The sequence below is a fragment of the Crocodylus siamensis genome, chromosome 14 (genome assembly GCF_052110815.1).
Source record: "Crocodylus siamensis isolate JL-2025a chromosome 14, ASM5211081v1, whole genome shotgun sequence".
NCBI lineage: Eukaryota > Metazoa > Chordata > Crocodylia > Crocodylidae > Crocodylus > Crocodylus siamensis.
In genome coordinates this window covers 10,916,374-11,038,269 of record NC_143408.1, presented here as the reverse complement: position 1 = coordinate 11,038,269, position 121,896 = coordinate 10,916,374, and the positions used below count along the sequence as shown (strand labels likewise).

The 121,896-nt window shown below is 48.2% G+C and overlaps 1 protein-coding gene across 3 annotated transcripts; it reads right to left on the bottom strand.

Moving 5' to 3' along the window:
* Positions 1 to 344: 344 nt before the first annotated feature.
* CERS4 (ceramide synthase 4) lies at positions 345 to 80,623 on the bottom strand. Of its 3 annotated transcripts, none has more exons than XM_090027312.1 (11): positions 80,468 to 80,623; positions 52,909 to 53,082; positions 30,606 to 30,723; positions 27,845 to 27,963; positions 25,479 to 25,536; positions 24,085 to 24,135; positions 22,774 to 22,866; positions 19,793 to 19,921; positions 15,890 to 15,996; positions 13,056 to 13,212; positions 345 to 2,747 (listed from the first exon to the last, which is right to left on the bottom strand). In XM_090027312.1, the coding sequence occupies exons 2-11, from the start codon at positions 53,079 to 53,081 to the stop codon at positions 2,568 to 2,570; spliced, it is 1,185 nt and encodes a 394-aa protein (XP_089883438.1). In that variant the 5' UTR covers position 53,082; positions 80,468 to 80,623; the 3' UTR covers positions 345 to 2,567. The 3 variants fall into 3 exon arrangements, with proteins under 3 accessions (XP_089883438.1, XP_089883440.1, XP_089883439.1); XM_090027314.1 differs by lacking the exon at positions 80,468 to 80,623 and adding an exon at positions 79,267 to 79,420; XM_090027313.1 differs by lacking the exon at positions 80,468 to 80,623 and adding an exon at positions 54,657 to 54,674.
* Positions 80,624 to 121,896: the final 41,273 nt, after the last annotated feature.

Genomic DNA, 121,896 nt, shown 5'->3' with positions numbered 1-121,896 from the left:
GGGCCTTATGGCTACGGGCAAGCAAAACTTGGGGGCATCTGAACCTGAAGCCTCTGGGCCTGGGCCTGCAAGAAGAATGCCCGCCAAAGGATTTGGAACCATCTAAAGCCCAAGATGGGGGCGGATGATGTTTGCCAGTAGTAGGACCACTTGGTTCTGGACTGACTCATGGATCTGGAATTGATTTGGTTGATTTGGCTTGGAACACGGAAAAATTATTTTAAAAAAAGCTGTGATTGGCTCTCTATATCTTCCTCTCTATCTCCCACTCACTTTCTCTCTCTCTCACTTGTCATGACCTTCTGGTTTGTATGTCAGCATGATAATGATTCAGTTCATGACAATTTTCTCTCTTCAATGGCTTTATTATCTCCAGTCACTAGAATATATATAGTACATAAAAATCAAGCAAATGTACAAGAAATGTAAAGGGAACTAACACAGCTACATCATGACTTCATGGAAAAATGCTTCAATCTTTTCTGCTCTTGCATGTAAACTAGACAGCAGAGTCCTGGAACCACAATAGTGAATTAAAGCATCAGTCCATAAGATTCAGCAGCTGCCCTGTCCCCTTTCTGTGGAGAAAGGACAATGCATGTTTCATAAAAGCTTGATTCCCATAGCAATACTCTCAGGGAGGTGAGACCTCTATGTAACACGGAGCTTAGGGGCCCCTATTACTTTAAGAGAAAGACTGCAGCAGCTAGAGCCCAAGCATCTAGACAGTAGCCAGATGTGAGAAAGCAGGCAGCAAGCAAATGCTGTTGCCTAGGCAATGAGTCGCCCAACAAGATAAAGGAGCATACGTGCAGCCAGCCCAGGCAAGTCTTCTGACTGGAGAGGGGAAGCGCTGATGGGAGCATATAATTAGGGCCTGAGCCAGGTCAGGGCAGCCTGACGCTGAAGGTTGCTGAGGAAAGAGCTCTTGGGCAGGAGAGCTGCAGAGATGCTCCCAGCTGATATCTGGGCTACTCTAGGAGTAATGCAAGTACAATGCTACTGACTTGCAGGGGAATGTGACCAAGGGCAGCGGGGAGCTTTGTAGGATAGCCAAGGAACTGGCCTTTATTTTCAGATCTAGTTAGGAGCTTCGGTTATAGCCTGAGGGCTTATTCCTTTGTTAAAATTTTATATTGGTAGTTTGGGCTGGGACTAAGAGATGGTGGAGGTCCTAGCAGAGCCTGGAAGCAGGGCAGACGGAGCCCAGGAGCAGGGAAAAGTAGACGTGATGCCAAGGTGCAGGATGGAGACAGAGTCACAGGAGGTTCAGTGCCTAGGAGTAGGGTGGAGGCTGGAGCCCAGAAACCAGGTCCAGCACAACGGGCCTGAGCTAATAGGCTCAGCAAGAAAGGGACGGAGGATGAGAAGGCCAAGGTCCTTAGAGGGGAGATTGATCTGCAAGGCAAGGATGTGCCTACAGGGGAGGTCGGAGACCACAAAATTAGCCTTTAGGCGATTAGTGTCCAGAGGGCACAGATGGGCCTGGAAGGTTCACGTTGCACTTGAGGGGCAAGACTGAGACCAGTGGGGTCCACGAAGGGCCTGCCAGCTGGAAGACTGACAAAAGCTCATTTGAGGACTATTAGGCAACCTCCTCCCTTTTTATAAATTAACCAATTACATCAAGGTGTGGCAGGAGGGAGAAAAGGGAAGGGTACCTGTAAAGCCAAAGTGGGGCAGGTGCTACGTGGCCACCAGGGAGCATTGCGGCCACTGCTGAGGCCTGGCACATGCTATACTCCAGGTCCCCACAAATGCAGCAGTCTCCTAAAATGTCTATTTTCTTGTTTCCTCCTGTCTCTAACATAATGATTGGAGAAACGGGTTGAAAGGGCAGCGCTGACTGTTGGCAATCCTGCTTATCTAAACTGTGATCTAAATAGGGCGCTGAGTGCTTGGGCTCCAGATCCTATCTCAGTCTTCTAATCCCATTCATGGAACAAAGTGAACACCTGAAAATCTCATACCTAGGGAGAGCTAGGATCTCTCCAGTAATGACACTGTTGCTGTGGGACACATCCACCTTTCTCCAGGAAGGTGGAGACTTCTCTAGCTTCCTTTTAGCTAGTCTCCTTGACTTTCATTCATACTTACGACTTAGTAGGGGATCCTTTCCTGCTCAAAACATGAAGCATTTATTTTCTATTTCTAATCATCAGTAGTTCTATGCCTGTATTTCCATGAATGTACTCTTTAGGATTAACAGATTCCTGCCAAACACTACTACTCGTTAAGACTGCAAGTTACAATTTTTGGGGTTTTATCAGTTGCTCAAAGTATTGTTCAAGATAAACACAGATAATAAAAAACTTGTTAAAACCAAGTCTCTTTGATCCCTTCTATCCCTTTCTTTTTCAAAACTACAACATAAAAAATACATTTTTTTGGATAGCAGAACAAAAGCAACCTTTGCACATCTGGTGGCAACATGCAATTTTGGTTTGTGGGAAGTAGAAATGTAACTAGGAAATTAAAACTATATCCTTCCCTGTCCAAATAATGAGCAACATAGGACAGTGGCCTGAATTTGATATAGGCAGGATCAGCAGGAAGTTTAGCCCATGCTATCTTTCTTTGGCATAGCCATTGAATAAAAAAGGGGTTTTGGTATTTCGCTGCTGGGCTCCATTACTTTGGATACAATTGTTGTTTGTAATGTTGTCAAAATGCACCATCCCATTTTTCTCCTTCTCCTCTTCACCCTTGTCACTTTCTTCGCTGTCACTTCTCATATCCTTTTCCATCTGCAGAAGAGAGATATTTAAATCAGTTGCAATGCATATAATGAATGCTTTCCCTTACGCCCTTTCCAGGCTACACAGAAATAGGCTCCAGCTATTCCTTTGATTTCAATCTATGTGAGATTCCTGGTTGATGCAACAAATTGTTGTACTTGTTAATAAGCACCCTAAGGTCATAGGAGATAACTGAATTAGGCCAGGAAGGATTTTTCTTTCTCATTCCCACATCAGGTCTGGGTCTGGGAAGCCCTTATGTCCCAGCCTGTTGCTATCACAAGCACCAGTTATTTCCACACAGAGAATCAACTTCCTTTGACCAATGAAGTTGGAGGAAGCAAATGTATCCAGAAGATGCACAGGTATAACTGCAGGTGTGACTTTAAAGTGACTTCTTTGAATGGGTGTAGCATTGTCTATGAACAGTCTCACAGCACTTTAAATCTAGTATACATCAATTTTGCTTGCATCTACTAGATCAATATAACTCAATTTAAAACAGAGCAAACTATACAATTCTGTGTCATTCGAGCCTTAAAAATAAAAGATAATGAAGAGAAATAAACTTTATTGTCCTACTGGTCAGACCCAGGAGAGCAAACATGGCAGTTTGCATTATAGTTCACTGGTGGCAAAAGGAGGAAGAGGAAGAGGAGCCAGGCACCAGATCCTGCTTCTGGGAGAAGTGAGGTTGGTGAATTTGGTCTGTGTGTTTGGTGAGTGTTTGTCTGGTTGTTTGTTTGGAGGTTTTGCCTTAAGCAGGTGGTGCATGCTTCTTGTTAAGTAATTGCTGCCTGTAGCCTCACAAGTCCCGAATAAGGGGGTGAAGCTAGCCTAGGTCCATGAAAGCACAAAAGAAAATCCCCTAAGGGTGTTTACAGACACACACACACACACACTTTAATTAGAGTGGATCCAAGAGCCACATGTCACGTGGAGTGTCACATGCATCAGCATCCCCACACTGAAAAGCGCTGGCAGGGGCACTTTAGCCAAAGCTCATCTAATGAGCTTTAGTTAAAGTGGCCCCGCCACCATTTTCAGTGTGGGGATGCTAATACACATGACACTGGAGTCTGCTGGAGCGCAGTAATTACTGAGCTTCAGTAGACTCAATTAATTGAGTCTAATTACAGGGTGTTGGAACAGCCTCACTACATACGTATATGCACCCTAAGTGACCAGGAGAGCACAAACAGGACAGTTTTCAGGTCAGTTTGCCTCCTCATCAAAGAGAAGCCTTCAAGTTAAGTTGTTCCTTTTAATTAAGAGAGTAACTAATCTAGTTATCTTGCTGAAGTAGCTAAAACTGAGCACCTAGGCAGCTTTGTAGATTTTAAAAACAAAACAAAACAAAAAATGGTGCTTTATTTTAAATTCGGCACACTCAAATGCCAAGTCCTGCACATGTCCAAAAGAGGCAGTGTGTTACTTCAACCTGGCTCTGAAATGTCTGTAAATATCAGGTACTTTAGTGGGGCTTTTTTGGAGCTTTTACTTAATAGCAGATTGAATCAGCTTTAGCTGAAAGCACCAAAAAGCGCCGCTGAAGCACCCAGTCTATACAGATGATGCAGAGCTGGGTTGAAGTAACGCATTGCTGTTTTCGGGAAAGTGTGGGTTTGTTTGGTTTTTCTTTTGTCTGCAAAGAGCCTTAAAGTGCTTTGTTTAATACAGTAGTCTCCAACCTTTTTATGGTGAAGATCACTTTTTGGAAGTAAAGGGCACCCCAGGATTCCCACCCCCCTCCTGCCCTGCCTTGCCCCACCTGCCCCCAACCCCACCCCACACACCCCTGGACCACAGAGTGTCCCAGACCCAGCCCAGCTGGGCTGGGCTGGGGTCAGCTTCCACTTCTGTGCCATGGCTATGCTGAGCTGTGCCTGCCCAGTGGCCAGACAAACATGGCGTTGGCGGGGGGAAGTGCTGGAGCACTGGGATGGAGGAAGAAGAGTTCTCAGAGCCTGGAACAACATTGGTGGCAGCCTTGGAAAGGAGAGCGGCAGTTATGGGAGGGTATGGCAGTGCACCTGTGGGTGCTTGTCACCTTAAGGGCCTGAGCAGGCTGTGAGGCAGCCTGCATATGGCTGCAGAGCGAATCAGGCAATCACATGACAGCCAGCATGATGCCTGATTGGAGCAAGGCTGTGCCGCCTCAGCACAAGAGCAGGCCCTGAGGAGTGGAGCCAGTTGTTGCTGCCAGAGTAACGTCTCCTGTCCAGAGTACTGCTGCTCCCAGGAACATCTTGGAGGGTCAGGGTAGGAACTATGGGGGTGGAGGAGATTCCTAGTCCTAGGGCATGACCTAAAACTATACCCTGCTGGGGAGGGTGGTATGGTGGGGCTGCTTCTGGCAGGGCAGCCCTCAGGAAATGCCACATCTGTGCCTCCTCTAAGATGAGGCTCTGGAAAGCTTCAGCCCTTGCTGCCTTGTGGGTGACCCTGCGGAGGGGAAAGGGTAGGGAAGCATTCCCCAACAGAAAAGCACAGGGCCCAGGCATGTCGACAGACACCTGCGGCCTGAGTGGGCCGTAGGCTGAGTTGAGGCCCAAGGGGCGTAAGGCCTAGAAGCCCCAGTGAGGGGGCACAGTAGTGGCCCCAGTGAGAGGTTATAATAGTGGCCCCAGTGAGTTTTAGTGTGTGAGAAAAGACAAGAGAAAGGACACTAATTATTTAAATGTGCACGGACATGCTTGAGATGGGAGGGATAGAAAAATGGTTGGAGAATTATGTACAAAAGGTTATGTATGTTGAGAAGATGTGTGATAAATACAGTATATCGGCAAGGTTGTGGAGAACTTGGGTGGTAATAAAGGTGGATGAGAGGAATCTAAGTGGGATATGGACTTACCACCAGTAAGCCAAGTAGGGCCACACTGGGGTTTACAATTTATTTCGTACAGCCTAAATTCTGTAGCTAGTGTGGGCAGGAAGGACACCTGGCAGCATAGGGGGGCTGTGAGAAGCTTCGGTTCCCGATTCGATTCAGCCCGATTTGGTGGCTGAATCTGAATCGAATCAGGAGATGCTTTAATCTCTCTGAATCAAATTGGAACCCTCCAAACTGATTCGGAAAGACTCAGAGATTCAGACACAGAGGCAGCTTTAAATGTTTTTTCTACATACCTCTAGGTGGCAGGGGCTGATGATTGCTGCAGTGCTGGAGCACTTGGAGCATCACACAGAAGCACGTAGGGCTCCCCAGCGCGCTCGGCAGCAGACCCAGAAGCAGACCAGAAGCAGTTTTGGGTCGGCCGGGGAGCATGTGGGGCGGCCCCTTCGTGCCCCCAGCTTGGTGACTGGTGCCTCCTGGGTTTCAGGAGTGGGGGCACTCAGGGTCCCCCTGCAGCTGATTGCTGAGCTGGGGGGGCACAGGGGGTCCCCCCCAGCATGTTCCCCTGCAGACGCGGAAGTAGACTGGAAGCGCTTCTGGGTTCACCCCCGAGCACGTGGAGGGTCCCCCCACACTCCTGTGGGATACTCCATGCGCCCCAGCATCACAGTTCACAAGCTGTGCCTGCTACCTCAAGGTATGTAGAAAAAACTTTTAAAGCTGTATCTGTGTCTGAATCACTGATTCTCTGAATCAGCATCAAATTTTCAGATTCGGATTTGGCTGAACTGAATCAGGGACAGTGATCTTAATCAATGAATTGAATCACTGTTCCTGATTTGGGCCAAATCTGAATCGAATAGAGCCCACCTCACACAGCCCTACATCATACTGACAGTATACAACATGCTAAAGATGTGAAAGGAAACAGGACGGGGGTGGTGGAGTGCCAAGAAATACTGAAGTGTGTTATTTGCAGGGAAGAGGGACACCTACAGCGCCAAAGCCCATGGTCCTTCTCAAATACAGCTAGATCTACAGAGGAGCAGCAGAGACAGGAAAGGAAAAGTGGGGAAGAAGATGTTGAGTCAGGATGCATGACATTGGAGGACACACTACAAGAAGGAAGAGCTGAGCAGGAAGAGAGTGAAATTTCAGTAGGTGAAGTGGTGCATCTGGCAACAGAGGAGGGAAAAGAAGGAAAATTAGGTGGAACATGTGACTTTGAGATAGAGAAGAGAAAAGGGAAAGAGAAGAGAATGATACAGAAAGGAGGAGGAGTGAGGATAGAGCAAGAGAAAGAAGAGAGCCAAATAGGGAAAAGCAAGAAATTGCATGCTATGAAGCTTAGAAAGAAGGTGGCAGACAGACAGATTGGGGGGAGATGAATTCACGAAAAGCTCATCTGAGCTAATGTGGTCTGGGTCTAATGGAGAGGAAAAGGGGGAAGGGAAGCAGAAATGTGTGGGGAAGGGGAAAGGGGAACCTTTCTTAAATGTTAAAGCAATAAAACAAATGGCAAAGACTACAGAGGTGCTAGGAGAGGGAGGCTTAGAGCTGACGGTGTGAAGCAGCAGCATAGAAGACTCGTAAGGTGGTAGAGATGTGAAATCTAAGTGGACAAGCATGGTTTTGTGTACTTCATCTATAAATGCCAGAAGCGTGTTATCGAGGAAGAGGTGGGATAAGATTATGCCAGTATTGAGTGGTGTAAAAGTGGACATAATACATTTGCAGGAGTGTGGAATCTTATGGGAGAGGGATTACAAGCATTTTGTAAAGAGATGGGGATGGGGACCATCATGGTAGGTGGGATCAAATACAAACAAAAGCAGCCGAAGTTGCAGTTTTGCTCAAGAGTTACCAAGTAGAAGTGTGGCAAGTGCAAGTGATTGTGGAAGGGAGACTGCAATGGGTGGTGGTGGAATTTGAAAAGAAGATGTTAGAGATTTTTAATATCTACGTACTGGCTGAAATAAAAGGAAGGATCACTCCGTTTAAGAAATCAGAGGTGTATTTAGGCAGAGGTAGGTAGCAAATTCTGGTGGGGGCTTTCAATTGCATTATTGAGGAGCAGAGTAGGAGAGGAGATGGAGGTGAGGGAGAGCTAGACAGCTCATCAAAAGTACTGATTAATATAATAAAAGAAGGAGGTTTAAAGGATGTATGGGCTGGTGAGAAGGTGATTACGAGGATGGAACCAAGTGGGAGACAGGTGTTGAAGTCGGACTTCGTATTAATATCAAATGGGCCAGGGACTGGAAAGAAGGAGATCTTAGCTGTGATCTTCAACGATCACCAGATGTTGAGAATGGGAGTGAGTTTTGAACAAACAAAGGTAGGCAGAAAGGGATGTGGAAGTTAAGTGTTCAATTATTACAAGGCAAGAAGACCTGTCAAGAATATGTGGAACTGTATAAAGGATGGAGGATTCTGTAAAAATACTATAAAAGCTTCTGGGAGTGGTGGAAAATAATAAAGAGAAGAATAAGTGATTGAGTGACTGTTTAGCAGATGTGATACAAGAAAAACAGACGTGTCATTCTTGAAAGCAGGATATACCAGACCCTATGGTTAATGAGATATGTCATATTGGATGTACAAGAGAGGAAAAGAAACATAGTAATAATTAATTTAGATCTAGAAAAAGCTTATGATAAGGTTGAACATGATTTCATGTTTGAAGTATTGTAGAGGATGGGGTTTCCTGCGAAGATGATCAAAGTTCTATACAGTAAAGCAGGAAGTTGAGTACTGTTAAATGGTTACTTGAGCAAAGCATTCCCTATACAAATAGGGGCAAGAGAGGAATGCCCGCTGTCCCCATATTGTTTTGTGTGCAGGATGGAGCCATCAGTATAGAGAATTTGTGAGGATAAGCTGATAAGTGGTGTGAAGATAGAACAGGAGGAAGAGAAATTAGATGTACAATATACATGGATGATGTGAAAATACTGGCACAGGACAATGTATCAATTGGGAGGTACTGAAGCATACTGAGGACAATGGTGAAGTATCGGGCAAAATTAAATACGATAAAAAGTAAGTTGATGGGTGAAGGGAACTGGGAGAATTTACAGAAGTTTGGGCTGTTGGTGGTAGAGGGTGAAACCAAGATCTCAGGAATCCTAAGGGACACTGAAGAGAAAAGAACAAAGGTGTGGGAGAAGTTAGAGATAAGAGTGAGACAGATATTGGGATTATGGAGTGGTAGAACACTATCTTTTAAGGGTAAAAAGGTGTAAGAAGAATAAGGTATTGTTGTCGGGGAGGTTGTCAAATGTTGTGTTGGTGTAGTTTCTTTTAGTTGTTTTGTAATAATAATAAAAAAGGTTCCCATCAGTATGATTGCCCCATATGGGCCATGTTTTTATAGTCATGTACAGTGTTAGCTGCATTCAGTCAACCTTATAGTTGGTTTCCACTACTAAGCACACACTGGTTCTGGCAGAAATTTAATGATAGACAGGGTGCATCTACATGAAACATTGATTGTGCAGTAGACTAATAGTTTCATAGTTGGTCGGGTCGGAAGGGACCTGAGCAGATCATGAAGTCTGACCCCCCGCCATGGCAGGAAAGACTACTGGGGTCAAACGACCCCAGCAAGGTGTTCATCCAGCCTCCTCTTAAAGACCCCCAGGGTAGGAGCCAGCACCACTTCTCTTGGAAGCTGGTTCCAGATCCTAGCCACCCTGACCGTGAAGTAGCGCCTCCTGATATCTAGCCTAAATCTACTCTCTGCCAGCTTGTGACTGTTATTCCTGGTCACTCCTGTTAGTGCTCAGGGGAACAGAGACTCCCCCAATGCCTGCTGGTCCCCTCTGACTAGTTTGTAAATGGCCACTAGTTCCCCCCTCAGCCTTCTCTTTTGAAGGCTGAACAGGTTCAGGTCCCGTAGCCTCTCCTCGTAGGGCCTGCCCTGCTGCCTCCTGATCATGCGAGTGGCCCTTCTCTGGACCCTCTCCATGTTGTCCACATCCCTCTTGAAGTGTGGCGCCCAGAACTGGACGCAGTACTCCAGCTGCGGCCTGACCAGTGCCGCATAGAGGGGGAGGATCTCCTTGGACCTGCTCGAGATGCATCTGTGGATGCATACCAAGGTGCGGTTGGCCTTCCTGACTGCATCCCCACACTGCCGGCCCATGTTCGTCTTGGCATCAGTGATGACTCCAAGATCCTTTTCTTCCTCTGCACAGGACTAATATTCCTGTGCAGCAGCATCACATGGCAAATACTGTGATACAATGCTATTGTGCAGTCCTTGTCACAAATAAAGGCATTGGCCGGTGCTGAGCAGTAACTCAGGTTACTGTGTATTTATTTAGTACTTGTTTATATAAGTACTAAATAAATGCGGAGTAACCACTGTGCAGTAGCGTCTTGTGTAGGTAGTACTTGTTTATACAAGTACTAAATAAATGCAGAGTAACCACTGTGCAGTAGTGTCTTGTGTAGGTGCAGCCGCAGTGTATTTAAGGAGCTTTCCTTTTATGCAAATGTAAAATGAGGAGCTTTTTCTCCCATGCTGATCAGGGCAGAAAAAGCCTCATTTTATATTTGAATGAATATGGTAATAACAGTAAAGAATTTTTCAGCACAGGGATGAACATGATTTGTTGCAGAGGAATCAACATGGTTTTCTTAAAGGGAAATCATACATCACTAATCTACTAGAGTTGTTTGAGAGTGTCAGTAAGCAGGTAGATGAGGGTGATCCAGTTAATCATATATTTGGACTTCCAAAAAGTTTTTGACAAGGTTCTCCATCAGAAGCAATTAATGAATTTAGATAGTTATGGGATTACAGAGAAGGCTTACTTATGAATTAGAAATTAGCTTAAAGATAGAAAACAGAGTGATTACAAATAGTTAGTTTTTGGGATGGAAAGAAATAAACAATGGTGTCCCCTAGGGAACTGTTTTGGGACTGGTGCTGTTCAACATTCATAAATGATCAGGAAAAGGGGGTGAATAGTGAGGTGGCCAAATTTGCGTATGACATAATTATTCAAAGTGGTAAAGATCAAGACGGACTGCAAGGAACTACAGAAGGAGCTGGCACTATCAAGTGAATGGACAAATGAGTAGCAAGTGAAATTCAGTATAGATATATGTAAAGTAATGCAGATAGGCAAAAATAACCCAAATTACATGTTTGGTCACATCCCCCAATTTGCAGGCAACACATCTGTTAATACAACCCAGTATAATATCAGATATTTTTTAAAGCAACAGCACACTGTTGATTCATATTCTGCCTGACATTCACTATAACCCCTAGGTGCTTTTCTGCAGTACTCCAGCCTATCCAATCATTCTCCTGTTTGCATTTGTGCGTTTGATTGTTCTGTCCTATGTGCAGGAGTCTGCACTTATCCTTACTGAATTTCAGTCATTTTTGGACCATTTTTCCAATTTATCAAGGTCATTCTGCATTCTAATCTTATCCTCCAAAGTGCCCTCAATTCCACCCAGCTTGGTGTCTATTAGGGGTGTGTGAAGCGGGCCATATTCGATTTGGATTTGGCCTGATTTGGGGGACAGTGATTCAATTAATTGATTTGGATCACCGTCCCGATTCTATTTGGCTGAATCCAAATCTGAAGATTCGATGCTGATTTGGCCATAGACACAGCTTTAAATGTTTTTTCTACAGACTTCAAGGTACCAGGTGCAGCTCGTGAACGCTGAGATGGTGGGGTGGATGAAGCATCCCACAGGAGTGCGGGGGACCCCTCACATGCTCGGCAGTGCACCCAGAAATGGACTGGAAGTACTTCTGGTCCACTTCCGGGCCTGCTGTCAAGCGTGTGGGGGACCACCCCCCCGCATCCCCCCAGCTCAGCAATCAGCTGCAGGGGGACCCCAGGGCATGGCAGGATCCCCCGCACACTTCGCAGTGGACCCAGAAGTGGACTGGAAGTGCTTTTGGTCCACACTTGGGTCCGCTGCCGAGTGTGATGGGGACCCCCCTACACTCCCAGGGGACGCTCCATCTGCCCCACCATCTCAGCATTCATGAGCCACCTGGTACCTTGAGGTATTTAGAAAAAGCATATAATGCTGTGTTTATGTCTGAATCATCAAATCTCTCCGAATCTCTCCAGATTGATTCGGAGAGATTAAAGGGTCTCCTGATTTGATTCAGATTTGGAGATTCAACTGCCGAATTGGGCTGAATCTCTGCTGAATTGAATCAGCGACTGAAGCTTTGCACAGCCCTAGTGCCTACAGGAGTTGCTGGAATCCAGATGAATACAACTAGCGATCAGGTTATATAACAAAACACATATGGGCTCTGCTAAAAGCAAGGACCAAAGTAGGCCTTACTGGCCTTGGGGTTGCTCTAACCTGGTTTAATTTGATGCAGAAAGGCTGGCTGGGATACGAGGGTGCTATATTGCAGGGCTAGCTGCAAGGCAGCTCCCCCACTATAGCACCCCCAGCCATCCCCATCAGCATCTACATGTCTGCTGCGACAGGGTAAATAACTCGGCTGTAAGATAGTATTTGTGTCTGGCAGAACTATCCTATGGTGGAGTTTATTAGTTTACTCTGCCCTAATAACATCACACATGTAAACAGTGATGTTTTACTGCAGAGCTAATTAGTCAGCTCCACAGTAAACATTTCATGTAGATGAACCCACTGAGAGCTAGTTAGGCATACCACATATTGTTTATATGTAACTGCTGGGAAAGTTAGATGCTTAGTCCTTATGCACACTTTGCAAGGTTAATGGAGAGAGGGGAATTGATAAGACCGGTATAGTATACTAAAGCACTTAGGCAAGGATCAGAGTGACGAGGTAAATATGCTTCCCTATTTGTTGGGAAGGTTCCAGTAACTGGTGCAAACTGGAACGTGAGAGCACCATGTACCAGCTTGTCATGGATGAACAGGCTTGTTTGTAGACAATAAACCTGGCTGAGATTTGCACACTGAGCTGTGGTTATGCTTTCTGCAGTAATAAGACTGTTAGGGGCATACATGGCATGTCAGAGAAACAGCATCACAGACAGCATCCTGATAGCGCGTGCACCAATCATCCATAATGAAGAAACCTGGTGTTACCAGTAACACTCAAATGGTAACATTAATGGAGTCAGATGGCAACACTGATGACCCCCTTCTGATAATGCTGTTGTCCACAGATTCCCATCCTCCAGGCCAGAGGTCAGCAACATATGGCCCATGGATTGGATCAAGCCTGCAAAGCCCGGTGGATTCAGCAGAGCACTGGTGGCACAATGTTTTGGAGGGGGCGAGGGGGCTTTCTAAATGCTCTGATTACCAATATACAACATCACAGAGAAAACCAAAGCAGGATATTTAGATGATCAAGAAAGAAACAGAATGTCACCTTTGGAATACACAAGGGTTGGGGAGAATCCATCACAAATGAACTAATGTGCTCCACAGCAGACCAGAGGAAACCCCCTCCCCAAAGAGTATGGGGACTGCAAGCTAATTCATACCGTGCCAATGAGGATGAATTTGTAGACCATGTGAATGATTAAGCAGGACCAGAAGACATGGAGCAGCTGCAGTATCATCAGGAGAGCATTCATGAAATAATATCCAAAGAAGGGCTGGAATATCTCCATGGAGTAGTAGTATGTGTTGTAGAGCACCCTGCAGGACAGAAAGTATCTCAGTCAAGACAGGAGTGAAATCTCAGCAGGGACAGTGCAAAGTCAACCTTACAAGGTTCAGCTCTAGCCTCAAATAAAGGTTCAGGTCTGCATATATATGTCCCTACACATATCATTTGGAAACTCACTTTCCACTCCCGTCTAAGAGTGAAATGGGCTTAGTTTCTTTGTTGAACTGTATGAGCTCTCTCCATTTCAGGTTTGTGACAGTGACTTATTCCATCTCACTGACGGTTTTATATTTTATTTAGACAAACACTAGAGTTACTAGCATATCTTGCTAAAGCACTGGCCTAGACTCATCAGAGCACAAGGCAGCAGGGTCAACAGTCTCTGGGACAGTGTGGAAAATACATTTCTGGGCCAGATACTTAGAAACTCATCCTATAGAGAAGTCAGAAGGTCAGGTAGCGAAACACTGGGTTATCTGGCTCTCTGCCAGTACCCCTTGTAGCTCAGTTCAGGGGGAAGTTGGGTGTGGCTTGGAGGTGGATGTTATGGGAATGCAACTACACTTTCATGACCTTTGGGTGCGGGGGGCATCACAACCAGTGGAATTTGGGACAGCCATGACATGACTAGGATTTTCAGTGCAGTTGTGGATGCTCATTCCAGTAACATTTGGGGTGAATAGCTAGTAAATTTAGTACAAATAAAAGCAAATAGTTATCACACTAGGCACTGCCAGTGCCAAAAGGTACCCAGCCCCAGGGCCCTTAAGTACAGTAGCCTAAGCTTTAAAGGGTTTTAATAATCTGGTGACAAACAACATAAATAATTCTATAGGCAGAAAAATGATGGTAATGATTTGGCTTAGACTTGAAAGAATGTGATTGTGAAATCCCATGCCATGTGATTTCTCTCCCATCATGTACAGCATCATCCAATAGGGTCTAATGCTTTTCTCTCATCATTCTGGGCTGTTGCCAGACACAGAACCCTAACATCTCATACTCCTTGTTAAAAGCACCCAGTACTCCCCCAAAGCACGCAGTTTTTAAAGTCCAGTTGAGCAAGATCTGCTGCTGCTAAAATGAGTGACTTGTTGCTTTAATTTTGGGTGACAGATGCTTGATACTGAGGCTGACTCCTCTGGACCAAGGGTAAATCAGGCAGATCAATAAAAGGACAACGACTAAATCATCTACATGGAAGAATGATTCCAACCTGCTCTGTAACCTTCCTGCATTTTTCATAACTTCACTCCTGAGATCCTCTGTACTCTGCCTCTTAGGCCCCACTGCTACACACTGTACTGAGGCAGGACTCCCTCATTATGTCCAGGGCCGTGTAAGTGTGACTTGGTGCCAACTCAAAGCCAACTGGAGTCCAAGAACATTTCCCTAAAGTGTTCTTTGGGGATTGAACTCCAATGAATTCTGAGCTTCCCATTAGGTTGAAAAGAGCCAAGGCTTGATATTAAAACTGATGAAGTTTGTATGTTTAGCTGATTGCTTGTTTTACAGTACAGTAGTATTTCATTTTTCATATAGATAAGGGAAAAGAACAATGCTGCCCCAGAGCAGGACGTTACACATATGCAGGACAGCAAGACAGCTACACAATTAATCAGTGGGAAGGGAATAAATTTAGGACAAAATAAATGTAGACCCCTCATAAGGCAAAGCTGTCACTGGAATTACCAGGAGGTTTGCTCAGAGACTACAAGAAGAATATGGTCTTTCCATAATACTAAATATTTAGTTATTATTTTCTATTGCCCTACTGTCCTTTTGTCACATTTTTCACTCCATGGGAAAATGCTTTCCCTCAGATGACTGCTGTTCCTGTTTCTTCTTTTTCTCCTGGCTTTCTGCCCCATTCTGTTCTCTAATGGTCTCCTCTGATTTTCCTTCTCTACAGTACTACCAATTCTCAATCTACAGGCTTCTTTCTCTCTGCCCACCTTTCCCATTCCCTCCACTGAGGCAAACAGTGACTTAATAATGAATGAAAACAGTAAAACACCATTTCAAGTTGGAACATCAATCATTTTAATAGGGAATAGGGAAATTCACACTACTCCATCATTTTTTGGCTGTCAGCAAGCTCAGCAAGAAGACTTGTCTTCTGATAGAAATTTCAGAAGACTTAGAAGTTATGTATGCATATGGGGTGAAGTATCCAGGTTGTAGTCATATTCCTCTAGAGGCAAAAGCAATCAGGACTTGTGGTAGAGGTGATATCTTTCATTAGACCAACTAGATTTTTGCAAAAAAAATTTCTACCACGAGTCTTGATTGCTGTAGGTATATGGGAACAGTCAGTGGACAGGTAATGAGGGATAAAGAGGAGAGACAATGGCTTAAGGAGACTTGTGGTAGGTTAATAGCCTGGCAGGTCAGGGGATGTAGGGAATAACCTCCTGGAAGCCTCTGAGAGACAGACATGCACAGAAAGTTTCCAGGCTGGGTGAATGTCTCTAATCTGTGAGCCAACCAGATAGACTTCCATGGGACATGACTGCCCAGCTCACACTGATACAAAGTGCAACAGAAGCATGCAACAGCAGCCCTGCTCAGAAGAGTTATGTATTTTCTTGGGCATGAAGAAAGCAGAGACTGCTGCTGGAGATTCAGCATTGGGATGACTACTTACGACTCTAGTGCTTCACTGGGATACATGTTTGAACCCTGCAGACAGAAACACAGACTCACTTGTAGGGGAAAATAACCAGGCGTGTGATAAGGAAAACAGCTGAGAAGATGATGAAGAGACCGTCACAAACTCTTTTCCACTTCATGTAGTTGACTATCTTAGTTGGCTGAAAAAGAAAGAAAAATAAAACAGAACAGGTGGAAACAGCCCGTCTGTATGTGCCCACATGTGCCACTTCTTAGACAGAAGGGAAGCAGTCAGCATTCATGTAGCTAATTATGCCCCACTATGGATGTCCTAAGCAAGAAGGCCTATGCTGGTGGATGTTGCAACTCAACAGCATTAAGGTACGTTTCTGGGGTTGTATGTCAGGCGGTCCCTACAATGCTCTACCATCATATTGACCTGCAGCATCTCTGCTATTACAGTCCTGGGTCACTACTTAGTTCAGCCAGCGCTCTTCAAATTTGTATGGAGGTGAGATGGGTTCCACCTCATGAAGTGAGGGAAGAACATCTTCTCAGACAGGCTCACTAATCTAGTGAAAAGAGCTTTAAACTAGGGTCACTGGGGGATGGAGACCAAAGCCCTGAAGTAAGTGGGGAAGTGGGTGACCTGGAGGAAGAACAAGCAGGAGGGGGCAACAGGAAAGGCATTCTCACTTCCTGAGAATGTAAAGCAATCAGGTGCCTGTACATGCATGCACGGAGCCTGGGAAACAAGTAGGGAGAATTAGATGTCTCCTCATAGTCACAGAGTTATAATGTGACTGGAATAACAAAGACTTGGTGAGAGCTCACATGACTGCAGCGCTGCCATGGACGGATACACACTGTTTAGGAAGGATGGGCAGGGGAGAAAAGGGAGGAGTTGTGCTTTGTATAAAAGAGCTGTATGATTGCTCAGAGCTCCAGTACGAAACTAGAAATAGATCGGTTGAAAGTCCCTGGGTTAGGCTCAGAGGGGAGAGCAACAAGGGTGATGTCATGGTGGGTCTGCTATAGACCACCAGACCAAGAGGAAGTGCTGGAGGTGGCTTTCTTCAAACAGCTAGCAGAAGTTTCCTGATCACAGGCCCTGGTTCTCATGGGGGACTTCAATCACCATGACATCTTTTAGGAGGGCAAAACAGCAGTGAGCAGGCAATCCAGGAAGTTTTTGGAGAGTGCTGGGGACTTCCTGTTGGCTAGAGAGGCCAAGTAGGGTCTGTGTTCTTCTTGATCTGCTGCTCACAAACAGGAAAGAATTGGTGAGGAATGTAGTAGTGGCTGGCAACTTGGGCAGCAGCAACCCCTAGATGATTGAGTTCAGAATCCTGAGGAAAGGAAGGAAGGAGAGCAGCAGGGTATGGACCCTGGACTTCAGAAAAGCAGCTTTTGGCTTCCTCAGGAAACTGATGGGCAGCATCCCCTGGGAGGCCAGTCTGAGGTGGAGAGGAGTCCAGCAGAGTTGGCTGTACTTTAAAAAAAACCTTACTGAGGGCACAGGAACAAACCATCCCGATGTGCAGGAAGACTAGCAAGCATGGCAGGACACCAGCTTGGCATAGCAGGGAACTCTTCAGTGAGCTTAAACTCAAAACGGAAGCTTATAAGAAGTGGAATCTTGGCAAACAGTTAGGGAGGAGTGTGAGAGTATTGGTTGGACATGCAGGGATGAAATTAGGAAAGCCAAAGCACAACTGGAGTTGCAGCCAGCAACGGATGTGAAAGGTAACAAGAAAGGTTTCTACAAATATGTCGGTAACAAAAGGAAGATCAGAGTAAGTGATGCAGAGCCAATGGCCATCATCCTTGAAAACTCGTGGTGATCAGGAGAGGTTCCAGATATTTCAAAAAGGGCAAATATGGTGCCCAATTTAAAGAAGGGAAGAAGGAGGATCCAGGGAACTACAGACTGGTCAGCTACACCTCAATCCTTAGAAAAATCATGGGGCAGGTCCTTAAGCAATCCATTTCTAAGCACTTGGAGGAGGAGAAGGTGATTAGGAACTGTCAGGATGGATTCACATAGGGCAAGTCATGCCTGACCAACCTGACTGCCTTCTAGGATGACATGATTGGCTCTGTGGATGCAGGGAGACCAGTGGATGTGATACATCTTGACTTTAGCAAGGGCTTTGCAATGATCTCCTACAACTTCATTTCAAGCAAGCTAAGGAAGTATGGGTTGGATGAAAGGCAGACAGAAAACTGGCTGTATCATCTGGCTCAGAGTGTAGTAGTCAATGGCTAAATATCTAGTTGGCAGCCAGTATCAAGTGGAGTGCCCCAGGGGTCAGTCTTGGGGCTGATTTTGTTCAATATTTTAATCAGTAACCTGGAAGATGGGATAGAGTGCACCCTCAATAAGTTTGCAGATGACACCAAGCTGGGGGGAGTAGTAGACATGCTGGAGGGTTGGGCTATGATTCAAAGAGACCTAGACAAATTAGAGGATTGGACCAAAAGAAATCTTATGAGGTTCAATAAGGACAAGTGCAGAGTCCTGCATATAGGACGGATAATTCCATGCTCTGCTATAAGCTGCAGCTCTGAAGAAAAAGACCTAGGGGGTTACAGGGACAGTAAACTGAATATGAGCCAACATGTGCCTTTGTTGCCAAGAAGACTAACAGTATAATGGGCTGCATTAGTACGAGCATTGCCAGCAGATTAAGGGAAGTGACTCTTCCCATCTATTTGGCACTGGTGAGACTACATCTGGAATACTGTGTCCAGTTTTGGGCCCTCCACTTCAGAAACGATGTGGACAATTTGGAGATAGTCCAGCAGAGGGCAATGAAAATGGTTAGAGGGCTGGGACACATGACTTATGAGAAGAGTTTAAGGGAACTGGGCTCACTTAGCCTGGAGAAGAGAAGATTGAGGAGGGATTTAATAGCAGCCTTCAACTACCTGATGGATGGTTCCGAAGAGGATGGAGCTGGACTGTTCTCAGTGGTGGCAGATGACAGAACAAGGAGCCATGGTCTTAAGTTGCAGCAAGGGAATTTGATGTTAGATATTATGAAAAACTCTGTCACTAAGAAGGAAGTAAAATACAGGAACAGACTACCCAGAGAGGTTGTGGACTCTGCATCCTGGAATGTTTTTAAGACCCACCTAGACGAAACCTTGGCTGGGATGATCTAGTTGCGGCTGGTCCTGCTTTGGACTAGATGACCTCCTGAGGTCCCTTCCAACCCTAATTTTCTATGATTCTATTGTTCTAAGTGCAATAACTCAAGTGTTCATGTCCACAACATCCTCCAGACAGAGATGGCCAGCAGTGCAGAACTGCCTGGTGCTTCTGCAATACAGATGACTATTTCCTAGCGTTCTGCCATCGTTTATAAGTGAACTAGGCCAAGCTCTAGCACAGTGATTCTCAAACATTGTCTTCACTGGGGCACTGGGCAGCTCCCACTCCATTTTTTGCCTTTCTTGCTCAAGAGTACAGCCATCGGCCCCAGCTTCCCAAATAATCTCTAGTAGCCAGCCTCTGCATCCAATGTTTGGGATAAAGGGCTTTGCTTAGGGTCTTGCAACAAGGGTCTTTGACCCTGAGCCTTTTTTAATTTTCTGACTTCTTGTATTTCCATAACTTCACAAGTTTTTGCTTTATTTCCATGTTCGTAATCTAAAAAGTCTAAAAGTCTTTTAAAAAAGAGATCTAATCTAAGAATAAAGGGATTAGAGAAAAATCTACAGCCAACAGCTCCAACCAACAACCCTAAAACATTAGAGAAAAGGAAAGTTTAAATGCCTATTCATTAACATGTCACTACTTATTTTTATAATGTTTTGAAAGGGGGTACCACTAAATTCAGAAAAATATACAGAGGTGCATTGAGTCTAAAAAGGTTGAGACCACTACCAATCCATTTACTCACTAAGGATGATGCCCTGTCATGACTGACAGTACTTAGTCTCTCTCTGGCTGAGCTGGGATTTACGCTACACGTAGTCTGCAGAGCTTACCTCTAAGATGCAATCTGAAGCATCATGGATCACCATCACCAGAGTCCCAATGCGGATATAATTGGCACAGTAGGAGAAACTGATCAGAAAAATAGTTGCTGCATGATGGATGATCTGCTCATGAAAGTCCTGATGAAAAAGAATTACAGTTCACCAGAAAGATTAAAATGCCAGACCCACCTTCAGTCCTTGTCAGAACAAATTCTCCTTTGGGCAACAAAGAGAAATTGCTAACTACAGTTCTTCAAGATACGTTGTCCATAAGCATATTCTTCCTGTGGAGGCACCTGTACCGTAACGTTTTTTGTCTCTGTACCTGTACTGTGTACTGTACAGACAGCAGTGCATACTTCATTCTCCTCAGTTGCCCCTTAAATGCAGAGACTTAAGTTGCATGCAACTCTGAGGAAGAGGGTGGGATGCATACGTATGGGATACATACATACATACATACATGTGGCCAACATATCTCACTGAACTCTTTTTGGTAAGTATTTTTTTTGAGTAGTTGTCCATATGTACATCTTCACTGTAGGTGAATCCAAGCAGATATTTCTCTCTTGACCCACACCTGGGGGTGAGTCTTGAAGTCCCTTAGGTGAACAATGATTGATGCATTTCCAGATGTATATGCCACACTGTCCAAAAATGCTCAGGGAGTTCTAGCAGATAGTCTATTATCATCAGAAAAGATGAATCACCAGTAGGAAGATTTGTCTCTACCTTGAGAATCTGAAGAACTTAACAGCATGGACAAATGTACCTTCTAATCACTGTACTAGTACAGGATATTGCAACTTGGGAATGCACATAAGCTGTTACAATTGAACTGTTGTCTCTGATCATATAGCATTATGATCTAGCCCACCAATTAGTTATTGCTGGACTAGATGGCCTTATGAGGTCCCTTCTAGCCCTACTTTTCTATAAACCTGTAGTGCTTGTACTTGGAGTCTTTTTTATATTGCAGTGCCTCTGGCCCCACCACTCCCCTTGGACTGCCCTGAGGAATTTCTCTCAGCCACCATCAGCTCAAAACTGAGTATTGCGTTTGCTCATGTTTCAACATGATTTAAAAACCAAAAACAAATCTTCATTTAGTTCTTTTGTTTTGGGGCTGTGGTCCTCTCCACTTAATTGTATCTGTCTTATATAGGGCCACTATCCTGAGACCTTGTACTCCTCTAGCCCCTTCCCTTTTTCCCTTTTTTTTTTTTTTTTACATTTTTATTTTTGGTTAAGTAATTAAAAACTGGAAAGTTGCCTGGGTTCTCCCTAAACACTGGGATTCAAAGTGTGCCTGATGCTGAGAACTAGATCTACTAGATCTGAGTCCTCCCAATGATGGAAACAGATATATCAGAGCCAAGAAACATGTAACACTTTCAAGAAAGATATGGGCAGCCCCAAAAGAAAGAACTAACAGAAGGTTTGGTTTTGTTCTGTTTTATTTTTGTAGTCACAAGCCAACAGAGTACTCAGTCTTAAGCCAATGGTGGCTTAGAGCTTGGCTCATTAGAGGCTTCACCTAGCCAAGTTACAATATCCCCTACTAGTACAGTGATTAGAAGGTACATTTGTCCATGCTGTCATCTAGTCCAGCCCCTGCTCAAGATAGCAGAATCCCTGACTGAAACATCCCAGCCAGGTGTTTGTCTAACCTGCTTTTGAAAGTTTCCAAGGCTGGAGGTGCCAAAACTTCTCTATGTCTGATTCCAACGTCTGACCACTCTCATAGTCGGAAAGTTCCTCCTCATCTGTAACCTAAATTTCCCATGCTGCAGCTTGAGGCCACTGTTCCTAGTCCTGTTCCCTACAGCCAAAGAGAGAAGCGTATCTCCATCCTCTCTATAATCGCCTTTAAGTATTTGAAGACTTATCAAATCCCTCTTCAGTCTTCTCTTCTCTAAGCTAAATAACCCTAGTTCTTTCAACCTCTGTCTTGTCTCCCAGGCCCTTGATCATTTACACTGTCTTGTGCTGGACTCTTTCTAAACTGAAGTATGTTCACCCACAAGGAGGATGTGCATATGGAAGACACTTGTAATAGAATAAAATCTGTTCCCTTCTCAGACATGAAGTTCCTTGCTATGTTCTTCCTTGACAACTCCTGACATTCAGAAATCTGTTCAAACAAGAGGCCAAGAACTGGGTAATTCAGTGAGGTACCAAATCCCCTCTTGACCCCCAATAAGGTCTGACCCTCTCACTAAGTAAAAGGCCCTCTCAAGATGGCTGTGAAAGAGCCCCTCTCACTAAGTATCCTTTTTTACCATCCACACTGATTCCTGGGTCTCTGAAATGAAACAAAGCAGGAAATGAGAGAAAGTGATACTGGTGACAATGGGGCTTGAGATGGACAAACTTGGGCTCCCTCTGCATGTTACGAACAGCAAGAGTGCTTAAACCCTGTGCTTGACAGGCTTTTGTGAGAGTTTAAAGGTGCCAGTGGGAAAAGCTCTTCAGCTCTCCCCACCAAGACCCTTTCATTCCCCATGCCCAGAGGCCCACCCAGAGCTACCAGACTTCGGGTTTTGAAAATCAACTAACTGTCTGCCCAGACAGCCCCAGGAAAACCACAGCTGGGGCTGTCCAGGCTGGTGCTGACAATCAGCTGATTGTGAATACTGGCCCTGGGACCACACCGGGGACTCAGACTGGGATGGGACTGACCAGTCAAAACCCCACACTAGCAGAAAGTGACAACTGCATTTTCAAATTTGGTAGTTTCCAACTCAAGGCACCCAAGGCTGGGCACCCAATCTTAGTTTGCACCTGTGGAAGTTGTGGTTTACATTTCTCCTCTTCCCAGTTACCTGCCCAGTCACTGTGGCAGGCTGCACAAATACCCACGAGTGAGAATGGAAACTGGACAAATCTAGGGCAGGCCAATACACACACACATGCCATGGAGAACATTCTCTTCAGGATGAAACCCTGGCCTTTGTGCTTTTTTCTCCATCACCCAGGTGCCAACTCACCTTTCTCTTCACATCAAAGGGCAGGGTGAAGACCAGAGAGCAGTAGAAGGAAAGCTCCAGCATGTAGTACCAGAACAGAGAGGGCAGTAAGGGCTGCAACACCAAATGGGAGAGGTAGTGTTATATCCCACACAAATGCTAGAAGACTGTCTGAGGAAGAGGGGCAGGGAGGGGGAACAGAGAAGAGTATTGGGGGAAGCTAGGAACAGTCATTCCCAGGTGAAAATTACTCTTTGATAAAAGGGGGCATTTTAGCCGCCTGTACAGTAACCTAATGGCTTGACTTCCAATCCAAGAAACCTTAACTTCCCCTCCCTGGGTCTTCACCTGGTATAATAACTCACTGGAAAGTAAAACAGTGCAAGACAACACCCCACTGGGGGCATTTTCAGACTCCTCATGCTGGGCCTTCAGACAGGAAAGGACACATTCCAAACCTGATCCAAAATCCATTAAATCAATGAATCATTTCCACTGACATTGACTCAGAGCCGAGGCAGGTCCCAGCTGCTGGCCAAGCAAAACCAAGTCTGGTCAAGCCTTGAATCTACTTATGAGACTGAACTCTGCCTTTTTACAGTTACCAGCCAAGCACTGCAACCGAGGATCTGTACTTGAGCTCAGACATGCCATGGCCTCTCGTAAAGCCTTGCAAACATTTCATAAGAAATGCAGGTGAAGTAAAATTTCAGGTTTTAAATGAGGAAAAATCTAACTGAGGCTCATGAAGCCCGCAGTAAATCAGTCTCCTGTAGCTACAGGTTACTCCTCTGTTGCTGCTAATCTCTCTGCCTCATACAGGTGCTGCTCTCCTTCGGAGAGATTACAGAATGGCAGCTCAGGGCTTTTGATCAACCTGTGAGATTTCTCCCTCCCTCTCTCCTTCTTCAGTTCTGAATTGGGCCTTGGCTTCTTTGGTCAAGGACTCATTTTCCTTCAACTTCTCTGACTGTTCATTTTTCTTCATCAGCTCACCTTCTCCCTAATACTGAAAAGTCAAAACTCTACAGAAGGAAAAGGTATAACATGCTTGTCAGAGGATGACTGCAATCTCCAGAAAGAGACTCCATAACCTACCTCAGCAGTCTTTCACCCAGTGACTACAGCAACTGGATTAAACTGGACACAAAGATAATCTGATGAGACTAGGATTTGGAGACTGGAAATGGATTCTTATGTGTGGTCCTGGGGATTGAGTTTAGGCCCATCTCTAGTGTCAGTGGCACAGTTTGAACATGAGCTCCAGTTTGAACATGAGCTCAGAGGCGATACATGAAGTACAATAAGAAACGTTGTTCCCGAGGGACTCACCTGTTGCGGGTACCCTGTCCAGCATTCTCTATGATCCCAAAACCAGGGCTTCTGTAGAGAGAGAGCATAATACAACTAGAACTCCAGAAACATTTATTTTCCAGCAATTGCTTCATGAATTGGACTGGTTCCCACTGCATATTTTGTCACAGTTTACTATAGGCACTGCTGGCAAGTACTGTCACCCTTGAGAATTGGATTCTGTTGCTCTTTTTGGAGCATCTATGTGATACTGAGAAGGCCATTTAAGCCAAACACTCAAAGGTGGCCACTAACTGCACTTCCAATTTTCTGGGGCTCAAGAAGTTCAAAATTACATTCCTCAAAAGATCTGCTCAGCTGCCAGATAACTTTGGAAGCAAGTAAAGTCTGTAGGTGCTTCAGCTTTCACATGTTAATCTCATGTGCCCAAAGCTCTTCTTCTGGACATGCTCAAAAGCACTTCAGTCTTGACAGTGCTAAGTAGCTCAGAACTTGTATCTAAAATCCCTTTGGATTCACAGATTAGGTGTTCCCCCCTATTTGCCCTTAGGTCTGGTAGGTATTCTTTGGAGCACTCACTCTACATTGTGCTTCATATAAAATGCAGTGGTGGCCACTAATATCTTTTTAAACATAGCTGGTGAAGTTGCTGATGCCACTACTCGTAGTTTATTTAATATGGTCAGGGGTTAGAACATTTGCCCAGGATGTAGCGGACCTGGGTTCAATTCCTTTCTTTACTTATTAGGACTCAGTTACCTTTCTTTCCTTTAAGGAGAGTACTGTAACCACCAGATTACAGGCTATTCTGGGGGACAGCCTTTCTCAATCCCTGGTCTTGAAGCAGTGTCACTCTTCAGATAATGAATTAGAGATTCAGGAAGCTGAAGAATGAGTGTAAGTCTCTGGCCCAGTAATTAGTGCACTTACTTGAGAAATGAGAGTCCTTGGTCATTTCCTGCTCTTCAACCTGTCTATATATTTTGTGTGGTTTTTAAAAAATCATTGGACACAATACAAAACCAATCTTTGGCAAGAGGGCTGGTTTCCAGGTCTCTTTCCTCTCATGCAAGTACAATAATCACCAGGCTAAAGACTTGTGCTTCTAGCTCTGCAAATCTGGGGTCACCGCCCCATTCTTGGGAGGTTGAATGGTTCAAGGCTTTCTGGCTGGAAGGAGAATCTCCCACCATTAACTTGGAAGTTCAAATCTAACCTGATGAACCAAATGAATCATGAGAAGGTGGGTTCAATAACTAACAAATCTCAAGTCTCTGATGTTCAGTGAATGAGGGGCAGGAGAAATTCAGGTCCAAGGGGTCATATGCTTGCATTACAAAATCTACTATTTTCACTAGTTCTTGTCTATGTTTTCTTTTGTACCCTGGTACAGTGATGCTGATTATACTCACATCATGTAGGACAGTAAGTCCAGTGAAGAAAGAAACTGTGTAAAATGTAAACCTCCAGCTACAAACAAACAAAACCAATAATATTAGAATTTCATTAGAGGTCAGGTTGCAACTCTGTGCGTCAGGCAGTCATTCATTCATTTATTCAATGGGTGACATTCTTACAGCAAAGAGATATATAACCACCACCTGGGTTCAATGCTAGTCCAAAAGAAAATAAATAAGAGAGATAGTTTGCACTTCCTGTTCAAAGATCACAATGCACTTTACAAACAGTAATTGTTCAACCACAATTGGAGGTAAAAAAGCATGGCTTCAGCATACAGAAGAGGCAACTGAGGCACAAGAACTGTAAGAGACTTGCCTAAGATCACTCAGGTCACCATCATAATCATCAGTGATCACGATCCTTTCCACATCAGGAGGTACATCTGGTGGAAGTCAAACAGCCTCTTCTGGGCTCATTTTCCCAGGTCACCTACATTCAGATGTATTAACAGTGCTTCAGCCTTCCCTGTACTCTAGAGCAGTGGGGGAGCACACTTTCTGGCAGGTGTACCACAAGGCAAGTTGCATATCCTCTCCAAGTGCCAGTTTGATCTTCTTGCCCTGCCTGATTTGTTGCTCTGCTGTCTGCTCCCTGCTGTATCTGCACTGCGCTCCTGTTCCCTCTCCAATCTGTGGAATGCCAAACACAGATGCTGCCTATAACCACACTGGTTGGCCACTCCTGCTCTAGAGAGTGCCTCTAGGTCAGCCTTTCTGTCTTATTTTGGGGCTTCTGAAAGAATCGTGACTTAGAAATCTGTAACTGGGCATTCTTAAAAGATGCCCCAAACATATGTGTCTCCTATTCTACTTGCATCTGGGATGTCTTCATTACATATTCTACCAGTCCATTTTACTTTGAATATTCTACACAATCACCGGCATGGTAAGAGTTTTATATTCTTGGTAGGATTAGCCAAACCAGAAAAGCGGAAGTGGACAGAGTGGATAAATTGTCTTCTAGTCCTCCTCGCTGAGGGTAGGGCATGAGGTTCACAGTTCAGCCTGTAAATATTTTACTTAACAAAATGGAAGAGCAAACCACACATTCAGACAGAGAACTGAGAATCAAAGGCATCTCTCCTGAATCCTAGGTGTAGAGAGAATTCCTGACTTTCCTGAAGATCATGGTAAAACTTCCACTGATTTCAGCCCGTACAAGATTTCACCCTGCTCTTTAAGCAGCCATATGACCTATAGCAGTGATGCAGGTACCTTTTATTATTTCATTCAAATAATACAGAAACTAAACACCTGTCAAGCGGCCTCTATCCCAGTCCCCCATCACTTCTTAAGGACAGTTTTCTGGGCTTGCTCTTCTTTAAAGACCAGCTAATACAATGTAACTTCTCTGGGGAGGGAATGGTAGTGGCACTGTGTTTTGGGATTTGCCAGCAACATTAGGACCCTTCCTTGTCTTTGACCCTGTTCAGAGATGCAATAATGGGACATTTGTGCTTACTTCCATGCATCCCTGGCAAAAGCAGTCATTCAGTAATGTAGCATGCTAGCTGGGTTCAGTGGAATGGGGCTAAAAATAGGGATTTTACTAAGTCTTCCCCTTTATCTGATTCATTATCTTTTTATTCTTCATATGCACAAAACATATGGCTTGATGTCATCCACTGAATGGTGCTAGAGATTCACTGTTGTATAAAGCAGCATTAGCTCACAGGCCCTGCCTGCCTGAGGTAGGGCATCCCAGAATACAGTGCATCAGCCTCTGGGCCAGAAAAACAAATGCATTCAGCTTTGTCACAGTATCATGGAGGGAACAGGCCAACAAAAGCTCTAGCTCTCCCCATGGGCTCTGCTGGTTTGCAAGGAGCTTGGGGCAAATCATACCAGCAGATGGTGTGGTCCAGAATTTGTGATTTTTTTTTCTGGTGGGGGAATGGATGGGTGAAAGAGCAATGTTACAATGAGGATTCAGTATCAGGAGTCAGCTAGGAAATTCACAGGAGGGTAAGCTGACTGGTGTCACCAGGCTTACCACTTGAGGACTTCTGAAACAGCAGCAGGAAGTCAGTATGTAGCATGCAGAAAAACAAATATGGCTGTCCAGGATTTTTCAGGACAGAAGTTCCTGCTTGAATAAATGGGAAAATGTAAAAGCAAAGCAGCAGGAGACTTTGGCTAAAGGCAGCAAGGTTCGTTGATTCATTGGCAGGAGAGGGTGACGGGAGAAGCAAGCAGAACACGTGAAGGCACATTGCAGCTTTAACTGTAAAGGTGCTGAGGAGGCCATGCTCTGACTGCAAAACCCAAACCCTGCTGGAAGGTTTCAGTGGTTCAAGATCACTGAATGCATCACTCACCTGGCCTCACAAAACTTTTTAGACAGACTGGGTCGGTCCTGGTTTCGCCGATATCGGAACCACCTCTCTACCTTTTTGGTTGGCAGGTCACACTGCTTCGCCAAACTGATCAACTCTTGCTGGAGAACAAGCAAAGAAGCAGTATTTAGACTCACATACCTGAACGCCAGAAGAGACATTACAGTCCAGCCTTCTCCATAACCAAGCCAGAGAACTAAGTCCTGCATCAAGCCAATAACTTGTAATCACATTGTTAGAAATTTACCCTTATTTTATACGTGAGTTTCTCTAGCTTCAGCTTCCAGCCACCAGATCTTTCTGATTTACTTTTTCTAAATTAAAGTCTCCTGGTTATCAGAAACCTTTTCCCCAGGTTAAGTACCTGTTGACCTTTATCAAGCCACACTTTCACCCTCTATCAAATAAGCTGAACTCCTTAAATCTCTTCTCAGTCTCAGGGAGATTTTTCAGACCTGAAATAATGCTTGGAACCTTTTTTAGACATCCTTTTTGAAATGTGAACTCCAAAACTGGATGCAAAACCCACTCAGTGTCTCATCAATGGTAGACATACCATATTCGTACTGGAGAACATCTTTTCTTTTTTGTTGTGGAGAACAAGATGTGGACCAATGGCTTGAAGCTGCAGCAAAGTAGGTTCAGATAGGATATCAGGAAAGAAGTCTTCACTGTTAGAACAGTGAGGCAGTGACATACATTGCCAAGGGAGGTGTGGATTCTCCATTACTGGAGGTGTTTTAGAAAAGGTTGGACAAGCATTGGTCAGGGGTGATCTAGGTGTAGCTATACCCATGTTCTACTGTGGGTATTTCCCATGCTTCTGGGTTTTGCTGGTTGCCATGTATGGCCAAGAAGGATTGTTTTGCCATCCTTCAGCTACATGTGTTGGGGGTGGGGGGGAGGGGTTGCCTTTCTCTGAGACATTGGTGGTTGGCTGCAGCCAAAACTGGAGATTTTGACTAGGGTGTGCCAGTGCTTCTGCTAAGACTCAAAGCCAGAGGTTCCTGGCTAGAGGGTCTTCCCCTATGCTCAGGGTCAGACCTTACTTGGGGTCAAGAAGGAATTTTACCCCATGGTCCAACTGATATGGATTCGGGGGGGGCGTTACTTTCCTCTGTAGAGGCAGGCATGGTCCTCTTCCTTGGATATCTCAAGCATATTTTAACCATCTTTCCAGCAGCAGGACATTAGCCACCACAGTCCTCCTGTTTTACCTTTGGCAAGTCAGGGTGTTATGTTTTGTAGTTGTGTCAGAGATGACCATGTAATTTTGCTAATAGATTAGACAATGGATTTGCATAGGATGGTTCGGATAGAGTTGATCCTGCCTCAGGCAGGCAGTTGAACTAGTTGACCTCTGAGGATCCCTTCTATCCCTACTTTTCTATTATACTAAATTATTTTGGGTAGGCAGATCCCAGGCTGAGGGAGAAGAGCTGCGGAAAGATCTCACCAAGCTAAGCGATTGGGCAAAGCAAAAAAAAGGCAGGTGAATTTCAATGTCGATAAGTGTGAGGTAATACACACGAGAGAAAATAACTAGAAAATATAAGCACACAGTGCTTGATTGTGAGCTAGCTGTTACAACTCAGAAAATAGACCTGGATTCACTGTAGAGAGTTCTCTTAAAAATCAACAATATGCAGTAGCAACTAAAAGAAAGTTAGGCATCAGAAAATACTGGAGAAGTGGAATACTTCTTGGTATTGATGCATTTGATAGCTGGTTCTCATGGCAGTTAAGGAGCCCAAAAGACAAATGTCCCTTGCACACGTCAAGTATTAACTGTTTTTGCATCTGTTTTCCACATGGTCTCTCTATACATTACTTGTCAAATCATGCACTCAATCTGTGACAAGTGAGAATGCCCATGAAGTGGAAACCCCGGTGTGGCTGGGGAGCCATGTGACAGGAAGGGGTGGGGCTTTGGAGCACATAAGCCCTGTGCCTAAACCCAAATAGGCAGTTTAGTCCTGCATGCTGGAGGGAGAGGATTTCCTGAGACAGAAGGGCTGGTGGAGACAAATGGGGAGGAACCCAAGCTACCCAAGGGAGCTGGGATGAAAGGCTGCAAGGGAGGTATGACTTTTGGGCAACATTAGGCCAGAATGGGGAAGACTTTTAGTTCATGGAGTGAATTACAGTGGGTGCCCCCTGGTTTTAGTATTCTGGGACTTGGTTCTCTAATCACTTTGTCTACACCCTTCATGATTTTATAGACCTCTGTCATATCCCCCCTCAGCCTTCTTGCCAAGCTGAAGAGTCCTAGCTTTTTTAATCCTTCCTGGTATGGCAGTTGCTTCATATCCCTGATCATCATGGTTGCCCATCTCTGTACCTTTTCTAGTTCTAAATCCTTTTTGAGATGTGGAGACAAGAGCTGAGCATAGTATTCAAGATGCAGACTTCATATACTCTTCCTCTAATGCATCCACTCCTAATACTATGCATCAATACCAACATAGTGGCCTCACATGTGCACAAGAATAGGATTCACTTCTGGTGACATTTGTGGTGGTGCTGGGCCTCCCAAGCTCCTGCTGATGTCAGGAGAACAGTACGTGCTCTGCTCTGCTGGGTATAAACGTGCATCTCTAAAGCCAAATGGAGCTACCAAACTTTAGACTTGCAAATTTAGGCTAGAAAGTTTAGCTCAATTGAATTCTAGCTTTATAGTGATTAAGAGGATCCCAGATGGATAGGCCAAAAGTGTGTTAAGGAAATGGAAAAAAGGACTCACCTCTTTTGGGTTCTTGCTATGGGTAGTGTAGAATATATCCAGGACAGGATTGGGCAGAGCTTTCACTCTCATCTTGTCCCTTAAACCCAGCTTTTTGCTCAGGGGCAGGGCTATGAATCTACAAGAGAAAAGAACAGGGTGCAGTCAAATGAGGGGTGAGCCCAAAGCTGAATCAACATCATTATCATCGTTGCTTTACAAAGCCCACAAATGTGGGAATGGCTTAAAGGTAGGTAGAAATCAGGGCTTCTTCACCAATAAGGATATGATCCAAACAGAGGGTGTAGCAAGTAGATAGTACAGGGATGGAGATTGCAGGTCAGGAGTCATGTAAAAAAAATGTCAAACCTTGTCCTCACCTACCCTGCACTCAGTGTATTCAGTTACAAAAGTGCAAGTGTCTAAAAGTGAGTATTTTACACTCACTTTTAGACACTTGCACTTTTGTAACTGCAGGTGCCAAAGGGGAGCTAGTGAGGGACTCACCTGACTGGGACTCAGGCTAGAGCCAGATTAGCTGAGCGGTGCAGGCTCTGGGCTTGCGTCTCCTCAGCAGCCAAGAAGTGAGGATCTCCTGGCTGCAGCGCTCCTGAAGGGACTGGGTATTGCGGGACAGCCCTGCAGGTCTGGGAACTGAGGCAAGCCCCGGGGCTAAGAAAGACTGGGTTTGCAGGTGAGTGGCCTTTATGTCAAACCCATGGAGGGGAGAGGCATCTGCCAAACGGCAGCCGTGTCTCTTGTTTATTTGAGTTAGCCCAGTGGTTTAGCCTTGAGCCCTGCTGGGCCAGGCTGAAGGCCTGTTTGGAGAACTGGTAACCCAGGAGCTTCAGACTGAGACTGTCTCCAGCGAGGAGCCCAGGAGTCTAGAAAAAGGCTGGTATCCAAGCCCAAAGGTTCAAGACCCCAGGGAAAGGTGGAGCTGGACCAGACGGTACATAAGCCCAGAGTGGGCCAAGCCAAACTAGAGGGACTGAGAGCCCGGAGGAGGGGCTGCATACAGGACCGAGGGTCTGACAGTGTTGACGGAGACTGAGTAACGAAGTGGCGGGTCCGGGGGCCCAAAGGGGGCCGAGCGTATAAAGAGAAAGATCAACGAGAACTTCCGCGAGGCACGGGGCATGGCGGCGGGGAAGGGGCCACGCAGTTTGCCCTTAAGGCTCTTGGTGCCCTAGCCAGGCTGAGAAGGACTTACCAAGCCTGACGGCTGGTTTGAGACCAGAGGGGTCTCAGGGGAGACTAAGGGGAAACTTATAGGGATTAGGGCTCACTCTAAGGTCTGTTGGCAGCCTCCCCGAATTATCCCATAGTATTTAAGAACAAGATGTGGCAGGAAAGTAATGTAAGGAGAGTAGCATTTGAGTGTGCACCAGGCAGGAGCGACAGGGGCATCATGGCCACCTCGGTGGCAACAAGCCTGTCACAAACACCAGTAAAAAATGGATATAGATTATAAGGATGCATCCAAACAAGCACGGACATGCAGTATGCGGCACTGCAGCCCCATCTGTGGTGCTGCACACTGCACATGCAAGCATTCCCTGTGCTGCTAATTTGCAGTGTGTGTGTGCAGGGTGGGGGGTTGACCGCAGGAGATCCTGGGGTTAAAAAAAACCCCCTGTACCTAAAAGAAGTGGGGCAGCAGCACATGCTGCCCAAAACTAGAGACTCCCCAGCTGGAGCAACATTCTGGCTGCTGGCCCGGCTCCCTGCCGCAGGATCACCATGGCTGCAGCTCCCAAAGGCCCCCAAGACCCCAGGTAAAGCCCACCTGGGGCAATGCACCACATGCCAAAGCATGCGTGGTACAGACATTCCCCAGGGAGATGTAGCAGGGGCACACATTGTGCCACTGCTGTTCGTCCCTGGGGAAACGCAGGTTCCCGCACATGGGGACGTGCCCCAAGAGCCTTTCGATGTCCCTTTTCATGGGTAAACAAAATGTTATATATGAAAGGTACAATTTGAATATGGAAACAGGAGAAATGTCTGAATCTTTTTATTACTGCAGTTTCTACTCTTGCTGGACACTGCAATAACAAAGTTTTGAAAGAAGAAGTCATAGGAGACAGGATTTTCTGCAATTCTATGAAGACGGTGGAGCTGCTGTTGTAGGACAGGCAAAGCAGAGCAGTGCCACCCGGTGTCTAAGCAGGAGTGCAGCACCCCGAAAGGAGCTCTGGTCAGGGCTTGGTGGCTCATGGTAGTTGCTGTAGCTGCATCCCCCACCAGCCGTGTGCTGCTGCTGTATCTCAAAACTGCTCTCTTTGTAGGTAGGCATACAGTAGTTCAAGATATTCTTCATCAGGTCTCAAGTCTTGTATTTGAAAGTATGTTTAACTTTGGACCAACTACATAGTTGGGATAATAAAAGAGATCACCCTAAGAAATTCTTACCTTTATCAATGACAGCGAAGCTTAGATAGCTGCAAAAAAACCCAAGAAAGAGCAGACCAGTGACAAAGAAGTAGGGGCACTAAGATCTGCAGCAGGCACTAGGATAAAAGAGAAAACACTTGTACACTGCATTACTATTATGTGCCATGCTTGTGTTCTTCACATCTAAGATCTTCCTTTCATGGAAAATGCATGGAGACACTCCCAAAATGTCCAGGAAAAAAGGAAGGCACTGGGACTCAAAACGCACGTGTGTGTGTGTGTGTGTGAGTGTGTGTGGGGTGGGGGGCGGGGACAGGGAGACAAGGGAGAGGTTTGAGAGGGCGTGCAGGATGTCTGTAGGTAAGGCCTCGGAGAGAACAAGAAGGGAAGAACTCACAGGTTTTATCATAGAATGATCCTGGTCCGTGTTATTTGCTTGTGCTAAATATTAGCTATGAAAGGGACACTAGCAACCTGAAAATACTTACAAATGTTTGAGGTTACACTAGTCAGAGTCCCTGCAATTGTCTCTTACAATAAAAGAAAACACGTTTAGAAATAGGAAAATACAATTTTTGTTGAAGATTCAATTGTCCAATTTTTCAAAAATGATTCTCTCTCACTTTGCAGTTGGAAAGACCCTCATAAACCAGGGAAAGTGTGACTGTGTAAGCATCCACACAGGTACTGCACATACACAGTTACATGCTGGTGAGGCAGACAGATGGCTATGTACATGTGTGGACTGGATTCTAGTCACAATTCTGTCTACCTAAAGCTGATGACCAGTGAGTGTCAGATGCTTGAAGACGACAGCTCTCTCATGTTTAATTCCTATGAACTTAATGGTCAGGGTACTCACCCTGGAGGCAGGAGACCCAGCTAGTAAGCCTCTCCTGGAAGGGGTTTGAACTTGCATCTCTTCCCAGAACACAGTTCTAGCAGCTGTACTACAACTATAGCATCAGCTGGTCCTTCAACCTGCCTTGGAAAGGGGCCTCCTAGGCACTCCAGGGACAGAGAGATGTGGGAAGAGGAGGAAGAAAACAAACTGGAGGATGGCTCAGTGTGATGGATGCTGCTGGAAAGGAGCTGTCCTGTGACAGAGGGGAAGAGGTGGTGGGGGACTCCAGGCTGTGGAGGGGACAAGAGGTGGGGCCTAACTGCTTCACCCCCATTTCTCCCCATAACTGCTTAACTCTCCATTATTGGTGCATTATCTTAAATTTAGGGTTGTCTTGGATTTGGGGAAATACAGTAAATATACTTGATAGCCCAGGAAGAGGAGGACCATGCCCATGCTACAGAGAAAGTCAAAACACTCCAGTCTGTACTAATCTGATCCCGAGGTTAAATTCATTCCCCACAGCAGATGTGGTGACTGTTTTGAGTCTGAGTGGTGGGGCAATGCCCCCTCAGTTGGAAAGATTTTAGTTTCAGGAGAAGCATCAGCACACCCCAGACAAAATTCCCAGGTTTGGCTGTAGCGGATACCTAATGCTTCTGAGGAATGTGACACAAACCCTACAGCTGCAGCGACAGGATGGGGGAAAATTCCTTCCAGCCCCGTGTCGCAAACAGCAAAGCGCAGAAGCATGGGGAAAACGAAACAATCGGGGGAAAACAGACAAGTCCACACATCACAGCCTCTTTCTGTCATCCTTTCCTCTGGAAACTTATCCCAGCATCTTTGATTTTCTTCTTAACTAAGTTGGTTATGGAGCTCTGCTCATTCTGCTGATGAGCACTCTGGGCTGAAGACCTTTTTCATGTTCTCTCTCTTCCTTATCACAGCCCTTCAGCTTTTGAGGATTGTGATCACATCTCCTTTTAAATCACTTTTTCCACAAGCTGACTGACTGTGCCTGTATCTTTCAACCTCTCGTCATGTGGCTTGCCTCATAAGCCCTTTATCAGGGCTTTGTTCTGGCACCCTTTCTCTTCAATTGATATTCCCCATACAAAAAAAATCAAGGAAGTTTATTTACACTGAAAATAATCACCATCCTAGCACAGAACTCTGAGTCTAGTATTACTGAAACTACACTCAGTAATGATTTGGCAAAATTAGATTATGTTAATGAATAGTATTTGAAGTTCAGCCCTGACAAAACAGTTTATTCCTTTTTTCATCTCACTAATGCCCAGCTAAGAATCGGCTTTTGTTGGAAACTGGTCAACTGTGAACTCAACCCCAAATATTTAGGAGTCCACCTCAACTGTAGTCTCACCTACAGGCATCATCTACAAATAACTAAGAACAAGCTTGCCACATGTAATAACATCATCCCAAAACTGGCTGGTGCAAGTTGGGGAAGTGATGCTGAAGTTCTTAGAACATCATTGCTGGCCCTCGTTTATTCAGCAACTGAGTATTGTGTCCTTGTTCAGGGCAGGAGAGCTCATACCAGCATGATTATTTCATTCAGTTGAGAATAAATGAAACTCATAACAGGTACTTGCAGACTGACTCCTGTTCCAGGGTTGTCTGTTGTATTTCATATCCCTCCTCCTGAACTTTGATGTTAGCAGGCTACTTTAGGAGTCTAGAAAAAACTGCTTACAGTCAGTTCAAATTCTGAAGAACTCAGTGACACCCCCCACCCCTTCCCAAGGCCAAGGCTTAAGTTGAGAAGGCCATTTTGGAGTGTGGAAAAGGAGCTGAATGATGAAATCTTTGACATCAAGGGAAAAAATGGGGGTGCTCCTGTGCTGAGCCACCCACCTCACTGTACCCATCCACCTGCTAAGTTCCAAGTTCTTCCCTGGGGGTGCCTCATGTCTGGCTGACCCCCTTCCTGGAGCACACGTGCAAGCCTGGGGGTACTGCTGCCACCACCCAGGGGTCAAGACTGTTTCTGGACCCTTAGCCCCCTGGGGTACACAGGACTTGTAGTCCTTGAAGGTGCTTGACCCACTGCAAAAGCTTGGGGTGCTTTCTCTAGCCTGAAGCTACAAAAAGTAGCTTCTCTTAGTCAGCTGGACCAAGGGTGGCACAAAGTCATGCCTCTCCCAACAAGTCCACCACATTTGGTACAGTGAAGAACTTTATTGGTTACAGTGGGAAGGCTTGAGGAAGGGGGCAGGATAGAGAAGTATTACAGAATAATCTTAGAGCAAACATGGTGACTGGGTAACCCTAGATCACACATCTGTGTTACTGCAAGCTATATATCTAGTTAGGTTTCAAGTAGCTTACTCACAAATATCACTTAGCAGCTGATAGAGCTTTCCTCTGGAGGCAGGCAGTTCGTAGTGTGTCTATGTGTTTCAAGAGAGAGCGCGCTGGAGATGTTCAGCTGCTCTTTGTGCCTTCATCATGGCTACTCTCTACCCTTCTTCCTGGAGACTGTTTTTTATCTCTTATCATGACCTCATCACTAAGGTCCCACCAGAAGCAGTCCCATTGCTTGCTGACCAGTGCTTTCTGCTGACCTAAGACTGCCCAGGTAAGAGAGCTAGTCACCTGACCTGCAAGGGTGGGATACTTGAGACAAAGGAAGCAGGTTCAGCCTATCAGCTGCATAATGGACTCATCCTCACAGTTCCTACAAGACTTCAGCCTTTGCTTCCAGTTCCCAGGTACAGCAGTGTCTCAGGTATTATTCTCAGTCTTAGCCATCCTACTTCAGAGTTCTTTCACCTGTGACCTCCAAGGCCTGCCTGCCCTGGCACAGGCCCTGGGCTTAAATGCCTCTTAAGCCCTGCCCCTTTCTTGTCAAGTGGCTTTCCACAGCAACCTGCAGGGGGTTCTCATTAGGGTCTGATGGCCTGGTCTCCTTGGCAGCTGACAACTGCTTCTGGTAGCACCCTGGTTGCCTAAACTAGGCTCTATCATATTATGCTATGCACAGTAACTAACTCTGTGATAAGCATTTATAGCCCATGGCTTCTAGCTGCCTGCACATGCAGCCAGGTTATTCTGTGCAGTACTCCCTTGACATCTGTTCCCCTTTTTCTTAACATTCAGATTCCCACCTTGGCCACATTGTTTCTTTGTCACCCTCCCCCTTGCAGGGGATCTACTCAGCTACCTAGGTTCTATCTGCTGCAGCTTCTCTCCTTAAAGGAAGAAGAGCTCTAGGTTGTCTATTACACCCTGGTATTTAATACCTGGGTTTCTTAAATGATTTGATAGCTTATCACAACATCATCACTTAGTTTTAAAAGAAACACATACACTTTGTTGATTCTGGGTATGACAGTAAACTGCATCCAAATGGGGAGCTTGGTGGCAACATGGTGAGGCTACTTGTTGTGGGATAGCTCGTATAAAATACCACAGTGTTGCAACATCCAGAGTAAAGTGAATATAGGAAGCCTCAAAACCCTAACCCCCACTGCCCTGTGGGTATGCCTTGGTTGGAGAAAGGCTAAGGGAACATCACCCTGACACAAACATGTCCTCATTGAGGTGTTAGGCAATCAGCAGCAGGTCCTATTTGTTGCACTTGGGCAGAAGCTAAAACCATCAAGGCACTGAACATCTGGCCTCAGTCTGACCTTGGGACTCTGTCTCAGTGGTCTAAAGGGGTAAGTCTAGGACAGCCTCCACTCCTTCATACCCTTGCCTAGATGTACATGCTGAAAGTCTTGGTATGATGATCGCATAGACCTCTTGTGTGTACACCATGACCCAGAGGATCAATGGTTGCCAAGAATACACTTAATTGCTTTTGATATACCAGCATAAGCCAAGCACGCTGGCCAAGTACATCTTGTAGCAAAGACACATATGTGGTAAAGTTTTGTTCAAACGGTTTTCAGTCTCAGCAATCTCTGAAAACTAAATTAACAAGGATAAAATAAAGTCTAGCATAGCATAGTTACATCCGTAGTTGTAACTACATATTGTGTGCTCCCACAATAACTTCACAGTATATAACACATAGGATGACAGAGTTAATAGTATCTGAATATTAATGGAAAATTATTTTAATAATTTCTATCATTAAATTTAGGTGGCAATATGTTCAGCCCTGTAAGTAACATTTTTAGCATTATGCACAGGTAGGGAGTCCATTACCCCTGTACTGTAAATGCTATGTACTGGCTGCACACGTACAGACAGTCCTTGACTTACAACATTTCAAGTTACAACATTTTGCACTTACAATGTTTATAAATCAACACTGTTTCAACTTTATGATGTCAGTTTCGATTTTACAACGCTTGATCTGATGCAACACCAGCAAACAAATTTGCTGCGTTGCCCATCTCCCTGGAGAACATCTAAAACCCTTCAAAAAATGCAGCCAAGAGCCCTTCAAAAAGTCCAGCAAAGTCACCCCAAAGAAGTCCTTCCAAATCAATATGATTGCTATTTACAATATAATGCATTAATGTAGCTATATTACTCATCTATAATTGATTGAGTACAATATTCTGGGTTACTTTTGATGAAAATAGGGTATCGGACTTTTGTTCAGGAACCAATCCCCCATTTATAACATTGCTTGCTATAGAAAAATCGGTTCCGAGTTGCAACGTTTCGACCTACAGTTGGTTCCTGAGAACCATGGCTTGTCGTAAATGCAAGGACTGCCTGTATGTAGTTAGGTATACACGCGCAGCACGCACGCACATGCACACACACGCTCTCTGGACACAGAAGTGCATGTCATTTACAAAAGCCTGGCCAGCCAAAAAAATATAACTAAAAGATACTGGAGGCCTACATAACTCAGTTTTGGCTCCTTGGCTTTTGGTTAGAACAAAGGCAGGCCTCCTATAAATGGAGAAAGACCTTAGCTAACAGAAACTTTCATTGCAGTGCATTATTTAAGAAGGGAAATAGTCCTTATGTCAAAAGGGAGGAGAGACAAGTTTAGGTTATGAGAAAAAAAAAAGAAAATTTCTTCTTTTCTGAAGGGTTTCAGGTTATGTTTTAGCTCAATTTTACAGACTAGACAAAGCTTTCCTCCAAAGCATTTGATTTTAATGGGGTTTCATTTTCTCTCCTATCCTTGTAATTTGCCAGTATAAACTATTTTCATTTCAGACAACTGGGGCTGAGTCACTGTAGAGGGGCCCAGGCCAAGTGGCCACACTGGGGTGGAGCCCGAGTGCCACATGCTCAACGGGTGTCTTACTCCCCTATTTTCATAACTTGCCCACCATGAAAAAGGTATCAGGAGGTGGTATTTGATGGTATATGGTTTGCTGAGACCAGTGTGGGTCCTGATGTCTGAGAGTCTCCTGTGGGGCTCCACCTTCCCTACACCCCACTGTCGCAGGACACTCCCATGCCCTGCTCCTAGGGGGGTTATAAACTTAAGGGGGGAGGTGTGTCACAGTGCACTGAAGTGCCTGCTCCTAGAGAGGGACAGGTGTTCGTTGCTGGGGCAACCACAAGGGTCAGCTGACCAGGAGGGGGCAGGGCCTGGCCTATATAAACAGCACAGGCTGAGGCCATAGGCAGTTCCCCCCTGGCAGCTGAGAAAGAGAGAGCTCTGTGGGAGCAGAAACTAGATGGCCTGACCAGCTTTGGTTGAGGACTGGGGGAGCGAGCCCTGGTAGGGTTCTGAAGGATGATTAGCCAGAGGGCTTAGAAATTGTTTAGCCAGATGGCTTGGAGTTTATGTTGCAGCCCAGGGGCTTGAGTTTTCTGTTGGTAGTTGTTAAACCGGAGGACTGGGTAAGGCTGTAAGGGTTGGAGGAGGCCTCATGGGAGCTCCCCAGTAGTGTGGGGGTTCCTGGCGCCAGAGAGGGTTCCGTGTTTTGGAGGTTGTATAGACCCCGGCCCAGTGGTGCAGTATCGTGCAGGGCGAGGAGCCCAGTGCAGGTGAGCGACCCGAGAAGACGGGTCGGGGGTGCCAGGCACGGCTACGGCCACCTGAGCCTCAGTGAGGGTTGTAGACCTGAGGACGGGGTGCACTGACCCGAGCCCTGAGAAGGGGCACAGTGCATTGGGGGCCAGACATGGCTACAGCCACCTGAGCCTCAATTGTGAGGAGCCCCAGGGAGGGCGTACATAGGCCCCAGTGTGGGCGGGAATCATGTGAGCAAGGCCCAGGGAGGGCGTGAGCGCGAGAATATAAGCCCCAGAGGGGGCGCACATGAATATAAGCCCCAGAGGGGGCATACAGGAATAAGAAGCCCCAGAGAGGGCGAGCATACGGGGAGAAGCCCCGGAGAGGGCCACTAAGAAAAGACAATAGATGCAACAACGTCCGGTACATCTGAGAGGCTTGGGGCATGGTATAAGGGGTGGTAGGAGCCATGCATAGCCCTGTGGCAGGAGTGCACAGAATCATTGGTAGACAGGGTACAGGCGGGAGTACACCAAGGGGTACTGTGCCAAGGAGGACAGAAAAGGCAGCCTCCCTTTAATAATATTACCAGCAAAGATGTGGCGGGCGAGAATGAGGATGCTTGGATGCTAACTTGGCACGGCAGGGGCGCCAGGAGAGATCACGGCCGCTCCTGGGACCCCGCTCTGTGACACCACCTTTTCCACTCGGGTGTTCTGTTGGGGCTTGGAGTAGATTCCTGGTTCTACTAGGTGTCTGGCTTTGCTGTTATGCAGAAGGGTCCATGATAAAAGGAAACTTGAGTGGGCTGGGATCAGCATAGATTGGCTGATCCTGGAGGTCTAGATAAATTTCTGTGGTCAGTGGTGTCCAGCCCACATAAGAAAATGAATAAACTAATATTCTAATATTATAAAAGTCTAAGTCTATCTGTCCATTATGCTTTATTTGTGCTCTGATTGGCTGACAAACAGCCAGCGTGTGAACAGCCATTCAACCAGGAGCTGGCAGTGCAGTAGAGCGCTGCCATGATGGTGGGAACACAGGGGATGGAGGGTCCCATCCCTTGCAGGTGATGGCAGTGGTTGAGGGAGGGGAGGACCGAGCCTCCTCCCCACCCCGTCCGCTCTGAGCCTGCTCCTCCCACTCCCCTGCTGCCACTGGGGCTCCCTACACTTGCTGCTCCCCCCGCCATGGTGGGCCAGCTTCTTCCCACCCTCAGGCCTGGTCCTCCCCCACATCGGACCTGGGCCCACTCCTCCCCTCCCCCACCACTGTGGTGAGGAGCGGGCCTGAACCCCAAGCAGCAGAAGATAAAGGGAGAACAGGCCCGGATTGGGGGATGGGGGCACAGGGTTCTGTCTCTGCTCTCTTTCCCCACCCCTCCATCAGTCCTGACAGATGATTGGCTAGTAACTTAAATAATGGTATCTGTGCCTGCTTCAGGCCTTGCCTCAGCCCAGCAGCATATCTTGGCCACTTTCCTCCAGGCAGCTGGGATTCTTCAGGCTTTGCCCTTGCTATGAGCCTAACCCAAGTGACCTGGTCTGTCCTGGGCCAAGCCCTTTGGGTAATATGGAGCCATGGGCATTACAAACCCCCATGGAGCCCCTAAACGTATCTGACTTCCAGCAGCTGAGTGGCAGTCAGGGTTCTTTAGGGAGAGTCAGTGTCATGCTGATCCTTGATCCTAGGTCCTTGACTCTGGTGGAGGGACATGGCATGGGCCAGTGCCTATGCTGGTGTTTCCCCTCTCCTGGGGTTGGTGCTGTCTTATGTAGGTAGTTCTGGGTTGGTCTGGGCCAGCCCAGATCCCAGCCTGCCCTCATGTGTCTCGTGGCCATTGTGAGTGTTGAGAGGTGCAAAGGGGGACATCAGCCTCTGCACCTGCAGCTTCCAGGCCCCAGGAGGTGCTATCTGAGCTGTCTGCCTGCCCTCTTCTTGGGTTGGGGCCCACGTCTTTTTGGATTCCGGGTGCTGGCTTTCACCCCGGCCTGGGGGGAGGGCCTGTGGAGAGGCCACTGCCTGCCAGCTGCCTATCCCACCTAGGGAATGGTGGCATGGCGGAGTGTACTGTCGGCCTGCGGGCTCATTGCTTTTCTGTGGGACTGACTGGGAGTCCGTCACCTGCAGAGCATGCCAGCAGTCATCACCCCGGTGAGTATGTGTCTGGGCCTGGTCCCTGCTACAGTCACATATATAACCACCTGAGGAAACTTGAGCAGAAAAATGAACTGTAAGAGAAGAGAATGAGAATTAGAGGGGGATAGCCACATCAAAAGAGAACAGGCAAAGGAACTGTGGTCAGTCCTCCCAAATAGTACTACAAGGCAATGAAATGCAGGCTACCCCAATTGCAGGGAGAGCTGAACCAGCTGACAGGGAACAAGATGATGATAAGCTGTTATGAGCAGTATGTGCTGGGACCTAGAATAACCCCTTGCGTATGTTGTTTGTGTACAGAAGTGCCATACAACACTATCATGATATTGCCTCCCTTTTTACATTGCTCAAGGGCACTGCATGAAGACAAGTGTATAACCTTGGCTGCTCTGGTGGCCAAACTGATTTCCAGTATCACTTTTACAGAATCTGCACAAGGCCATGTAGAGACTATGCTTGTACACTGACTCAGCACCCACAGTTTTGTATAGCCTTCCTCTATGTTCAGCTGTTCTTCATGAAAGGGAGTCCAGGCACTGGGTATGCTGTATTAACTATCTTCTGCATCATCCATTATTCATGCTGGAGTAGCAGCAAGAGATCATCCAGCTGCTAATAAAACATGGGGCGTAGGCCAGATCAGACATCTGGGTGACAGTAGGGCAGAAGTGTCAAATGTACAGCCTGCAGGCCAAATCTAGCCACCTGGATCCATCAATTATGCCATCTGGCTTGTGGAGCTGGAAATGTATTTATCTATCTGGAAATCTAGCCATCAGCTATGCCATTTGGCCTATGGGGCTAGAAATTTAGGGTGCTTATACACATACGTTAAGGCTACTCCAATGTACTGTAATTACAACACGACAGAGCAGACTCGATTAATCGACGAGTTTTAGTTCAAGCACCCCCACTGCCATTATGAAGTGTGGGGATGCTGATGCACGAGGAATGCGGTGCGTTGTGGCTCTTGGAGCCACTCTAATTCAAGTGGCTCCCCCTACCCCTGAAGCATGTGTAAAAGTGCCTCCAGAGAGGAAGACTCAGCCCCTCACTTCAATAGACAGAGATCTGTAGGCACTGTGGACAAAATGTAGATAAAATGCATTTCCATAGCACAGTGTCCCTAAACAGTATGCAATACTATCAGGTCACACTGAGGATTTGACAGGGCACCACCTTTTCTCCAGCACCCCTAAAGCTGCTCCCTTGGAGTGTCTGCAGCACTCTGAGCACTTACCCAGTCTCTGCCCTGCTTCCATTACTTAGCTGAGTCCTTGGTGACTGTCTGTTATCTCCTGGGGAGTAACAGCAGAAAGGAAGGAGAAACAGACATTCCAGCTGCTTGTGTGCTGGGCTATAGGGGCACTTAGGAGCAAATTAACGAGATCAGTAAGGCCAACCTTTTTTGGCCAGTATGCCACAAATTAGCCTGGCACCCTCCACAAATGCCACTCCAATTGCATTTCCCACCCAGTCTGTTACTCTCATTTCTACTGCCTGACCCATAGTCCCTACCCAATCTGTTGCTTTGCTTTTTTCTTCCTTCTCTGGACTCCTTACCCCATTTAGTGTGTTGCATTTTTCTCCCTGCCCTATCTGCCACGGTGCTGTTTGTTCCCCCTCGACATATTGCATACCACACACCCAGGCTGCCTATGCCATTTGTAGCACGCATGCTGCACACTGACCACATCTGAACCAGTCAATGGTTCCAGCTGGTATCTCTCTGGAGAGCAAAATTTTATGCTGGTGTCTTAGGTTATAAACTTCATGGCAAAGTAGGTTAGAACTGTTCTTTGTCCCTGTTCCCTTCCACATCCTTATATCCCAGTAAAAAGCAGGTGGTTCTCAGATTTTTGTGGTGTTTTTGCTTGAAGTCAAAGTTGAAGTGAAAGTTGTTTTTTCCTTTCCCAAACCTCTGCAGGACAGCACTGTTCACCCTCTCTCCCTCTATACCCTACTTTTCTCTTCCTAGCTAGAAGTCTGGTTGAAGAGATCCTCCTACAGATTACAGGTACAGATTCTGCAATCTGTAGGTGTCTATTGCAGTCTTTCATCCAAGTAACAACTCTGCCTACCACTGTTTAGCTTCAGAAATAAAACAGGCTCAAATCACAGGGCTACAAAAAAGTGTACACTCAATCCAAGGTCTGCAGCTTTAAGGGAACTTTCTTGTCACTTTTTTTGAACTTTCTTGTCATTTTGATGGAACTTTCTTGTGCCCTTTTCAGTGATAAAGCATGACTCAGGGCTGGAACCAGGAAGAACGTAACAGTAGGCCTGTGTGAAGTGGCTAGTATTTGATTCGATTCAGTGATTCAAATCACTGTCCTGAGTTGATTTGCCCGGATCTCTGAATAGGTCCCATCCCCTGCCCTCTCTCAACGGCTGCCCCACCCACTCTCCCAGCTCTTTAAAAAAAAAAACAAACAAAACAACCCCACTCACCAGCTCCTGCAGATGGGGGGGTGATCCCCACTGCCCCGTACTGCGTGGGGGAGCTCTGCCACGAGCCCCCAGAAGCCCTGAGGCTGCTGCAGCAGCCAGTGAGTCAGGGCTTTTTATTTTTTTTAAAGGCCAGGAGCTGGGGCAGGCAGGGCAGCCATGGTGGGGCTGGGAGAGTGGGCAGAGGTCAGGGGGCTCATGGCAGAGCCCTCCAATGTGGCATGGGGCAGTGGGGATTGCCCCCCTGCTTGGCAGCAGCTGGTGAGTGGGGACTTTTTTTTTTTTAAAGAGCTGGGAGCTGGGGCCAGCTGGGGCAGCCATAGGAGGGACAAGGCTGGGAGAGCAGGCAGAGGTCGGGGGTGCTCAGAGGGGCTGGGGAAGCAGACAGGGGATGGGGTCTGGCAGGGATTCCCCCATGGTCCCCTCCTCCAGCCTCCTCTCCCCCATCCCCTACTTACCAGCAGGGAGTCCAGGTCCAGCTCCCTGCTGCAGCCAGTAGGGACTGCCTGAATTGCAGAAACTCTCTGAATCTTTTCCGAATCAATTCGGATAACTTCACATCAATTTGGACCTTTTAACTGGTCTCCTGATTCAATTTGGATTTGGAGATTCAGCCACCAAATCAGGCCGAATCTCCTCCAAATCACATCAACACCCAAAGCTTTGTAAGAGTATTAAAAGGAAAAAAAATACAAAGGTTTAAGTTACACAATCTACAATCATAGCTGGGATAAATCAGAGAGCAGGTATTCACCTGCTCATAGTTGTGCCTTTAAATCAGGAGTTACAATCAAGATGCACGCTCTCAGAATTTGCTGATTGCTGCACAAACTGGAGGAATTATTAACCATGTTGTGGCATTACATCATTTGAACTTGTTGCAGCAAAGGGACTGAAATGAATCAACCTCCCACCACTGGGCGGAGTGGGTGAAGAGAAGCAGTCTTTTAGATTTGAGTCTGGGTAGTTTCTGGCTGCCCTTCTTTCTCAGTTGGTCCCATTTGTGCTGCCAAGTGCTGATAATAGAAGCAGTGATAAATATCTGCCATCACTCAGCAACAGCCACAGGTCCAGAGAAACGAATTCAAATCAGCTGGATTCTCTGTCACAAAGACAAGACAAGGGCAAACAAGACACAAAAGAAATACACCAGTGAAAGTAAGGGTCCCAGCTATAATCCCACCCAGAGGCACTGTGCAGGGGAGAGCTAACCCACAGTAGGTAATAGTCTGTAAGTGTAACAGTGGGAACTAGCAGGCCAGGGCTCTTGGCATAACTCCATTCTAGTTTATATCAGCTCTTATATTGTACCTTCAGTGGTTGTTTGAACTACTGCCACTTGTTATCTGTTCTCTCATTTCATCTCCGGGGAGCAGGATGTGCAAGGGAGTGTCTTATGTTACGTTATATATAACAATTTGGGGGTAGAGGGCTCCTCTGCATCTTGATGCCCTATATAAGGATATCTTTAGAAAGAAATAATTATATTTGAACCAGAAGCCAGGGGTTGAGACTTTGTGTTTCTGTGAGGAAAAATTTAGGGTGTAAAACTTGAGCGGTGGTGTCTGTCCTACCATGGAAGTTACTCATTCAGTGAAAGTAGGTTTCCCACTAACTGTGAAACAGGAAGTACAGCAGTACATATCCTCACGAGGAAGCTTTTACTGGAAAAGGGATGCCTCCCAGGATGAGGAACCTGATCCACTCCTGGCTTTGAACAGACAGGCTGCGTCTACACCAGACACTTACTGCACAGTAACTCGTTATTACTGTGCAGTCAGTGTCACCAGGAAGCCATTCGGGGACACTTGCACGGTAATGCTGGTTACCGTGCAATCATTTAGCACTTGTGTATGCAATACTAAATGACTGCGGAGCAACAACTGCATGCTCAGCGTCTTGTGCAGACATGGCCACAGAGTATGAAAAACCAAATGTTGTTAAAATCAGGGTCTGAATTACAGGGGAGCTCAGGGGGGCCGGACCCCCCATAAGAGATGAGAACCCCCCAAGGGCTAGTCAGCACCCCTCCCCCCATCTGCAACAGGCCAGAGCCCACGTGCCACTGCACACAGCCCCTGGCCAGTCCCACGGCTTTCTAAGCAGGCCAGGTAACAGTAGCAGTGGCTGCTACTGGCTGCCCCAGCCCCGCAGTACTGGTGGGAACCTGTGTGCACAGCCGCAACCCCAGTCAATTTTTTTTTTTTTTGCAGACCTCCCCCGCCCCCCAAGAGTCAAACCCTGGTTAAAAAACAAACTGTCAAAAAAAAGGGGCAGCAAAAGGCAAAAAGTTGGTTTGGTTCAAGGACTATATAGTGTGCTGGTAAAGAGAGCTCAGAACTAATCACAGTCTTAAGCCAGTTCAAAGAGAAATTAGCCCAAACAGATAGCACAGTGACTGAATTACAGCAGGCCCTAGCTACAACACAGGCTTCCTTAATTTAACTGTGCATTGCAGGCTACTACCTTAGCAAATGCAAGACTGATATGAAAATGTCAACATAAATTTGCTGAACAACAATTTCACCATTTAGAAAATGAGCTTGATGAAATGAAAGCTTCTATTTGGACTGCAGAAGGGAAAAAAAATCTGTGTTAGAAGAACAACTCCAAGCTAAGCAGGGACTGGTGGTAGCAGTAAAATTCAAGCCCCGTCTCAGTGACATAGGGAGACAGAAAGAATAAGATTCTAATCCTAATTAGCCCTGGCTGAGAGAGGATCTGTCTGGGATGGAGCAAAATAATGCAAATTGTCAGCAGAGGCAGGATTCAATTTAGAAGGAAAATACATGAATGCCCACTTCCAAGGGAACCCCCCCAAACATTATGTCAAGAAAGATTTCAGTGGGATATGTCCAATCCTGGAGAAAATTATGAACTTTTTTTTTTTTATAGATGGTTCAGCTTTTTAATCAAGGAAAGAAGTCAAATACAGGTTTTGGTCTAATTAATCCTATATCTGAAAAGGTCACTGAGAAAAGATGCTTACATAAACTCTGCTGAGTTTGCTGAAATGACTGGAATCATTCAAGCATTTAAGGTAACACATCTAGATAAAGATCTGTATCTGATTTCTGATTCACAATGGGTAGCGTCTGCTTTAACAGGCTGGGAGAATGGGAAAGAAAAGTTTACTGTGGGCACTAAGAAAATTTCACTAGTTATCATGTATTAATAGCTAAAATTTTAAAACATAAAAAGCAAAGAACAGGCAAAACTTCTCTCACAAAAGTTAAAGTACACACACAAAAAATCTGGACAGTCAGGTAATTGGAACAACAAAGCTGACTTAGAAGCTAAGCAAGCTGCTTTAATGGCGGGAGAATGTATAAAAACTGATTCAATAATGGCTATTAAACAAAAATCTAGACTTACTACCAAAAAAGTATGGTTGGGTTTAAAGTATCTTTAAAGCAATGATAGGGAATATCGAAATTAAAAGATAGTGATACTTTAAGAGCACTGCTCTTAAAGTAACTAATGATACATTTTTTGCCAAACCAGGAGAATAGTGGGTATGGATAATTCCCACTACAATTAGGGATGAAATCTTCTACTTAATGCATGACAATGAAGGACAATTGGATACCTAAGCAACCTATGACATTAATCCATACATCTTGGTAGCAGAGGTGATATCTTTTAATAAACCAACTAGATTTTTGCAAAAAAAAAATGTAATTGCAAGCTTTTGGGCACAAGCACCCTTCTGCAGGCAAAGGAGAAAAGACTGTAAATGTTCTCTTAGGTAGAAATGACAGTTCATATTTCATAGGAGAGTTAAAGGTGTGGTAAAATCTTCTGTTTGAAACAGTTCATTTTATGCAGGTTAGGGTTAGAGAAAAGTTAGAATAGTTTGTTTACCTCGTAGTTGTTTGGTGGCAAGCAGGATGTAGTCATATTTCTAAATATGGAACTGGAAACTGGCCCCAGCCACGTGAGTAGGGCCTGCTGGGAAATGGAGACCACTGCTGGCCACATTCAGCCCGTGGGCCAGACTTTGCCCACCCCCATCCTAGATAATATGCCCTTTGCTCATTACTATCTGGATTAGTACCCAGATCAGGGCCCTTAATGGTTTTCAAAACTCTGGGCAACTCTACATATGCAGTTAGTTTGAAGTAAGCTTACTGTGCAGTAAAACTACTGTGCAGTAAGCCTACTGAGAAGCATGTCTACACATGCTCCCTCTTGGGAGCAGATTTTCTTCCACCCTGCTCTACCCTCCTGCAGGTAGCAAATTAACCCCGGAGTAGACCAATTTGCTGTGCTGTAGACGGTGACACTTACTGCACAGTAAATTGGCCTACTATGCAGTAAAGCATCACATATAGATGTGCCCCCTGTTATTCAAATCATGCCCAACAAGTCTTTACCACCACCACCCACCTATAAAAATAAAAATGGAACTGAGGATTTGTTTTCAACTCTCAGAAAAGAATTGTAAAAGAAATGAATGACAATCAACAACCAAAGCTCACTGTTCAAATTAGAGCCATTGTCACTGATGATGGAGTAAAAATGAACGAGTGTACACCAAATAAGTGTACAGAATTTTGGAATATTTCTGTTAACAATAACTTTACTTCTGTGTATGATCCTGGTAAATATGACAGCACGGACTTTAACAACGACACACAAATATTATCTGGTCAACTTTCTGTATCATTTCCAAATTTCCTGTGTTGCTTAGGTTACCTCCAGCATGATAAATATATTAACCTTTCTATCAAAGCAAAACCTCCTTCACCACATGATCCTTTTGAATTTGGAGATCCTCTCCTAGTTACAATGGATGAGACAACACAAGTACTTAAGGATGTTCGCTCCTAAAAAAATGTTCAGTGGGTACAATTTAAAGTCTCAGGGTGAACTCCTATAGATATTTCTTCATGTAGTTATCACACTCAAGGATAGCTGTATTGACCAGAGTTATTGGTGGTAGCTGGGCTGGGCCCATGAGGTGAGGGGCTCCCTTCCCCCAGCCCCTGCCTGGGCTTCTTAATAGCAGCAGCATGGAGCTGCCAGCTGCTTTGAATGGCCAGAGCTGGGGAAGGGCGGGATGGATCGGAGTGCCTTTGCCCTGAGACGCTGTCCGGCCCAGCTCCCCCCGATACCCCAGCCGGGGTAGCTGTCAGGGGACCCATGAGGCGAGGGAGCTCCATTCTATCTTGCCCCCCACCCCCCAGCTCTAGCCATTCAAAGCAGCTGGCAGCTCCATGCTGCTTCTCCTCTTCCCCTCTCTTCCCTGCTGACAGCCCCAGCGTGCAGGGGGTGGGCAGGGGGGTACAAATGTCTGTTGGGTCAAGGGAGGGGGCCTCAACTCATGGCACTTTACGCAGGACCCTAAACATCCGTAGGCATCCTAAATATCAGTTTCCAGCCATGTTTGAAGACTTTCTGGCACTTACACGCAGTTTATGATTCCATTACTTCTACGTGTGCACATCTATGCATCCATACTGCAGACTGCGTGCAAATCACAGAAAGCAGGAGCGGTGCTTTTATTTTAGTCCCCATGGTTGATTGGCTACAGCACTCATGCAGAAAGTGGGACACCCAGGTGCTAACACTGTCCTCCAGAAGTTTGATGTTGCGTCCCTCTCACCATTCAACATAGTCCACTAACCACCCTGTCACTAGTTAGGCATTATTCAGAACTTTCTAGAGCTCCTTTTCAATGTGAGCCACTGCTCTTTGTGTTTAAACAGAGTAGATGGAGGCTAGTGCGGTGGGCAAATTTCTGACTCACTTAGAGCAGGGTTCTAGGCTAGAAGCAAGGCCTCACTTCCACGGCATCAGCCAACTCATGAAGGTCTGAATCCTCTGGCTTGTTCTCTTCTCCTCTTCTTTCCTTAGCTGCCAGAGGCCCAGTTTCAAGAAGAGGGCTAGAGAAGAGACTGGTATAGTGGTTAGAGCACTATGGTGCCAAGTCAAAGAAATAAAGGTTCAAGCTCCTTCTGAGTGAGGAACACCTAGAACACAGGTTTCCTGCCTCCTGGATAAGTGTCATAAGTTATTGGGTTTAAAATATCAAAAGACTTTCTTCTTCTGTAAGTCATGTTTTTTTGCGTAGCTACATTTTTGTGATGTATGCATTGACAGCAAAGGTGTACTTAAGTGTCAAAAAGGCCACTCACAGGGATGGAAAAGTACTATTTAGGTTCAGCAAGGGCAATGGAATTCTGCCTTTTGTGCCTGAAAGTCAGTTTGTAAGGGGCTAATGATACCAACCTTTTCCCAACAGGACTGCAAAGCTTCACTGTTTATGGAGACCAAAGCAGATTTAAAGTTATGGATGCTAGAAAGAAACATCGCTGAATGAAGTGGATCAGCTATGTCACAGCACAGCAGATCCACTTCACTGGGTGAAACCCACGTCGCCCTTGTCCCACCCACTGATGGTGTGGGACAAGAGGCGCTGTGTTTTCTCATGGCCTTAGGAGTCTGCATAGGATGGGGCCTCTAGTGCCCTGAGGACACTTGCCTGGCTTCCCCCACTTACCTAGACCCACTTTGGAGATCCCAGGGGCAGGTCTGAGTCAGCAGGGAAGCCCTGGTTCCTCCAACTATCCAGACCCACCTCAGATTCCAGGGGTGGCTCTGGGTAAGCAGGTCTCAGTGTGGAAGCAGAGGATGCTGGGGATTCCCTGGTCCTGTGCCTTCATGCTGGGATCTGTGCAGGCCTTCCCTGTTTATGAGGGCATGCTCCAAGAGATTCCAGGGTGTCTCTCCATAAGAAAGAAGCCCTGACTTCTCCCACTTACGGAGAGGTGCCCTCAGATTCCCCAGGGTGCTTCTTTATAAGCAAGAAAAGCTGGGCAGGTGTTTCAGAGGCTTGAGGGGCCCTTTGGTCCCCATATCACCTGCCCCAGGTGGCTGGAGAGCATGGGCAGCTCAGTCTGCCTGCGCTCTCCTACCACAAAGCTCATAGGTGACCACCACAATAAACCATCAGAATTTATAACTACCTTTTGTTGCATCACTGATTTTCCTCTGGTGTGGCGTGACAAAGGTAGAGACATCTATTTAGTCACCATTTGTGCTGCCATAACATTTTTATGGTAGCACAAGTGGGACATCAGCTGATGCCTGCTTCTGTCTTGAATAACAATGGTAGCTAGTAAATTAGCACTCCCAACACTGTGACCATCTACCTGTCCAAAAGGCACCCAGAGGGTGGGTAGGTGGTGGGGGGGGGGAAGTAGTTTTAACAAGATTGGAGCTATTGTAACACATTTGTAAAGCAGTACAAGCTGGCTGGAAGCAGTGGAGGGGGTTAGGCTTCAGCCACACAGATAAAGGGCTACATTCATCTATTCTATGCAGTACTGAGTAATTAAAAACCTCATTTTAAAATTTAACAGCACTTCCCACAGCACAGTCCAAAATGCTCTCCTTTTCACAACACTTATTGAAACATAGCCAGGCTTCACCTCTAGTAATATAGTTAGAAAAGCCACATTTAAAAGCCCACAATAAGGCTCTTTTTGTGTTTTCTTGCCTAAAAATAGCCAGTTATCTTTTTACACCCCTTGTGAGCTGGAAAACAGCTGCAGTTTTTGAATTAGCTATCCAAAAAAGAAATTAATTCACTGGGGGTACAGAGACCAAGCATAGAACTTTTCAATCCTAAGAAAACAGTTTCAAAAGTTTTCAATGCCTTGTAATGGGATTTTTGAAACCATACCTTTAGCAGAGCACTACCTGGATAATCTAACATTATTTCTGTTGTGCTCATCCCAATAGTGGACAATGCTGTGCAGAAGAACACAAAATAATACTGCGCTTCTCTAATGCATAAGCAAACAACTAATTCAGAATCAAAGGAGGAAAGTGAGACCATCCAAATGAGACCTTCTAGGCATGATTTGCTTTATATTTGGCCCTCTGTTTATTGCTGTGTACTACAATGCTCGGTGAATAACAATGTACATCTATCTCAGTACACACTTAGAGTTAAATTACACATTACACTTTGACCATACTAAGAGCACTTAAAATACAACTGTCTGCATGTTAAAGCTTGTCAACTCATGCTAAGTGCCCTGTGAGTGTCTCAAATTTACACCATTTCAGGCAACTGATAACTCTGGGCCAACCTACCTAGCTCATGGTAGGGTAACTTCAGTCTGCCCCATAGAGATAAATGAGAAAAGAGTAGTCCTTCAGAATCCCAGGATGCACTGCTCCCAGTCCTCCACCCCCAAAACCCAGAGCAGGGAAAGTGCCTGCTTGGCTCCTAGTCATGTCTCTGGTTGCCAGCCCTCTAGTGGCAAGTCAGAGCTGTGCAGGCAAGAAATAGCATTAATCTTTAATGTGCAACTGCTCACATCTCATTTTAACTTTAACACCACGTGATATGCCAAAGATTTGGTCTGGTATAAATGTGACATGTAAATACACCCTTAGAACTGGAGCCTTTGTGGGCTACTTCTCAAACAGATGGGGCAGTTGTGAGCCACACCAGAAATACCTTGGGTCAAGATTTGGCTCCCCTGAGCTATTCCAGTCATAGGCTCCAAATTGCTAGCTGTCTTCCTATACAAGGGAAACCAGTTTACCTTTCAAAGTAGTACCGGATGATAACCATGAACAGGGCACACGGGATGCTGAGCAAGAGGTGTCGAGGCTGAGGATAACTGATATCTTTAGTCTCCTTCATGTCTTCCCAGCTGATTCCTGGGGGAAGCCAATACTCCTGCTGCCATAACCATTCATTTAAAGTCAGAGCCATCCTGGAGGGGAGGAAAATCAGAGTGAGCCAAGGATATTCTAGCATGAAGCAAACTAGTTAGCACCAGTCAATAAAGCTGGTTATGGAGCTAAGAGTAGGTGACCACCCATCCCTAACTGGGTGGGACAGTCCTGGAATGGGAACACCAAGCCCCAGTCCCAGGCTGCATGACTCTGGGATTCGCAGCATTGTGCAGGGATCCAGGTTTCCTCTTACAGGCTGGCAGTGTTCCTGCCCACACACATGCATGTGACCAGGAATACAGCCCGGTAGCATGGAGAGCAGCTCCCTGCAGGTAAGTCTATGGGGAGAAGGGGATGTGGGGGGGCAAATCGAGGCCCACATGGTGAGGGAGGGAGTGGGTCAGGGGATAGGTGCACTGCCCAGCCAGGTTGGTGCACAGGGCCTGAGGTGGGGAGTGGGATGGAGCCCTGGGTGGCTCATTCAGGGGGCACAGGGGTGTGGGGCAGCTCCCCACCATGGCATGCACCCCCAGAGAGAGAGGACATGGGGGGGCATGTGCCCCACCAGATTTATGTGTGGTGCAGGGGTGGGTCCAGCATGGGTGACTGGTGCCTCCTGAGTCGGGGGTGGGGGCACTTGCCCCCCCAGCAACCAGTCAGTGACTCGGGGGAGGCCGATCACACTGACCCAGAAGTGCCAGCAGTACGCCTAGAAGGGCCAGGGGCACACCCAGAAGTGCCAGCGGTGCTTCTCCTGGCGCCCCAACTCCCCAGCTGATGTTTGCAGGGGAGGCACCAGTGCTCCCACCTGCCCCCTCTGCCTATTGCCTAAGCAGGGAATGCTGGCTGTCAGGGGGTGCACCAACACTCTCAGGGAGTGCAAGTGCACCCCCATGAACCCCCTATGTAATGCCAATGGGGTGCAGGCTGCCTGCTGCAGGCTTGGGGTTCCCTGCCCTGCTGCTTTTCCCTTGGGAGCCCTGTGCTGGCCAGGCGTCCCCTGCTCACCTAGCAGCAACGGGGGCAGCAGCAGTGTGGAGTGTGCCCTCTGCTGCTGCCTAGCAGGCACGGGGGACACAGCTGGCACAGGGCTCGAGGGAAAGGCAGCAGGGCAGGGAGCCCTGAGCCCACAGCAGGCAGCCTCTGCTCTGATCTGGCCTTGCCGCCAACTGGCAGAGGGTGGGGGAGAGGGAGGGGCAGAAGAGGTGTTCATGTGTCTCGCCTTTCCATTTTGAAAAGGTGGTCACCCTAGCTAAGAGTAACGTGAGCCATGCGTAAACCTGACTATGAGAGGGGAGGAGTAGGAATAGATTAACACCCAGTGAATTTGCAATCATCTTGCAAATTATCATCAGATATTGTTTGACTTCCAGTTACTGGCACAAGGCCTAAAATACTGAAATGGAATTGAATGTCTTGAAACTCAATAGGACAGGGATGTCATTATTCCCAGTGTCATGCACCAAGCAGTTTATTGTTTAATGTTCTCATTCTTCCCCTGCATTAGTAATTTCAAAGCATATTTAGTGGGACTCCCAAACAACAAACAACTGACAAATAGAAAAATGCTGTATTCGTGATGTACATCCCAAAGTTCGAATAACAATATTACCTTTCATCTGTACATGCAGCCTCTCCTTGGCCTTTAGGTCCTTATTTCTTTTATATTTTGTCAATGCTAGTTTTGCACACAGGCACACACGCAAACCACTATGAAGCTGCCAATCTAAGATTGATTGGTGATTTACATGTAAAAGACAAATAAAATCTTTTTGTTTTATACTGATTATCTTGAGCAACCTCATTTCATAGAAAAAAATCTTGCCTGAAAGACTGAATTTTACATCTGCTTTACATAAAACAACAAGGGTAGTACTTACAAATCTACCAAACAAGTTTAGGAACAGTTTGACAAGATGCAGATTCAAAGCTGCACTGTGTGATGTGATCCTAGAAGCAAGGTCTCCTGTTCTCTGTACAAGGCTCCTAACCATGGCTGAAAGTTAGGCTGCTTCTGACTAACTTAGCATGTTTTTCTGTGAGTAAAATTTTGAGATTTGTTTAAGTAATCCTAGTTTGACACACAGCTAATCAGCTGGAGTGCAGTCTTACTAAGCATTCACAGTTGCTGCAGGCAAGCTGATGTCCAGAAATTTAGCATAAGTGTCAAAAACTGCAGTTAAATGGCTGCATACATGCCATTTAGGGTTATAAAAGGAAACAGGATTTTCCCAGTGACTAAGCTGACCTCAAGTTGTTAAACTCTTTACGGCACAGGAATGCATCTTCCCATGTGCACAAAGCATTAAGTTACGAATGGGACATTAGTGACAACTGGAAGAGGAGCTACTGCCATAGAAAATCATTTTTGTGAAGTTTGAGATGCACTTTCCAATAGGATTTATTACAAAGAGGTTCTTTGCCTCTTTTTATCACAGTTTTATGTTTGAGAAACTATTTAGTTCACAGGTTGACACCATGCATATCCTTTAAGAAGCTTCTCACAATACCTATGTCACACATTAACAGTTAAACTAGGCTTCTCCTGTGAAATCCAGGCAAAGAAATGCATGCAACTGCAAAAGCTATTGTGCCCTTGAGACTGTTGAGCTAAATCTTCAAATGCCTCTAAATCACTACTAGGCAGTATCTGAAACAGGTCTGTGAGCAGAAGTTGGCATCTATGAGTGTAAATATAGAATTTGTAGAGACAAACCAAGATCCTGCAGTTATTGATCTGTTTAAATAAATGTGTTTCTCAAGCAAAGTAGAAACCCTTTACAACTAACAAGTTCAAGTGAAGATGAGCCCAGGTATTTGGCAGCATTAAAGTGCAGGCAAGCTCCCAAATAGCATGCTCACCTTAGTTAGGTATTGTGCAATATAGGTAGACAAGTTAGCTGTACAGAATAAACATCTACATAACTGGTGCTCAAACTTTTTAGACTCGAGGCATTCCTGAGAAAATGTCAACTTTTAGTTTCCACTCACTGTTTGACTACAGAATAGTAGTAAAAAACCCAGCAATTCTTCTGTTGCAAACAACTGAGAAAGACTGCAAGAGGGTACACTGTTTAAACACTATGGTTTGCTATATGAAAACTGGATGCGTCTTGTGAATCATGTTTGACACCTAACAATAGGGCTGTGCAAAGCTTCAGTCCCTGATTCGATTTGGCAGCGATTTGGTGGCTGAATCTCCAAATCCAAATTGAAATCAGAGGACCCTTTAATCTGTCTGAATCAGATCTGAGCCATTTGGACATAGAGACAGTTTTAAATGTTTTTTTGGCATACTTCTAGGTAGCAGAGGCTTGTGACTGCTGCAATGCTGGGGCGCATGCAGTGTCCCACAGAAGCAGGGGGGGCTCCCCGGCATGCTCAGCAGCAGACCCAGAAGTGGACCAGAAGCACTTCTGGCCCACTTCCAGGACTGCCAGGGAGCATGCTGGGGGCATCCAGAAGGCATAAGCTAGTCAACTCTTTAAAGGCCCAATGGCTCAATGAAAAACATCAAAGCATTATCATTATCATTAGGGATTTAGTCAGAAATAAGGGCCCTATTTAGATGTTAAAAATAAAGATATTAAGACAGTCCCTGCCTGAAAGAGTTTAGAGACCAGCTAACAAAGAAAAGCTTGAGCATTCAGTTAGCAAGTAAAAGAAAGTGAAAAAAATAAAAAAATTAAAGATTGAGGCAGCAACATAAAAAGATAAATATAGAATAAAAAATATTAGACATGCCACATACCCATGCAGCCACAGCGGGGAAAAACCTTCTCAACACTAGCAGGTTGGGTCCTCTGGAGGTGTGAAGTGGCATAGTTCCACTAAAATCAAGACTTTTGTCTTTCCTGATATTTTAGGCCACTTGCATTTATTTATTACTCTGACGTTCATCTTGCCACATTAAAGACTAAATGCAAAAAGCTTCTCTAATTTTCTTCTAAAACAGAGGGAAGCGTGAAGGTGCCCCCGGAACTAGACTGCTCCAAGGACAGGAGCTCTGTTGTGCAGGGTGCAAGGCCTCTACAATTACTTTGCAGAGAACAGCTCAGCTGGGCTCCTTGTGTTCCAGATCCCCGAGGGCAGGGCCAGCAGATTCATGCCATTACACCACCGCGTTGGACTCCAGGCACGCCTCCATAACATTTGTTATTTGCGTGGCCCCCAATTTCAAAAACTAACGTGAATGACAGAACTAACAAAGTTTATTTGTGTAGCAGTAGGCAACCTCTGTAGATATTTTGTCTCTCTCACACTAACTAGCTACTTAATTAAGGGGCCATCTCCCAGTTACCAACCTCCCTTTAGTTAGAGACCATCTTTAAATTACAACTTCTTGCACACTTGCCTCCTTGCAGAGGTGCTAGGCAGTGTGAGTGAGGCACTAGCCAGGCAAGGACAAGCACGTGCCTGCACTTATCTGCTCACGGCACTCTTCAAAGGACCCGGCGGCACTCTGGTTCAGAATCACTGTTACCCTCCCCAGCAACATGGTGGATGTGCTTATTTCAGTGCTTCAGGTTTCAGAGTGGAATTGTTTTGAGATCTCTGCTGAGACAGCAGCACAGCCAACAGCCAAAAGGCTTATGCTCCCTCACAGCTCAAATGGCCAAAAGGGCTTGTCTTGGCTTTGCCCCCCAAATACTATTAATGGTTCCATACCACCCAAAAATGTTTCAACATAAGAATCCACAGCCGACCTAACACTGGGGAGAGTGTGTGTGTGTGTTCATGCATATGTACATCTGTATTTGTGAACATGAGCAAGATAAAGAAGGGCTCAGATACTTCTGTAAATACCTGGGTTACTGGCATCTCAGTCTGAGGCAACCGGGTATATGGTCACCACCTACTTACAGCCCTCTGCTAGAACTCCCCTTCAGCCTGAGTTGTCATTTGAGCTGTGCCCATAAAAGTCTTTTTTTCTGCTGTTCTCCCCCCTCATACTAACAGGCCAGCCACTGACACACGTATCATTGTCACTCCTCTGAACAAGATTAGCAGATAAACACAAACCAAAAATTAATGAGATATCTTTAAAATGAATGATACTATTTTGGTCTCTTGATTTATGAATTGCCAACAGGTGTTGCCAACTGTGATAAATTCATACATTTCCTATTATGGTCATTCTGATCCTTCTACAGTAGACTCTGACTACCTGGCAGTGCAGAGATTCCAGCTTCTTCCCAAACCCTGACATTATGTCCATTTTCTGTGTCCTCACATTTGCTCAATCCATGACTAGCAATTAAATATAGGAAACGGAAGCAGAAAGGACCTCCTGCATCAGGCAGCCTGTGGCCCCTGAAGGACTAAACCTGAGGCCCCTGGTCTAGGTGCAGCTCCCTCCACCACCTGCTACTAGAGAGTCTTCAAGCTCCCCCTGCCTCCTCTGGCTTCCAGTGCAGAGGTGGACTGAGGAAACCCACAGCTGGGTGTTTCAGGCACTTGGGAGCCCATATAGCATGGCATGGGGACAGCAGCATGGGGCAGGGGGAGTGCTAACCACATGGCATGGGAGAGGGCGGGGAACATATGATAAAATGCAACTCAGGGTGCAGCTGGCACTGTACAGCAGGGGTGGGGTAGAGTCTGAACAGTGTTGCCTGTGGCCTAAAACAATGTTTCCCAACCTTTTCCAGCCCAAGGCACACTTACATTAGTTAGGTTTTTTCATGGCACACCTGTTAAGGCATTCCCATCCTCATACCTGTTGTAACTCATTGCCATGGCAAAATTCCCAGGCACACCTGTATTTCTGATAGCACACTTTTGTGCCACGGCACACTGATTGGGAAACATCAGCCTACAGTGCATGCAGCACAAGGGGTATGGCCCTGACCACTCAGAAGCTGGACAGCCCTGTCCTCCATCATCAAATCCAGTCCCTTGATACTGCAGGTAACTAAACTATACAATCCCTTCCATAAAACGATACAGCTTCATCTTAAAACTAGTTACCAGTACATTTATTGCCTCATAATTCCAACTGAATGGCTGTTCCAGAACCTCACTGCTTAGTGCTCCCCCCCTCCACCCGCAACACACTGCCAACCCGCATGGCAAAAAAAACTTCCCTGTCCTGAGTGATGCTGAGTCAGGGGTCAATCTCAGGCGGGGCACATGCTCCCCCACACACCCCTCCTACCAGTGGCCTGTGCTTTCAAACCTTCATTTTGATACACTAAAAGAGCTTGGCTTCTTTAGTCTCCTCTTTAAAATAAGCTCTCCATTCCTCAGATCATGCTAGTAGCCTTTTCTATATAACACATCTTTTTTGAATGTGGGTGATCAGAACTATATCCAATATTCTAGATGAAGTTTTACCAATGCCTTAGACAACACATACACTTCTCATCACAATTTGAAAAGCCTCATTTAATAAATCTTAAGTTTGCCCCCAATTTATAACCAAAATTCTTGTTATTACTACTCAAGTATATGACATTGTACTTTCTACTGTTAAAATCTATCCCATTTCTATTACTTTAGTCCTCAATGTCATCCATTTCCTCCAGTATTATATTCCACTCTTCCTTTATATTATGTCTCCCATTTTTGTGTTACCATCAAATTGTACTAACATGTACTTATTTTTTAACAATAAAAACATTTAATATGCTTGGTCCCAAGACATATCATTGAATAAGAAATCCATTAGTAAACTCCCAGCTAGACAGGTTTCCCTTAGCCAATTCCTTACTTAACATTTTTCTATTACTTCCTATCTTGTACTGTTAAATTCATTTTTCCATGTAGTATCAAATGTTTTCATTGAAGTCCAGATAAATTAAATCAACCACATTACTGCTAACCAGAAAACTGGTCAACTTACCCTGCCCCCCACACCCCTCTTACCCCTCCCCCCTGCAAAAAAAAAAAAGAAAAGAAAAGAAAAATCAGGTTTATGCGCTACCTGTAGGAATCTACATAAAACCTTGAATAATGCTGAGGTCAGAATAACAGGACTATACTTTATTACACGTGCTGCTGTCCAAACATATGTTATCACCTTCAGTTTAGCAGATTTATTAAAAAGCTGGGCTAATGGACTATGATTTTGTGTGACATTTCTTTCAGCATGTAGGGACTGAGCATATTTGTTCAATAAATGTTAAAATTCACTTCCATAGCAGCTGTGGTGATGTTTTCCTATCCATATTTTCATTCGCTATTCTACCTTTGCCATCAAGTTTTATATCAATCTCTTTATTGCTTAGCCATACCTTTGCCCTCATTCTCTAGAGACTGGAAGGAAAAAAAAAAAAAAATCACTGAAGATCATTTAAGCTTCTCTTGCACGCATTTTTCTCAGCTCCGTGTAATTAGTTTCTATTAGTTTCAGCAGCAATATGGTAGTTAATTATTTGTCTCAACATGAAGGGCAATCACTGGATTTCCCAGCCCTGCTCTGGCTGGCACACTCTGTGCTCTGCCAAGACTTCCCTATATTCTGATCTATTTGCTGACTTCTTGGTTTGGCTGCTGGCCGCTTGGCTTTAAGTCTTTTGCTAGATCAACTCTGCTTCCTCAATTTGGCTCAATGGTTAACTGTCTGTCAGAGATCAAGAACAGAACACACCCAGACAGCCCTCCATTTCAAATACAACACAGCTCACAAGCAGAGTCTACTGTCTACAAGCTGTAACCAAACCTGCAAGCAGATAGAACGACACATTCGCTTACCCCTAAGGGAGAACTCAAACAAATCCCAGGCCCACAGCCTCACTCTTACTTCTCCTGATGCTCCAGGAGCCCTTGGTACTATGCAATCCAGGCCTGCTGCAGTTGGGGGAAATGGAGTAAGAAATGACAGACCCATTGCTCAAATGAGGGGAGTGAAGAAGGCAGACAAGGCTCTTTGGGTAAATCTGGTATCTTTTATTAGACCAACTTAAACAGTTAGAAAAATTCTTTTTAGCAAGCTTTCAGGTATAAATACCCTCCATCAGGCTGAGCACACTGTCCCGCTGCTCACAGGAGGGGTAGAGGAGGCAGTGTGAGCTGCTGGGCACTGCCTCCTTCCAGTCTGATCTCGTCTGGTAAGAGCAGCATGGGCTGTTCCTTTTCTTCTCTTTCCAAAAAAGTTTTTTAAGTTCTTGAGGGAAGATGGCTGGATGCCTGTGTCCCACAGCATCCCTGACTTGGCTGCCTCTCTTGCCTCTGGAGGGGGAAGGGGCCTTTTCCCTCAAGGGGCGCTAAACTACAGCTTCTCTTATGGTCAGACAGGTTGTATCTGGACCCAGTCCTGCCATTTGTGTTGAGATTATGAACAATAGCAGCAGCAGAAATTAAAAAAAAAAAGCTTGGTTTGCCAAGCTGATGTTAGCAAAACTCCAGCCTTCAGTGCAATTTATATCATCTGGGCCTTATCTTCCCTCTGAGATCCAGAATACTTTCTTTGCTAATTTTGAGGAAGTGAGTTCCCTGCTGATCTGCAGTCACAGAGTATTAATAGCACCGAGTGCAGTAACCACCATACTAAGAGTTGTCCACTGCCTAGGCCAGTGGTTCCCAAACTTTTGATACCTGAGGCACATTTTCTGGATTAATATTGGCTTCACTCCTACACATGCTGCATATATACATATATATTCCCACCCCCCCACAAAAAAAACCCAACCCAACACAGCATATTCCATTCCCCTGCCACAGAAAGTCATAAAAGTACTACTATGTACTGATAAAAAGGAAAAAGCAAATAATTAATTTCTATATCAATGGATCTCAACCTTTTTAGCTTTTCAAGCTAATTTTTTTTTAGCCTAGCCTAGTCTCTATCCCAGGTGTAGCTTTTTGCAAGCCTGAGTGAGAAGAAAGTTACATTTCTTCTTTACTTACCCCTTATTTGAACAGCCTTACTACTAAAGAGTCTTTGACATGGAAGTTGAAATGTCAAAAAGGAGCAGGTTTGGAAAAGAACAGTTTTGATCTGGCCAAGTTATGAGGCTTTAAAAATGCTGCACACACAGTTCATTTTACATGCAATTTTTCATTTCATCTCAGGAAGATAAACCACGTGTGCATGGCCATCATTTATTGGGAATCATTACTGTTGTTTCCAATACATGATTACGTTGCTTCATTTGCAGCACCTCCTCTAATTCCTGTACATAAATTATAAGCAAAGGCTCTTGGGAGCTTCGTTAAAATAGTTCCATAGGTTGTAAAACAAATAGTCAATTGTGTGCTTAATGAATATTTACAATTGAAAAAAGAATCTGTAGACCAAGAACTGTTTACTGAAGAACTTGGCAAATTGATTTGAGAATCTTATGACTGCTTCCCCACAAAGAATTGCTGAAGGACAACAATGCTTGTTGAATAAATTCTTTATTGTGAATTCTTTGTTTCATATTATGCAACAATCCTAATGACTGAGAGGTTAAATGTTTTCTTGATTAATTTAACAGCAATTAGTGTTTTACCCTCATGTATCATGATGATGATCCGGCAGTGGGTGGCAGATCTGTTTCTCTCGGCTCTTCAGTACTGAACAAAGCAGTAGCAGAACAAGTTTCTACAAGACTTTCTTTACAGTGTATTTGATAACAGAGAACTGCCACAATAAAGCGAACTGCAAGAGGCACAATGAAATTATTACAAAACACCTTTAAAACACACAAAAGCACGTTATTTGTTACAAAGTGTGCAATTAACTTGTCTTGCTTTACACATCTTCTGGTAATAAGTTCCACAATTTAACAAAGTTTAAAAGATAATTAGAGAAATACATGTACTGGCCCATCAGTAGGCATCGAACATAAAGGCTACAACCTCCATTTTAGAATTTCCTATGTCTCTGAATGCTGGAAGGGAACAGGTTTAAAGAACTGGTGCAGCATGATAGTCCATGAATTAAGGTTTTTTTTGAAGATAACCTTTTATTGAGAGAGATAGCTAGCCATGTTAGTGAGAAATAAAGTAGAAAGCAGGGTAGATGGGCACCTTGTATATCAAAGTAGGTATACATCAATATCAAGATAAAATTTTGACTCTTAAAACTTCATTATACAAGTATTAAAAACAAATGGTGAAAGTGTTAAGGTATGTGGCCTTCCTAGGGACCAAGTAGGAGACAAGTTAGCAACAAACAAACCACATATACATCATGTCATTGGAGACTGAAACCCCCTCCCCAATGCCCCTCATGGGTATACACATGAAGGACCAGCCATCCATCTTCTACTTCACCAAGGGGCCCCCTCAATAGCTCACGATACATCAGGACCCAGTCCTGAACCCCCTGGAGCTCAGGGACCAAGCACCAGCTCAGCCATCCATGAGGCCACAACTCATGCAGAAAGGCAGAGTGGCAAGGAAAGGGGCCGCACCAGCAAAAGGCTTCCTCCTGTTGGCCCCTGATTGGATCCTCCCACCTATATTTCATAGATTTCATAGACATTAGGGCTGGAAGGGACCTTGGGAAATCGAGCCCAGCCCCCTGCCCAAAGGGCAGGAAGTCAGCTGGGGTCATAGGATCCCAGCAAGATAAGCATCCAATTTACTCTTGAAGGTGTTCAAAGTAGGTGCTTGAACCACCTCCGCTGGCAGACTGTTCCAGACCTTGGGGGCTCGGACAGTAAAGAAATTCTTCCTTACGTCCAGCCTGAAGTGGTCTTGCAGGAGTTTGTGACCGTTCGACCTCGTCATCCCTTGGGGCGCTCTGGTGAACAAACATTCCCCCAGATCCTGGTGGTCACCCCTGATAAACTTATCGGTGGCCAACAGATCACCCCTGAGCCTACGCTTTTCCAGGCTAAAGAGTCCCATGGCTCTCAGCCTATCATCGTAAGATCTGTTTTCCTGACCTCTGATCATGCGCGTGGCTCTCCTCTGGACTCTCTCAAGCTTCTCCACATCCTATTTGAATTGTGGAGCCCAAAACTGGACGCAGTACTCCAGCTGCGGCCTCACCAAGGCCAAGTACAAGGGGAGAATGACGTCCTGGGATTTGCTCGAGAAGCATCTATGGATGCACGCCAGCATTTTGGTCGCTTTATTAGCCGCAGCATCGCATTGCAGGATCATGTTCATCTTGTGGTCAATGATGACCCCCAAGTCTCTTTCTTCTGTAGTGCTATCCAACGTAGCACTGCCGAGCCTATAAGGGTGCTGCAGGTTTTTCCTCCCAAGGTGGAGAACCTTGCATTTTTCGGTGTTAAACACCATCAGGTTCTCATCTGTCCATTTGCTGAGCTTGTCCAGGTCAGCCTGGATCACCCGTCTATCTTCTGGCGTGGATGCTTTGCCTCAAAGTTTGGTGTCATCGGCGAACTTGGCCAGTCCACTCCTGACTCCAATGTCCACATCATTAATGAAGATGTTGAACAGTATGGGTCCCAGGACAGAGCCTTGAGGGACCCCACTGGTCACAGGGCACCACAATGAGTGACTGCCATCAATTACAACCCTCTGGGTCCGACCACGGAGCCAATTTCCCAGCCAGCGGATCGTGGTGGAGCCAAGGCCACAACTGGCCAGTCTGGCCAAGAGGTGATCATGGGATACCAGATCAAAAGTTTTTTTGAAGTCAAGATATATCACATCAATCTCTTCTCCCTGGTCCAGATGATAGGTCACCTGGTCATAGAAGGAAATGAGATTGGTCAAACAAGACCTACCCGCAATAAACCTGTGCTGGCTATCCCTTAGGATGTTAGCCTGGGCCAGTCCATCAAGGATGGCCTCCTCGTATATAGAGCTTCCTGTTTCCTGTCCAGATGGGAAGGCTTCTGCTGTCCTTGGACTAGTCTGCTATTTTTCTGCCTTTGTACCCTGACTCTAGATCTGACCACCTGTTGCTGAACCTGCTCACACTCTGACCTCCACCTCGTGTCTCAGATTGCTGGACTCAGTTCTCACAGGTTTCTGGCCTGGCTTGCTCCCTGACCTTTCTCTGTCTAGCATTTCAGCCCTAGCTCAGACTCTGACTATCTGGCTTTGACCCCAGCTACCCCTTGGACCATGGCTTGTGCAAACCACCAGCCAGCTCGCTTATACTTTAGTATGTGACAGCATGATACAAACTGGTCCCTATTTTGCTGCAGGTGAAGTGTCTAAACTCAAATATGACATGCGCCTGGACTAGGAAGTGGAAGAGTTGGAAAGTGTAATCAGAGCTGGCCCCTGGAAGCTGGCTTCTGCAGCTTTTTAGTCACCATCTTGACACGCTCCAGCAGGAACCTAGCCAGGAAGACCATACCCCCCCTTGACCACTCTGTAGGGGATAGAAAAGATGTACGCAGTTTCAGGGAAGTCCATGTCTAACGTGCCAAAGGAGGTGCTGAGGGCAGCAACAAGCAGCTGCAGGTGGAGGCAGTCTAGGACGGCATGGAGGAGAGTCTCCTCTACCTCCTCACAGAAAAGGCAGGCCACCAGCAGCACCAGGTCTAAGTGGCAGATAAAGGTGCTTGAGGCCAGGACCAAAGAAACAATGAGGCTTCCAGAGCTCAGCTTGGCCTTTGCTTCAAAGTCAAGTTATGAACTAGGACTCCTACAGTAAGGTAAGAAATCACAGGCGTCTGTCCTTGGGTCTCAGCGAGACATAGGCCTACCAGGCCTGGACAAGGCTGCGGTAGAAGGGTGGCAGGGCATGCCATCCAAAGCAATCCAGGTCCAACAGGAAAAGTCCCCGATCAAGGCTGAGGTTCTCCACCCGACGCAGGAAAGCAGATGCCAGCCACTGTCAGGGGAGGCACTCTGCAGCAAAAAGGAAGCACTGAAAGGCTTGGAGGAAGAAGGCAGGCACCCTGCTCACCAGATCATTTAGGCCCTGACCATCCTCACTGGTGGGAAGGTAGAGGACAGCTGGCTGAAGCCAGCAGTGCCTGTTCCAGAGGCATTGGTGTGTCCAGGATAGCACACCTCTGTCACAGAGTAGCATCTGCTGGGTTACTGATGACCAGGACTTGGCCATGGTAGGAGAGGCTGGGTAGGTGTCAGTGCCACCTCTGTAGTGGTGCCTCAACCTCTTCACAGAGACCTTCCCAGTTCTCAGTCAGAGAGACTGGACATCCCCCTCACTGCTCACAAAAAACACAGTCACAACATTGGCATATGCTGTCACTTTAAGTGGGGGGACAGTGGCTGGAATGGGAGGGCCAGGCCTGTCAGACACCACCACAGTGGGTGGAGCAGTGGCTTGACAGGTAGGCAATAGAGCATGCCAGAAAGAGGGCAGCCTCGATCTCCCAAAGTAAGCAGCAAAGGAGCATGCAGTGTGCCCATCTTAGATGAATGCAGCACCTGAGGAAACCACATGGAGTGGGTACCAAAGTCAAATGCCCATAGTGCCTGTCATATACTGTTATACACTTTCTCCAGGTCAAATGACAGGAAAGCAATTAACAGACCATCCCTGCAAGTGAGCTCAAGGAGGTCCAAAACCAGGTACAGACTGCTGGTGATGGCGCACCCTGAAACTATATACTTCTGATTAAAGTTGATCACATCCATCAGCATGGACTCCAGCTGCTATGAGATGGCTTTCCCACAATACCGCAGTCCTTGCAGAGAGCAAGACTTGGCACCAGTTTCTCAGCTCACAGGAGGCAACAGGTTCAATATGGTCCTCCTGCACAACCAGAGGAGGATCATACTGAACCCTCTGGACTCGGCCTAAACAGTGGACATGTCTATCCAATGACATCCCAGAATGCATGGTAGAAATCTACTGTCAGCCCACTGATATCCTGACACTTGTTGGTGGGTATCAGGAAACAGGCTTCTGATAACTCTGCCAGAGTGGGAGGATCTTCTAGCAGTGACAGCTGCAAGTGCTGACTTGTGGGATTGTTTCCCACAGGACTTTGCAGGCATGAATATCATTTGGATCCAAGCATAAAAGACCCAAGTTGAAGGCTCTTGTCCTTTCTTGCAGTTCACTGGGATCCAGGAGGGGGGTGCCATCCCCTGCTTGAAGGCAAGTGATGTATTTCTTGGCACCCCTACTCACCTCCACAGCATAGAAGTGGGAGCTGCAGTCCATCTCCCAGAGGACCTAGATCAGGGATTGGACAAACACAAGGTAGGTGCATCTGTCATCCCCACCACTCCCTATACTTTCAGCAGCAGTGTTCCCCCTAAGCTGCACGACTGCACAGACGTGCCTGACGGTGCAGCATGAGTGCACCTGCATGGCCACGCACACCACATAGCTTAGAGGGAATGCTGCTCAGCAGGGGGATGGATTCTCCGGGTCAGTGGCAAGATGTCTTTCCAGCTTCAAGACCTGCATCTATAGCTGGTCCATGACTAGTTGTGTACCCTCAAGTGTGTAAGGTGTGCCCTCAGTCACAGGACAAGAGCCTCACATGAACCTTTCCCATATCCCACTATCTCCACAATGATGAGATACAGGACATTGGGCTAGATGGATCCATTGTCTGACCCCGTATGGCATTTATATTTTTATGCCAAATTGACAGTCCAGTAAACTGTTTGCCAAAGAATGCACAACAGAATGAGCTGCAATATCTGTTTCACTCATGCTGATTAGGCGCTCAGGGAATCTATACACATGCTTTGGGGTGGAGGGGGGGGGCTTTAATTAGAGGGGCTCTGAGAGACATTCTAATTAAAGCACCCACAGCGTCATGTGTATTCAGTATCCCATACCTCAAAATGGAGGTAGGGGTACTTTAACTAAAGCTCGTTTGATGAATTTTAGTTAAAGTACCCTTGCTGCCATTTTAAAACATGGTGACTTTCAATACACATGATGCACAGATTGTTGGAGCACACTAATCATTAATTAGGGCCTCCAACAACACACTTATTTGTCTGTACACAAATGCCAGAAGGTTAGGGAATAAATAGGAGGAACTGGTCCTTCTGCTAAAAAGTAATGACTACGATCTTAAAGGGATAACAGAGACCTGGTGGGACTCCTCCTATGAGTGGACCATGGGTATGGATGGCTATTCCCTCTACAGAAGAAATTGTGCTGAAAAAAGGAGTGGGGGTGAAGCTCTCTATGTGAAGGAGCAGTACACTTCCCTACAAGTGGAGACTGGCAACCAAGGAAGAAGACTGGAGATCCCGTGGGTTACAACAGGAAGAGAACATGATGAAGGGGATACAATGGTAGGAGTCTACTACAGACCTCCAAATCAGGAACAAGAACTTGACCATGAATTTGCTAGGGAACTAGCTAAGGCTGCATGCTTGCGGTGCATGGTTGTCATGGGAGACTTAAACTACCCAGGCATCTCATGGGAAGAGCACTCAGCCAAATCTGATTGGTCACAAAGATTCCTCACATGTGTGAATGAGCTCTACCTATCTCAAGAAGTTTAGGAGACAACAAAAGTTAAAGCACTGCTGGACCTGGTACTGGCCAAAGAGGCTGATCTAGTTAGCGACCTGAGAATCGAAGGGAAGCTGGAAGACAGTGACCACGAGTTGATCACTTTCACTATCCATTGCAAAACTGACAAGTCAGTCAGCAATGCAGAAGTCTTCCACTTCAGGGAAGCTGACTTTCATAAGGTCAGGAGGCTTGTTGTTGAGGCCCTGAGAGAGGCCATGATTTGACAGGGAGGGGAGCTCACGATGAGTGGTTGCTCCTTAAGGAAGCAATCCTAGAAGCACAAGGGAAGTCTATCCCAGCCTGTAGGAAAGGTAATAAAAGGGCTCAGCAACTCTCTTGGCTCATCAGGGAAGTCACAGACCTCCTATGTCTAAAAAGAGACGTTTATAGAGGATGGAAGACAGGAAACACAACTAAGAAGAAGTATCCTGCTGGGAGGAGGCCGCTGCCTGGTGCCGGGCCGGGTCAAGCCCCCGCCCAGGCTCCTACTTGGCCCAGCCCCCCAGGGAGCCGCGTGACCGGAGCTGCGCGAACAGGCTGCGCAAACAGGCGCCCGAGTTAGCGCGGAGTTTGCGCAGGGGAGGTGCGGGAGGGCACGAGACCCTGCCTGCGACCCCCCCCAGCCATAGCCAGCCCCAGCCGTAGCCAGCCTACCAGAGGCATGACACAGATGGGCATGCGCCGCACTCCGAGGGTCCCCTCGGGCTCTGTGGCCCCTCCACTGGGCACCTCAGAGACGGCCACCCAGACGGAGCCCATGGTTCCGGGCTCCACGCAGACGGAGCCCCTGGCTCTTGGCTGCGGGGGCTGCCTGTCCCTTTTTCAGGCTCTGGGGCCCAGGAGTATGGCCATCTCCCCATGTGGGGTCTGCTCCCTACTGGGGTCTCTGGCACGCCAGCTGGAGGAGCTCCAGGCCACAGTCCAGAGACTGCGTGCCATCAGGGACTGTGAGCAGCAGATCGACTCCTACTGCCAGGCCCTTCTCTCCCGGGAGCCACAGGGGAGAGCTCCGTCTCTCTCCACAACTAAGGAGGACTCTGGGACTTCCCGCTCTGCCCAGTCAGGGGCATGGACCAAGGTGGTCAAGGGCCCCAAGGCCCGCTGCACCAAGGCCCCTCCCTCTCCGGAGCTTAGCAACAGGTTCACACCACTTGCAGCCCCGGCAGAGCCTGCTCAGTTGCCGGCTCCCGCAGGCAACCCAGGCTCAACCACAGCTACTGGCCCCGCTCTCCCCAAGACAAAGCGAACGGTGTTTGTTGCGGGAGACTCCATCCTGCAGGGGACCGAGGGGGCAATCTGCCGCCCCGACCCCTTAGCCCGGGAAGTCTGCCGCTTCCCGGGGGCCCGCATCCGAGACATTGCGGAGAGGATCCCGCAGCTCCTCCGGCCCACAGACCACTACCCCATGCTCCTTATTCACGTGGGCACCAATGACACGGCTCGGAGCACCCCCAGCCAGGTCATGAGGCGCTACAGGGAGTTGGGAGCGGGGCTTAGGGGTCTGGGAGCTCAGGTGGTGTTTTCGTCCATCCCCCCAGTCTCGGGCTATGGGCTGAGGAGGGAGAGGAGGATCCACGCAGTCAACCAAAGACTGCGGCACTGGTGTCATCGGGAAGGCTTTGGCTTCCATGACCACAGCCCACTCTTTGGCGAGAGAGGCAGCGAGCTGCTGGGAAGAGATGGCCTCCACCTCTCTCCCCTGGGGAGGAGGCTCTTCTCAGCCAGGCTGGCTGACCTGCTCCACTGGGCTTTAAACTAAGCCCGCTGGGGGACGGGGGGACTACTGCCACTGCTGGCCTGCAGAGCGACCCTTGCAAAGCCAGCGGACCAAGGCACTTAAGGGAGCCCACCCCTGCCCCAGCCCTGGCACAATCTGTGGGCAAGGCAAGAGCCCCCAAGGGCACACTTGACTGCCTGTACACTAATGCCAGGAGCCTGGGCAACAAGCAGGACGAGCTCGTCCTCCTGCTCAGTGCAAAGAAATATGATGTCATTGGGATAACAGAGACCTGGTGGGACTCCAACAATGACTGGACCACGGGTATAGAGGGCTATACCCTGTACAGGAGGGATCGTGTTGACAAAAAGGGCAGGGGTGTAGCTCTCTATGTGAAGGAAAGCTACATGTCCCTGCAAGCTGATGTTGGTGACTGACATGGACAGCTAGAGACCCTCTGGGTAAAAATTCGTGGGGAATACGGCACAGGGGACACAACGGTGGGAGTCTACTACAGACCTCCCACTCAAAGTCCTGAGCTTGACCAGGAGTTCGCCCGGGAACTGAATGAGGCCGCTTGCTCCAGGACCTTGGTTGTCATGGGTGACTTCAATTACCCAGACATCTCCTGGGAAGATCACTCAGCAAAATCTGAGCAGGTCGCAAAGCTTTCTCTCGTGCGTGGATGACCTCTACCTGACTCAAGAAGTCTATGGGCCAACAAGAGGCAAAGCGCTGCTTGACCTGGTACTGGCTATGGGGGACGACCTAATCGGCGACCTAGCGATCGATGGGAAGCTGGGTGACAGCGACCACGAGCTGATCACCTTCACCATCCGCCGTAAAGCTGGCAAGTCAGTCAGCAACACAGAAGTCCTTGACTTCAGAAAAGATGACTTTGACAAGCTCAAGAGGGTAGTCGGTCAGGCCCTCAGGGACCATGACCCCAGGGAGATGGGAGTTCAAGAAGAGTGGTTGCTTCTCAAGGAAGTGATCCTCAGTGCACAAGCTAAATCTATTCCAACACGGAGGAAAGGCAGCAAGAAGGCACAGCAGCCCCCCTGGCTCTCCAGGGACCTAGCGGACCTCCTGTGGCTAAAAAGGAAAGCCTACAAAGGATGGAGGATGGGATTAACCTCCAAGGAGGATTACTCCGTGCTGGTCCGGTCCTGCAGGGAGCAAACCAGGAAAGCCAAGGCTGCAACTGAACTCCAACTAGCTTCAGGCATCAAGGACAACAAAAAGTCCTTTTTCAGATATGTGGGGAGCCGGAGGAAAAGCAAGGGCAATGTTGGACCCCTGCTAAACTAGATGGGGCAACTGATAACTGACGCCCAGGAAAAAGCCAACCTATTAAATAGGTACTTTGCATCAGTCTCTCATCAGTCCCACGGGCTGCCCATGCCTGCTATGGGACAGGGAAATCTGGGTGAGGGGGATCCCCTACCCTCCATAAATGCTGACCTTGTGAAGGAACACCTTGAGAAGCTGGATACCTTCAAGTCAGCTGGCCCTGACAATCTGCACCCCAGGGTACTCAAGGAGCTGGCGAGCGTCACAGCCCAGCCCCTGGCACGGATCTTTGAAAACTCCTGGCGCTCTGGTGTAGTGCCCGAAGACTGGAAGAAGGCCAATGTGGTGCCGATCTTCAAGAAAGGGAGGAGAGTGGATCCGGCTAACTACAGGCCCATTAGCCTGACTTCTATCCTGGGGAAGATCCTAGAAAAGTTTACTAAGGAGGCCATCCTTGAGGGACTGGCCCAGGCTAACATTCTAAGGGACAGCCAGCATGGGTTTGTTGCGGGTAGGTCTTGTTTGACCAATCTCATTTCCTTCTATGACCAGGTGACCTATCACCTGGACAAGGGAGAAGAGGTTGATGTCATATATCTTGACTTCAAAAAAGCTTTTGATCTGGTATCCCATGATCACCTTTTGGCCAAACTGCCCAGTTGTGGCCTTGGCTCCACCACGATCCGCTGGCTGGGAAATTGGCTCCGTGGTCGGACCCAGAGGGTTGTGATTGATGGCAGTCACTCATTGTGGTGCCCCGTGACCAGTGGGGTCCCTCAAGGCTCTGTCCTGGGACCCATCCTGTTCAACATCTTCATTAACAATGTGGACATTGGAGTCAGGAGTGGACTGGCCAAGTTCGCCGATGACACCAAACTTTGGGGCAAACCATCCACGCCAGAGGACAGGCGGGTGATCCAGGCTGACCTGGACAAGCTCAGCAAATGGGCAGACGAGAACCTGATGGTGTTTAACACCGAAAAATGCAAGGTTCTCCACCTTGGGAGGAAAAACCTGCAGCACCCTTATAGGCTCAGCAGTGCTACGTTGGATAGCACTACAGAAGAAAGAGACTTGGGGGTCATCATTGACCACAAGATGAACATGATCCTGCAATGCGATGCTGCGGCTAGCAAAGCGACCAAAACGCTGGCTTGCATCCATAGATGCTTCTCGAGCAAATCCCGGGACGTCATTCTCCCCTTGTACTCAGCCTTGGTGAGGCCGCAGCTGGAGTACTGCGTCCAGTTTTGGGCTCCACAATTCAAAAAGAATGTGGAGAAGCTTGACAGAGTCCAGAGGAGAGCCACGCACATGATCAGAGGTCAGGAAAACAGATCTTACGATGACAGGCTGAGAGCCATGGGACTCTTTAGCCTGGAAAAGCGTAGGCTCAGGGGTGATCTGATGGCCACCTATAAGTTTATCAAGGGTGACCACCAGGATCTGGGGGAACGTTTGTTCATCAGAGCGCCCCAAGGGATGACTAGGTCGAACGGTCACAGACTCCTGCAAGACCGTTTCAGGCTGGACATAAGGAAGAATTTCTTTACTGTCCGAGCCCCCAAGGTCTGGAACAGTCTGCCAGCGGAGGTGGTTCAAGCACCTACATTGAACACCTTCAAGAGTAAATTGGATGCTTATCTTGCTGGGATCCTATGACCCCAGCTGACTTCTTGCCCTTTGGGCAGGGGGCTGGACTCGATGATCTCCCGAGGTCCCTTCCAGCCCTAATGTCTATGAAATCTATGAAAATCCTGCATTGGTCCACACCTGTAGAGAGCAAACTAGGAAAGCCAAGGCTGGCACCAAACTCCAAGTGACTACATGAATCAAGGACAATATAAATCCTTCTCGAGATACACGGGAAGTCGGAAAGACAACAAAGGCAACACTGGACTCCTGCTAAACCAAATGGGTCAGCTGACAACTGACACCCAGGAAATAGCTAATCTGTTTACTGATTATTTTGCATTGGTTTTTTACCAGCCTAAAAGAACCACCCTGCCTGACAAGATGCAGGATGACCAAGGTGAGGGTGAATCTATGCCCACCATTGGAGTAGATCTTGTGACAGAACACCTTGAGAGACTGGACACTCACAAATCAGCTGGTCTGGATTGATTACACCCAATAGTGCTAAAGGAACTGGCAAACATCATAGCATGGCCACTGGCAAGGATATTTGAGAAGACATGGTGCTTGGGCGAAGTACCTGAAGACTGGAAGAGGGCCAACGTGACGCCTATCTTCAAGGGAGGAAGGAAGATCCGGGAAACTACAGGCCTGTCAGTTTGACCTCAATCCCTGGAAAGATCTGTGGAGACGGCACTATTGTCTACATGCTCCTGTACTGTGATTTCAGATCTGACCCTGCCTGGGCTTCCACCTCTGCCTCTGCCTCATGCCTTGGACTGTTTGAAACTCAGCTACCCCAGGTACCTGACCTGGCTTGTCCCTTGCCTTGCCTTTTATTTCAGCTTTGATTTGGACTCTGATCTTCTGGCTTTGACCTGGCTATCCTTTGGACCTCCTGCTACTGGCTCATGCTAGACACTAGACAGAGTGCTTATGTCTTGGTAGGTGAGAGGCCCACATCTGTTGGCCCACCTGCCTGTCCACCCACAGCAGAATGCTGTTTGGAGCCTATGTGAAGCCAGAAAAGAGGCTGCTGAAGGATGGCAGAGCAGCAGTAGCAAGAGGAACAGCCACTAGTGCTGCTTGTACATGTGAAACGGAAGCAGGGAGTACAGGCCACGGAGCAGAAAGCAGAGCAGCATATCAGGCAGGGAAAAGGGATTAGAGTGCCACTTGGGGATGGGGTGGGGCTACTTTTTGACACCAAGGTTGATCCCCACTATCATAGATTATTAATGTATAGTTCCATTTTCAACCAAAGGCTCCATTTCCCACTTTAGTTGTTAGTGACACAGTCCTCACTCCCTGCTGCCAATGCAAACATTGTAGCTATGCCAGATGACTTGTCTTCTGCATCTATTCCAAGCCAGGTCAGTATCTCTACTCTGCATGGGATTATGGACACCTGTTCACTGCCACCTTAAACTGAGACCACAGCAGTCATTACACTTACATCATTCATTGATAGTAGATAACTCAACCTTGAACAGAAGCCAGAATGTAAGCTATAACCATGTGGCTCTTCACACAGAAAGCTAGCATCCCTTGCTTTCACAGCTCATCACTGATTCATACGACTGAGATCATGACTTATTTTTAAAACACCATTATTGCAGCAACTGAAGGATGCTTTCTCTTCACTTCAATTTATCACAAAGTGATGCGATTACCAGGGCAAAATAACTTGACAAAAAATCATATGCAGAGTGATTATTTTTGTAACTCTTTTTCAATCAATAAAAAAATGCAGCTGCTTCATTCTTTGGAGTGGAACCTGTGCAAATTGCAGATGTCTTTCCTTCACAAAAGATGGATATAAGCAACCCCAAAAGAGCAGATGCCATACTAAAGCAATACTGACAGGGTTCAGAGGCAGAAAGAAGGCTAAAGAAAGGGTCATCCAGATCGATGAACTTATGTCCTGCTGATCTTGCTTGAACTTTCTGAGTCCTTAGATACAGTTGATCAAGAGTTGCTGATGAAACATTTACCTGACCTGGTGGGTATTTGTGGGGCTGCTCTAAATTGGTTCTGCTCTTTCCTAGTAGGGAGGTTGATGGATGAGTAATTGTCATCCCCTTGGGACCTTTCCTTTGGGGTCCCCCTTGTTGCCTCTTCTGTTCAATGTGTATTGAGGCCCGTGGATGAGTTTGCAGCGATTTGGAGTGAGATGCCATCCATATGTTGGACTCGGCTCTACCTCTCCTTCTCTTCTGACTCTGACCCTCTAGTCTCAGTCCTTTCACAGTGCCTTGCTGCAGTTAGGAACTAGATGCGAGTGAACCAATAGCAAATGAATCCAGATACGACAGAAGTGATCATGGTGGGGAGACCACTTGAATTGGCAGGCGGAAAGTACTTGGACATCTATCATTGATGGGATTCAGTCTCCCTTGTCACTTAGGATCACAGCTGGGGGGGAGGGGGAGCGGGGAAGGGGCTCCTGAATCCTCTTTGGCACCTGGACCTTCAGGTGGCACATGCAGCTAGAAGTGCCTTTTACCAACTCCATCTATGCACTCTACAAAGGACTACCCTTGAAAACTGTCCAGAAGCCGTAGCTAGCACAGAACACAGTGACCATTTAGAGATTCGTAGGTCAAGACCAGCACCTTGAATTGTGCCCAGAAAGCTCTCTCATGTAGGAGCTCCTTCTCCTGGCAGTTGCCAGAGTGAACCCTGCCAGCCTCAGCCCTGAGCTTGTGTTCTTTGGGCTCTGACTCCTAACCCCAGGTTCCTTATGGGCTCCTGGAACCTTATTGCATCACCTTTTCTGCACTTAATTTCATAACACTAGGCCAGCAAGGTGATGATCACCTATGAATCGATAGCAGGCAATGGCGGTAGAAGTCGTGGGTCACAGTATACAGAAGCACAAATACAGCTGAAACATGGAAGCTCAGGGTCATGAGTTGATCAGTGATGCTCATTAAAATTTTTCTGACAAAAATTTTTTGACCACCCACAATTTGTGCACCCAGTAGGTGTTTTGTTTGGCACTGGCATAGTAAGGAGAACCTAAAGATGCTTGCTAGCGCAAGGCATGCTGGGATATGTGCTCTCTGTAGCCACCTACTGTTGGAAGAGCAGCAGTGCATTCAGCCACCCTTTAAAGCCAATTAGAAGTGTGACTTGGGGACATGCCAGTCGCACAACTTCTCCAAAGCCTACAAAGGATGGAGGACGGGATTCACCTCCAAAGAGGATTACCCCCAAGAAAAGCCCCGGGACTCACCGCTGCTGGTGCAGCCGGGGCTCTTGCAGAGGCCCCCACCTGGCACGCCAGCAGAAGCGATGAATCCCGGGGTTTCTTCAGGTTTTTTTCCTTCTTAAAGGGCCAGTGCGGGCCAGTGCGGATCGCTCCCCTGCCCAGCAGCACCTGCTGAGCCAGGGCTTTTTTCCCCTCCCAAGTGCTGGCAGCCTTTGCTTGGTTGGAAGAGGGGCAGAGGATGGGCCTGGCCTGGCTGATTCTGAGATTTAGCCAAATCAGATCAGGACAGTGATCTGAATCAAACTGCTGTCCCCCAAATTGGCTGAATTCCAATCTGAAGCGAACACTAGCCGCTTTGCACAGGCCTAACCATTATCTCTACTTCACATTAGAGATGACTGCAAAGTGATCATGACATAAAATCTATCTTAACCATATTATCTCTTAGCACTCCAAGAGTTGCTAGAAAGATAGAAAACAGGCAGAGAAATGTTCAGCGAATGGAAACTTTCCCCTGTTGCGCTCCTTAAGAAGAATCTTAAAAAGAACTTCTTTCTAATACGGTGAGGCAGAGAAATAGATCTAGGTCCAGATCTTCCTATGAAACAGCTGCAGGGGTCTCTGAGGCTATAAACAGATGTCACCAAATAAAGCAGATCAGGTGCGTGGGGAGACATCCCAGCACAGCTGATCTGGTTCACTGGGAAAACAGACATCGCCCATTGTCCTGCAGGGTGGAAGCCTGCCACTCCCAAGCACAGCAGGGGCCCACTCCTACAGGATAACACTTGAGGCATGTTTCTGTGAGTAGGGGAACACCAGTTTCCCTGTCTGTAGAAGCCTGCTTCAAGTCAGGGTGCAGCAGCACGATATGTACACCTAGGAAATCCCTATTGTGGGATTCCCAGAGCATAGGTCTGCAAGCAGGGAACCCAGGGATTCTCCATTTGCAGAGATGTGCCTCAAGTCAGGGTGCAGCAGCACAAGATGCATACCTGGGGAATCCTCTGTTGAGGGATTCCTGCGGTGTGCCTCTGCAAACATTGGGCAAGGGCTCTTGGGAGTTCCCCAGACGTGTAGGATTGGCCCCTGAAGCCTTAGGACCATCGGCCTGGGGCAACAGAAGAGCACAGGCAGCTCCAGGCTGCCTGCTCTCTCCTGACACAAAGCAAATATAGACATTCACTACAAAAAAAAAACAGCATACATTTATACAACCTATTGTCACAGCCACAATTTTTGGCGTTTGTGGCATGACAAGGGACATGGATATATATTTGTTTAGGGGTAAGATAGCCACTTACTTGTCTCTCTGCCTGACAAAATCTGCACATGGGGCCCTCAAAGGTTCGCAGTTTAATCAAGATTGAAGACCGATGGGACGGAGGACAGATATCATAACTAAGTTACCCTCTGGTTGGCAAAGATGTGCCTCAACCCATATACGTGAGTTCTTCCGCTTAGAAGGGCCTCAGGAAATAAAGCACGCTCATAACCATAGTGAAAATACCTAAGCTAGACCCCACTCTCTTTCACTGTCCTACTGTTCTTTTAGCCTTGGCTAAAAAAAACCCAGTAGGAACATACTAAAACAGAGATGCATAGAAGTACAAAGAAAGACTTTGCTTAGGTCTACTTCTGGCAGAAAACTGGCTTTACAAACTGTAACTCTAAATCTTTAGGTCTATCTTTTTATAAATCAGCTGTGTAGCAATGAAGAAGCTTAACAGCTTCAGATTTGGAGACTGCAAAGAGAGACCCTATCGAGGCTCAAGAGTTTCTATTTTATCTCCACATCCCGATACATTGGGTTTCAATCATCTTCCAAGCTTAAGAGGACTAGACTTTTTTTTTTGGTGAAGGGAGATTTATTTTCACTCCCTAGAGCTGAAACAGAGCTGGTTCCTCCCAGCACTCTCTGCAGGTACAGTAGGAGGGAACCTAGTCTCTCCCAGATATTTCCCAGTTGTAAATGCAGAAAATCAATCTCTTTATTTTGACAATGGAAAAAACTGTACAGGTGGCTCAGTAATTAAAATGTGCTGAGGTGAATTTATTCTACACAAACTGAAGCCCCCTGCTATGTGTAGAAGGGCCATTCACTTGTTCCTCTTCCTGTTTTGGAGAGACCTTACAGCTGTAAGACTTAGAAACCCATCCTCCCTGCTTTACCCTCTCAGATATAATTCTGCCACAGGAAGTCAGAATTAGCTGGTGGAAATCCACATTGCGGGCAGAGCTCTCTCAACTTCCAGCACCCGTGAGAACTCGCGCTCCTCACCCAACAGCACTAACAGCCAGTCATACTTGACAAAGCAGATGCATCACTTTCAAATCTGGGTACCTAAAATTAGATGCCTACATCCATTTTTAAGCATGGAATGCAAATAAGTGGCTTGATCCCCCCCCCCAGGTTCTGAGCACAGCAGCCAGAAGAAGCCCATGTCAGAGCCGGCAATAATAATCAGGCCTGCAGACTTTCAGTCACAAGGCTGTCTCCTCGCCTGCAACGGGTGCATGCAGCTTATGTGCTCATTACACATAGTGGCTGGCTATGACATAACAGATAATCAGCTTCCTCTCTCTTGCACTGTCCAGGCTAGCTTCAGATGACCCCAAAAACACAGTTTCCATCGCCTCCGTATTTTTCAGCTACCAAACACTAGGATTCTCTGCAGCTTTAACCTTAAGTCTGTATGTTTGGGGTTTATAATGTTCGGGGGGCTTTTGTTGCTGATCACAGACATCTAGGACATCCCCCGCCCCCTCTTAAAATTACCTGTATATTCTCCTAGCCTCACTGTCAGCTTCACAATCCTTTGATCGGAAGCGGGCTGTTGTTGGGAAGACTTTCCCTGCAATTTCCTGCCGCCTTTCGTTAATGTCACTGACCCTGGAGGGGCCGGGCCGGGCCGGGCCGGGCGCGCGCCCCCCGCGGAGCGGCAGGTGCCCCCCCTCACGCCTCAGCACCCGGTGCCACTGCACTCACGTCTGGGCCCCGCCTCCCCTCCCCTCCCCACCCAGGCCAGCCAGAAACTTACTTCTTCTTGCGAGATGCTGCCCTCAGCACGGGACTGCGGGAGCCGCGCCGGAGTCTGAGGGGAGCCGGCGATCCCGCGGCGCCCCCGCCAGGCGGGGCCTGAGAGCGGCCCCGCCCCCGGGGCGTGACGGGGAAGATGCTCGGGGCGGGGCCAACGCGCCCGCCGCGGCCCGCGCCGAGGAGGAGGAGGAGGAGCCGGGACCCGCTGCGGGGGGCGGGGCGGTGCAGCTCCTGCCCGCAGCCCCGCGCCGCTGCGGGGAAGCACCGCCGTCTGCCGCCGGCAAGCGCGGGGCTGGCCTCGGGGCGCTGGCTGCTGCCGTCGCCTTCCTGCTGCGGACGCCCGCGGTCGAGGCCGGATCAAGAGCCCGGAGCCGGACCAGGACGCCACGCAGGAGCCCGCCAGCGGGGCCGAGGGTTAATCTGCTGTCGCTGGACAGAGCACCGACAAGTCCTGGTGCTTCTAGACCCCTGCAGCTCTCAGCTAGAGGCATGGTGAAATACGCGTCTTCAGTATCCACCCAGAAGCGGCTGGATTTGAGCCCTTCCCTGAGGGATAGAGCCAAGGAAAGTCATGCGACCCCCCCAAACCTGCATTTCCGTAACCAGATTTTGAGAGGGGGGCATTGAATGAAAGCCCTTCTGCGAAGGCAGTTCTGAAAAGAAAATTTTACTCTGCTCAGCTCAGGGGATCAGCGGTTCCCAGGACTAAAGTAATGTGTCACAGACTAGTGTGGAAGGACTCCTCTCGCTATAAAACACCGCTCACCCCGAATGTGCAGTGTGGAAGCTGCACGGAAGAACATCACCATCGGTGCCGAACAGATGTAACAGCCATTCAGTACGCCCTGGCAGCGTCTACACGAGGCCCGGCCTGTGCCGCGGTTACTGCGCGGTCATTTAGTACTCGTATAAACAAAGCGCTAAATGACTGCGTAGTAACCGGAGTTACTGCACAGTCGCGCCGAGGAACGGCTTTTTTGTGATGCTGACTGCGCCGTAGCTCTCGACTACTGCACAATAGCGTCGCGCTTCCTGCCACATGACACTACTGTGCAGTAGTCACAGCACCGCGCGGCACTCGGGGCCTGCAGACATGCATCGTTGTCACGCTGGTCTTGGAGAATTTTACGAACAGTTTGCCCGGATATCAATGAGGACACGATGTGCTGGGCCAAACAGAATTAGGTTCGAAGGGTTCTTACCTCCTCTCTGGTTTCTGAGTCTCTTTCCAACTTGGTGTAATGGCCTGCCTTGTATCACTGACTACCTGAATCCCCTTTTATCATTCATTTTTCTCCTCTTACGCGCCTTCCTTTCCCCATTCCTGACACGTCCTTCCACCTTACTCTCTCCGGTGCCTATTAAGCCACTCCTGCCTGATGTTTTTCTTCCCTCCCCGCCAAACATTCACCATGGTAGCTGACATCTTTTAATAAATAAAAATATAAATAGATACCTTTTGAATAATGAGAAACACCAAGAGGAGGACATAGCAATGAAAATAATGACAAGAATAGCCCCTGCTTAATTACTGGTCTTCTTTTCACAGCCTTCTTCATCTGTTATTGTCAGTCAAAGCATTGTGTCTAACCCTGAGTTATTAACAGTTTGGTTTTTTTTTATATGGAGGGGACCACAATCTTCATAGAGATCTTGTAACCAGATCAGCTTCTATGCTGCTGATAATGGCAAAACTGTCCTGTGGTAACTCTAGCAGTTCCTTTTAGGGAAAAATAACAGTACTGGAAGTCCTTCCATTTGCTTCGTGGATGATGTGTCAGTTGAAAACAAGCAGCCAGCAGCTGTACCCAGCTAACTTTCCACTGGCCACAGTTTGGGAATTGCTGCAGAACACAATGCATAAAGCTGTGGGATTTCAAGGCTCTTGATCATTATGATCATGTTGTCTGACCTGTTGACTGCAGAGTATGCAAGGTGTAGGGAGTGCTATCCAGCGATTCCTTCGCCCATCTGTGTGGAGCAGAAAATAAATGTTTTCTGCCATCCTTTACGAGCTTGGCACCATTCACACTTGCAGCAGCTAATAAAGCTACCGTGCTTCCCTTGCTGCCAAATCCATATCAAAGCGGCTTCTTGCAGCTCTCTGTTTACAGTAAATTAATGTGTGTCACTCAGACGCTTTGTGAAGTAGAATGAGTGCATTACAGCCCAAGCAAAGCAATCCACGTAATATGGCATAGGACAGATCATATTTCAGGAAAGACACCTGAAAGGGTCTATTTATATGACTGAACTGAAGAGAAAAAAAGTTTTTAATTGATTTTGTGTAACTCCCAAATCTAAACTGTGGTTCACACCACAAACCTTGCCTTCGTGAACTGACATTGATGTCCATTGATGCAGTTAGCAGGGTGCGATGGGGGCCTTCCTGGGGCTAGGTCACAAGTTAGCCTACCCACCTCTCTAGGGCAGTCTGCCCTGACTCGCTGTTGCAGGGCACTTGCACGCCCCGCTCCTAGTGAGAGGTACAGACTTAAGAGGAAGGGGTGTAGCAGAGCACTAGGGTGCTCGCTGCTAGCAAAGGTAACAAGGACCCAGCCGCCAGTCTGCAGGGCAGTGCAGGTGGAAGCTGCTAGGGCAACTGATTGGGTCAGCTGACCGCCAGGGGGCAGGGCCGGGCCTTCATAAGCAGCCAGGCTGAGGCCAGAGGTCAGTTCCATCTGATGGCCTGAGGGGTAGGAGTGCTGCTACAGAGCTGAGCAGGAACTGCTGCAGAGTAGAGCAGCCTTACCACCCGAGCGTTGGTATGTGGGAAAGGGGTAGAGATAACCCTGACGGGGAAGCGTGAAGAATAGCCAGGGTGGCGTGCAGTTTATGTTATAGCTGGTTGGCTTATGGCTTTATGTTCCCTGTTTTGTTATTGTTATACTGGAGGACCGGGTGAGGCTGTAGGGGAAGGAGGAGGCCTCAGGGGAGTGCCCTAATAGTGTGGGGGTTCCTGGTGCCCTGGGAGGGCACAGCAATCTGGTGCCAAGGAGGGCACAGCAGGTGGTATGCTGCAGGGTGGCACTGTGTTGTGGGGGGTGTCCCGACCCCAGCCCAGTGGGGTGACATTGGGCAGGGCTGGTGGGGGGGGTCCTGACCCCAGCCCAGTGGGGCAGTATTGGGGTAGAGCCCAAGCAGGGCATATGACCCAGAAGACAGGTCAGGGGTCCAGGCACAGCTACAGGCCACCTGAGCCCCAACTGCGGGAAGTGCGGGCAATGAAACCCCAGTGTGGGTGACCTACTGCAGGAAGCGCGGGTGATGAAACCCCAGTGTGGGTGTGAGCATGGGGAGACAGGCCCAGTGGGGGTGCTGCCTCTACATGAGAAGCCCCAGAAAGGGGGCGAGCCTATTGAGGAGCCCCAGAAGGGGGCGAGCCTATTGAGGAGCCCCGGAGAGGGTGAGCATAAGAACGAGATGACCCGGGAGGGGTCACTAAGACGAGTAGAGACACGAGAACGTCCGGCACATCTGTGAGGCTTGGGGCTTGCTAAAGGGGAGGTTGGAGGCACGCGATGCCCATAGGGTTGGAGCACCAAAATCCATCGGGTACAGAGCTGGGACCGGAAGAGTAAGAGCACCAGGTCCAAGCGGCCAAGTAAGGCAGCCTCCCATTAATCATAGAGAAACAGCAAAGTCATGGTGGGCGAGAAAGAGGGTGCTAGACCAGCAACTTAGCACAGTAGGGGTGCCAGGGGAGATCACGGCCACTCCTGGGTCCCCGCCCTGTGACACTCGCCTGCCACAACTTGAATGTTATCATGATATCTTGAGTAAGAGGATGCCTGTAGCAGGGTGCCATCTTCAGTGGCACTTGCCAAGCCCAGAGTCCCTTATTTCACCTTTCCTCTAGGAACAAGCTCCTCTGCTCACTTGCCATGTCTTGATGTTTCCTAGTTCTTGAAGGGGAAGCTACCCCAGGGCTTCCTGGGTATGATCTATGCTTGCAGTCACAAAGGTGAGGAGCTGTGCCTTAAGGGCTAATTGACCTTTCCTTAGCATGCCCCATGCCTTGCAGGTGTCATCTGCATGCCTGTTAGGGCTTCAGCCTACTCGGCCTTTTTCCCCTTTCCCTTCAGTTAGTCCCACCAGCCTAGACCCACTAGGTAGCATCAGACTCCGAGGCTCTAGCTCTTTAATATGCTACTTATTTCTGGGCCCCTGGCCCTTGTCTACTGCGCCCCTCTGGATCTGGGCTTTCTAGCCCCTTGTGGCCCTGGGCACTCCATCCCCTCTGCAGCTGTGCCCTGAAAATGCTAATGAGGTCTCCACCTCCCCGTCAGCCTTACCCAAATACCACCAGTTTTAAGTTATAACATAAATATTAAGCCCCTGGGCTATAAAACAAAATTAAGCGTGGCAGTTGGCCTTCTTACTTGCTTTCTTTCCATGGGCTCCTTGTCTCAGCATCTCTGCTGCTGGATGCTCTTGCTAGTAGAGCAGCCTCAGCTTTGCTTGAAACTCACTGCAGTCCACCATCCATCTCAGCCTCTCCTCCCCTGCCTTACTCAGACCAGGGCTTATATAGTTCTGGCCCTAGGCCCTCTTACAGTCACCTGATAGGCTTAGTCAGCTGACTGGCCTGTGGGGCTTGGCCTTTAACCCCTATCCTGCTGACAGGCTGGGCTTTGAAGGTTCGGGTCTTAGCGGGGCCACCCTGCCTTCTGGTAACAGGGCTAGGCTTCCCTGTTAAACTGCCCATTCACTACTCCAAAACCAGGGGGTGCTATTCATGGCTCCATACCTCCCCAGTACTGCAGCCCACTCCTCACGAATGGCATCCAGATTATTATTGCTACCTGGTCTGAGGCCGGAGCAACAGTCTGTTGTTGGCCTCTTCCATACGCACTCGCACATACTGTCCCCCTCTCACGGGCCTCTAACATACCAGCCCATTCCTGGGTCACAGTCAACTGCCCTTGCTCCCCTTGAGTGACCCCTTTGGGCTTCACTACTGTCTATCTTGCACTACCGCACAGCAACTTCGGATCCCACGAGTTCACCTGCTCTGCGTGGTCACCTTGTGCCAACGCTGGACTGCTTCTGCCCCAGGCTCCCCACTGGGCAACTGGTCTCATGCACGCACATGCTTGGCTCGTACTGCCTTCAAGCTGCCCGTGCAGCCCTACTCGGTACACCCTTGGTGCAGTCCTTCAAGCTGTCCTCTACAGCCCTACTCTGCACCCCACTGACAGTCCTTCAAGTGCCCCAGTTGCACCCTACTCTGGGTGGGCCTTCAAACTAGGCACAACGAACTACCTGCTCTGGGATCTCATATGCCTGCTGGGCTCAGGTGCCTCATTATTAGCACAGCTAGCCCACACTGCTTCTACTGCTCTCACTACTACACACCGGATGGAGGGGGATGGGCTTAAGGCACCCCCCCTACCTGCCTTTCAATGGGGGAGGGGGTACCTGGTATGGTATTTTGGGGGGGCTGTCCTGCCACCAAAAGCCACACCAGACCTCCCTTCCCTGGCAGGGTGCAGTCTTGGCTCATGCCCAGGACCAGGAGCCTCCAACCATCCCCATAGCTCCTACCCTTACCTCACTGATGTTATTGCCTTGGCAGCACACTGCTGCCCCAGCCTGTGCATGCTGGATCCTAAAACGGACACCCTAATCAAGCACCTGCGGGCTGCCTGCCTCCAGCCTTTAGGGATTTAGGTCTAATTTTAAAATAAAGTCTGTTATTTTGAGTTCCTCAATTTTTTTTTTTTTTTTTGAATGCCCAGCTGGAGACACGCTGGGTCTGTTACTCAGAAATGCCAAGAAAATCTGGAAATGAAGTTTGAGTTTGGAGTCTTAAAGCCAAACAGTGCCCAACAGTAGGGTAGGTGAAACTTTGGGTAGTGATTCAATTCAGAGGAGACTAGGCCTGATTCAGTGGCCAAATCTGAATCGAACCAGGGGACCAATTAAAAGGTCTGAATTGATTCAAAGCTTTCTGAATCTTTGGGAAGATCTTTGGAGTCTTGCCAAAGATTCAGAGCTGCTGCTGATGCAGACAGTCCCCGGGGCTGCAGCTGGACTCAGAGCTGGTAAGGACTAGTGGTGGGGGGGAGGGGGCTGAGGGAGGGGACCCTGACCACCCCCCCACTTCCCCAGCCCCCCCGCCATGGCTGCCCCCCACACCCCAGTTTTTTAAAAAAAGCCCTACTCACTGGGTGCTGGTGGGTGGGGGGCAACCCCTGCTGCCCCCACTGCATGGGGGGCTCTGTGTGAGCCCCCTGACGTCCCCTCCTCTCCCCCAGCACCACCATGGCTGCCCTGCCCAGGCCAGCTCTGGCCCTTTAAGAAAAACAAAACAAAACACAAGAAAAGCCCCGGGACTCGCCACTCCTGCAGTGGCCTCGGGGCTTTGGGGGCTGGTGCAGAGCCCCCCGTGTGGTGTGGAGCAATGGGGGGCAGTGGGGATTGCCCCCTGCCAGCAGGAGCTGTGAATCTGGGGATTTTCTCTTTTTTCTTAAAGAGCTGGAGCTGGCCCAAGCAGGGCACCCGTGGTGGGGCTGGGGGAGTAAGGCGGGGGGGCAGTCCATTACTCCTGGTTTTCCTCAAGGATGCCCTGGTGAACAGTTGTTCACTGAACTCTTGATGTACTCCCCTGATGTAGTGGTAAACTAGGTGCAGGTGGTGAATTCAGACTGGTGGGGTGGTGGAGTGTCCCATGGGAGCAGGTTGGCGGGTGGTTTGCAGCCAGCCAGGAGTGGGGAGGGGTTTGCAGCTGATCGGGAATGGGGGGCACGGGGGAGGGTTGCAGTTGACTGGGCACTCTGGCCAGTAGCGGGGAGGCTGCAAATCCCTTCCCCACTTCCATGGGACACTCCACTGCCCCACCAGTCTGAGCTCACCAGCTGCACCTGTGGGGAAACTGCTACCAAGTCTACTCTCAGCCTTCTATTTTTCAGGCTGGAGAGTCTCGGGTCCTTCAGCTTTTCCTTGTATGGCTTGCCATGCAAGTCTCTGATCATACGAGTGGCTCTTCTCTGGACTCTCTCAAGCTTGCCCACTTCCTTATTAAACTGCGGCACCCAGAACTGAACTCAGTACTCCAGCTGGTCTCACCAGTGCCGAGCAGAGCAGAAGAATCACCTCCTTGGTTTTGCTGGAGATGCGCTGATTGATACATGCCAGAGTATTAATTGCCCTGCTGGTGACGGTGTCGCACTGCTGGCTTGTATTCATACAGTAGTTTATTACCCCCAAGTCCCTTTCATTCATGATGCCGGTCAGTTTGGTGCCACCAAGGCTGTAGGTGTGTAGCAGGTTGTTAATTCCCAGGTGGAGCACTTTACACTTCTCAGTGCTGAACTTCACCTGGTTCCGACTCGCCCAACTTGCCAGCCTGTCTAAATCCGCCTGTATCTGTAGCCTATCTTCAAGCATGACCACACTTCCCCATGACTTCGTGTCTCTATTGTGGGAGAGTCCCTCCTGAGGGGGACTGAGGAAGCAATCTGCTGTCCCCACCACTCATCCCGGGAGGCCTGCTGCCTCCTGGGGGCCTGTATCCAGGATGTAGCTGAGAAGATCCCAAAGCTTATTCGGCCCTCTGACCACTACCCTATGCTCTTTATTCATGTGGGCACGAATGACATGACTTGGAGCAATCCCAGCCAGGTCCTTAGTGGCTACAGGGCTCTGGGAGCAGGGCTTAGGTGGGTAGGGGCTGCAGGTGGTCTTTTTCTCGATCCTACCAGTGTATGGAGTGTATGGACCCAGAGTTATGGGTCATGGGCTGAGGAGAGTGATACGGAGTGAGGTCATCATCTGAAGACTATAGTGCTGGTGTCATTGTGAAGGCTTTGGCTTCCATGATCATGGTCTGCTCTTTGGTGAGAGAGGTAGTGGTCTGCTGGGAAGAGACGGCTTCCACCTCGCCTCCACTGGGGAGGAAGCTCTTTTCAGCCAGAATGACTGACCTGCTGAATTAGGCTTTAAACTAAGCCTGCCAGGGTATGGGTGGACAACCACCAAAGTGAGCCCATTAAGCAACTACTGCAAAAGCAGCAGGTTAGGGCACTCAAGGGAATCCACTCCTACCCTAGCCCTTGAATGGTGTCCTCCTGGGAGTGCAAGGAAGCCTAGGGCCTCTAATGGGACACTTGTGTGTCTGTACACCAATGCCAGGAGCTTGGGGAACAGACAGGAGGAATTGGTTCTCCTATTAAACAAGAATGACTACAATCTCATAGGGATAATGGAGACATGGTGGGACTCCATCTATGACTGGGCCACAGGTATAGCTGTCTATACCTTGTACAGAAGAGATCATGTGGAAAAAAATGGGTAGGGGTTTAGCTTTCTGTGTCAAGGAAAGGTATACATCCCTGCAAGCTGACATTGATACCCATGGAGGATGACTGGAGAGTCTCCTGCACTGGTAATTTGCAATGGTCCATAGGAGTATTCTGCACTGATCCATATCATTAGGGAGTGAACCAGGAAAGCCAAGGCTGCAACTGAATTCCAACTGGCTACACATCAAGGACAATACAAAGTCCTTTTCAGATATGTGGGGAGTCGGAAGAAAAGCAAGGGCAACAATGGACCATTGCTAAACCAAATAGGACAACTGACAACCAACCCCCAGGAAAAAGCCAACCTGCTTGATGGGTACTTTGCATTGGTTTTTCACCAGCCCAAAGGGACTGCCCTGTCCAACATGATGTGAGACAGCCAAGGTGTGGGTGAATTTATATCCAACATTGATGTAGACCTTGTAAAGGAACACCTTGAGAGGCTGGACACCTTCAAGTCACCTGGTCTTGACAGATTGCACCCCAGAGTACTTAAGGAGCTGGTAGGCATCATAGCCCAGCCACTAGCAAGGATATTTGAGAACTTGTGGTGCTCAGATGAAGTACCTGAAGACTGGAAGAAGGCCAATGTGGTGCCTATTCTCAAGAAAGGGAGGAAAGTAGGTCTGGGGAGCTAGAGGCCAGTTAGCTTGACCTCAATCCCTGGGAAGATTTTTGGAAAAAAAATCTATCAAAGAGATCATTCTTGACAAGCTGGCTGATGGCAACATCCTGAGGGACAGCCAGCATGGGTTTGTTGCGGGTAGGTCTTGCCTGACCAATCTCACTTCCTTTTATGACCAGGTGACACTATCACCTGGATAAGGGAGAAGAGGTTGATGTCATATATCTAAACTTTAAAAAAAAGTTTTTGATCTGGTGTCCCACGATCATGGAAAAATTGGCCAACTGCAGCCTCGGCTACATCACAGTCTGATGGCTGAGGAATTGGCTCAGAGGTTGGACTCAGAGAGTAGTAGATGGAAATGAATCATGGAAGTGTCCCCCAAGGCCCCTTCCTTGGACCTGTATTCAAGGTGGACACTAGTGTCAGAAGCGGACTGGCCAAATTTGCCAATGACACCAAACTTTGGGATAGAGAGTCCACACCTGAGGATAGGCTGGTGATCCAGGTTGACGTTGATAGGCTTAGAAAGTAGGCGGATAAAAACCTGATGGCGTTCAATATGGAAAACTACAAGTGTAACAGGGGGTCTTCTCGGGGGTGACTTAACTGTAGCCCGCCCACCTGTTTCTGGGCTAACTGCCTGCATTCTCATCCACCACTCCTTTTGGAATTAATTAGTTAATGATGTAATTAAGTGGGAGGCTGCCTATTTCCTGCCCCAATGCCAGGGGGTGCTATTTGCCGCTCCTTTCCTCCCCTACACTTCAGCCCAAGCCTCACAAATGGCATCTAGATGTTATCATCATCATCGGCCCCCCACACTGGGCCCCAGAATCCTCCTAATTGAACCCTGCCTGGATTTCTCTCCTCAGGCAGTCTCATCTGCCTTCATACTAGGCAGCATAGCTCCCTGAACTGCTTCCCCTTCAGGTGTGGTCCCCCCAGACCTTTGGCTTACTAGCCCTGGCCTATCTCTAGGTCAGCTGGAGCCCCAGGTGTGCAGCTCTTGGGGATTCCTCATGGTTGGCCTCTGGCCCTTTGACCCTTCCAGTCCTGGCCCTGGCACTGACCAGTCAACGGAAGTTCAGACAGGCCTGAGTCTATGGCCTTTTCTCTCTCTCTGGGGGTCCACCCTCCAGGCCCTCTAAGGCCCTCCCCCCACCCGGTTGTGGGGGCTAGGGCTTAAGGCACCCTGACCTGCCTTTCGCAGGGGTGGTAACTGGCCTGGCATTTTCTGGGGGCTCCTGCGCCACTGGGAGCCCCACCAGGCCTCCCACTCCTGGCAGGTGCAGTTTTGGGTCATACTCAGGACCAGGAACCTCCTTACCATTCCCTACAGCTCCTCCCTTACCTCCAGATGATACCAGCAGCCCTCTGGCCAGGCAGTATTGTTACCTGGCCTCCAGCAGCAGAACTGCCCTGCTTATGTGGGCAGCCCTAGGTTCAAAATGGCTGCCCTCATTAGGCACCTGGCAGCTGCCAACTCCAGGCCCTTAAAGTGGCAGGCACAAACAGTGCCCTGCCACAACAAGGTACTCCACCTCAGGTGCATCACACTTATAGGCTTGGCAGTCCCACGCTCACTAGCACCACAGCCGAAAGGGACTTACGGGTAATGGTTGACCATGAGATGAACGTGAGCCACCAGTGCGATGTTGCAGCCGGTAAAGCCAACAAAACTCTGACTTGCATCCATAGATGCTTTTCAAGCAAATCTCAGGATTTCATCCTCAGGATGTGGGGTCACAGCTGGAGTACTGCATTCTGGGTTCCACAACTCTAGAAGGATGTGGAGAAGCTTGAGAGAGTCCAGAGGAGAGCCATGTGCATGATCAGAGGGCAAGAGAACAGGCCTTGTGAAGAGAGGCTGAGAACCATGGGACTCTTCAGCCTTGAAAAACGCAGGCTCGGGGGTGACCGGGTGGCAGCATCAGGGGTATGCATCAGGATCTGGGGGAACGCCTGTTCACCATAGCACCCCAAGGGATGACAAGATCCAATGGTCACAAACTCTTCCAAGACCATTTTAGGCTGGACATAAGGAAAAACTTCTTTACTGTCGGAGCCCCTAAGGCCTGGAATAGACTTCCTCTAGAGGTGGTGCAAGCACCTACTTTGGACTGTTTCAAGAAATGTTTGGACGCTTATCTTGCTGGGATCCTTTGACCCTCGCTGACTTCCTGCCCCTGGGCCAGGGGGCTGGACTTGATGAACTTCCAAGGTCCCCTCCAACCCTAATGTTTATGAAATCTATTAATTTGGCCAGTGAACTCTTTATCCCCACATCTGAATCATTGATAAAGATGTTGAAAAGTACTGGATGAAGCATCGACCCCTGTGGGCACCGCTGTCCAGTATTCCCTGAGACAACACAGATCCATTCGTTAGGATTCTCTGGGTCTTACCCTGCAGCCAGCTTCCTACCCACCTAACTCTCATGCAATTAAGCCCACAATCTTCCAATTTTCTCATGAGAACATTGTGGGATACCAGATCAAAGGCTTTTTGGAAGTCAAGGTATATAACATCAACCTCTTCTCTCTTATTCAGGTGGCAAGTTACCTGATCATAAAAGGAGATGAGGTTGGTAAGGCAAGACCTGCCCACAGCCAAGCCATGCTGGCTGTTGTTCACAATCCTGCCTTATGCAAGCCTATCACAGATAGACTAAATTAATTTTTCCAGGATTTTCCCTGGGATGGAAGTTAAGCTAATTGGCCTATAGTTACCCGGGTCCTCCCTCTTCCCCTTCTTGAAGATGGGCACAACATTGGCCTTCTTCCAGTCCTCAGGGACCACTCTGGAGTGCCACAAGTTTTGGAAGAGTTTCGCCAGGGGCTCCACGATGACTTTGGCCAGCTTCTTCAGCACTCTCAGGTGGAGTTCATGTGGTTCTGCTGACTTACATCTGTCTAAGTTCTTTAATTGCTCACACACCAGTTCTATGGCAGTAGTAGGGAGGCAGTCATTCCTGCCCTGCTCATTCTGTACCCTGTCTGGCATATTTTTCCCCTTGGCCCGGTGAAATATTGAAGCAAAGAAGTCATTCAGGAGTTCAATTTTCTCCTGAGTGCTGTTAACCAGCTGTCATGAGTTGTTGAACAATGGCCCCACAATCCCGTTTGTTTTCCTCCTGTTCCCTACATGCCTAAAGAAGGACTTCTTGTTTTCCTTCATTCTCATTGCTAATCTAAGTTCAGTCACCACCTTAGCCTTTCTAATTTGTTCCCTATAAGTGCAGGCCGTTGTTGTATAGTCCTCCTTGGGGCCTGTCGCTAGCTTCCACTGTCTGTACACCTCTTTCTTCTTTCTTATGAGGCTCAGTTTAGCCGCGAGGACTTCCTTTGTTTCAAGGATCGTGTCCTTAAGGAACAATCACTCTTCATGCACTCCTTTTGCCTTTGGTTTATAGTGCCACAGTGCTACCCCTACTAGTGACTTGAGCTTGTTGAAATTTGCATTTTTGAAGTCCAAGACTTCAACCCTGCTATCATATTTGTCTGCCTTGCTGTGAATGTGATGGTTTCATGGTCACTGTCACCTGGGCTACCCTCTACTTTTAAGTCGGTCACCAGATTGTGAAGCCAAAGGAGAGCAAGTCCGGGTGAAGTGGATATGTTTGATGTCCCCCAACTTGTTGATATGGTGCAGCAGGGAACTTCAGGAGGGCTGTCCAGTTTGTGTGGGGGCAGGGGGATCCCATGACTAGTTCTGGAGGGTTGGGAGATATGGGTGGGCAGTGTAAGGGACTAGAGCATTGACAGTTAGAATAGGTTGCCTGTGTTGCAGGGGCATGATCCAGAAGCATAAAGGCAGAAGTTCAGAGCAAAAGGATTTATTTTGAATTCCTCCTCCCACTCACAGGTGCCTTGCTCTTTCTCTGTTGACAATAATACTGATCCCTGAGAACACCCCTAATCCCCAGTGGTATCTTCATCACTACCCATGGAGAAAACACCAGTGTAGTTAGTGTCTACTTAGAACTGTAGGGCCTGAAAAATACCAGGATTTCACTGATACCTTTGAAAGAAAGAAAGCAGATGTCCTGCTTCACTTTGTTTCCATTTATTCCCTCTCTAAGCTAGGCATCCTTATGGAAGGCATTCAGGAAAATCTAGGCAAGAGACTTGCCCATCCAAGTCTCCAAGCAGGAGCTCCAGTCTTCTTTGTTCCTAAGAAGTATGGATCCCTCTGTCCCTGTATGAATTCCAGAGCCTTAAACTGGGTAACTGTCTGAAACCATTATCTGCTGCTACTAATGAATTAATGTTTTAGAGTTACTGAGTGGAAAAATTATCTTTCAAGTTGGATTCATGAGGGGCTTAGTTTGGTTTCAATACATAAGGGGGATGAATAGAAAATTTCCTTTTGGGCCTGATATGGTTATTTTGAGCATGAAGTCATCATTTTGGACTCTGTAATGCCCCCACTGTGTTTCAAAACTTTGTTAAAGACATGTTCTGGGACATGTTGGGTCAATTTATTATAGTGGACCTACATGATATTTCAATTTTCTTGGAGGATCCAACGCATCACACAGAACGTGTGCCGGGTTTTACAGAGGCTCTGGGAGAACCATTCATATGCCAAATTATATGCCTGATTGGTTGCTGAGGATAGCAGCCTCCCCATTTAAGTCAACATGGCAGCAAACTGCAGGCCAGACAACAGTTCTGCCTGAAAATCCTCCGTGATAAGTCTATATAAATTTTGTTCTCTTTGTTTTTCTGGCTCCTGATCCTCCTCAACTCTGCCTCTGGTCTCTGGCTTTTGGGAACTCTGCTTGGCTTTGGGAACTTGTTTCCTGACTCCAGAATCCTGACTCAGGCTGTGAGGACTTGGGCTCCACCTCTGGAATTCCCCCTTGGCTTTGGTAACTTGAATCCTGATTTGGCCTGTGACTTGCACTATGTTTCATAGTTTCATAGTAGCTAGAGTCGGAAGGGACCTAGGTAGATCATCTAGTCCGACCCCCTGCCTTAGCAGGAAAGAGCACCGGGGTCAGATGACCCCGGCAAGGTGCTCATCTAACTTCCTTTTAAAAATCCCCAGGCTAGGAGCCTGCACCACTTCCCCTGGAAGCTGGTTCCAGGCCCTAGCCGCCCTGACTGTGAAGTAGCGCCTCCTAATATCTCATCTAAACTTACCCTCCGCCAGCTTGTGACCGTTATTCCTGGTCACTCCTGGCAGCGCACGGGGGAACAGGGACTCCCCCAATACCTGCTGATCCCCCCTGACCAGTTTGTAGCAGGCCACAAGGTCCCCCCTTAACCTTCTCTTGTGGAGGCTAAACAGGTTCAGGTCCCGTAGCCTCTCCTCATAAGGCCTGCCCTGCTGACCCCTGATCATACGAGTGGCCCTCCTCTGAACTCTTTCCATATCGTCCACGTCCCTCTTGAAGCGTGGCGCCCAGAACTGGACGCAGTAGTCCAGCTGCGGCCTGACCAGTGCCGCATAGAGGGGGAGGATCACCTCCCTGGACCTGCTCGAGATGCATCTGTGGATGCATGACAGGGTACGGTTGGCCTTCCTTGACTGCCTCCCCACACTGCCGGCCCATGTTCATCGTGGAGTCAGTGACGACTCCAAGATCCTTTTCCGTCTCCGTGCTGGCAAGAGGGGAGTTCCCCAACCTGTAAGTGTGGTGCCGGTTCTTCCTCCCCATGTGCAACACCTTGCACTTATCAGTGTTAAACCCCATCCTATTCTCATCCGCCCACCGTTGCAACCTGTCAAGGTCAGCTTGTAGCCTATTGCACCCTTCTAGTGCACCCACATCCCCCCACATCTTAGTGTCATCAGCAAACTTGAACAGGGTGCTTTCTACCCCCTCATCCAAGTCACTGATGAAGATGTTGAACAGTGCGGGCCCGAGGACCGAGCCCTGCGGAACCCCACTGCCCACGTCCTTCCAGGTCGAGAAGAACCCATCCACTACCACCCTCTGGGTGCGGCCCTCCAACCAGTTGGCGACCCATTTGACCGTGTGGGCATCAACACCACAGTCTCCCAGCTTTTTGATGAGGACAGGGTGAGAGACAGTGTCGAAAGCCTTCCGGAAGTCCAAAAAGACTACATCCACAGCAACCCCTGCGTCTAATGATTTGGTGACCTGATCGTAAAAGGCCACCAGGTTGGTCTGACAAGACCTGCCACTGATGAACCCATGTTGGTTGCCCCTGAGCATGCATTCCCCCGCAAGGCCCTCCTGGATGTGTGCCAGGATAATTTTTTCAAAGAGCTTACCCGGGATTGAGGTAAGACTAACTGGCCTGTAATTTCCCGGGTCCTCTTTTTTTCCCTTTTTGAAGATAGGGACCACATTGGCCCTCTTCCAGTCCTCCGGCACCTCGCCAGAGCACCACGAGTGCTCATAGAGCCGCGCCAGGGGTCCCGCAATGACCTCAGCCAGTTCCTGTAGAACCCTAGGGTGAAGCTCGTCCGGACCAGCGGACTTGAACACGTCCAGCCTCTCCAGAAGTACCCTAACTAACTCCTCGCTAACCCCTGGCCCAGGCGTGTCTCTCCCGGGGCCCGAGGGGGGCCCAGCAGGGAGGTGGCTGAACTGGTCCCTACTTAGGAAGACAGAGGCAAAGAAATCGTTAAATATGTTAGCTTTGTCATCTGGCGTGATGACTAAGTTGCCCATCGTGTCCTGCAGGGGCCCCACATTACCCGGGACCCTCTTTTTACCCCCTATGTATTTGAAGAAGGACTTCTTATTGTCCTTAATGTTTTTTAATATTGTTCTTATTGTTCTTAATGTCTCTGGATTTCTGCCTCAGATTTAATGACTTGGACTCTAGCTCCCACCTCCATGTGGCTTGTGCTCCTCCAGCTCCTGTCTCTAGCCCTCCCCTGTTGACCTACTCACTAGGCAAGATTACCTACCACCTAGCCCTTAGACCATAGCTCTGGTTCATGGACAAGCTAACTTCCCCTTACATGATTGAGGAATGAGTGACTAGACAGCAGTACTACAGAGAAAGACCTGGGAGTTACAGTAGATCATAAGCTGAATAGTGTGCTCTTGTTGTGGAAAAAAGAGCCAACAGCATACTGGGTTTATCTACAGGAGTGTCACTTGCAAATTAAAAGAAGTGATTCTTTTGCTTTATTCAGCACTGGTGAGGCCTCACCTGGAGTATTGTCCCAGCTTCATAAAGGATGTGGACAGTTTGGAAAGAGTCCAGTACAGAGCAACAAAAATGATTAGGGGACTGGGAGGCAAGACTTATGAGGAAAGGCTGAAAGAGCCAGTGTATTTAGTCTGGAGAAGAAAAGGGGTGTTTGATAATCATTGTCAAATACCTGAAGGACAATTACAGAGAGGATGGAGATGGGCTTTTCTCAGTGGCTGTAGGGGATGCAACTAGGAGCAATGGCTTCAAGCAGCAGCAGAGGAAATTTATGTCGGAGATTACAAGGAACATTCTGACTATGAGGGTGGTCAACCATTGGAACAAACTACCTAGAGAAATTGCAGAGTTTCCATCCTTGGAAGTTTTCAAGAGCAGGCTAGACAGTAGGCCTGTGTGAATAGGCAGCTATTTGATTCAGCTTTGGATCTGACCGCTTCGAATGCCAGCAATCTGATCCAGAGTTCTGGACTGGTTTCCTGCTTTGACTCGGCCAAAGTGACATAGATGACCCTGTGTGTGTTAAGGCACAGTGGACTGAAAAATGCAGGGGGGTGGCTCTGCTGAGGCCGCAAAGCCTGCCAAGTTTCAAGGAGGTAGGTGCAGGGGTTTGGGGAAAACTGCACCTCAAACTGTTGACAAGCAAATCTTGTGACATGGGTGGCATTGTGTGTGTTAAGGCATGGCAGGATGAAAGCTACAGGGATGGTAGCCTCTGCTGAGGTCATGAAGTCTGCCGGCTGTCAAGGAGATAGGTTCTGGGCCCCTGCACCTCTGGCTGCTGATAGGCAAAACTCATGACATGGGTGCTTGTGCAACTGTGTCTGTCTTGGGGCATGGTGGGGTTGGCAGGGATGGGACACACACTACTGCTAAGCTACTGTGTTACCAGTTACCAATTAATCAGATTCACCCAGGGACCAGCTCAATGCACAGTAGCTAGCTAATGTAACAAGTTAATTAGCAAGGATTAACACTTACAAAACCATAGATTAAGAAGAGGAAATAATCAATACAGACAATCAACTGCCCCAAGACACACACAGTCAGTTGCACAAGCACACATGTCACAAGTTTTGCCTGCCAGCAGCTTGAGGTTCAGGTCCCCCCAAACTCCTGCACCTATCTCCTTGACAGGAAGACTTCATGGCCTTAGCAGGGGTGACCACCCCTCCAGTTTTCACCCCCCTGTGGTGTAACACATACAAGTGACATGAGTTTTGTTTCTAAGGATTTGGGGTGCAGTTCCCCACCAAACCCCTGCACGTATCTTCTTGAAACTTGGCAGGCTTCATACTCTCAGCAGAGGCTACCACCTCTGCAAGATTTATCCAAATCAGACAAAAAACAACAAAGTTATAGATATTTCATTGATTCCTTATTATACCCTATGGCCGGATCTCTGAAGCTCTTCTGAAGTGGTTCAGAAGTTCCAAACCACTTTGAAAAGCATTAGGGAACAGTATACCAGTTCTACCTTCCAAATGGGACCAGAGGAAGGCTTAACTGAGACCTTGTGGGTCAAACTTCAAGGAGGGCAGGTAGAGAGGGATCTGTTGGTAGGGGTTTACTACAGGCCACCACATCAGGAAGAAGAGCTGGATCTGGACTTTTCCAGGAAGCTTAGGGAGGCCGTGCGTGCAAAGGATGTTGTGATCATGGGTGATATGAATTACCCTAACATCAACTGGGAGTAGCAGTCGGCCAGGTCTAGCCACTCACGAAGGTTCCTGATGTGCATACAGGATCTACGCCTCGTACAGAAGGTACTCGTCCCCACTAGGGAAAACACCATACTGGATCTGGTGTTAGCCTCTAGGGACAACCTGGTGGGGGAGGTGCTAGTACAAGGGAGGCTAGGGGACAGTGATCATGAAATGCTCCAGTTTGCTATTCAGAGAAAGGTGGGGAGGGTAACTAGCACAGTGCAAATACTTGACTGTAGGAAAGCCAACTTTGATGTGCTCAGAGCAGTAGTCAGGGAGGCACTTGGAGCCCAGGGGGTTGCTAGTATGGGGGTCCAGGAAAGGTGGTCCTTCCTCAAGGAGGCTATCTTTGGGGCGCAGCAGGACACAATTCCACTGTGCAGGAAGGTGGGAAAAGGGTCCAAGAAACCTTCATGGCTGAGCGCAGATATCCAGGCTGGCCTGAGGGCAAAGAAAAAAGTGTACTGGCAGTGGAAGCAGGGGGCGGGGACAAAGGAGGAGTACACCTCCCTGACCCGAGCTTGTTGGGATTCGGTAAGGAAGGCTAAAGCAACACTGGAGTTTAGATTAGCTTCTGGGATTAAGGATAACAAAAAGTCCTTCTTCAAGTATGTAGGTAGCAAGAAGAAGTCTTGGGGTAACATTGGACCCCGACGGGGCAGGGTAGGGCAGTTGGTGATGGACACGCGAGAGAAGGCAGAACTCTTCAACAAGTTCTTTGCCTCCGTGTTCCTGACAATGGGGTGTTCTCGGATGATAGTGTAGAGAGGCCCGGGAAGGATGCGAGTCCCCCAACTGTTAGTTCAGACCTAGTTAAGGATTACCTGGAGGGCTTAGATGTGTCCAAGTCAGCGGGCCCAGATCACCTTCATCCATGGGTGCTGAGGGAACTGGCTGGTGTCACTGTGGAGTCATTAGCACGGCTGTTCGAGGACTCCTGGTGCTTGGGCCAAGTCCCTGAGGACTGGAAAAGGGCCAATGTAGTCCTTATTTTCAAGAAGGGGAGGAAGGAAGAGCCTGGCAATTACAGGCTAGTCAGCCTCACTTCTATCCTGGGGAAGGTCTTTGAAAAAATTATCAAGGGCCACATTTGTGAGAGCCCTGCAGGGGAAGTGATGTTGAGAGGTAACCAACACGGGTTCATGCTAGGCCGATCCTGCCTGACCAACCTGGTCTCCTTCTATGACCAGGTAACAAAAAGCTTAGATGTGAAGGAGGAAGTCGATGTCATCTTCTTGGACTTCCAGAAGGCCTTCAACACAGCGTCCCACCCAATTCTGGTGGGCAAGCTTTGGGACTGCGGCACTGATGAATGCACAGTCACATGGGTGGCAAACTGGCTCCAGGGGCGCACCCAGAGGTGGTGGTGGATGGGTTGATGTTGACCTGGGAGGGTGTGGGCAGCAGAGTCCCCCAGGGCTCAGTCCTTGGGCCGGTGCTGTTCAACATCTTCATTAGCGACCTGGACGAAGGTGTGGAGAGCACCCTGTTCAAGTTCGGTGATGACACCAAACTGTGTGGTAAAGTGCATACACAGGCAGGCAGGGACTGCATCCAAGCAGACCTGGATAGGTTGGAGAAGTGGGCGGATCTGAACAGGATGCGGTTCAACAAGGACAAGTGCAGGGTGCTGCACCTGGGGAGAGGGAACCGGCATTATGGTTATAGGTTAGGGGCTGCCCCTCTCAGCAGCACAGAGGCAGAGAGGGATCTTGGAGTCAGGATTGACTCCAGGATGAATATGAGTCGCCAGTGCGACGAAGCAATAGGCAGAGCCAGCCGCACCCTGTCTTACATCAACTAACAGGTCCAGAGAGGTCTTGCTCCCCCTCTATGCGGCGCTGGTCAGGCCGCAGCTGGAGTCCTGTGTCCAGTTCTGGGCACCGCACTTCAGGAGGGACGTGGAGAACCTGGAGAGAGTCCAGAGTGTCAAAGATCAAAGTCTTTGATTTCAGATGCCGATGGCAACAGGTCAGAGGCTAACACAGCAAACTCTGTAATTGTAGTCTATCCCTCTGTACTAACAGTGCTGCATGCACACACCCTTGCTTGTGCCTCATTTCAAATCGCTCAAACTCCCTACACGAGAGAAACTAATCTTGACAACTCAGCATGAAAGATATCGTACCTATGGTAACAAGGTAAAAATGAAACTTCAAATTAGCTGACTTTAATGAAATTGTAAAATTAAATAATGTACTATGCTTGCCCTCCTGTGACCAAACAGGCTCAGTACCACCCAAGCAAAAAAAAATAAACCCTCCCCTTTTTCTGAAACCTGAGTGAACAAAGAAAGCACGATTGCCAGCCTGTTAATTATTCATGCCTGGCTTGTAGTAATTGGCCACCTTGCCAAGTATAACTTTGAAAGAACTTCCGCCCAAAGCGGAGAACTCTCCACACACACACCCAGGAGACACAGTTTGTAAATTGGCCTCTTACAAACATCTCCCCGCCTCCGATCCTTATCTCGGCGTAATCGTCTCTTTGCTGGCTCGTAAATCTTTCTCGTATATCTTTTTCGTATTTCTTTCTCGTCAAGAGCTCTCAGTAGTGTAAGTAAAATAAACTTTCTGTGTAACCAATATGCTTTAAATCACCTGACTCCTACTTGCCGTTAACACCCACCTGTCCGATCATCGATCCCTTTTGTGCCGAGCTGGTTGTGTCGACCAAGGCTCGCAGGTCAAGGATACATCGGTCTTCGGGGTGCAACACAGAGGAGGCCACTTGTATGGTTGAGGGCCTCCATGGCCAGCCCTATGAGGAGAGGCTGAGGGACCTGAATCTCTTCAGTCTCCGCAAGAGGAGACTGAGGGGGGATCTTGTGGCTGCCTACAACCTTATCAGGGGCCAGCAGCAGGGACTCGGGGAAAGTCTGTTCAGCAGGGCTCCCCTTGGAGTCACCAGGAACAATGGCCACAAGCTGAGGAAGGAGAGGTTTAGGTTAGATATTAGGAAGAACTACTTCACTGTAAGGGTGGCCAGAGCCTGGAACAGGCTTCCCAGAGAGGTGGTGCTCTCACCTTCCCTGGAAATCTTCAAGAGGAGACTAGATAGGCACCTGGGTGGGGTCTTATGACCCCTGCCACCCCCAGTGCTCCTTCCTGCCCATGGCAGGGGGTCAGACTAGATGATCTTTCTAGGTCCCTTCTGACTCATTGATTCTGTGATTCTATGAAAGAAGCCAGAGCTTCCATCCAGACATGCTGCTTGTCTGAATCTTCTCCAGATCTGAAGCGTGGTCTGAAGCCTCGCACAGCCCTACTAGACAGACACTTGACTGGGCTAGTTCAGTCAGGGATGTTTCTGCCTTGAGCAAGGAGCTGGACTAGAAGACATTTGTGATGTCCTTTCTAGCCCTACTTTCCTACGATGCTAGGGAAGGAGAAGAAAGAAAATGTTGCTTTCACAGGAAAGGTCCCTGATAGCATTATGAAAAGGACTGACATCAGCATTTATCCAGAAGAATAAATAAAATGAATGCAAAGAATGGAGACAGGTGGTGCCCAAGGGCTGCTCCAATTACTGCTGTATCTTCATAGATCATACTATGTATGGTCTCTTTTATTGTCTGTGTAATAGGGTAGTCTATTCCCTTAAGAAGTGGCAGCCAGCCTTGTTATGGGCCTCCAACTGAGGGCCTTCTGATAATGAGAGGGTGTCCCACAGGCAATTTAAAAATTAGTGGTGTGCAAAGCAGGCCCTATTCAATTCAGATTCAGCTCGAATCGGGGACAGTGATTCGATTCATTTGATTTGGATCAGTGTCCCTGATTTGATTCAGCTGAATCTGAAGTTTTGATGCTGATTCAGAGAATCAGCGATTCAGACATGGGCACAGCTTTAAATGTTTTTTCTACGTACCTTGAGGCACCAGCGCGGTTTGTGAACACTGCAATGCTGGGGTGCATGGTGCGTCCCACAGTAGTGTGTGGGGGCCCTCCACGTGCTCAGTGGCAAACCCGGAAATGAACCGGAAGTACTTCTGGTCCGCTTCCAGCTAGGTGATCAGCCATGGGGAGATCCTGGGTGCTCCTCCCAGACCCAGGAGGCACCAGTCACTGAGCCAGGAGGAACGTGGGTGGGGGGGCCCAGCATGCTCCTGGGCAGACTCGGAAGTGGATTGGACGTGCTTCTGGTCCACTTTGGGGTCTGCTGCCGAGCACGCTGGGGAGTTCCCCGCACTCCTGTGGAATGTTCCATGTGCCCCAGCATCGCAGCATTCACAGCCACCTGCTACCTAGAGGTACGTAGAAAAAACATTTAAAGCTGCGTCTATGTCTGAGTCACCAAATCTCTCCAAATCAATTCAGAGGGTTCTGATTTAATTTGGAGAGATTAAAGTATCCTCTGATTCAATTCAGGTTTGGCGATTTGGCCACTGAATTGGGCCAAATCTCTGCCAAATCAAATCAGGGACCGAAGGTACGCACAGTCCTATTAAAAACCCAGGACATCTATACATGTGGTCAGGAGTTGAGGGGGGCACTGTAATTAGAGCAGCTCTGAGAACTTGTCTAATTAAAGCACCCACAGAATCATGTGTATTTAGTGTCCTGTGCTTCAAAATGGCAGCAGGTGTGCTTTAATTTAAAGCTCCTTCGACAAGTTTTGGTTAAAACCCCTGCCACCACTTTGAAATGCAGAGACACTGAATCCATGTGATGCTGCTGGAGTGTGCTAATCAGCATGCTTCAGCAGACTTGCAGTCGACTCAGTTAATCTAGTCTGCTTTGATGCCTACTTATTGGCGCGCATTGGAGCAGAGGTCCATCCCATGTATAGGTGCCCTCAGAGGGGAGAGGTGGTCAGGCAAACTGTCCAGGAAGTTGGCAAGGAGGAAGGAAGCAGGCTGTGAGCTGAACAGCTTGTTGCATGGAGAGCTGCTCTACTGGCCAGAGCCAAAGTGTTGGCTCCAGAGCTGGTCAAAAGGTTTTGGGTTTGTTTGTTTATTGGCTTGCCTGGTTGATGCTTAAAGACTGCACTTTATTTGGGAGGACTGGCTAAGGAGCAAATTGGGGAGCAAAACCTGCCTGCAGAAGCCAGCAGGCTAGACAATCTGCTTACAGTCAGCCATTCAGGTAATAAGATGAACAAAGTCCAGTTCTAGAATAAGATGCCAAGTCTTATAATTACAGACATTACAGTCTGGCTCAGCCATCAATAAAGAAAGACCCCCCTTCCCTTTTTGTGCTCTTTGGTACTCCTCTGGTTCACACATAGGAGGCTAATCAAATTGGCATGACTGACATTCACTGTTGTACAGCACTGTACTCTTTAAGGGCAGAATTTCTACTGGTTTTTCATGTATGTGAGAAAGCAAAATGGGAGGGGAAATGAATGGCCATAATTACCCATCAAAATGATGCAAGACCTATGAAACCAATTAGCTAGCTATGCATACAAATCTGGACCAATGTCCAGCATATAAGGTGCTCCTGAACTCACCCTGTCCCAACACACTTCCACTGTTGAAAACCAGCTATTCAGGTCAAAAAAAGGACCAGGGAAGAGACTGTTTACAGCATGGTATTGGGTCAGCGGCTTTGGATTTTTGGTACCAAGAGTTCAAATAAATTCTAGAGTTGAGAACCTTTCACTGAAAACTTCTTCATTTAGTCTATATGAAGTTACACCACGAAACTTAACTGAGCTTCAATACCCCTTCCCCCCCACCCCCTTCTCCTCTCCCCCACTCTGGCCCTGGTATCACCTATGAAGAGAGACATCTCTGAGATGCCATGGAGCTAAAGTTCTAGTGGTTCCAAATGGCTGAATATAAGTGTTACAGACTTTTCCTACATTTTCACCAAGGGCTAAGCGAGTGACATAGCCATCTGGCTAAACAAAAACGCAGCACCTCCCTTAGGGAAACAAAAACAGGTGTAAATGAAACCAAAGCTTCCTGCCCCCAATGCTAACTCCCCATCAGGATCTGTGTGGGCATTCCTCTTAGTGTTCATCCTCTTTATGAAGAGCTTCCACAAAGTTTGTTGCCTATTTCCTTTCAAGTCCTCTTCCTGAAATTTTTTCTTCTTTGAAGGATCAGAGGAAAGAAACAGAAGTCAGGAGCATTCACGGGCCTCAGAAGCATGCAAAAAATGCTTTTTAGGCCCAACTGGCAACTAGCAAAAGCTCAAAGGCACAGGACTACCACCAGCCTTCCACACTACCTTTCCACCTCAACCTGGGGGCTGCAAATATATAACTGCATCACACGCTAATTAGTGTGCCAGAACTCCCTATCCTATCATACCATCCATTCTACTGTGCTGCGGAGTCATGTCCTCATCTGCGTTCTGTAATTCTGGCCCCATGACTCTTATGCTTTTCACTGCCCAGTGGATACATTTCTAGAGGAAATGTTAAAGGGTGTCTCAACCAGAGTTATGGGACTCTTCTTGCAGTGAACGATGTGGGGTTAGGTACTCTTAGACTTAGGACGGTCTAGGATCTCCTGGGTGAACGCTTTAACCATGAAGCTGCTGAACACCAAGCTATTGTACTATCTGGTGCCTACCTCAAGTGCAGGAGTTGGCATCTGAGATCCCAAATAAAAAGAGGTATTTAGGAAAAAATCCTAACTGTGACAAGGCAAGAAGCCTGCCCTGTCACAGAACTTCAAAGGAACAAAGAAAGAAGAGAAACTTATTGGGGCAACGAGCCCAGGCAGGGAGAGAAGGCATGGTGAACCAGGTCAGGGGAAAAGATGTGTAAAAGACCTGGATGGTAATTGGAGTGATCAGCCGTGAAAGCTGTGAGAGCAGTGAATGGGACACTGCTGCGTCAGATGCAGCTGATTGGTGTGGGGAATTAAAGGGGAGCTGGATGAGCACTGCAGGGGGGAGCTTGGAGCAGGGCCAACAGTGTGTGACCCAGAAAGAGGACTCAGGAGAGTGTCCCAAAGATGGACTTACCTACAGAGCTAGGGAGCCGACACAACAGTGACGTCCAGACTGGTGAGTCTGAATCCAGTGGGCGCAGGATCCCCTCCAGGAGACCTGGAGAAGGAAGGAGACAGAACTGCGTGGGGACGTGAGTTTGGGATGCCATCCTGGTACACCCCTACACTGAAAGAGAAGTGCAGGGATGAACTGGGGGACAATTCGCTTGGGACCTGTGTGGGGAAGAATGGGGCAAGCGGACAAGGAAGTCCCAGCTGAGAGACTGAGCAAGGCAAGTTGGAGACTGTAGCTCCCACAGGGGAGACCTTATGAAAGTGAAGTTATAACATCCGGTGGAGAAAAGGCAGGGGATGGGGATGGTGGAGCCCCGTGAAGAGGAGTCAGCTCTCTAACCACAGATCTAACATCAGCCTTACCTTGTAGGACTGTATTCATCTTTGGTTCCTCCTTTTCCATCTAAGTCGTGGCAGGAGAAAATTAAAGGAGACTATCTGGTTCAATGAGAGCGAGATTGTGGCTTTACCTTGGGGGTGTGGCTAGTCTCCCACACTAACCAATCCCTAAACAGATCATTCTGAGGAAGACATAAATAGCAGAGAAGACCCACCCTTGTGTTAGCTTTACAGCCTAGTGATTATGAGAAGTGTCTGGGGAGTAGGAAACCCAAGTTCTGGACTCCCATAACCTTAAGGAGAAAATGTGGTTTCTGGCTTGTGCTTCTAATTTACTTATCCATTTTTCATTGAACTGGATCTGGCTCATAGTCTTTGAGTATTGTGTGTACCTGATGCAAATGTATTCATTGCACAGATCACATGATGCTACTGTAACTCTCAGACATCTTTAGTAGTGGGGTCTGTTGAAGCCATAATTCTGGTACACATTTTCGATCAAAATAGCCTCAGGGAATTATCATCTTTCATTTGTTTTGTTTCACATACCACAAACTAATCAGTTATTTAATATATAATTTAAATTTTCTCTGAACTGTCAATATTTTGTAAGTTTTCTTCATTCAGCTACATAATTTTCCTTTTTATTTCATTGATAAGAATGGAAATGTTTTGTAATCACCAGAGACTGTAGTTTCCATGACTTCAGCAAGTGGTAGCAAGGAAGGAGGAATGGGGATACTTGGGGGAAGACAGAAACGAGCAGTGCGGTCACAGTTCTATTCTTGCAGGTTGCAGTTTTAATTGAACTATTGCTAGCCCTCAGCAAGTCCTCTGTGTCCACCATGTTCCTGCATTTAGGTCCCCAAATCCAATGAAGTGTGGTATAACCTCAGCCCCACAAGTACCCGTTGTTCCTGTTCAATTCTCAGATTTTTTACTCCATCCAGCACCAACTCCAAGAGAGTTCTTTTAGATATGAATATCAACACAGTCTCACACTTTGTTTTTGATACAATTTATAAGGAAGGCATGTGCTGCTAAGTGCATGTTTCACTTCTGCAATGTTTGAGAAAGTGCTTACTGTTACAGGCATATAGCAGTTACAGCAGAGGTGACACTCTGTTCCCTTCCTGGTAGTCTAAGTATCCAGATTTGGTTGCCTACAGGCCTGTGCGAAGCAGCTGGTCTTCGCTTTGGATTTGGATTCGGCCAATTCAGGGGACAGTGAGTCAATTTGGTGATTCAAAATACTGTCCCGAATGGATTCGTCCGAATCTGATTCAGAGATTTGGTGGCTGCTGAATCAGCCAGATCTTCAAATCACACAGGCCTCATCCCCTGTCTGCTCTCAATGGCTGCCCCACCCACCCCAGGTCCTGGCTCTTTGAAAAAAAAAAGCCCCCACTCACTGGCTCCCGTCCAGCGGGGGTGGGGGGGATGAAATTTCCACTGCCCCCCACTGCCCCATGCTGCATGGGGGGGCTCTTCCATGAGCCCTGCAGAAGCCCCAAAGCCACTGCAGCATCCAGTGAGCCCAGGGCTTTTGTTTTTGTTTTTTTGTTTTTAAAGGGCTGGCAGGCGGGGCAGCCACTGGGGGGGGCTGGGAGAGTAAGCGGGGGTCAGGGGGTGCTCAGTGGGGTCTGGGGGAGCAGGCAGGGGATGGTGCCTGGCAAAGGTCCCCCCATGGTCCCCTGCCCCCTCCTCCAGCCTCCCCTCCCCCGCCCCCTACTTACCAGCATGGAGTCTGGGTCCAGCTTCCTGCTTCAGCCAGCAGGGACTGCCTGAATTGCCAAAGCTCTCTGAATCTTTTCTGAATTGATTTAGAGAGCTATGAATCAATTCGCACCTTTTAATTGGTCCCCTGATTCAATTCGGATTCAGAGATTTGGCCATGAAATCAGGCCAAATCTCCTCTGAATCGAATCACCACCTGAAGCTTCACACAGCCCTACTACATAGCACTTTTGGCCATCTAAGTACCAGAAATGTAACTTATACACAGGCTGGAATTTGATTTTTGGTCATACAGCTTTGAGCATGATTACCTTGCTCATAAGGGCATGGCTGGGCATGTACAGGCACCCCTTCTGTGTGCACCCCAATCTTAGACACCCAGAAATAGAGTTGGCCAAAATCTATGACTGTTGAACTAAGACTCTGGAACAGAAACAGGCTGTGTATGTATCTATACTGTGCCTCATGGCTCAGTAACTAGGGTACTCAGCCAGGAACTGGAGGTCTAAGCCTTCTCTATCCAGAGGAAAGGAGAACCTGGGTTCCTCTGACTACCCACCATATTAGTGTAACCGCCATGCTACAGGTCAGCTATTAACTGACCTGTTCTCTGGCGCTCCTTTTGAAATTGAGTCACTCACATCATCGCTGGAAAAAAAGGATAGAGGCAGTGCACAAGGGACATTCCTGCCTTGCTGGAAGCAAGGGCCTCAGCTAGAACCCAGGTCCTCTCTCTTCTAAGCTGGTAGTCACCTCACTGAGGCACATACCCTCTACTTTGCTCCCTTACTTCTGGTCCTGCATATCTCCCATATACTTCCCTCCTATGACTGCCCAAGAGGCCAGCTTCAAAAGGCATGCAGAATATAGGCCTGACTAACGTGTGACCTGTAGTGTGGTGGTTAGCATGTTGTACCAGACAATTAGAAATTGAGGCTTGAGCCCCTTCTTGGTGGAGGAAACCTAGAAACCACGACTCTTCAGGTTTCATAGGTTGGTGCCTTAGCCCGGAAAAGTTTAGGGGGATGGGAAAGGCAGTCTGTCCTCTATTGCTAATGCACATACCGAATCTGGGTGCATTGATAATCCTCCATGTGCGCAGGGCAACTTGCCCAGGAAAAGAAATCCAAGCTGTGTGTAAGTGGTATGTTTGGCACTTAGACAACTATGTAGATGTCCAGGAAAGAACAGTACGTCATCCCAAGTGGTCTCCGGGAATCAACATGAGTGGGAGGTAAAAAGGCCATTGCTAAATCTGAGTGGTAGCAGCAGATCAGCAGTGATTGCTGTCTGCCAGGACAACACTACTAGTGCTTGGGAGCAAGGCATCAAGAGAAGAGCTTAAAAAAGAATGCAATACAAACTTCTAAAGAAAAGAAAGTTCATTTGGGAGAAGCTGAACTCAGCAATGAATGGCATCTGCACAGATACTGTCCGTGCTTCCAGAGTTGGAAAAACATGCCAGTACAAAATATAACATCAAGGGTAAATCAAATGGCTTATGAGGCTGAATTTTACTCCCTGCCTCATGCCTTTATTATCTTTACATATACAATAACCATGTATAAAATGAAAGGTTTCTATTTTGGAAACATTTTACACTCACTTTGCATAGAAGTAAATAAAAACACAAGGTGCAAGACAGCGGAGAGATGTATTTTTCAGTTTATTTCTACCTCTAGTTATTGTTAACTTTCGTGCACAAAAATAAATAAATAAATAACCAAACAAAGCAAATCCTCTTAGTACGCAGGTTGTTATATAAAATGGGAAGAAGTGACACCAAAAAGCTAAGATAAAGCATCTATGGACAAGAGAGAAAGCACAGTACAGCAAACAATTATCTGAAACAACCACAGATTTTCCCTACTGGTATGAAGCCCCTTGTTACTAGGAATCCAAGCCCTTACATCTTACAGGTAAGATGCTCTACAGTTATTCAGCTGTATGGCTGGTGATAATTTTTTCTTATTAAAAATGTTATGGCCACTGATTTGTTTTGTAGTTCACTTGTGGGGGAGAACACCTCATTCTTCTAGGTCCCCAGAATATTAAACATGGAAATAAATACGCTAACATTTTCTAATAAATTTAGAACAGGGTGGCATTTTGGATTCTTTGCATGCCGTATGGATTCCTTTCTTGAGGCTATCCCAGTTGCCAATAATGTCAAGGTCATCAAGGAGGTTGGACAGTTTTTCTCTGAGGCAGGGCTGGAGATGGTCACTTTTAGCAGGGTCTTTCAAGCCCTCAATACTGAACCTCTTCCTTGGTTGCTTCTTGTTTACATTGTTTTACTGTAATACAAATGGACATGACAGAACATAGCAAATGATGATCTATCTAGCAGTCATCTGTCCTGTTCTCAGCTCCCGTGGTACGAACAATATGACAGTCCCAGCTACACAGTGGGTGTGTCTACACATACATTTGATGTAGGACCAGTTTACTTGTGAGTAAACTATGTGTGAGTAAAAGCTCCTGGGGAGGCATCTACATGTGCAGGGACATGGGAGCAGATTCACTGCTCCTTGCAGCAAATTGCTCCTGTTTCCCTGGCCCCTGTAATGGGCCCCTGCCACCATCAGAAGGAACTGAAGGCTGTGGCTGGAGGCCATCCTTAAAAGACAGCCCCACTCCTTGCTCCCTGGCCAGCTGCATTTCTGGTTAGGAGCAGCGTGCACAGCTTGGGGGCAGCATGCAGCAGCTCTCACACTGCAGCCTCTGCCTCCCTGCACCATGGGTACTTCAGCCTCTGCCCCTGGCAGTGATGCCCAGTGCTGGCCACTGCATTAGCTTTGCTGGCCCATGGCTGTCTGGGCCTTGCCAGCTCCCCTATGCACAGCAACTGCCTGCCCAGCCCCACCACGCTGTCCCAGGTCTGCCGCCACTACACAGCTGCCATCTGGACCCCATCCTGCTGGCTGGAACACAACAGGGATGCCACTGATGGGCTCCAGGATGCCACCGCCAGGGCTGCCCTTGCTTTTCTAGGCCTCCAGCCCTGGCAACTCTGGGCTCACAGGGCCAGCCAGGACTAGTACTAGTAGCTGCACATTGTCACCTTCCTCACTGGGGACCATTGGGGACCATACCTGCCCTGGTTCATGTGGCCCTCCACCAGCTAGTTGGACCCCAACCAGACCCACTTCAACAGGTGCCTGGGCCAGACCCATGTCTTGGAGGTGTGTACCTTTAGCTGTCTCAAGGGACACTGTCACACCCTCACTGTCTGCCTTGAATTCACCAAGGACAACATCCCCTCAGGTCATTGTTGCAGTCTGTGTGCTGCATAACATCTGTGAGGCCTGAGAAGAGCTCTTCCACAAGGCCTGGGCAGAGGTGGCACAGCAGTTGGAGGATGCCTGGAAGTGGGAGCATCAGCTGTAGTGGCTGTGACAGTGGCAGGCCTCCCCTGCTGAGGCTCTGGGTGAGCTGCACACCTGCCAGTGGGGGCCAGGGCACTATGTGTGAGAGGTGCTGACTGACCACCTCCTCCTGCACTCCTCATTGTAGCCCACCTAGACAGCTGCACATGGACCCCTGCCCTACCACCCACTGCCAGGACCACACTTACTCCAGATAGTTCTCAGAAAAACACTTTATTGCCCTCAAAACAAACAGACCCCTGCTTTCCTCCCCAACAACAGAGCCCATCACCCTGTAAACTACTATGGGTAGTTTCTGGGCAGATCACAGCCGGGCATGTCTGGTCATACCAGCAGTTCTGACCATTTTTGCTTTGGCTGAGGGCCCTTACCTCTGCTGGAGCAGAGCTAGTAGATAACACCCTGAGGCCACTCAGGGCTTGTTAGAAATGCAAAATAAGCAAATAAAATTAAACAAATAAACTATCACATAGGTCTTGGCTGTTTTCCTGTGCCTCTTCCTAGGCTTCACCTTCTGGTTGCCTCTTATCTTTCTGAGCTTTTGCAGAACCTGCAGGCTTGTGCAAACAAAGTAAACAAACAATCAGATTAGAAGCCCTGCTCTCAGCCCTTCCCAGCTGATGCTTAACCCCTAGTAATCCCAGGCTCCAGGCAGCCTGTTTCCTGCCAGTGCAGCCTCCCCTGAGCCTGCTTTCAGTGTCTTTTATTCTCCCCCCTTCTCTACCATGCTGGTCCATATGGTTGGCTCTGGGGTGGGCATGGGGAGGTGCTCCTACAGTGGGGGGGGCTGTTCAGGCTCCCTTGCACCCATAGTAACAGGGCTTGGCATCCCTCCACAGCACCAGAGCCCCTCCACCACCCACCCCATCCACCAACAATAAAACACAGTCTTCTTCATGCAAACTATTTAAAGTGTGGTTTGTGTGTGTGCGCCTTGCTGGGGTGGGTAGCCATGGGGTGGGGGCACCTAGTGGTTTGGGCCTGGTGACAGGCATCCTGCACCTTGGCCTCTGGCCATGCCCCCATGGGTGTGTGGACTTCAATGAGTCTGGTAGGTGCGGGGCTTGCCCAGGGGCAATGGTGGCTGATGGTCCCCCTTCACGGGTCACTCCCTCTCTGGCAGCTGGTGGCCAGGGCCAGCAGGGCCAGTGCACAGTCCTAGTCCCACTAGAGGCAAGTCCAGTACGGAGCTGAGGAGAGTGGCAGTGCTGGGGCCAGGTGGGGGAGATGGGTGGTGGGGCATCTGGGGCAGGGGCCAGGGTAGAGATTCCTGGCTGGTGGAGGCAGCACTGGATTGCTGCCCAGGCCCACAAGTCAGCCTGCTGCTGGGTGGTGGACAGTTGCCAGGGGGCAGGCAGGGCTAAGGTCAGGGGCAGAGCAGTGGGTGGCATGAAAGCAACTGCAAGGGCCAGGCCAGTGTCCAGCATCCAGCGGTCCTCCTCTGTGGTCTGGACTGCCCTGGACATGAATGTGCCCTGTTCCCTCCCACAGGGTCTCCACACACTCATACTCCAGGGCCAGGAGCTACGCCCTAAACTCATGGCCTACCCGGTCTCATGTATCCTCACAGGTGATATCCACCTCCTGCCACCTGTCCTGCCAGGCAACGTCTTCTGCCTGCCACATCCATGCATCCATGTTCTGGTCCTCTGAAGGCATTACCAGCCAGTCCAGGAGGAGGGCACAATCCTGGATTCCCCTCCTGTGTAGCTGGCGAATCCCCAGAATCCCCACTGTGGACAGTGGTGACCCTGAGGCCACATCCCAGATGCCAACTGTGGCTTCTCCCCTGCATGCAGCAGCAGAGCCTGCAGAGCCATGCGAAAGAAGCTGTTTGTGAGAGTTTGCAACATTTCTGAGATAAGATGCTTTGTACCAGAGGCCATGCAGTGCCTGGCTTTATATTGGGGTTTGGGTGTGCATGGATGCCTAGGGACCATGGTAAGTCTGGTGGGCAGGTCTGAGCGCAGGTGGCTGCTGGCCAAGCCCCCCATCCCTGCTTGCTTCCCAGAGGCCAGTGGGCCTCTGGGTGCTGTCCACAGACAGACTGCCTCCCCTTCCCCATTCCCAGGGTAGGACAAGCCAGGCTTCTGGCAGCACCTGCTGTTGCAGCTCCAGACCCCACTGCCCTCCCTTCTCTTCCTGAAGGGTCACCAGTCTCATGTGCTGCTGTCCACCACATGGCATCTGGGCTCAGAGTGCACCCGGGGCTCCAAGACAACTGGGATGAGGAGCTGCCTTTGCTCTCACCCTCCCTGCAGGGGGTCTCTCTGTGGAGGCACGATAGGGCCATCCCTCACCCTGTGCTGGTGTTGTGCCCCAAGCATGCCCCTCCTGTATTTGTCCTGGGCACTGCATGAGGCACTTCTTGCACAGACCAATGAGTACTTGACCCACATGTTATCAGGTACTACTATAGGGCACCTTCCAGTGGTCTTTTACTAGCATGCTGATAGCCATCTCCCTTCTTGGACTTTCATGCCATACCTTGATCAGAGAAAACAATTAATTTACCAAAAAAAGGGAAACTGCCGATTCACATACAACAATAGGTGTCCAGTATGTTGGCCTCTGTTGCAGGGCTCCATCACACCTCATACCCTGTCCATGTCCAACCAGCAGATGTCTGAAAGTTCTTTGCCTTCCGGAAACATTAAACTCTTCACCCAGCTTGTGACTCCAGCATGTTTGTTCCATCACCAAATCAATCTGTCAGCTCTGCCTGATAAATAGTCCTGTCCAGTATCATTGAGTTGCCCATGGTAGGGACTTGGTAAACCTCTAGGAAAAAGATCTCTGCCTCACCATGGGGGGACCCCTACCAGCCCCCCCAACCCCGCCCACTCCCCCAGTCCCCCATGGCTGTCCCCATCTGCGCCAGCTAGGTACTTTAAAAAAAAGCCCCAGTGCTCACAGGGTGCTGCCGGGCGGGGGGTGATCCCCACTGCCCCCTACTGCCTCCTGCTGCATGGGGGACTCTGCACAAGGCCCCTCAATGCCCCCTCTGTTCCCTCGCCCCCTCCCATGGCTGCCCTGCCTCCCAGGGCTCTGGCCCTTTAAAAAGAAAAAAAAACAGAGAAAAGCCCCAGGACCCTCCACTCCCGGTGCAGCCTTGGGACTTCAAGGGCTCATGTGGTGGAGGGCAGTGGGGATCACCCCCCCAGCAGGAGTGGTGAGTCTCTCAGGCCTGATGCTCAAAGGGGAATTTACAAACCACTTTTCAGAGATGAGCCTATGAACTGCACTTCATCAACCTCCTAGGTACAGAAAATCATGGACTCAGTATAGACATTGGAATTCTGACACATTACAACCTGCCAGGCAATTGACTCCCCAGGTATCTCTCCACTTTTAGCTGTGCTGCTACATACCAATCCCCCCACCCCCCCAGCCTGTCCCTCACCCCGGGTGCCTCCATTTCCATTTTGACTGACTGGTTTTCTTGCCTGCATTGCATGCCAGCCTCTGGCTTCTTTACTATTCCTTCCATCCAGGAACAGCGCACACACACACCAACTGCAGGCGCTTCCTCAGCCTGACAAAGGGTTTTTCAACCTGAAATCTGGCAACCAGGCAGCTAAGCTGAGCTCACCTGGAGCATCACAACTCCACTGCAACCAGCAAGCCTCAGGCCTGTCAAAAATGTGACGGGTCTGGCCTTTCCCTAGCCAGGACTGTGTCCATGCATGTGGTAGCTGGAGGTGATGGCACCTCCTACCTGCCTTTCACCAGAGAGATCCTTGGTCCTGGCATTTCCTGGGGCTGCCACACTGCCAGCAGTCCCACGAGGCCTCCCAACCCTAGCAGAGTGCAGTTTTAGTGGTCACGCCGAGGACCTGGGGCCTCCTCCTTCTCCATTACCCCAGCTCATACCTCCAAGTACATTCTGGCATGGGAGCTCAGCAGGGACATGTTCTTCCCCTGCTTGCTGGTGATGCAGTGAGTGCCATGCCTCCAGCTCTGAGAGTGGGGCATTAAATGGTTTAAAACAAATGAAAAAAGGAAATAGGTGTGGATGGAGTGAGGAGGGTGGCACTCACTCCATCTGCACCTGAAGCTTGGGGAACCCCAGCAGTGGGAGGTTCACCTTGAAGAACACTACCTGCTCCACCAAACCAGGATCCAAGGAGGTGCAGTGGGGTGTCACTACATTCCGAGCAATACTGACCACCCTTTCACTTGGAACACTGGTCAGTGGACAGAACAGGTGTTCCCAGGGCAACCGTGGCCAGATCCAGCCACATCTGGCTGTGGCTTGCCCAGTAGGCCAAAGGGTTTCACAGCAGTGGCTCCATGTCCTCAGTGAGATAGGCAGCCACCAAGGCCCGAGCACTGCCTGCCTGATGGTGGGGTCTGGTGCCTCTGGACCTCACCATGGAAGCCATGCCCTTGGCTCACATTGGCAGCACCTGTGGTGGAGGAGGAGACTGGATGGTGGATGGCATGCTGGCATGGGACAGTGGATCCCCCTCTTCCACATCCCCCTTGCTTCAGCCCTTCTGCCTCCCTGACTCTTCACCAGCACCTCTGTCCACTGATCCAGGCTTTGACTGCCACATACGCTCCCCTTCACCCTTGGGTCACACGTGGCAGCCAGCATGTGGACCATACTGGATCACAAGGGATCAAGCTGTTTCCTGATGCCCTCCTTCAGGCACCTCACCAATGCCTGGATGTCTGGTGACAGCAGCTTGCTCCAGCCAAAAACAGTGATCCCCTGGAACTTCTCCATTTGGTTCTGAAGTTCCCTTACTAAAGGGATCACCTGGCTATGGAGGGCATCACCAGCGCTGAGGGTCTCAGTGGCCTTGAGGAAGGGCTTGAGGACCACCAAGATCTGGGAGATGGTATCCCACTCAGCTCTGTTAAGGGGAGCTCCGATCCCAATCTCCCTGAGGAAGGCCATCTCATGGATGACCTTCTGTTGCTCCACCAGCCTCTCGAGCATCAAGTATGTGGAGTCCCACTGAGTCTCCACATCCTGCATGATTTTGTGCTGTGGGATGTTCAGCTCTGCCTATTTGTCCCACAGCATCTTGCTCCCCTTGATGCTTCGGTGGAAGTAGCCTGCCACCTTCCTGCATTTGGAAATGAGCTTGCTAGTGGTGCTGCCACTGTTACCAGCAGCTCTGTCCCACTCCAAGTCATCCCTGACAATAAGGTGCAACTCGTGTGCCACACAATGGATGCCAACAAAGTTGGCATCACAGACCACCATATTGGCCCCATTGTCAGTGACCATGAACCTGTGGGTGAGCTCACCCTGCCCAACAAGCCACCCCTGCAACAAATGGTTCATAGCCCCTATGATCTCTGTTGCTCTGTGGGACTCCTTCACCTCACCTTGAAGGAGCCTGACTGGTCACACCAATGCCCTGTGAGGGAGAGGTATGCATGATCTCCACCCTGGCATGCCTCCTACTGGAAGGGCACCATCATCCTGCTGAAGGTGGTGCATGCGGGAACTTGGTATGATGGGGCCATAAGCACCATGAACCACTTGAACCATGGCCGCTCAACTAAGGAGAAGGGCTGGCCATCCATGACAAGCATCTCCCCAATGGTCCGGCTGATCTTGTTTGCCTTTGCAATGCATCTACCTTTCCCCCACTGTTCCAGGGTGACCTGCCTCTGCTTTGGGGGAATGGGGGCTTTGAAGTGAAAGGGAGAATTCTTTTTGGGCATGCTACCACTGGTGCGAGGCTGAGGAGGAGCAAGGACAAGGGGGTGGTGCCTGAAGAGCTATATCAACATCTCTGTGGTGCTCATGTGCTTTGTTCCCTTGTCCTGGCTGGTTTTGGCTTGGCAGTGCAGGCAGATAGCATATGTGGGATCATCTGCCAGTTCAAAATGCTCCCAGGCCACACTACCTGCTCGCTTTTGGGGTGTAGGAGCATGTTTGGATGCTGCCTTTTCCCCCTACTCAGCAGGCAGAGGCACAGCAACAGGAGGAGTGGACTCAGTTATGCCACTTGGCTCTGCACCCTCTACCTCAGCCTTCTCTGAAGTGCCTTCTGGGGAAAGAGACCTGGCTCTAGGGGAAACTTGAGAGCTGTGCAGCACAAACTCAAATGATTCCCCTTCGTTCCCCAGAATTTCCCTTGCTATGGCACTCAGCTCCAGCTCCAGCTCAGCTGTTCCTCTGGCACTGGAAGGCTCAGCATGGGAAGTAAAATGGGGGTGGAGAAGACTGTCATACTAGTGCTGATGCTTGTTGTCATGGCGGTGGTGGGGTTATCGCTGGTGATCTTGGAGGGGATGCAGACTCAGGCACAGTCAATGGCACTACTCCCCCTCTCCTTGCTGCCTGTAGAACTGGAAGCCTCATGTCTGCTTGTTGTAGTAAAGATGTATCTCAGTTTGTGGGGGGAGGGGAACTTACAGCTGTCCCTCTTCCCCCTCTTCCGCCACTCCCTGAAAGTTTGCCAGCTGCCTTTCCAGCATGCTTCATGGTTTGTTTCAAAGTGTCTTTGCCTTGGTGTGCTGGAAAATCTGTAATGTAATCTGATTTATGTAAAATATGTAGGTAATTGTAGATTAAGTGCAAGTGCTGGGGGTTTTTTTTGTTTTCATAGATTCATAGAGTTGGAAGGGACCTCAGTGGGCCATCTAGTTTGACCCCTGCCCTGGCAGGCAAGAAAAGAGTCATCAACCCTGGGGTCATGTGATCCCAGCCAGGTGCCTGTCTAGTCTCTTCTTGAAGACCCCCAAGGATGGGGTGAGCACCACCTCCCTTGGGAGCCCATTCCAGATTCTGGCAACCCTGACCGTGAAGACCTTTTTCCTAATGTCCAGCCTAAACCTTCTCTCTAGGAGCTTATGGCCATTGTTCCTTGTCATTCTGGGGGGTGCCCTAGTGAACAGATCATCGCCTACTTCATGTTGCTCTCCCCTTATGAATTTGTACACTGCCACAAGGTCCCCCTCTCAGCCTCCTTTTGGAGAGGCTAAAGAGGTTAAGGTCCCTTAGCCTTTCCTGGTAGGGCCTTCCCTGCAGGCCTCTAATCAGGTGAGTGGCTCTTCTTTGGACCCTCTCCAGGTTGTCCACATCCTGCTTGAACTGTGGTGCCCAGAACTGGACACAGTACTCCAGCTGCAGTCTGACCAATGCCACATAGAGGGGGAGAATCACTTCCTTGGACCTGTTTGTGAAGCACCTATGGATGCACGACCAGGTACAATTGGCTCTGCCAACTGCTTCCTCACATTGGTGACTCATGTTCATCCTTGAGTCAACAGTGACTCCAAGGTCTTTTTCTGCCTCAGTGGAGCTGACAAGGTCGCCCCCCAGCCTGCAGGTATGATGGCAGTTCTTCCTCCCTAGATGCAGCACCTTGCACTTGTCCTCATTGAATTGCATCCTGTTGCTCTCTGCCCAGTTCCCAACCTGTCTAGGTCAGCCTGGATCTGGTTCCTCCTCTCTAGGGTGTTAGCTGCACCCCATAATTTTGTGTCGTATGCAAATTTGGACAGGGTGCTTCCCACCACCTCATCCAGATCACTGATGAAGATGTTGAACAGCACCAGCCCCAGAACTGATCCCTGAAGGACTCTACTGCACACATCTTTCCAGGTTGACACCGACCCATCCACCACCACCACCCTCTGAGTCACCACCAACCGACCCTTGAGCCAATTTGCTACCCAGTCTACCATTTAATCATCTAAGGCAAATCCCCTCAGTTTATTTATAAGGATGGTATGGGATACCTTGTCAAAGGCCTTCTTGAAGTCCAGATAGATAATATCCACCTTGACTCCTGCATCTAAACAATTGGTGGCCTTGTCGTAAAAGGAAACTAGGTTAGTCAGGCAGGACCTGCCTGCTAAAAACCCATGTTGGTTACCCCTCCACAGCACATTAGCCAGCGGGCTCCCACAGATGTGTTCCTTGATAATTTTTTCTAGGATTTTCCCAGGGTTAGAGGTAAGGCTGACTGGTCTATAGTTCCACAGGTCCTCCTTCCTCCCCTTCTTAAAGATTGGGATGACATTAGCTGTCTTCCAATCCTTCGGAACCTGACCCGAACACCATGAGCGCTCATATATCTTTGCCAGTGGATCAGCCATGACCCCCACTAATTCCTTCATTACCTGTGCAGGAAATTAGCAGGAAAGTGACTGGGGGTCTGGGGGCAGGGCAGGCAGGGGATGAGGCCAGGCAGGAAAGTGATCGGGGGTCTGGGGGGCAGGAGGAGGATGGGGCCAGGCAGGGCAGGGCTGGGGGGCTGGGGGAGTGGGCGGGGCCACAAGGGGTCACCCCCCCATAGTCCTATCCCCCCTCCTTCAGCCCCCCACCCCCTTACTTACTGGCACTGGAGTACTGGTGCTGAAGCAGCTGCCTGCCCTGCACTGACAGGCTGCGTGCTTCAGCACCAGGGTGAGGGCCAACCACGGCCTCACATTTTTAAACTTCAGTTTTTTTAGACTCCAGGATATCCAGGGTCTAATTTTCTCCCTGCGCTGGAAGTTTGCAGCACGGGGAACATTTTTTTGTTCCTGCACGTGCCTCTTGCCCCATCTCAAAGGGGTTTGAGATGGGGCAAGAGGCATGTGTGTGCTCATCTGGATGCGCCCAGTGGGTGCATTCAGTGTCATCCCTGGGGGTGTAAATTGGGGTGACTGCCCTGGGCCCCGTGCTTTTGGAGGCCCCATAGAGCAAGGCAGAGCAGCAGTGGAGCGGTAGCTCTGCATCCAGCCACTCACTACCCCCCTGCCTCCTGCTGTCGAAGCAGCTTCTTCAGGTTTGGGGACCTTGGGATCAGAGCAGGGGCGGGGCCCCACGTGGGCTGATTAGCTCCAGGCTCTGCACCCTGCACGGGTCAGTTCTGGGTGCATCTATAGGTGTGCTTTACTGCAGACTAAACTACTTAGTTCCGCAGTAAAGCATCATGGTGTATACGTGCACTGGTATTATTTAGTTAATGTTCATTAAAATAGGCTAATGTACATTAAGCATCACTTAAAACCATGGGCGTTTTTACACATGCTTGGGGGTGGGGGGGAGCTTTAATTAAAGTAGCTCCAAGAGCTGCTCTAATTAAAGCACTACAGCGTCTCATGTATCAGCATCCCTGTATTTAAAAATGGCAGTGGAGATTTCATAGATTTCATAGACATTAGGGCTGGAAGGGACCTCGGGAGATCATCGAGTCCAGCCCCCTGCCCAAAGGGCAGGAAGTCAGCTGGGGTCATAGGATCCCAGAAAGATAAGCATCCGATTTACTCTTGATGCTTGAACTAAAGCTCATTTGACTGCTCTCCAGCTGCCTCCTGTGTCTCAAGCCCCCAGAACACCTGCCTCCTTTCCCTGCTTACAGCGACACACCTGGGGAATCTCAGGATGCCTCTCTTTAAGCATGAAAGCCCCACTGTTCCTGCTTAGCCATACGCACCTCATGAGATTGAAGAAGTGGTGTGGCTGATCCACTTCATTTGATGATATCTATTTCTAGCTCTATAGAGTTGAGTTATTCACAAATTAGAGGACTGGACCAAAAGAAATCTCATAAGATTCAATAAAGAGAAGTGCAAAGTTCTGCATCTGGGATGGATCAATCCCATGGTATAGGCTGGGAGCCAACTGGCTAAGCAGCAGCTCTGCAGAAATGACCTGGGGGTTACAGTGGACAATAAGTTGAATATGAGGGGCTGTGCAAAGCTTCAGTCCCTGATTCGATTTGGTGAAGATTTGGCCTGATTCAGTGGCCAAATCTCCAAATTCAAATCGAATCAGAGGACCCTTTAATCTCTCCAAATTGAATTCATAGGTTTCATAGACATTAGGGCTGGAAGGGACCTCAGAAGATCAAGTCCAGCCCCCTGCTCGAGGGGCAGGAAGTCAGCTGGGGTCATAGGATCCCAGCAAGATAAGCATCCAAATTTCTCTTAAAGGTGGTCAGTGTAGGTGCTTGAACCACCTCCGATGGCAGACTGTTCCAGACCTTGGGGGCTCGGACAGCAAAGAAATTCTTCCTTATGTCCAGCCTGAAATGGTCCTGGAGGAGTTTGTGACCATTCAACCTTATCATCTCTTGGAATGCTCCAGTGAACAGACATTCTTCCAGATCCTGGTAAGCCCCCTGATAAACTTATAGGTGGCCCCCAGATCACCCCTGAGCCTCCGCTTTTCCAGGCTGAAGAGCCGCATGGCTCTCAGCCTCTGTTCATAAGGTCCGTTTTCCTGACCTCTGATCATGCGCGTGGCTCTCCTCTGCACCCTCTCGAGCTTCTTCACATCCTTTCTGAATTGTGGAGCTCAAAACTGGATGCAGTACTCCACCCATGGCCTCACCATGGCCGAGTACAAGGGGAGAATGACGTCCTTGGATTTGCTGAAGAAACATCTATGGATGCAAGCCAGTGTTTTGCTCACTTTATTTGGAACCCTCCAAATCAATTCAGAAAGATTCAGAGATTCGGACATAGAGACAGCTTTAAATGTTTTTTCTACATACCTCAAGGTAGCAGGGCCTCATGAGTACTGTGATGTTGGGTTGCATGGAGTATCCCACAGCAGTGCAGGGGACTCCCCAGTGCACTTGGCAGCAGACCTGGAAGTGGACCAGAAGCGCTTCAGGTCCACTTCTGGGTCCGCTGGGGAGTGCACTGGGGGGCCCCCGCACCTCAACAGCTTGGTGGCTGGTGCCTCCAGGGCCCTAGGGGGTGGTCTCCTTGTGTCCCCTGTGGCCAGTTACCAAGGTGAGGAGGCTCTGGGGGGACCCCCAGCATGCTCCCCAGCAGACCCAGAAGTGGACCAGAAGTACTTCTTGTCCACTTCTGGGTTTGCTGCTGAGCACATGGAGGGCTCCCTCACATTCCTGTAGGATACTCTATGTGCCCCAGCACTGCAGCAGTCACGAGCCGTGCTGGTACCTGGAGGTATGTAGAAAATTTTTTAAAACCGTGTCTATGTCTGAATCACTGATTCTTTGAATCAGCATCAAATCTTCAGATTCAGCCAAATTGAAGCAGGGACAGTGATCCAAATCAACTAATTGAATTGCTGTCCCTGATTCAGGCCGAATCCAAATCCAAATTGAACAGGGCCCACTTTGCACACCCCTGCTGAGCAGTGTGCTCTTGCTGTGAAGAAGGATAATGGCATCCTTGGCTGCAATAGTAGAAGCGTTGCCACCAGACCATGGAAGTGATTATTCCCCTCTATTTGGCACCGGTGAGGAAACATCTGGAGTACTGTGTCCAATTTTGAGGCTCCCACTATAGAAAGGATGAAGACAAATTGGAGAGATTCCAGTGGAGGGCAATAAAAATGATGAGGGGCTGGGGCACATGATTTATGAAGAGAGGCCAAGGGAACTTGGATTCTTTAATCTGGAAACGAGAAGACTGAGGCAGGATTTAATAGCAGCCTTCAACTACCTGATGGGTGATTCCAAAGAGGATGGAGCTAGATCATTCTCAGTGGTGGCAGATGACAGAACAAGGAGCAGTGGTCGTAAGATGTAGCAAGGGAAGTTTAGGTTAGATATTAGGAAAAACTTTCTCACTAAGAGGTTGCGTCTACATACCACCCTACTGCTTTAGTACTTCCTTTTGGTTGCACAGCACAGTAATGGCCCATACTGCACCACGCATGCAGCATACGGTTGGTTTTTGCCATTACTTTGCCACAGTGCAAAAAAAAGCGTGCTAAAACAGGGGACCGCTACGGTGTAATAGCTGCTGATCATGTGTAGTCACACATAATCACTACATCACTATAGCGCAGGGAATTATTTCAGGCAGAGGGCTGCTTACCAAGTTTTGGCAAGCCACTGAGGGCCACATAGGTAGCCCCGTACCCTGGCAGATGCCCCAGCCCTGGGTTGCCATCTCGGGACCAGAAATCCCTCTCCCTAACCCCTGACCTTTGCCACCAGAAGGCTCTCCCCTTGTCCCCCAGAAATACTCCTTTCAGCAAGGGGTTTTGCCTTCTCAGAACCATAAAAATACCAAATTATGTTCTAAAAATTGAACATATACAACATTCATTAATTTGACTTTAAAAATATTTTTGTCCTGATTTACATGTGTTTGTGCAGTTTACATAGAGGTGATTGCACAATAGCTTAAAATGAAATCTCATTCTTGTATATTTTGAAGAGCATGGGGGGTGGGTATAGGTTTGTGGGGGGCTGTGCGTGTGTGGGTATTTGGGGTGTGGGGGAGGGTGTGGGTTTGCCTGTGGGGTTTGGATAGGTGTGGGAGGTGTGAGTGTGGGGTAAATGCAGCCAGAGAGTAGTAAAGCACTGGAATAGGTTATCCAGAGAGGTTGTGGAATCTCCATCCTTGGAGATTTTTAAGACCTGGCTAGACAGAGCCTTGGCTGGGATGATACAGTTGGAGATGGTCCTGTTTTGAGCAGGGGTTTGGACTAGATGACCTCCTGAGGTCTCTTCCAACCCTAATTTTCTGCGAGCCTAT

Excerpts from the sequence above, each read along its gene's own strand:
- CERS4 (XM_090027312.1), bottom strand. The coding sequence starts at position 53,081 with ATGGCTCTGACTTTAAATGAATGGTTATGGCAGCAGGAGTATTGGCTT. Across the intron at positions 25,537-27,844 it reads AAAAAGTTTTGTGAGGCCAG|CTGGAGGTTTACATTTTACA; the intron begins GTGAGTGATGCA and ends GTTTGTTTGTAG. Across the intron at positions 19,922-22,773 it reads CCTTTGATGTGAAGAGAAAG|GACTTTCATGAGCAGATCAT; the intron begins GTGAGTTGGCAC and ends CTTTTTCATCAG.